This window comes from Mesoplodon mirus (assembly GCF_964341445.2).
Source record: "Mesoplodon mirus genome assembly, chromosome: 12".
In the NCBI taxonomy this organism is placed as follows: Eukaryota; Metazoa; Chordata; class Mammalia; order Artiodactyla; family Ziphiidae; genus Mesoplodon; species Mesoplodon mirus.
The window spans coordinates 69,040,002-69,163,165 of record NC_138988.1 but is presented as its reverse complement, the minus strand read 5'-3'; the positions used below and the strand labels follow the sequence as shown (position 1 = coordinate 69,163,165).

The 123,164-nt window shown below is 46.1% G+C and overlaps 2 protein-coding genes and 1 pseudogene across 3 annotated transcripts; 1 reads left to right on the top strand and 2 right to left on the bottom strand.

Moving 5' to 3' along the window:
* Positions 1–36,376: 36,376 nt before the first annotated feature.
* On the bottom strand, positions 36,377–36,951 carry LOC309813139 (large ribosomal subunit protein uL6-like; annotated as a pseudogene). The gene has a single exon. The product of its transcript is annotated as a large ribosomal subunit protein uL6-like (transcript).
* Positions 36,952–50,109: 13,158 nt separating this feature from the next.
* Positions 50,110–62,359, top strand: BNIP5 (BCL2 interacting protein 5; the record flags this gene model as incomplete). The annotated part of the gene is made up of 10 exons (XM_082637728.1): positions 50,110–50,737; positions 54,328–54,392; positions 54,628–54,868; positions 55,892–56,023; positions 57,207–57,265; positions 57,589–57,829; positions 58,696–58,827; positions 59,723–59,787; positions 61,192–61,434; positions 62,324–62,359. Exons 1-10 carry the CDS (start codon positions 50,113–50,115, stop codon positions 62,357–62,359), a joined length of 1,839 nt encoding a protein of 612 aa, XP_082493854.1. The 5' UTR covers positions 50,110–50,112.
* Positions 62,360–65,612: 3,253 nt separating this feature from the next.
* Positions 65,613–108,155, bottom strand: PNPLA1 (patatin like domain 1, omega-hydroxyceramide transacylase; the record flags this gene model as incomplete). The annotated part of the gene is made up of 10 exons (XM_082637122.1): positions 65,613–65,663; positions 66,360–66,465; positions 69,927–70,052; positions 71,256–71,334; positions 73,888–74,457; positions 78,852–78,912; positions 79,791–80,000; positions 80,936–81,001; positions 82,467–82,699; positions 107,951–108,155. The coding sequence occupies 10 exons, from the start codon at positions 108,153–108,155 to the stop codon at positions 65,613–65,615; spliced, it is 1,707 nt and encodes a 568-aa protein (XP_082493248.1).
* Positions 108,156–123,164: the final 15,009 nt, after the last annotated feature.

Below are 123,164 nucleotides of genomic sequence, written 5' to 3'. Positions count from 1 at the left end.
TACCAGTCATAGTTCAGACAGTCAGACTGGCCTAGAGTATGCCCCCTCCCCCTTTAAAACTTTATTTTTATAATTAATTTTTAAAAATTAATTTATTTTTGGCTGCTTTGGGTCTTTGTTGCTGCGTGCGGGCTTTCTCTAGTTGTGGTGAGTGGGAGCTACTCTTTGTTGCAGTGCGCGGGCTTCTCATTCCAGTGGCTTCTCTTGTTGTGGAGCACGGGCTCTAGGCATGTGGACTTCAGTAGTTGTGGCTCGCGGGCTTAGTTGCTGTGCGGCATGTGGGATCTTCCCGGACCAGGGATCGAACCCATGTCCCCTGCATTGGCAGGCAGATTCTTAACCACTGCATCACCAGGGAAGCCCAAAAACTTTATTTTTAAAATAGTTGAGTGTTTACTATGTGCCAGGCATGGTTCCAAGGCTTTTATTTAACCCCACAACAGCGCTCTGAAGTTGGTATTATTAGCCCCATTTTACAGATAAGGAAAATGAGGCACAGAGAGGTTAAGTGACCTTCCCATGGTCACACAGCAGTAAGTGGCAGAATTGAAGTGTGAATCCAGGCAGTCTGACTCTAGGGCCTGAGCTCTAATCAGGTGATATACTTCTCCACATTCATTGTTAAAGGACTGACTAACAGACAGGTAACTAGATGGACTGACAGATAAGCTGACTGCCTTCCCAAAGTGTGTTTTCTAGTCATGGCGGGGCCACTACATTTATCCTAAGACACCACAGAGGGGGCAGAAGCTTAGCTCCTGGGTTGAAAGTGACTGGGAGTCACTGAAACACAGTTATTTAATTTTAATATAATGCTTAACATTCTTTGAGTACTTACTCTGTACCAGGCACCGTGCTAAGGGTCTTTTGGTCGATTATGTGACTTAATCCTCCTATCACCCAACACAAGGAAACTATGGCTCAGAAGTCCGGTAACCTGCCCCCCCTGCCTGAGCCAGGTGGCCCAGGTGGGACTTAAGAGCTTGCACCCAGGCTCCCTCTGCCACTTGCCCTTCATGATACCACATTCGATTTTCCAGAACCTCCTGCTAGGGTGCTGGCTGGATAGGATGGATGTTACAATCCTGATTTAATAGAGATCCAGGAGGTTGAGTGACTGGGCCAGGGGCAGAGAGGGACCTGGAGACAGGGTTCCAGCCGCCAGCCACTGGCCAGTGCCCCTGCCACCTGCCCCCGGGTGAAGGGCGTTGGCTTTGGTGTCTGAAGAGCTGGGTTAGGTTCCCCATTCCGCCTGTCCGTAGGAGCCTGGTGTCTGGGATATGTCCATACCTCTCTGAGCCCATTTCCCCATCCCTTCCTGGGGGTAAAGGTCTCCACCTGTTAGAGTCAGGATGATTGAACCAGATGAGTAATGAGGCCCCACGTGTGGCTGTTTCTGTTAGTACCGTCGTCTTCACCATCCCGCTGCGCGCCTGGGCCCCGGCTTCAAGAGCCCCAGAGCACCTTTCTCATGCTTGTCCTCACAGCTCCATGAAGGCGCCCCATCTGCACCCTCTGTGCTCAACTGCAGACTGCCAGCTGCTGTGGGATTACAAGTATCAGCTGCTCTCTGACACCTGGTACGAGCCCTACATCAAGTGGGAAGACAATAATGCCAAGATCTTCTGAGTTGTGGATCCAAATGGGCTTGCCAGATTCTGGGGAAACCACAAGGTGAACCTCAGCCAGCGGGCAGGATGGTCTGAACACACATGACAGGGCAGGGGTCACAGTGGACCCCTCAGCACTAGGGGACAGGCCTCAACTGATGGCCAGCAGCCCTAGAAGTGTTGGGATCATTTTTTTTTAATTTTTTTCTTTTTTTTTTGAATTTTATTTATTTAGTTTTTATACAGCAGGTTCTTATTAGTTATCTATTTTATACATATTAGTGTATATATGTCAATTCCAATCTCCCAATTCATCCCCCCACTCCTCAACCTCGCTTTCCCCCCTTGGTGTCCATACGTTTGTTCTCTACATCTATGTCTCAGAAGCCTTGCAAACTGGTTCATCTGTACCATTTTTCTAGGTTCCACATATATGCGTTAATATACAATATTTGTTTTTCCCTTTCTGACTTACTTCACTCTGTATGACAGTCCCTAGGTTCATCCACGTCTCTATAAATGACCCAATTTCGTTCCTTTTTATGGCTGAGTAATATTCCATTGTATATATGTACCACATCTTCTTTATCCATTCGTCTGTCAATGGGCACTTAGGTTGCTTCCATGACCTACCTGGCTATTGTAAATAGTGCTGCAATGAACATTGGGGTGCATGTGTCTTTTTGAATTATGGTTTTCTCTGGGTATATGCCCAGGAGTGGGATTGCTGGGTCATATGGTAATTCTGTTTTTAGTTTTTTAAGGAACCTCCATATATTCTCCATAGTGGCTATTGTTGGGATCATTTTATTTTGGGAGATTGCAAGGGACAGGCAGTTACTTCTTGAGGATGGGGACTGTCCCTGGAACTCAGGAATCTTGCCTTCTAATTGCTTAATTCCACCTTTGCTTAGCATTTGAGGCTTTCAAAGCAGGCTTACATGAATTGTGCATCATTTGCTGTTAAGCCAGATGAGGAAGCTGGTACCCTGGAGGAAGCTGGGACAGAAACCCAGGTCTCGGGCCCCGCAGGATCATCAGCTGTCAGGGCTGGAAAGGCCTGGGGATGACCAAGGCCAGCATTCCTAACGTGAGGAGCACCCATACCTAAATGGGTGTCTGCCAGGGGATTTTAGGTGGTTTACTCCAAATTCTAATAATTATTTATTTTAGTAAGCGTTAGGATTACAAAATTTAACTACTTTGTCAATCTCACGATTGACAGTGGTGATATAAAACCAGTGTGCTAGTCTGTAAATAAATTCATTTAGGTTAAAAAGAGTCTTTAAAGAAAACTATTAACAATAATGATCAGGCTTCCCTGGTGGCGCAGTGGTTGAGAATCTGCCTGCCAATGCAGGGGACACGGGTTTGAGCCCTGGTCTGGGAAGATCCCACCTGCTGTGGAGCAACTAAGCCCATGCGCCACAACTACTGAGCCTGTGCTCTAGAGCTTGCAAGCCACAACTACTAAGTCTGCATGCCGCAACTACTGAAGCTCTCGTGCCTAGAGCCCGTGCTCTGCAACAAGAGAAGCCACCACAATGAGAAGCCCCGTGCACCACAGCGAAGAGTAGCCCCCGCTCACCGCCATTAGAGAAAGCCCATGCGCAGCAACAAACACCCAACACGGCCAAAAATAAATAAATAAGTTAAATAAATGAAAACAAACAAACAAAAAAACAATAATGATCATCTGCAATATATAGCATCTCCTAAAATGGCATAGCATTTGATTGCCAAGCACTGCTCAGAGGGCTTTGCCTGTATTAACTCATTTAATCCTCACAACAACCTCATGGATATTATCAGATGGGGAAACTGAGGCACAGAGAGGCGTATCAACTTGTCCCAGTGTTTGCAGCCAGTAGGTAGCAGAGCAGAGACCTGAATCCAGACCATGAAGCTCTGGGCCCCACCCTGTTTTGTGGCCTCTGGGTAGTGCTGGTGGCTGGAAGGATGCAAATGACTAAAGTTTGGGTGTGCTTATCTGGAGGGAGGGGAACTGAGGCCCCAAGAGCAGCAATTCCATTTAGTGAGCACAGACCACATGGTAAGCACTGTGCTAAGCGCTCTCATGGATTAGCTAATTTAATGCTCACAACACATCTGTGAGACTGATGTTTTTATCTTCATTTTATAGCTGGGGCAACAGAGGCAGAGAGGTGAAGAAACTTATCCAAGGTCACACAGCTGCCAAATGGTGGAGCTGGGGCTTTAACTGACACCACAGCCCAGCCTCTTTGTCCCTACTCTGCACAGTCCACTCCCCAGAGAGAGAAAAACTGACTTGGTCAAAGTCACACAGCTAGGTGGCAAGGCCCTCATGCTACCCCACCATGCTGTCTCTCCTACTAACTATTATATATTTATTTGCTACTATTCGTGACATTTGCCATTTAAAAGCAACATGCAATTCACTCCTGCCCCATGGGTCTCAGTCAAGTAGGTGACAGAACCATCCAATTGTTTCTCCCCCCGGCCTTCCCCTGCCTTTCTCCTTCCCAACGCATGAGAACTTTCATATTCCCTAACAGACCCCTGGGCTGAGGGGCTTAAGAAACCATCCAGTCCAACCCGCTCCCTCCCAGGCCTGGAAGCAGCAGGGTGGGGAGTGGGGGGTGATGTGCCCCTACCATAATCTGAACATCATTAAGAAGGAAACTGGGCAGAAACTCCTGTTCAGGTGAGTGGCCTAGGGGCCAAGATGCCAGGGGGAGTGGAGCTGGGGTGTGATGGCCTGGAAGCCCTCTGCAGCTGGGGCAGGGGCTGATTTGCAGCTGGGGCCTGAATTCCAGATTTCTGAAGACACCCAGGAAGATCAATCAGGACAAGGGCAGCAGCAGGGAGCTTCTGGAGAGCCAGGAGCAGGACAGAGTGGACTTCAAGGAGGAGATGCTGGAAGTCTCTCTGTGAAGGACATGTGGACTCCAGACACCAGGCACCAATGGGGCAGAGACTGAGTCTCCCACGAAAGCAGCTAGCTGTTCCTCCCTCCTCCCAGGGCAGCAGGGAACCCCAGCTGGGTTTTGTACTCTTGGATCAGAGCTGGTGTCTCAGACCTCAAAGCTGCCTGGGGACCTGGAATAGCTGAGAACCGGCAGGCCTCACCTCCAGGACACTGTGGGGGAATTCTTTGGGTAGGGCAGCCCTGGTTGCTAAGTGGGAGCACAGGGAGTGAACTTTCTCCCTACCCTGCCCCTTAGTACCTGCCCAGCTCAGGAGAGGAAGCCAGTCGCTGAGAGAACATCCAGCCCAATTCCTTCAATTTATGGAAAAAGGAAGAAGTCCCTCACTGAGCCTCAGTTTTCCTCATCTGCAAAATGGGCATGCTCATGAAACCCACCCTCAGGGGGCTGGTGCATGAAATGGAAAAAAGAATTACTGCTTTGTCAACCTTAGTAATGATAACAATGATGATGCCTGACAGTTAAGTGCTTACCATGTGCCAGGCCTTGTGCCAAGGGTTCTACCTATATTTTATCTCATTCAATTTGCATACCAACCACCGGAGGTTTAAAGATGGGGAAATGGAGGCAGAGGCTTGCAGAGCTGGGATGCTTCCCTCAAACCCAGTGCTGTGACCTGTTTTCTTTTAGTGCCTCTGAATGTAATGGGCACTTCTCAAGCAGAGGCCATAGCCCTACCTCTCTGCCCTCAGAATCTTCATAAACAGTTTATTTCACCTGGCCCAACTCCCCTGTTCTCAGTTTTCAGTCCTTGGCGACTCTGATCATGACCCAGTAAAGATCGCCCACCCCGCCCACATCCTGGCTTCCTATGCTCCTACACCCGTATCTGCCAATTGACCTTGGGCAAGTTATTCTATCTCTTTGGAGCCTCATGTTTCTCATCTGCAAAATGGGGATGCTATTCCTAACCCGACCTCACAGGATTCCCAGAAAACTTGAATAAGACCGTAGTTGTGAAGTACATGACTGCCATATAAGGAGTTAAGAAAACTCTGCAAACCCAAAGCTGCTCTAAAGCATGAATATGCCTCTGCTATTGGTTCAGCTCCTCCTCACTGTTCCCCAGCCCCCCAGGTACCTCCTGATGGGGTCAGAGCCTCTGCCCTTGCAACCGCGGGGAAGCTGGGGGAGAAAGGGAAGGGAGTGTTTTCAGTTCATTGAAAACAGAACTTTCTGGATTCCCATCTTCTTTTCTGGAAGGAGGAAACCACTTCTGCCTCTTGCCTCCAGCAGGTCAGGAAAACACCCCCACCGGCCACTCCCATCTGGCTGGGCCTGATCTGGCCTTGGGTCACTGTAGCCAAGAAGCTGATTTGGGACTCAAAGCTGTGACTGCTCATAAGCAGGGAAAATCCTGGCTTAGTCCCGTCTTGGGCCCTGGACAATTCCACACTAGAAGGGGCCAGGCAGGGGCCTTGGCCAAAAGGTTTAGCAGGAAAATCCTAGGTCCCTTTAGTCTTCCTGAGACTATTCCATCTCCTTGACTTTGCTCCAGGATGAACCCATGCCCCATAGCTTTTCTCATCATCCCCAGCCCAGAACTACATAAGTGGACTGGGAGGGACCATCGAAATCAACTTGTCCAGCCTCTCCTCTTACAGACAAGGCAGCTGAGGCCAGAGAGGGGAAGTGACATGCCCAAGGACATACAGCCCAGCTCAGCATGCTGCCTTCTCACGGTGCCTCATTTCTGACTGTCTCGCATCTCATGGGTCCAAGATGTAGAGGTTTAAATGAGAGGATGGAATCATAAGTCACTTCTTCCAGTTATGATGTTGGCATCTGCCTACTGTTGTGTTAATGGTTGTCAACAGCTGCATATCCCAAAGACTATGTCTTCACGGCGGGGGCGCAGGGGAGTGTTAAATCTCACCCAACGCTGGGACCGTTGGGGCCAGGAGTGAGCAGTGGGCTTGAGCAGAGTCCACCACCCCAGACCCCAGATCCCTGGACTCTCCACTCAGCTCTGGACTGAGCTGCACCCCGTTTCTCCAGGAACTTTAGGCCCTGGTCTGGGATGGATGCCTGGGTTCCAGGAATAAAGGGATTCATTCAGCCTTTCCTTCCATGAACATTAATTGAGCACCTCCTGTGTACCTGGCACGAGAGGAAGCTCTGGGTTTATATCCATTTTTTACACAATTAAATTCCTGAAAAGTGGACACTTTTCTGAAAACAACTGAAACACTGAAAACACTGAAAACAACATATATCAAGATGGACTTCCTCACAAATCATCTTAACAAGCAGGAAATAGAGTCCCATGGTTTGAAAAAGTAGCCAGCCACGTCCTTTTTTGCCAGATTACATTAATGTCAACAGGAAATAAAGACTTTATGAAAAAAAAGGGGGCATATTAAGAAGTTCATGATACAAGTCACTGTCTCCATCCAGTCAAGCCATTTACAGCACTAACCCAGGAGCATGGGCTCCATCATGTCCACCTTCTCCTTATGCGGATTCTTTTTTTTTTAAGATTTTTTTTTGATGTGGACCATTTTTAAAGTCTTTATTGAATTTGTTACAATACTGCTTCTGTTTTATGTTTTGGCTTTTTGGCCACGAGGCACGTGGGATCTTAGCTCCCCAACCAGGGATCGAACCCACAACCCCTGCATTGGAAGGCAAAGTCTTAACCACTGGACCACCAGGGAAGTCCCTCCTTATGTGTATTCTTGCCAACAAAGTCTTTTTCTCTTGAAAGGAAGCTCCAGATCTAGCACTTCCCCCCAGCTTTACTGAGACATGATTGACGTATAATGTTGTGCGAGTTTAAGCTGTACAACGTCCAGCACTTTCTTCCATCCTAGTGGCCCTGCCACGTCTCAGGCTCTTACTGCAGGAAGCCTGGGCTGATGCTGGTGACCTAACATCTTTCTCATGCAGGATCCTAGTTGTGACGCTTTCTTGGCTTCTTCCTCTGGTTCCTCCCTATGGCGTTAGTCTACATCTTCTAGTCAAGTGTTCTCTTAAGTTTTATAGAGACACACAGAAAACACACACACTTACAGAGCAAGGTCCTGATGCCTCCAAGCCATCCAGGGTCTGGTCGTGAATGTGAAGGTGGCCCAGGCTCAGGAGGAGCCCTGTGCAATGCTGGTGTCAGGTCCCCTCGGTCCCCTCCTCCACACTGGCTTGACCACTCAGTTTGATGACCTCTGAACTAAGCCACTCCTGGGACAGCCCCAAGATTTGGGTGGGGAGTTTTAAAGTGGGTTGTCCTGAAATCAGAATATGCATGTTTAAAAAATATTTTTATTTTAAAAAGTTTTATTTATTTATTTAGGCTGCACCACTCAGCATGCGGGATCTTAGTTCCCTGACCAGGGATTGAACCTCTGCCCCCTGCAGTGGAAGCTTGGAGTCCTAATCACCTAACTGCTGGGGAAGTCCTCAAAATATGTTAATCGTGATTTTAATTTTTTAAATTCCCTAATGCTTGTAAATTAACTGCTCCTATGGGGAGGGCTGGGGGTGGTATACAAAGGAGAGTTGGGCCCTGCCCTTGGGAAGTTCACACATCAGTGGGGGAAGCAGAAGTAGCTGATGAGAGGACTTTGTTGCAGTCCCCAGGGGGAGGTCACTGAGAGGTGAATGTGGAGAATGTAGTGGCTCTGGTGAATTCTGCTTGGGGGGCAGGGGCAGGGAGAGTGTCCTAAGGAGATCACACAGGCTTCTGCTCTGTTTTTTTCCTTCCCTTTTGGAGGGGTGAAGTCTGGAGGTGCAGTGTGGAGGAGGGCCTTCTGATCATGAGGGGTCAGGGAGAATGCGGGGTGCAGGGCAAATGGGAGCAGGGCAGACTGCAGAGGCCCATCCCTGTGGCTTCTACCGGCAGTTACAGAGGCCTTTGATGATAATAAATGATACAGTAAGATAATAAACAAATAATAGTGTAACAAACATAATGAAAATATGCACTTTGGCAGACAAAATCTTTCAGAATCTGATACCCATGTAGCAAAAACATGGAGGTTTTTTTGTTTTGTTTTTTTACTTCTAGGCAAAGAAAATTCAAGGTCACTCCCAAATACAAAGATGAGTGGAATGAACAAATGAGCCTCGTCCTGCACCCTTCCCCCGCCCTCAGGTAGCTTCCCAGTTTGTCATCCCAGGAATCCAGAATAAAGTGTGGGAAGGACGCGTTCCCTCCAAATCCAGGGATATGCCTCAGCAATTCCTGAGCCCTGTTAATAAGTCCTCCCTGTACTAGTGACCTCTCTGATGCCTGCTGGTGCCTGGCCCAGTGCAGGGTGCCCCCCTGACTTCTCACAAACCCTGTGGTCTATTCTGGTTTCACTGCTTAGGATTCTAGGGACACTCAGGCTGCAGGCTTCTCTCCATGGAAGGGCCTGCAGTTTAAAACTATGTTCACCAGGTGGCGCAAAGCCTCTTGTGTTGGTCTTCGGGCCACTTACTGCTGAGTGTCTGTTCTGTGACAGAGCATGCCTGCCCTCTCCTACTAAGATGTGAGTACAACTCTCCAGCTCAGGCATGCTCTGTAAGGAGACATCCAGCCCCTGCTTGAATACAGGGATGGGGAGCTCACCACCTCTCTGGGCAGAGTTAGTAGCAGGAGTGAGGGTGGAATTGAAGGTACCAAAAAGCTACCTGTTCAGTGATGTCACCCACCCTTTCCCAACCAGCAGGGCAATGGTTTCTGAAATTCCTAGATTCCCAGTCTCTTTGTTGGGAATAACTTATCTGCTTTTCTTATCACCTTTTCCCTGAGTAGTTTACCAAGTTTCTGAGCAGAGGCCAGAGGTGTGTCAAAAGTCTATCTACCCTCACCCCACACACTCAGCCACTGATTAGGAATCAAAAGGACTGAGGCTCCCTCAGTTCCCTGGTGGCTTTAGTGAAGTCAGCCTCCTGGGCCTAAGTTTCTACATCTGTAAAATGAGTAACAGCATCTTCTGCCCTGCTTGCCACATTTTCTTGAGAAACTTCAAATGAAATAATGTATTCATTTACTTCACAAATATTTACTAAGCACCTACGATACACTAGGCACTGTTCTAGAAACTGGGGAATACAGTGGTAACCAAGACAGGTGAATAAGTGATAAACACAGCATATGATGTCAGGTGGTGATAAGCACCATGAAGGAAAATAAGACAGAGTTAAGTGAAGGGGCCAGTTTTAAATTGAGCTGCCAGAGATGTGAAATGCTTGTGAAAGTAGAAGCAAGTCATCGTCACGTACATCAACTTTTCCCCTGTAGTCTGCTAGTTATTTATTTTTGGCTGAGTTGGGTCTTCATTGCTGTGCACGGGCTTTCTCTAGTTGTGGTGAGCGGGTCTACTCTTTGTTGTGGTGCACGGGCTTCTCGTTGTGGTGGCTTCTCTTGTTGCAGAGCATGGGCTCTAGGTGCGCATGCTAAGTAGTTGTGGCGCACGGGCTTAGTTGCTCTGCAGCATGTGGGATCTTCCCGGACCAGGGTATGAACCTGTGTCCCCTGCATCGGCAGGCAGGCTCTCAACCACTGCGCCACCAGGGAAGCCCAGCAGGCGGATTCTTAACCACTGCACCACCAGGGAAGTCCCTGCCTGACCCCTTTTATTTGGCCTATGGTTCCCACCATAAAAGTCACGCCTGATATAGTCAATGTTGTTAGTTTCTGTTATGTGCAACCAAACTCAATCCTAATGGGTATGAATAATGCAGATGGGAAGGCCGGGAGGAGAAGACCAACATGGCCCAGAACTATCCCTCTCTATCCCCCTCCTTTGCCCATGGGGGAGCCACAAGATAAGACCAATGAGGTCATAAAGTCTCCTGAACAGACCTTAACACTTCAGGTTACTCTAAACACCCCAACTCAAGGAAGCCCTGTGTATTTCTTGTTCACAGTGCTCTGGCTGGAAAGCCCCAGGGTTCTAAATATGGCCCTTGAAATCCCAGTAATTCTGATCAGGAAGGGATTTCCCCTCAGTCAGATGATTGCCCACTCCAGCCAGTGACATGCTTAGGTTCTCAACCTGTGGCATGGGATGTGGGGGGGTGCATATCAGGTTCTCAGGGAGCAGATGGTCACAGTATGCAAATCTCCAAGAGATTCTGAAGCAACTGAAAGGCACTTTTCTTCCCACCAGTCCTCCCAAGCATCAGGATCTGGCCCAGTTTTAGGGATGGGGAAACTGAAGATCAAAGATGTCGAGGGGAGCTTGAGGGTCTGGGATCTGGCTTTCACTCAGAGCCCCCTCCAAGCTTTGGAATAGACCACGCCAACTCTATCCCTCCACAAACACTAAAGTGATTTGCAATTTTTAAAAAGTTTTGTTTCCCTGGCTGAACAGTGAGTAAATCACCAACTCGGGTCTTGATCGGCATCAAAAAGAGAAAAGGGACTTTGACAAAGCAGGAGATCTGAACCAGAGCTGAAAGCGGACGGTCCTCAAAGAAATAACAGAAACAAAACTTGGTGGCTCAACCACATCTTATTTTGAGCAAGATGAAGTTCTTTTCTGATAATACAAATTAATTCATCTGACTCTAGAGTGAGGAAGACATGCCCAGGTCAAAATCCAGCTCCCCTTAAAGGGAGCCAGTTCTGATGATTCTGTACCTACTGTATTAGTTAAGGTATCTACTGTATCAGTTATAGCCGTAGCATACAAACGGAAATCTCAGCAGCTTATTAGCATGATAGACATTTTGTTTTGTTTTGTTTTTCTTCCAGTTTTTTTGAGATATAATTGACATACAGCACTGTATAAGTTTAAGGTGTACAGCATAATGATTTGACTTACATACACCATGAAATGATTAGCACGAGTTTAGTGAACATCCATAATCTCATATAGATACAAAATTAAAGAAATAGAGAAAAACTTTTTTTTTCCTTGTGATGACTCAGGATTTACTCTCAACAAGTTTCACGTGTAACATATAGCAGTGAAATTATATTTATCATGTACATTACATCCCTAATACTTATTTATCTTTTACCTGGAAGTTGGTACCTTTTTACTACCTTCCCCGACCCGACACACACTCCGTCTCTGGTAACCACAAATCTGATCCCTTTTTCTATGGCTTTGTTTGTTTGTTTGTTTTTGAAGTATAATTGACCTACAACACTGTGTTAGCTCCTAATACACAACATAGTGATTTGATATTTCTATACCTTTCAAAATGATCATCAAGGGCTTCCCTGGTGGCGCAGTGGTTGAGAGTGCGCCTGCCGATGCAGAGGACACGGGTTCGTGCCCCAGTCTGGGAGGACCCCACATGCCGCGGAGTGGCTGGGCCCGTGAGCCATGGCTGCTGAGCCTGCGCGTCCGGAGCCTGTGCTCCGCAGCGGGAGAGGCCACAGCAGTGAGAGGCCCGCGTACCGCAAAAAAAAAAAAAAAAAAAAGATCATCAAGATAAGTCTAGTTACCTTCCCATCACCATACAAAGATATTATGTAATTATTGACTATATTCCCCACACTGTACATTTCATACCCATCACTCATTTATTTTGTAACTTAAAGTTTGTACCTCTTAATCTCCCTCACCTATTTCTCTCCTCCTCCCATCCCCTTCCCCTCTGGCAACTACCTGTTTGTTCTCTGTATCTATGACTCTGTTTCTGCTTAGTTATATTTGTTCATTTGTTTTGTTTTTTAGATTCCACAAAGAAGTGAAATCATGCAGTATTTGTCTTTTTCTGTCTGACTTAATTCACTTAGCATAATACCCTCTAGGTCCATCCATACTGTCACAAATGGCAAGATTTCATTCTTTTTTATGGCTGAGTAATATTCTGGAGTGTGTGTGTATGTGTGTGCGTGTGTGTGTGTGTGTGTGTATCACATCTTCTTTATCCATTCATCTATTGATGGGCACTTAGGCTGCATCCATATCTTGGCTACTGTAAACAATGAATATCTTTTTCCATCCCCTTTTGGTCTGTGTGTCTTTAGATCTGAAGTGAGTCTGTTATAGGCAGCATATATATGGGTCTTGTTTTGTTTCCATTCACCCACTCAATGTCTTGATTGGAACATTTAGTCCATTTACATAAAGTAATTTTTTTTTTTTTTTTTTTTTTTTTTTTATTTTTCGGTACGCGGGCCTCCCACTGCCGTGGCCCCTCCCACTGCAGAGCACAGGCTCCGGACGCGCAGGCCCAGCGGCCATGGCTCACGGGCCCAGCCGCTCTGCGGCATGTGGGATCTTCCCAGACCGGGTCACGAACCCGTGTCCCCTGCATCGTCAGGCGGACTCTCAACCACTGCGCCACCAGGGAAGCCCCATAAAGTAATTATTGATAGGCACCTATTTATTGCCATTTTAAAAATTGTGTTTGGGTTGTTTTTGTAGTTCCTTTTTTGTTCCTTTCTTCTTCTTTTGCTCTCTTCCCTTGTGATTTGATGACTATCTTTAGTGTTATGTTTGGATTCCTTTCTCTTTTTGTGTGTGTGTATCTATTACAGATTTTTGGTTTGTGGTTACCATGAAGTTTATATATAACTATACAACACACACACACATACACACACACACAAAAAAAAAAACCCTGCATAAGCCGTGGCCTGCCATGTATCTTCTAACTTCCTCTTATAGATTGAATTGTATTCCCCCAAATTCCTGTGTTGAAGCCCTAACCTTCAATACTTCAGAATATGACTATGTTTGGAGATAGGGTCTCTAAAGAGGTAACTAAGTTAAAACAAGGCCATTACAGTGGGCCCTAATTCAGTCAGACTGGTGTCTTATAAAAAGTGGAGATTAGGAACTCAGAGGGGTTCCAGGGATATGTACGCACACAGAGTAAAAACCATTTAAGGAAATAGAAGGTAGCTGTCTGCAAGCCAAGGAGAGAGGCCTCAGAAAAAATAAACCCTGCTGGCACTAGCATCTTGGACTTCCAACCTCCAGAACTGTGATAAAGTAAATATCTGTTGTTTAAGCCACCCAGTCTGTGGTACTCTGTTCTGGCAGCCCTAGCAAACTAGTACCCTATGTTTAATTCTTACTGAAGCCAGTCAACACATGTTCTTTATTGCCATTTCCTTCACTCTCTACAGATGGTCCTGCTACCTACTTCCCAGAAAAATAGAAGAAATCAGGTGTGAATGAGCCCCCACTTAATTTAAACTTACACATGTACCCATTCTTCCTTTTGAGGATTCTCTGTGTTATGGTTCAGTACTTTGATAAATTAACCTGTGATGATGTTTTAATGGAGGTGATGGAGTCCCTCAAATTTCCCTCAGTAACATATCTAAACTTGAAACATGAATCTTCAATGCCTAACCCCTAAAAGAGATTGGCAGGGAGGTAATACAGGTATCAGCTCAGCACCCTTCTTGCCATCCTCCTGCTAATAATTGATTTTGCCTATGGAAGCGGCTCCTCTCCTACTCCATCACAGTCTCCTGGTCCTGGCAGTTGGGGAGGGCCCTGTAACCTAGGCAGGGCCACTGAGAGCAGCTCATTCCCCTGACCACAGTGATTGATCCAGAGATGGCACATGACCCAGGACAGGCCAATCAGAGATCTTCCCTGGGATTTTTCTAATTGGAGCTGGCAAGGAAGTTATCCCCAAGCTGGTGGTGGCATGTCCTCTGCCATGAGGGGACGCCAGGGAAGCAGGAAGGTGATGTGGGGTCCCAACAGGGGTTGGTCTCTCACGTCCAATTGGTGGGATTTCTGAGCTGTCTGAATCCCTGTGGATCTCCCTTCAATTCTTTGAAAAACTCAATAGCTTTTTAATAAATCTCTCATTTAAAATGGTTTGAGCTGGGGTTCTGTCTTAGGCAAATAAGAAGAATCTGACTATATTTTGAGGAGAAGGTATAATTTTCAGTCAAACAATTGCTTGGAACCTTTCAAGTTCACTCCCAAGCCTGATACTTTTCTCTTTCCTAGGAGGTAAGTTCCCCATGATTAGAGGTTTTCAAGCAGAAAGGGATGCCCTTTGGGATGAAACAGAGGGAATTATTGCATTGGAGCTCAAGAGATTTAACTGGATGGCAAGAACATTCTCAGTAATAATCACTGATCCCATTGTGTACAGTGTCCTCCTGCTAGGGATTAGAGGCCTAGTATTTGAATACGGTCCTAGTATTCTCTCAAACCCATGGACCAAGAGTTTATGATCATCAATGTAATACACCATATTAGTAAAATGAAAAACAAAACCCACATGATCATCTCAAGAGATAAAAGAAGCAGTTGACAAAGTCCAAATGCTTTTATGATAAAAATACTCAACAAACTAATACTATAAGAAAACGTCTTCAACCTGATAAAGGCCATTTATGAAAACCCCACTGCTACCATCATAGATGCTTTCCCCCAATATCAGGAGGTTCTATCCAGGGGAATTAGGCAAGAAAAAAAAAGGCATCCAGATTGAAAAGGAAGAAGTAAAACTACATCTGTTCACAGATGACATGATATTGTATATAAAAATCTTAAGGGAAAAAAAATTTATTAGAACTATTAAATGAGTTCAGCAAGGTTGCAGGATACAAGATCAATCTACAAAAAGTTAACTGTATTTTTATAAACTAACAATGAACATCTGAAAATGAAATTTAAAAGCAATTCTATTTACAGTAGTATCAAGAAGAATAAAATATTTAGGAATAAACTTAAACAAAGTGCTAGAGATATACTCTGAAAACTACAAAGCATTGTTGAAAGAAATTAAGGAAGACCAAAATAAATGGGCAGGGACTTCTCTGATGTTCAATAGTTAAGACTCTGCACTCCCAATGTAAGGGGCTGGGGTTGGATCCCTGGTCGGGGAACTAGATCCTGCATGCATGCCGCAACTAAGAAGTCCATATACTGCAACTAAGAAGTCCGCATGCCACAACTAAAAAAGATCCTACATGCCGCAACTAAGATCTGTTGCAGCCAAAATAAATAAATAAATAAAATGGATTTTTAAAAATGGGCAAACATCCCATGTCCATGGATGGGAAAATTTAATATTGTTAAGATGGCAGAACTCCTCAAATTGACCTATAGATCCAGTACAATCCCTATCAAAATTCCAACCTTTTTTTTTTAGAGAAATGGAGACGCTGATACTAACAGTCATATGGAATTGCAAGTGACCACCCAATAGCTAAAACAATCTTGAAAAGAAAAACAAAGTTGGAGGACCCACATTTCCTGATTTCAAAACTTACTGCAAAGCTACAGTAATCAAAACAGTGTGGTACTGGCATACTGATAGACATGTAGATCAATGGAATAGAATTGAGAGTCCTGAAAAAAAAATAAAAGAATTGAGAGTCCTGAAATAAACCCATACATCTATGGCAACTGATTTTCAATAAGGGTGCCAAAAGTATTCAGTGGGGGAAAGAATAGTCTCTTCAACAAATGGTGTTGAGAGAACTGGATATTCACATGCAAAAGAATGAAGTTGTACTTTTACTTCACACCATATACAAAAATTAACTCAGAATGTATCAAAGACATAAATATAAGAGCTAAAACCATAATACTCAGAAGAAAATTAGGAGTAAATCTTCATTACTTTGGATTAAGTAAGAGTTCCTTAAATATGATAGTAAAAGCACAAGCAACAAAAGAAAAAAATTGACAAATTAGACTTCAATAAAATTTAAAACTTTTGTGCTTCAAAGGATACCACCAAGAAACTAAAAAGACAACACAAAAATTGGAGAAAACATCTCCAAATCATGAATCTGACAAGGGACTTGTATCCAGGATAAAGGAAGAATTCTTACAACCTAATAAAAAAAAGACAAATAGCCTAATTAAAAATTGTTTCTCCAAAGAAGATATAAAAATGGCCAATAAGCACATGAAAAGATGCTCAACATCATTAATCATAAGGAAAATGTAATCAAACCACAATGAGGGGCTTCCCTGGTGGCGCAGTGGTTGAGAATCTGCCTGCCAATGCAGGGGACATGGGTTCGAGTCCTGGTCTGGGGAGATCCCACATGCCGCGGAGCAGCTAGGCCCGTGTGCCACAACTACTGAGCCTGTGCATCTGGAGCCTGTGTTCTGCAACAAGAGAGACCGTAACAGTGAGAGGCCCGTGCACCACGATGAAGAGTGGCCCCCGCTTGCCGCAACTAGAGAAAGCCCTAGCACAGAAACGAAGACCCAACACAGCCAAAAATAAATAAATAAATAAATAAATAAATAAAATAAAATAAAATAAAAATAAAAACCACAATGAGATACTACTTCACATATACTAGGATGGCTGTAATAAAAAAGACAGACAATAACAAGTGTTGGAGAGGATGTGGAGAAGTTGGAACCCTCATATATTGCAGATATGCAGCTGCTATGAAAAAACAATTTAGCATTTTCTCAAAAAGCTAAAGTAGATTTACCATATGGTCCAGGAATCTCATTCCTAATCAATAACCAAGAGAATTGAAAATTTATGAATATATATATATATACACACACAAATGTTCATAGTAGCATTATTCATAAAGCCCCTCCCCCCCAAATAAACCCAACCCAAAGAAACAAACAACTGAAAAATGGATAAACAAACATGGCATATCCACACAATGGAATATTATTTGGCCATGAAAAGGAATAAAGTTCTGATACATGCTATAACATGGATGACCTTGAAAACATTATGCTAAGTGAAAGAAGGCAAATACAAAAGGCTACCTATTGTATGATTCCATTTATATGAAATGTCCAGAAGAGGCATATTCATAGAAATAGACAGTAGATTGGTACCTGCCAGGGGCAGGAGGGAGGAGGAAACAGCAAGTGACAGCTAATGGGTATGGGATTTCTTTTCAGAGTGATGAAAACCTTCTGGAATTAGATAGTGGCAATTGACACACAACTGTATGAATATACTAAAAACCGCTGAACTGTACACTTTAAAATGGTGAACTTTATGGCATCTGAATTAGAGCTCAATAAAGGTGTTACTAAAGAGAAAAAGAGTTTATGAGCAAATAGAGCCCCTGTGTAGAGTGTCAGTTTCCTTTAAGAGAGCAGCTGGTCAGGGGCACTTTCCTAGGGATGCAGGAGTGGGACACAGCATAAAGGTTAAAACCCAGACTTTGAATCCTGATTGTTGTGAGTTTGAATCCTGCTTCCACCTCTTCTGAACTGTGAAATGTTAGGAAATTGACTGTGAGCCTCTCATCTGTAAAATGAAAATAATCTCTACTTTGTAGGGTTCTTATAAGGATTAACTTCATGGTAGCTTAGAGTATTCAACAAATGATAGTTATTTTTATTATTATTTTCTCTTGGACACAGAGGAAGGAGGTCTCTGGAAGGAAACTCTGGCCTTGGATGAAAAATGGGAAGAAGAGGCCCAGTTTCAATAAGCAGACAAACAGACTTCAGGTTAGCTTGGGCTAAAGGCATATGAAGGGGCCTCTCCAGGCATGGGGAGTGGTCAGTGTGCGTCCAGGGAGGATGACTGAAGAGAGAAACAGTACAGATACTCAGCCTCCCACTACTGCTGCCAGGTCTATGGGTTAGAACTAGGAGACAAATTGGATAAGTTATTATTATCCCATTCTGCTGCCACAACTTTTCTCCCTTATTATTGGGAAGTGGCTGGGAGCTGCTCTGCATTCTCAAATTAGATGTGAGCACCAAAATCAGCACAGGTTCCCCTTGGCTGAGCTGGTCATTCTGCATTCAAATAAACAGCAGCAGCTGATGATTAGGACCAGCACTTCAGAGGGGCTGAATGTTTTCTTCTCATCAATAATTGATTCTTGTGGAATAACAGATGGTTTTTATTTCATTCTTTGCACGCTTTATGTACTTTTCAAATTTCCTACAGGGACGAGGTATCTGATTAAAGTGCTATTAGGAAAATCATAATAAGCATGATTCATGCCTGCACTGCCATTTGTCTAGACTTTTCTTTCTCGTATCTCGCATGACTCCATCAAGACAAGTATTTGTGAGCTGTATCAGTCAGGGTTCAACTGGAGGAAAACAGAAACTATGTCAGCTAATTTTAGCAGAAAATGAATCAGAGGTTTACAAAGTCATTGGAAGGGCTGGAGGGGTAGGTTCCAGGTAGGACCTCTAGCAATGTTCCAGAACACCACCACCAGACAGCAACATGCTGGAATCCTGCTGCTAAAAAGTACACAGCTTCTCTTAATCTTGCTTGTTCCAGCAGCAGCTAAATCCACAGAAAGATCTGGGAAATGTACTTTTCAGTTTTCCAGCCTATGAAGTAGAGGAAGAGACCCTTGGAGGAGGTTGGGATGAATGTGAATGGGGTCAATCCATCAGGACAATCAAGATTTTAATATTTAATAAAATTTAAATAAATTTAACATTTAATACATTAAAGTACATTTAACTTTGCTCAATACTTACTTGAGGTAAAAACTGATGGTCCTTTTTTTGTGTGTCTGTGTAAAATTTGTATCTGCAGTGTGAAATGACTTTTTCCCATCTGTGAAGTCTATAAATTTACCCCTGAAGCCCTATCTGTGACACAAGCCCTTGAAATGTGGAGAAGTGGTTTCCTTTGAGAAGTGCTCATATCTGACTCTGAGTGCTTTGCATTTGGCTGACACTGAAGTGAAAAATTGCTTTCTCTACAGGAAGTGAGAAACTCCTGTGCGTTTTGGGAAGCAAGAGCTTCCTTATATTCTCTTGAGAATAATGAGCACTTCCTGGAGGAAACAATATAACTTGATAAGTTGAATATTTTTTTTCAATTAAAGAACCAGCTACTCAAGAATAAACTCAGATTCCAAGAAGCATCTGAGAAGATGCTTAGCTTCACCAATAATCGAATAATTCAAACGAGAGTGAGTGACTCATGGATTGACAGCAATGAACAGGCTCAGTGGTGTCGTAGGTGGGAAGAAGCAGCCACACTCACAAACCACAGCTGGAGGTGTGAAGAGGTGCAAAGTTTTGGAAGGCAATTCGGTAGAGTCTACTAAACATTTAAACGTGTCTCCCTTTTAACCCAGCCATTCTATTTCTAAGAATATACCTTTCAGAAATGTTCTCACATAACACAAAAATATATTTAAAGAGAGATTCTCCGAAGCACTGGGTTACAATCACAAAAGCTTGGGAAAAATCCAAATGACTAGCAATGGGGTTTGGATAAATAAATACAATGAAATACTATGCAGCTAATGTAAAGAAAAGCAGATCTGTAAGTAGTGACGTGGAATGGACATGTGGACCCCAGGTGCAGGGCTGGGGGTCTCTTGGTCATTTGCCAAATGTTGATGCTATCCTTGTCTACGAATGTTTGGAATTGGTAAAACCGTGATTCAGAGAACATGGCACAGCGAGGCTTAGGTTTTGTTATATAAGATAATTTATATAAATTGTATCAAGGAATTAAACTAAGAGCATGGGATATTCTCTAGTCTTCATGTCTTCCACTAAGTCATGAGAATTTTACTTACCTCTCAGTGCCTCAAGTGAAAAAGGAAAAGTTGAACTTTGTCCTAATTGTCAACCACCTTGGGTTTAAAAGAGGGAGGGGTGTTACCTTGGGGAGGGAGGTAGTGACCTAGCTGTGGACAAGCTGATTCGGGCCCACCCCCTTGTCCCCTCCCTCCCCACTGCTTGCCTAAGTTGAGTTGGGAGTGGGGACTGGGAGTTCCACTCCAACTTTTGAAAATTTCAAGGAGAAAAGTTAGTCTGCAGAAGGCTGGGGAGCCAGTGTGTGTAAAATGCAATTTTCTTCATGTCACCTTGTGTGGGAAATACAGGGACATTGCTGAACACCCCTCCTGAGTATTGACTGTTTCTTGGAGTTCTGAACCCTTTCACACACTGAGTTAAAAAAAGAAACTATCTGGGGCTTGGAAGGGAGAAGGGGTTCTTCCCTGCTCTTTGGCCAAAAATTCCCTTAAGACAATGTTTATTGTGGAACCACCACCACAAGAACATCTAGGGAAAAAAAAAAAAAAGCAAGTTGTGGAACAGTATATATTGAATGCGTCCATCTGTGAAGATGATGATGATAATAATAATAAATGAGACTATGCTATTTTCTATTAAAAGTATCCCAGAAGAGCATATTCAAAACAGCGACTCTCTCCCACGTGTCGGGGTGTTATGGGGTCCCTGGTGTTTTAAGTCTCATACACAGATATGCATTATTATAGCAGTGCAACAGCTCTGCTCTCAGCAAATTTCGCCCAACAGGCTTGCCTGCCTGTCAATCAGAGCTCTTGCTCTGATAAGATAAGACTTTCAAAGTCTGTCCTGGATAGCTCATTTTCTGGTTCCCTGGTGTAAGTAGAGTGATCTTATTTATCAATTGAGAGCACAGTCACCTGCTAATGGGAAGGTCCACCTATTCCTTGAAACACAGCTCCTCCTGGGTTGGATCCTAGCGCCTGAAATCCCACCATCTGATAAGATTCCCCAGGGAATTTCAGGACAGTCAGAAAAGACTGGCCCTCAAGTCTCACCTTGTGGGCAACCTCTGCAGGTGGAAACCTGGTCCTACCCCGTACTTAAGTGGAAGGTCAGCGCTGACTAAGAATGAAAGTCACTAAGGGCAGAAAAAAGCTGTAACACTCTAGGGATCAAATTTGGCTTTAGTTTCCTCAATACTGGTTTCACATTTTTTATTTCAAGATGAATTATTTTCTTTTTTATTTCATTTTATTTGCTTATTTTTTAGAGCCCATAAAGGGAACACTTTGAAAGTAGCAGGATGGCACTGTCATCTGTCTGTCACGCACCCCTTCTGCTGGACAGGCAATTAAAGTGAGTGCCCCTAAGTGCTTCCTCCAGCAGGAAGAGGACTATCCCAGTGGGTTCCTGACTCAAAGGAGATGGGCAGCTGAATCGTGAACCTGGATCAGAGTTAGCTGGGTAGGGGTGCCGGCACCTGGAGACCCTGGAGACTGCTGAATGGCCGCCTGTGAAAGAGTGTATATTAGTTCCCTGTAGCTACCGTAACAAACTGCCACAAATCTGGGGGCTTAAAATAACCAATTTATTCTTTCACAGGAGACCAGAGGTCCAAAATCAAGGTTTCAACAGGGTTGGTTCCCTCTGGAGGCTCTGAGAGAAAATCCATTCCATGCCTTTCTCCTAGATTCTAATGGTAATCCTTGGCATCCATTGGTTTGTAGATGCTTCACGCCAATCTCTGCCTCCATCTTTACGTGGCCATCTTCCCTCTGTGTATCTAAAATAGCCTTCTGCTATTCTCTTGTAAGAACACCTGTCATTGGATTTAGGGCCCACTCTAAATCCAGGATCTCTCATCCTGAGGTCCTTAACTTAATTACATCCACAAACACTTTTTCCCATAAGGTCACATTCACAGATTCCAGGGGTTAGGACTTGGACATATCCTTTTGGGGGTCATTGCTCAACCCACTAAAGAGAGGCATCCACTGGGACTGAGGACAGTTACTGCTCTCATTGCCCTTCGAGCTACTGCAATTATTCCTGGCATGTTGCAAATCTCTCTTTGCCTAATAATTTGCATGACCTCCTATCTGTAAAAGAGGTCCCAGCTCCTGGGGACTAAACTGTATCATTTCAGTCTAGACCTGGCAGGAAGATGGGTGTAATGAAGCCCATTTGCAAAGGAAACTGGGATGCTGAATGGAAGGAGAAATAGACAGGCATCTGGGGTCAGGCGGCCAGCTCCTGAGGAACAGGGCCTTCTTGAAACTCCTCTCTTCCCCTCTGCTTATTGTCACTCCCAGGCCTTGTCCTCCCCACAAACCCTGCCAGATGGGAAGATTTGATTTGGGTTTGTTCAGTGGCCAGAAAGCCAGAGCCACTGCTTGGCATTCTCTTTGGGAGGGAGGTTGTGACAGACAGGGCCCAGCTCACAGCCAGAGTTTCTCCAGGGTGACATGTTTGAGACCCCATGTGGACAGGAAGGAAGCTTCCTGTGAGACATAGCAAACTGGAAGCTGTCACTGGGGTAGATACTCCAGGAATCCTCCCTTCAAACCTGCTTTGTTAAAGGGGCAAGCCATTTCTATAATTTGCCCGGTGGGGACCAGCCAGGGAAATACTGTTAACTAATTTTCAGTAACAGGGGACTTCCCCGGTGGTGCAGTGGTTAGGAGTCCGCCTGCCAATGCAGGGGACACTCGTTCGATCCCTGGTCCTGGAAGATCCCACGTGTCACGGAGCACCTAAGCCCGTGCACCACAACTACTGAGCCTGCGCTCTAGAATCTGTGAGCCACAACTACTGAGCCCGTGTGCCACAACTACTGAAGCCTGCACACCTAGAGCCCATGCTCCTCAACAAGAGAAGCCACAGCAATGAGAAACCCACACACTGCAACAAAGAGTAGCCCCCGCTCGCCACGACTAGAGAAAGCCCGTGCACAGTGACGAAGACCCAACACAGCCAAAAATAAATAATTTTAAAAATGTCAATAACAGGATACGTAAATAATACACATTTACTATAGAAAAGTGGCAAAGAATAAAAAAAAATAAAACCATCTATAATTCCAAAGGAAAGTTATCTAAAATATTTAGGTGGTTGTATTTCCATTTAAAAAAAACACACATGGGCTTCCCTGGTGGCGCAGTGGTTGAGAGTCCGCCTGCCAATGCAGGGGACACGGGTTCGTGCCCCGTTCCGGGAAGATCCCACATGCCGCGGAGAGGCTGGGCCCGTGAGCCATGGCCACTGAGCCTGCACGTCTGGAGCCTGTGCTCCACAACAGGAGAGGCCACAACAGTGAGAGGCCCGCATACCGCAAAAAAAACAACAACAAAAAAACACAAGTGTAGGGAGTTGCCTGATGGTCCAGTGGTTAGGACTCGGCGCTTTCACTGCCATGGCCCTGGGTTCAATCCCTCCCTGGTCAGGGAATTAAGATCCCACAAGTCAAAAAAAAAAAAAAGAAATTAAGAGGCCCCCTGTCATGGGGCTTAAAAAACAAACAAAAACTAAGAAACACATGTGTATGTTTTAACATCATTCGGATTACTCTGCATATGCAGTTTTATATCCCGAGTTTTCTACTTAATGTTGTGTCATAACATATATAAATGAAAGTAAACTGTGTTTACGAGGTGGAGTTAAACACTGACAATGAAGTTAAATGTTTATTATGTGCTTATTGATTACTTTTAAATTTGTATTTATTTTTGCATCCTTTATAAAATGAGAGTATTGCCTCTATTATTCATTGCAAATAATTTTTTCTAGTTTTGTTATTTGTCTTTTAACCTTTTATGGTGTTTTTGATGGGCAAAAGTTTATAACTTTTTTTTTTTTTCTTTTTTTGCGGTACGCGGGCCTCTCACCGTTGTGGCCCCTCCCGCCGCGGAGCACAGGCTCCGGATGCGCAGGCCCAGCGGCCATAGCTCAGGGGCCCAGCCACTCCGCGGCACGCGGGATCCTCCCAGACCGGGGCACGAACCCGCGTCCCCTGCATCGGCAGGCGGACTCTTAACCACTGTGCCACCAGGGAAGCCCAAAAGTTTATAACTTTGACTTGTAAAGTCTACCATTCTTTTCTTATGTGATTCCTCTCATTATTGTTGGTTTTTGTTTCTTTTTCAACATTCCTTTATTGAACCATGTATACTAGTGAAATATAAAGAAACCATAAGAGTTTACAGGAAGATGGACCAAGACTGATGTCATTAATTTAATATGAGGCTTCATATACTGAAAACAATTCATCTTCATTATAGAGCATAGAACCTTAAATTTTTGAAAAGCTAAATAAAGCAGTCTGCCTAACTTCAAATCTGTTCCATGAACACGTCTTGCATAATCATCTGACATAGTTTTAGGTGCTATACTAACAGCAAATAATTTAACAATAACTTTAACAAAACAATTTTAACTAAAAAAAAAAGTATAAAATTCTGGTCAGGGCTTCCTTGGTGGTGCAGTGATTGAGGGTCCGCCTGCCAATGCAGGGGACACGGGTTCGTGCCCCGGTCCGGGAAGATCCCACATGCCACGGAGCGGCTGGGCCCGTGAGCCATGGCCGCTGAGCCTGCGCGTCTGGAGCCTGTGCTCCGCAACGGGAGAGGCCACAACAGTGAGAGGCCCGCGTACCGCAAAAAAAAAAAAAATTCTGGTCAGTCGTATTTTTTTTTAGTGATGTGGTAAAGGCTATAAATTATTGAGTTCCCTGCCCCCTGAGGATCTGGAGTATCCCTGTATACAATCAAACAATGTAAGTATAAAATGTTATTGTTAAACTATTAATTGCATAAGGAAAAAACATAGACTTCACTATAGCAAAGATGACTACTAGCTTTGGTTACTATTAGATTCAACCATCATTCATTCACCAAATTTTCTGAGTACCCACTACAAGCCTGGCACTATTCTAGGCACTGGGGATACAATGAACAAAAACAATAATAGTTTTTAATCATCATGGGACTTGCATTCTGCTGTGGCAAATACAGAAAAACAAACACACAAAAAATAAGAATTATAAGTGTGGTAAATGCTATTAAGGAGACAAACAAGGCTTTGCTATAGATTAATCTTTGAAAGCTGAATTGTGGAATCCTAAAACCTAAAAATAAAAAATTCATGAAGAGTTACATCAGGATGACATAGATTCTGGGACTTCTCTGGTGACGCAGTGGTTAAGAATCCTCCTGCCAATGCAGGGGACATGGGTTCGAGCCCTGGTCTGGTAAGATCCCACATGCTGTTGAGCAACCAAGCCCATGTGCCACAACTACTGAGCCCATGTGCCACAATTACTGAAGCCTGCGCGCCTAGAGCCCATGCTCCGCAACAAGAGAAGCCACCGTAATGAGAAGCCCGAGCACCACAACGAAGAGTAGCCCCTGCTCACCGCAACTAGAGAAAGCTGGCGTGCATCAACAAAGACCCAACGCAGCCATAAATAAATAAATAAACAAACAAATAAATAAATAATGACCTAGATTCTACAGAGCTTTGTTAATGTATAAGAAAACTATAGACACTGCCAGTGAAAACAGAGATCAATCTTTCATTGTCAAAGCTATTGGATGGCATTACTTGGCAATATAGTAGCCTCAGAAGATAATTAACCTCACAGTTCCACAGAGTTAAAAAGCATGTAAACATGCTACTAAAAAAAAAAAAAATTTAAGAGGCGCATAAGGAGACAGGACAACCAAATGTAATGTGGTATCCTGAATGGAATGCTGAAGCAGAAAAAAACAAAAACTAAGGAAGTCTGAATAAACTACAGATTTTAGTTAATAATGTATCAATATTGGTTCATTAATTATAACAAATGTACCATACTAATGTAAGATGTTAATAATGGGAAACTGGGTGGGGCTATTGCATAATCTTAATTTTTCTGTAAATCTTAAACTGTTCTAAAAAAATCAAGTATACTTTAAAATATATATATAAGATGGCTTCAGGAATTACAGTGGAAGGGGGGGAGTTAGTAAAGACTTAAAGAAATTAAGAAATGAGAAGCCATAAAACTCTGCAATGTGAATTAAAATATAACTCAAGAAATTCAAAGAAAACCTGCAGATACTTAAGTTATGATCTCTATTCATACTAAAATCTTCCTAGGACAGAGATCAATGGGTTTTTCATGCAAACTAAATAACTCTGCATCACAACATAAGCAGGCAATAACATCCCTGGAGTGTACAATAAGCACTTTAGATCCTATTTAACAATAATGACCAATAGGCTATGCTTTATGTATGGCACTGTCCTGAAATTGTCATAAAATGCCTGGACAAGGATCAACCTCATAGGTCTTACTAAGTTTTGCTTACTTCAAGAAACAAGTTTATACTTACTTCAAGAAAAATAAGCAAAGAGGAGACTTGGTAAGGGGGACAGGGAGAAAGGATTATGTATGAAAGGAGAAAAATGATTTCCAGGTCTAACTGGAAGCAAGTTTGCCACTATTATTAACCTACTTTAATGCCATACAAATTAGTATAAATAGTTCAAGGTAGTAATAAAATCTCTGAATTTATATCAGTTATCTTCTTTCCAATCAAAAGAAATAAATGTTTTCTATAGCCTAACTTAAAACATCTAGCAGGTAACTCAATGTCTGATGACTTGGGAGGAACTAATCTCTCAATGTCTCAGTTTGAAAGGTGGTCAGGAAAAGTGTGAGGAAAACAACGGATGATGATAATCTCTAAATTGTAGAGTGTGAAGTTTGCATAACACAGCATAAAATTGGAATTACCACAAGAAGTAATTTTAGAGACAGCCATCGCAAAGTTAGAACCTTATATCTAATACAAAGTACAGCCACAGCAGAAGCCTGATCAGGTAAATGAGATAACGATTTCACTCATCAGATACTATGGAATATTAACCACAGAAGAATCATTTAGCCAAGATGGTATTATATGCTTAAATCTAATTGAGATAATTAGATGATGAAGTCTATTCCTTCTCTATTACTCCCCAACCCCAAAGGAAATCCTACAAAACAAAGATGTTTGTTATTCTAAAGCCTTCTCTCACAGGAATCTAAAATATATAATTGGAAAATATTCAAGAAGAAATGCAATAATTAGCATTTCCCCAGCAACTCCTGTTTGCCCCACTGTGAGGAGAATCACACACTGCTTCCTGCTGAAACGAGAAAAAGGAGAGGTGAAGTGTGAAAACTTCCAAGTAAATCGATCAATGACGTTGCATCTGGCAGAGACTGGAAAAGCATCAACATTGCCAAAAGAACTGTCAGTGATGGAAGTCAAGAGAAGAAAACGAGGTTTTCCAATAAACCATAGCCCAACCCAAGGGACAAAAATCGCCCCTGCTCCCGCCACTCCCTCACTCCCCAACCACTCCATCCTCAAGCCGCCTCCGAGCCAAATACACATCCTCTATAACCCACACCAATTCCCCATCCAGGTGAAAACAATGCAAGAATCTTCTAGAACCTCCACTTCCCACTTTCCATAAGATCTGCACTTCTGGGGGCCCGGCCTCTGGGGAAAACAGCGGCCAGATCCCACCCTCCTTTCAAGGTGGAAGAGGCCGGGTCCCTCGAGTGGGGCTTCCCGGGGGGTGCCTCACGGAGCTGACTTACTGGGACGAGAGCAGGGAACAGGGTGGGGCTCAAGAAGGGAGCTGGGGTTGGTGAGAGCACGCGACGGCGGGAAGGAAGGGATGCACTGGAGTCTGGGGCTGGGCGGGGTGAGGGCCGGGGAGGCAGGTGGACGGGAGAGGGCCGGGCTGCGGGAAAGGAGCCGGCGGAGTAGGGGACGGACGGGAGGTCAGAACCTGACCCTCGACAGCGGCGAAGAGGAACTGGTGGCCAAGAGGGGTCGGCCATCGCGGGCAAGGGCTCGGGGGTGGAACTGGGCGCGGACTGCAGGGCCGCACTGGGGGCGGCACTGGGGGAGGCACTGGGGAGCCGCGCACTCACTGCTCTGCGACCCCAAGAACGCGGACCGGAATTTCCTCAGCTGAGTTCGGAGGCCTCCGCCCGCGGACGTGAGGGAGCCGGAGGAGCTACCGCCGCCTCAGCCCACGGGCCTCTCGCGCCGACGCTGCTCCCACCCGCTGACAAGATATTTTCGAGGAAGGGCGAGCGCCGAGCTCCAGCAGCTCCTGCAGGGCCCGGCGGCGAGTGAGGCTGACGGCAGGGATTCTCTACACAGAGCAGCAGCCCTCGGAGTCGTCTAGCGCCGAGCGAGGCCCGCGGCTGGGAAGCGAAGGAGGGCGGTGTCGGAAGCGGCCATGGGTGTGCTTGGGCATCCGGAGGCTCGAACCGCTCCCTTCTCAGCACCCGGACTCGGGTGAGGGCGGCGGGGCCCGAGCGCGGACGCGTCCGGACCCTCTACCCGCGCGCAGCCTCAGTGCTGCCGCTGCCACAGCCCAGCCAGCTGAGTGCGGGGCGCGGGACGAGCCTCTCATTATTGTTTTTATTCTTACAAAGCCCTTCATCCAAATTTAGTTATCTATCTTTTTTTTTTAAGTTTTTTTTAAAGTGACGTTACTGTTATATTGAATGCTTTAATGCGTCTGGAAAGTAGTGTTTTATACTACAGCATAAAGTGTAGATCTAAACTGATGCTCTGATTTCCAGCCACGTTCTCCAGCATCATTTGCTGCATAATAAATCCCCTCTTCTTTTTGGTTTGTGAGCTTTCTTTCTCAATAAATTCGTATGGTATTTTGAATGGCTTCAGAGCTTTTTTTTTTTTCCTGATTGATTTGCCCGTTAATTCTTGTGGTTGCAGCCTTGTTTTACTTCTTTGTTTATAATACATTTACTATCCAGCAGAGAAAATGTCCCTTCCTCGTCTCAATTATTTTTGTTTTCCAAAATTTTTATAGTAAACTCATCTGTTAATTCTCCAGTGAAATATATAGCCAGGGAAATTTTGTCAATTTCTATTTATTTTTAAAATAAATTTATTTTTGGCTGCGATGGGTCTTCATAGCTGCATGGGGGCTTTCTCTAAGTTGGTGGGGGAGGAGGTGTGTGTGTGTGCAGGCTTCTCACTGTGGTGGCTTCTGTTGTTGCAGAGCACAGGCTCTAGACGAGTGGCCTTCAGTAGTTGTGGCACGTGGGCTCAGTAGATGTGGCTCGCAGGCTCAGTAGTTGTGGCTCGCAGGCTCTACAGCGCAGGCTCAGTAGTTATGGCTCATAGGCTTAGTTGCTCTACCGCATGTGGAATCTTCCTGGACCAGGGATCGAGTCCGTGTGCCCTGCATTGGCAGGCAGATTCTTAACCACTGCGCCACCAGGGAAGTCCTCAATTTCTAAATTCTAACTGTGTCAAATTCTTTTGAATTTTAGTTGGAAATGTGATGAACTAGGAATTAACAGAGTTGACATTTTTTTTCATCAGCTTTCCATTCAAGAATATGGATGTTTCTGTATTTTCTCACATCTTTCATATCGTTTATGGATCTCATGCATTTCTTTTTAGGGGTAATTAGAATATTTTAAAATTGCTTATTGTGAATATTTTCTGCCATCATACCTTCTAAGTAGTTATATAGAAATACAGTAGATAGTAGATAGAAAATAAAGTAAATAACAGTAAATAGAAAGATTTGACTTTTTTGTGTATTTATTTTGCACAGAGACTCTTTTGTGTTATTCTTAAAGTTTTCAGTAGGTTCCAATTTTCTGGCTGTATAATTATATTTTTACAAGTGATAACAATATTACCTTTCTATATCTGTATAATCCATATCCATATCTATAAAGGATTTCAATCTAACATGAATGAAAATATGAAATGGAGAATCTCACATGTGTGCCCTCAGAAGAACAGTACTTAAGAACAGCGAGACTGATTTCCATTAAATGTCTGATTTACAGAAGACTGAGGCTTATCTCCTTACTAAAGAACATTTGCCAAGAATCTCTCCCCATCCTTAAGCCAGTGAACTTACTGCTTGGACTCTAGCTGGACTTCCCCACTCTTTGCACTCCTTGCCCATAAATAGAGTCCTTCCCAAACCCTCAATTGACTCAATTGACTGTAGCTTGCTACAACATGCATTTCCCAAATTGCAATTCTTCTGCTACTCCCAAATAAACTCAAGTTTCTGGTAATTTGAGCGTGCCTCGGTTTACCTCCTTGTTTAGGTTGACATTCAATGGTGTCAGAAGTGGGATCCAAAGGAGATGACCCCTGGAGGGACAGTGACTCTCAGAACTGAGCCAGGTACCTGCACTGAGCCCCTTAAGCTCAATGCACCTTAGAGTCACCTTCTTCTTCTGGCTTGGTGAGTCTCTTCTTGGCTTTCAACCTCCCTCCTTTTGGTCAAGCTCTCCAACTTTATTCGGGATTTGGATAAGGACAGATTGTCCTTCTGGTGAGTGCTCTTTTGGTTTCTAAATTAGAATACACTTGGTTTAGATTTAAACTAGTGGATTTTCCTGAGAGCAAACCAAAAACTAAAATTGGTGAACACAGATTGAGCACCTAAATGCTGCCAGAGTGCTCACCACCTTTATATGAGAGACAAGCATCGTCCAAGCACAAGATTCCTGTGTAAGGATAAAATGGTCACAGGTGAGCAAGTTTTCCAGTTTTCCTCTTACCACTCACAAGAAAATTCCGTGCAACAAGGGACACCTGGTCATAGGTTGGGCAAATAGGGCAAAGGCCATCTGCCAGAAAAAAGAGGTATCCCATGAAAGGCACACTGTGAAACAAAACACAAGTTCCAACCGTAAACATATCCCTTTGGCTCTCTAGGACTTCTTTTTCTTCACTCTCGGGAAAACTCCAAAACTGGGATCCCACTCATTTAAATGCTTTAAGGGTGGCCCCCTCTTTAGGGACCCCAGCCAGTTTTATGTTTAAAAAATTATGGTTTCTCCACATGTGCATGGACCAATCTTACTGAAGACAACCTAGAATTACAATGACCACTATGAGGTATGTTCCAATTAGACAAGATCATTCATTTAAGAGGTGAACTTGAAGACAAGGGTTCCCAAATCAAACAGAATGGGATAGCTATTTTAATTGGCGTGCAGAAACCCCAAAGAAGCTTCAAAATTCCAAAAATTTGAAGACTTCGTTGAAAGATTCATTGCAAAAGGCTAATGAGAAATTAAAGATATAAAGGGTACATATAACAGAAGACTATGAGACTGATGTAGCACCTACTGCTCCCCTCTATCCTTTACTTGGTACTCATTCTATTGATACTAATCCTCTGTCTGAATTGCCTTTCTACTCTGAAGAGACTACATGACTGCAAACACAAATTCACCAAGTTAGTTATCCTCATATCTACCCTGAAAAGAATGGCCCCTGTATTGGTCTGTCCCAGAGTTGACAGGACTCTGAGGGATATTCTGGTAAACTACTGTTCCCAGTGAATTTGAGGTTCTTTCTTCGTCGTGAGAGAATTCAGACAAGTGATACATAGAAAATGGATGTTTTTAAGAGAGTAACACACTCCACAGACAGAGTGTGGGCCATCTCAGAAGGTGAGAGAGAGCCTCAAAATATGGCATGGTTACTTTTTATGGGCTGGTAATTTCATAGGCTAACGAGTGGGAGGATTATTCCAATTATTTGGGGGAAGGGGTGGGGATTTCCAGGAATTGGGCCACCACCCACTTTTGGCCTTTTATGGTTAGCCTCAGAACTGTCATGGCGCTGGTGGGTGAGCCATTTAGCATGCTAATATATTACAATGAGCGTATAATGAGGCTCAAGGTCTACTGGAAGTCGAATCTTCTGCCATCTTGGACCTAGTTGGTTCTCACTAGTTTTTGTCATGTACTATGGCTATGTTATTATTTTAGAGGTTGTGCCCTGCCCCCTTCCCTCCTGTTTCACTACCAGTTATTCCCTTAAATAGCCAAGGAGAAACTAAATTTAGAAGTAATGGAAAACCTTGCCAAATTTTAGTAAATACCAGAGCTACACTGTATTTTAAACCCCACTCACTTTGGAGCCTGCAGGTTGGATCCTAGAAAAACTGGCAGAAGCCAAGTGAAGGGTGAGAATTCTTACCAGAGTCAGCTCTCCTGAATCTCTGTCTATAGTACCCAGTCGAGGGAGAAAAATAAAATTTCATATTGTCCCTGCCTTTCCAAACCCAGATCCATTGGTTATTGGTCCTTTCTCTCCTGGGATAGCTTTTACCTTCTTGTTTGTCTCATTTTGTGTCCTTAGAACTTGGCTTGACAATCATCAGGTTGGGGATCCCAAACTATGGCCAGACAGAAATGTCAGTTGCACCCCATTTATGACTAGATGTGGCTGGACAGAAATGTGGATTCCAATGCATTTGCACTTAGGGTCTATGGCCAGCCCTCAGGGCAATTGTCTAAGTCTTTTTTTATTTGGTTATCTTTGGGAATGGCTCTGGATCCTGGGAAGGCAATCCCTTTTGCACTCTCTTTGGGACGCCTATATGTGTTTATCCCATGTATGTCTTTCTCTTCCTAAAGAACCCTGTTTATTGTTGAATGTGTATCTTTTTGCACGTGTTCTTACAAACCTGGCATTGTTGTTTTGCCTGTTTGTATTTTTAATTTACATAATGTTATTTGGTACGTCTCATTCTGTTTCTTACCTTTTTTCAGTAAACACTACATCTCTAGGATACTTCCGCATTGCTATGTGTTCATCCAGTCAGTTGCCTCTAATATGTAAGTAATTCCCCAGGGTGCACACGTACTACATTTTATCTGTCCTTCTCCCAGGATCTTTCAGCTCCCTGCTAACACAAATAGTGCTGCCATGGACACCCTTATTCAGGTGCCCTTAAATAGCTGTATGAGAATGGCTAGGAGTGGAATTGCTAGTCCCTGGGGAATATGGACACCAGTTTTCACTAATACTGCCTGATTGTTGTCCAGAATGGCTGCACCAGTCCACATGCTCCCCCACCCCCAGCAGAGCATGGAATTCCTGTATCCCTACAGCCTCACTAACATTCAACACATCATAGTAATACATGAAACCCAGTTGAAGAATCCTAGCATTGCAGGAAAACTACCCTCACTTCCAATCCCTGGAGCAACTGGTCTCAATTTTTGTTTTCAGTTTTTCCAGTGGTTACTTTCATTTATCTAAATAATATTTTGGACATTTTTTAAGATAAATAATTTTTATCACAAAAAAAAGAAATACCCTTCCATGCCTAGTTTTAAAAATTCCCATTAGGATTGCATATAGAAATTGTCAAGCAGTTGTTTAAACCTATTGACATGGTTCCTTGATAGTAACAATTCCTTAATCTTAAATCATCTTGGATTTCTTAAATACAGTCTAAGTATGGGATGGCTAAGTCATTTAGTGTACTTTCAAGTTTAATTTACTTCTTGATATTAAGAAATACTGTTATATTTATTGCTCTAAGTGATCCTGCTGCATCCCTAGAATGATTTGGAAAACCCAAAGCATGTGACCCTCAGTATTAATCAGGGTCAGTAAACTATGTTTTGTCACCTGTTTTTGTATGGCCTGAGAGTCTTTGAGAATGGTTGTTACATTTTTCAGAGGTTTGAAAAAAACTTTTTTAAGAATAGTATTTCATTGGGTCATTTGTAGAGATGTGGATGGACCTAGAGACTGTCATACAGAGTGAAGTAAGTCAGAAAGAGAAAAACAAATATCGTACGTTAACGCATATATGTGAAATCTAGAAAAATGGTACAGATGAACCAGTTTGCAAGGCAGAAATAGAGACGCAGATGTAGAGAACAAACATATGGACACCAAGCGGGGAAAGCGGGGGTGGTGGTGGTGGTGTGATGAATTGGGAGATTGGGATTGACATGTATACACTAATATGCATAAAATAGATAACTAATAAGAACCTGCTACATAAAAATAAATAACTAAATAAAATAAAATTTAAAAAATAATATTTCATGACATGAAACTAATATGAAAGTCAAATTCAATGCCCATAAATAAAATTTTATTGGAATACAGCTAAGCTTATTTGTTTTCATGTTACCTATGGCTATTTTCTTGCTCCAGCCACAGAGTTGAATAGTGGCAACAGAGATAATATGGCCCACAAAGCTGAAATTATTTACCATCTGTCCCTTTACATAAGACCTTATTGTCAGCCCCTGGTATAAATGATTCAATCAACAAAAGTTTATGGCGAACCTACTAGTGAAGGACGTGCTATTCTGGTCCCCATGGGTGTTTACTGTCCTGCTAGAGAGACAGTCACAACCCAGGGTGACAAGTGCTAGGATGGGTCAGCAAGGGGCGGTCCAGGCGGATAGAGCAGAGGCCTGTAAGCCAAACTGGGGAGTTCAGGGAAAGCTTCTCACAGGTGTTTCTGTCCAAGCAGAGACCTACAGAGTGAGAAGGAGCTGGCCATGTGAAGATGGATGAGGGGAGGTGACAGGAAGAATGTTCTGGGTAAGAGAACAGCAAGTCCAATGGCTAGAGGGATCAGACCATGTTGCTGGAGGAATAGGGAGATGTTTGCATTATCATTTGCATGATAGGCTTATTTGTAGTTAAACCAAGTTTAGTTTGCATATGAATAAATAACTGATATATAGGGCTCTTAGTGATCTAAGCAAGGAAGGAAGAAAGTGTTATCACTGATTGATTGAGTCACTCATCCACTCATTCATTCATTCATTCATTCTTTCTTTCTTTCAATAAGAATTGATTGAGCACCTTTGTAGTGCTGAGCACTGGGCTAAGTCCTGAGGATGCAGAGGAAAACCTGAGGAGGGCTCCGTCCTAAAGGTGCTCACAGTTTATTGAGGAGAGCAGACAAAAAAATAATTTCCACAGGTGCGAGGACTGCCCATACTGCCGTATCATGGAGGGCCCACCGCATTTCCAACCCCCTTCTCTCTGGCCACCTAGTCATTTTCCCAGCCTCCTGTGCAGCTAGGGGTGGGCATATAACCGGTTTTGGCCAATAAAACGTAAGAGAGATCTGCTGAGAAGTGTCTGGGAAAACTCTTCAGATTAAAGGTGAGGCCACAAAAGATACCACCACTTTGCCCCTCTTGCCTGCCTTTGAATAGAATTGTGATGATGGCACAGTGGGTTCTGTGGCAGCCACCTTGTGATCATGAGGTGATAAACACCAGCATAAAGCTGGTCCCTGTTGGCTTCATCGACCTGCTGCACCAAACCTGGAATTACACCTACCTTCAGGGACTCCTGGTTGAATTAGATAATTGCATGTTATTATTGTGTAAGCCAGAAGTTCTCAGCTGGAGGTGATGACATACAGGGGACCTTTGGCAATGTCTGGAGACATTTTTGGTTTTCACTATGGGAAGGGGGTTACTTCTGTCATCTAGTGAGTAAAGGCCAGGGATGGTGCTAAATATTCCACAATGCATAGGACAGTCCACACAACAAATAATTATCCAAAATGTCAATAGAGCCACGGTGAGAAAGCCTAGTGTAAGCCATTATTGACCAAGTGCTTTCTTTTTTGATATAGGGAGTGGGAGAGCCTGGCCAGAGCGACGGGAGGGGGAGATAGGAGGAGGGGCAATGTCTACCTTAGGACACAGGAAAGAGGAGTGCAGGGAATTATTCCAGCTGGCTTCACTCACACTGTTAGGCTTGGAGCAAGTTCCATGAGAAAGTTGTGGACCCCAGTCCCTCAGGTGAGACCCCACTGTGGGCTCCTCTAGACCTAACCCTGCCTGTACTGTGCCCCAGGCTAAGTGCTCATGTGGATCACCTCCTCGAAATTTCCCAGTGATTCTGAATGGTCAGTATCATTTATTCCTGATGAAATAAAATTTCATATTCTAAGGCAAGTCAAGGAAAATTTAAATATAAATAATTTTCTTTGTCCTTTGGCCGCCTCTCTCCCCTCTGCTGTGCATTGCATGTCTGCATTATGCATCGACCAAACCTCCCCACTGGCAGAAATACCTGCTCAACCATAAGGAGCAACTTTCTCCACTCCTTAAACTATAACATTCCTTCTTAATCTTGTAAGGGGCCACCATGACCCATGACCATGACTCGCTTTGTGTCACCTGTCAATAATACGTCACTTAATGTACAGCCCTCTGTCTCAAAACCTTATATAACTGTGCTTTGACCTCTAATGGGCAGAACAGTCCCTAGAGCTTTCTGAGTGGCTGTTCCCAGGTTATAATCCTCAATTTGGCTTGAATAAAAATTTCCATTTCTTCCTTAGACTGGTTAATTTTTTCGTTGACATTCCCATTGTACAGCTGTGAAAACTGAGGTGCAGAACAATGGGGTCCCATGGTTAATGACATGTTTTGGAGATTGACTAACACGTTTTTTTAATCGACCATTTAGCAGTGTCCCTTAAGCATCTTAGTTTATCATTTTGTTTTGTTTTGTTTGTTTGTTTGTTTCCCAAGTCAAAAGAGCTTTTATTCATTTTTAAAATATCACAAAAGAGTCTGGCCTCTTGCGGTTTCTGTAGCTGGATCACTCAGATCTTATTTTTCAGCCTGCTGAACTGTTTCTTTTTCAGAAACATAGATACCAGCCAAAAATTTTCTGATATCCTTGTTTTTAACTGTTGTGGCTTGCTGAATCAAAGCAGCCAAGTTTGACACAAGTTCAATGTTGTTTCCTTCAAGAATCAATGCATCTTTCTGGGCTTGAGATACTGAACAAGCAATGCCTGGCCTCATCCGAACCCTGCGGATATATTTTTCACCCAAAAAATTTCGGATTTCAACAAGAGAAGCATTCTCCTGAATAACAATGTTGATGGAGAAGTAAGCATACACAGACCTCATCTTGCAATGGAAGCCCAGTGTAACACCCTTGATCATGCTCTGTACATGGCTACAGATAGTGCAAACAGTCACCTGTTCCTTTCTAATCCCTGACCATTTGTCAACCGGAGCCTCTTTTTCTTTCCAAGGAGACTGAGTTCTACGTTGATGTGATTGAAGTCCCTCTGCAGGGTACCTCTGGGGCCCTTCACAATAACTGTGCATCCCTTCAGAGTAATGTTGACATTTTCTGGAATGTCGACAGTCTGATTGCTGAGAATGGTCTTCATTCTCACAGTAGATAGAGCAAAAAATTATTTTATCATTTTGATCATCACTTTCCAGATCTGTAAAACAACACTATCTACTTTATAAACACTATTATGGGGTAAAAATAAATAATGCATGTAAAGGGCCTGACATATAATAAACATTTCACAAATGGCTGTTGTTGTTCCTACTATTTCTTTTTTTTTTTTTTCGGTACACGGGCCTCTCACTGTTGTGGCCTCTCCTGTTGCAGAGCACAGGCTCCGGACGTGCAGGCTCAGCGGCCATGGCTCACGGGCCCAGCCGCTCTGCGGCATGTGGGATCTTCCCAGACCGGGGCACGAATCCGTGACCCCTGCATCGGCAGGCGGACTCTCAACCACTGCACTACCAGGGAAGCCCCCTACTATTTCTTAGTATGCCCACTGGGGCTAAGGAGCTGGGGCTGCAGTACAAATGTCAAAGCCAGGCCATCGTCACGGTCGCCTGAGTCACCCACTTACAGTGGGGACCCAGAAACAACTGAGGGAGGGGAGATTCTGGGAGCCACTGTGGAGACAGAAAAAGTCATTGAGATAGGGGAGTGTGAATTCAGACTGAGATTCACTGAGTACTTTAGGCACAAGACCTAAACACAGTTATTTTGCACAGGAACCAAAAGACTTTTTTTTGGCCACGCCACACGGCTTATGGGATCTTAGTTCCCTGACCAGGGATTGAACCCTGGGACCCTTGGCTGTGAAAGCACTGAGTCCTAACCACTGGACTGCCAGGGAGTTCCCCCAAAAGACTATTCTGAGACTACCTTCTGGCTGGGGGACTTTGGTCCTTGGTCCTTACCTGGCTTGGGAAAGAGTGAGGTCACAGTCTTTCAGGTACGTCTCACGGAGGAGAAGGAAGAAGACATCCCTCCAGGAAACTTGGAGGGTTGGAGTCCAAACACAGATGGGGGGTGGACCTTGCATTGGTTGATTTCCAGTAGAGGGTGTGGCCCTGGGAAGGAGGGTGGGTTCACACTCTTTTTTTTTTTTTTAAGTTTCTGCTTTATAACAAAGTGAATCAGTTATACATATACATCTGTTCCCATATCCCTTCCCTCTTGCGTCTCCCTCCCTCCCACCCTCCCTATCCCACCCCTCCAGGTGGTCACAAAGCACCGAGCTGATCTCCCTGTGCTATGCAGCTGCTTCCCACTATCTATCTACCTTACGTTTGGTAGTGTATATGTGTCCATGCCTCTCTCTCGCTTTGTCACAGCTTACCCTTCCCCCTCCCCATATCCTCAAGTCCATTCTCAAGTAGGTCTGTGTCTTTATTCCTGTTTTACCCCTAGGTTCTTCATGACATTTTTTTTTCTTAAATTCCATATATATGTGTTAGCATACGGTGTTTGTCTTTCTCTTTCTGACTTACTTCCCTCTGTATGACAGACTCTAGGTCTATCCACCTCATTACAAATAGCTCAATTTCGTTTCTTTTTATGGCTGAGTAATATTCCATTGTATATATGTGCCACATCTTCTTTATCCATTCATCCGATGGTGGACACTTAGGTTGTTTCCATCTCCTGGCTATTGTAAACAGAGCTGCAATGAACATTTTGGTACATGTCTCTTTTTGAATTATGGTTTTCTCAGGGTATATGCCCAGTAGTGGGATTGCTGGGTCACTCTTGCTCTTTGTTCCTGGGAGTCACCAAAGGCACGTGTGCTCCATTTCCATAACGCAAATTCTCTTGCCAGGTTGCGGGCAGATTTCTGGGGATTGAGGCTCCAAACATAGACAGGTGTGAGTGTCTCTTGTGAAAATTCTTCTTCTCTTAAATATGTCACTTAGAACTACTCTACCGATGGCTCCTGAGACTGGGGCCCTCTCTTCTACCCACTCCTCTGCATTTTCACTCAAGAGCAAGTTTATCTTCTGTGTTGCACACCCAGGCCACATAAGAGGGTAAATAGTCTTTCTAAACAAACAAATATACAGACTCTCAGGGGGAAATAATATCCATTTTGTGACTATACCACCATTTATTTATTTACTCACCTTATTGTTCTGGGGCATTTGAGTAGTTTCAAGTTTTTGAGTTTTTGGCTATTACAAATAGTGCTGATGTAAGCAGTCTTATAAATGTTGTTTTGGGGGAGCACATGCCTGCATTTCTGTTATGCACGTATCTAAGAGTAGAGGTGCTGGGTCAGCTTTACTAGATGTTACCAGTCAGTTTTCCAAAGTAGCTGTACCATGGTCCACTCCCACCACCAGCAGTACATGAGAGATCAGGCTGCCCCACATCCTCTCTGACATTTGGTGTCACCAGTCTGAGAATTTACAGCTACAGCTGCACACAGGAGCATGGCTGCATCTCACAAACATGAAATAGAGTGAAAAAGGCAGGACATGAAAGTAAACATGCCATCTAACTCCCACTTACATAAAGCCCCCAAACAGGCAAAAATAATCTAAGGTGTTAGAAGTCAGGATAGTGGGACGTATGAGAAGCAGGAGGGGGGCTTCTAGGGTGCTGGTGATGTTCTGCTTCTTAATCTGGGTGCTGGTTACACTTTACTCCCTTTGTGAAAATTCATCAAGCCATGTAGTCAGGATTCATTCACTTTTCTGTTTGTTATACTTAAATAAAAACTTCAAAAAAATATTCTCTCAATCTCCTTCTCTCCCTTCCTCTGTCACCTTTCCTCATGGTACTTGGTTGGGAACTGTCCCCATCAGAGTCCCCTTCATGGCCCTGCGACCTGTACAGTTGCACAGGTTCTACGCTCAGAAGAACCTTTGATTGGTCTCATGCTCTGCCATCTTTGTCTTGAAATTCTTGATACTTTTTGAACAAGGGGCCTTTTGCTTGCTTGCCGAGCCTTACACATCACGTAGCCACCCTGGCCACGGGCAGCTGCCAGTGTCTCTACACAGATCCCCACCTAAGGCTTGGTCTCTGCTGGGCACTGAGGACAGGGCCAGGTTGCCGATCTGCCTGATCAGGGAAGGTGCCAAATGCCCATTTTGGCCCCAGGATGGTTCTCCCTCCTGCGAGAACCTGGGATTGTATTTACCTGCGGATGGAATTTACAGCTACAGCTGCACACAGGAGCATGGCTGCATCTCACAAACATGAAATAGAGTGAAAAAGGCAGGACATGAAAGTAAACATGCCATCTAATTCCCACTTACATAAAGCCCCCAAACAGGCAAAAATAATCTAAGGTGTTAGAAGTCAGGATAGTGGGACCTGCAGTCATAAGGTAGGTTCATGCATAATGCACCTCATGGCTCTCTGCCCCTGTGCTTCCATCTGTCTTAAAAAAATTTTTGTAAAATGTACATAACATAAAATTGACCATCTTGGGCTTCCCTGGTGGCGCAGTGGTTGAGAGTCCTCCTGCCGATGCAGGGGACGCGGGTTCATGCCCTGGTCCGGGAAGATCCCACGTGCCGCGGAGCGGCTGGGCCCGTGAGCCATGGCCGCTGAGCTTGCGCGTCCGGAGCCTGTGCTCCGCAACGGGAGAGGCCACAACAGTGAGAGGCCCGCGTACCGCAAAAAAAAAAAAAAAAAAATTGACCGTCTTAACCGTTTTCAAGTCTGTAGCCCAGTGACATTAAGTACAGTCACATTGTTGTACAACCATCTCCACCATCTGCCTCTTGAACTTTTTCATCTTCTCAAACAGATACTTTGTACCCATGAAACAATAACTCCCATTCCCTTCCATGTGCTTTTACGATTTTTTACCTGTTTGTCTCTCTTGCCAGTTACACTGTGAACTCCGTGAGGGCCGAGTGGGGCTCACTCCCCTTCAAATAAGGAGGAGCATATATGATGTACACGGGGCCTGGAGGACGGGGAAGAAAATAGTTTTGTTAAATAAATTAAAAATATGGGATATAATTTAACCCTTGTTTGAAATCTGGGCTGATTCTTGGGCTAATAAATTCTCTAAATTCAGTGTTGAGCCAGTACCCAGCACAAAGCTGGATCCAAAACCTCTTTGCTGACAGAATGAATAAGGCATTAACTCTGCTACCAATAATAAAATATTGACTCTTTATTAAGCACTTACTAGGGGCTCAATATTCAGAAAGGACTTAGTATTTGACGCTCAATATATTTTCTTCTTTTCTTTACGAACATTATCACGTTTGACCCTACGGTCACCCTCTAAAGCGGCCACTCAGTTTTCGAGTGAGAAACAAATTCAGAGACATTGTGTCGCCTGCCAGAGGTCACGCAGCTGGCAGATGGTTCCAGTCTGGGTGACTCCAAAGCTCAGTGCTTTCAGTATTTACTTTACAATGCCTCCCTGGCTCAATTAACCAAAACAGAATTTCTGAGTTTTTTACTTTTGTTTGAATAAAACTAGTTTTTCTTTTCTGATTACAAACATGGATAAATTCTCTTTAAAAAAAAATTCAGGCACTACAGAAAGTGAAAATGTGAACTTTTAAGACTTCTTAGAATGTTCTGTCAAGACTCATGGTAACCCTACCAGGGGTAGCAGAATTTGGAAAACATGCTCCTCATCAACTCCTTCTGAGTTTTTTTTTTTTTTTTTTTTTTGCAGTACGCAGGCCTCTCACTGTTGTGGCCTCTCCCGTTGCGGAGCACAGGCTCTGGATGCACAGGCTCAGCAGCCATGGCTCACGGGCCCAGCCGCTCCGCGGCATGTGGGATCTTCCTGGACCGGGGCACGAACCTGTGTCCCCTGCATCGGCAGGCGGATTCTCAACCACTGCGCCACCAGGGAAGCCCCCTCCTTCTGAGTTTTATCTCCTGGTCAAGGAATATATATTACATGCAATGACCTTTCTTTCTAGATCATTCCCTCTTCAGAGTTCTTTGGAGAGAACCGAGGAAGGTTTGCAGGTGCTAAAACTACCTCCTCCTCCTCCTTTCCCCTGATTTGTGTTTCCCATAAGAGTTTTTCTTTTCTATTCCATGGTCTGGCCTTCCTCCAGCCAGGCCTAAGTTTGTTTTCTGAGCATTGGTTTCTCTTTGTAGGTAATAAGGAAGTTGTCAAGCAAAACTGTTTTTTCCAGGGTAGCTGAGGTAAGCCTCCTATCTGTGGAGGAGCGGAGAGCAGCCCTGGGATAGGATGACGGGGCTGTAGCTGGTGGCCCCTGGATTGGCTGCCCATGAGCTCACCTCCTGGGACGTATGATATATATGGCTCTGACCAAAGCATCTTCTGAGACAGTCTGGAAACTGGTAGCATATTCTCCCTGGGAGAGCTGGGACTACTACCCCTCATTGGATACAACTTGCAGCAGACAGGGAGTGGTGCCTACACGTTGCTGAAAGTACCCAATGCAGAGCCCCCCGGTTGGAAGGTCCGGACCAAAAGTGTCCTGGGACAGGAGCGACTTTCATGGTCTGAGGTTGGTTGAACGATAGTCTCCCCTTTGAAGGCTGGAGTAGTGGGTAGGTATCTTGGGGTCCTGAAAGGAGGGTAGACCCTGAATCTAGTCCCAGTGCTGCTTCTAGCTTGCTAGGCTTCAGTCTCTTCATCTCTAGAAAGATAGAAAATTCAATGATGTGATCTCAACCAGGTGTCATGCAAAGAGCTCTGAACTAACTTGGACACAGAAGCGTTGAACTCAAGTCCTAGCTTAGCAATCCTGAGCAGGGAACTTCACTTCTCTGGGCCTCAGTTTCCTCATCTGTAGAACAGGGACAGCATTACATACCTCTCCTGCTCATTTCCCTAATGGAGGTTGTAGAGGTCAAGTTATAGGCTTTATGTGAAAGTACATAGTAAAGGGAAACCACATAAATGAGGGCGCTGTTATTACCTATGGCTGGATTAAGATTTTATCATTTTAAGTTTCTTGGAAGCTAGCCCAAGGACAGGGAGACCTTATGAAAAGAGTTCTGGTGGCCTGCTGCTCTGACAGGGATCTGAGAGGGGATTATAACATGCATGGTCTGTGGTCTTGCATAGAGGACAAGACGGGGTGAGAGCACAGACTCTAGTGCTGGATGGAGGGGAGCCGTGGTCATTTTTGGAGCTCTCCAGCTTTGTATGTGATGACGCCACTGTCCCTGCAAGTCTGCCCCACTGCTGTATCATGGGGCCTGAAGTTCCACCATTAGGGAGTTCAATCTTTTGGGTTTCGAAAGATCCTCAAAAGATGCAAATCCCCAACATTTTGGAAAACAGGTACCAGGTGACGTGTGTTTGATGGTGACAATCGGATTGGGCAGATGGTACAAGTCCAGCCCTTTACATTGAGCTGTGGGTCGGCTCAGGCAGAGCTGACCTGCACAGGGGCACCACGTGGCTGCTCAGATATCTCTGTGATCTGAAGCTTTGTGCAAAACCCCGCTGGGCCCTGCTGTGGTCAGCCCGTGGCTGGAGCCCTCCGTCCCAGCCTGGCCTCACATTTTGAAGTGGACAAGGACCAGCTGGGGAGTTACCAGAAACGGGTGCCCAGGCAGGGGATGGGTGCAGAAACAATGTGATTTGAGGAACCACCTAGAGACCCAGGTCATCGGGTGATGGGCTGGAACAGAGAGGACTCAGGGGGTGAGGTGACCTCTCCTCAGGCCGTGAGGGCCTGCTGCCAGCCGAGTCAGCTCAGTCTAAGGAGGACTGTCCTTAATTCCTGCTGGCTGACAGTGGAATGATTTGCTTTGAAGGGTGGTGAGTTCCCATTGCAGGAAGGGTTCCAACAGAGGATGCGAGTCTGCAAAGCAGTCCTACCCTACAGGAGGTGGGCTGGATACTCCTTAGGTCCCTTCCAACTCTAGGAACCTCCTAGGGACCCCACAAAGGAGAAGGAACACCTGAATTGTTCAATTCTAACACCTGGGAGCTGGGCATGGGAGCAGGATGGGTCCGGTGTTGAGGGAAGAGTTGACCACCTTGTCCCCCACTCGAGTCCTGCAAGTGGAGGTTGGAGGTGTCCTCCCAGGAGCGTGTGGCCTGTGGATGGGAGGCACACCATCTCGGGAGCCCAGATGGAAGGCTTTGAGCTTGAACAGGCACTCACCCTTGGGGTTCTAAGTGTCCATGGGCTCATCTGTGTCGATGAAAAGTAAACGTGAGCTCAGGGTCAGCCCTTGACCCTCCAGCCCATTGACTGGCTTCCAGCCAAGAGTCTGTGAGCCCCGCAAAGATTGTTTACAGTCTTTGCCTCTGGGACACAGATTTCAATACCTGGGCACACGTGAATGTCTGACTCCACGGGTACAGGTCACGGCAGGCACGTGTGTGGACGTGGGTTATCTCTGTCAGTGTGAAATAGCAGATTTGCTCACGTCTAAGTGGGTGTGTGTTTGTGTGTGTGTGTGTGTGTGTGTGTGTGCTTATGGGAGGTCTCTCAGTGTGGGAGAAAGAATTTAGAATCCAGAGAAGTGGATTCAAGCCCCAGCTCTCTCCCCTTCCAGGCTGTAGGACCCTGGTCAAGACTCTTAGTCAGCAGAGCCTTAATCCCCCACTGCCAGCCTCGCCCATTGCCAGGGCTGTGGCCAAGTTGAATTGAGATCATGAAGATGAAGGAGGTGCTGCGTGTCATGTGGCTGGTGAGCACATATCTGTGTATTGTATATTTTTTCCACAAACACTGAGAGCCTCCTAGGCAGTGTGGACACAGCAGAAACCAGGCAGGCTTGGGCCCTTTCTGTGGAACATGGATCTACACAGAAAGGGCATTCAGCAAATAAATACTCAGATAATTATTTCCTTTACACTTGGAGTAAGGGGAATTCCAGGGTATTGTGAGTCCTTGTAAGTTTACGGCATACATGAGCATGTTGCTGGGTCACATGACTGTCTTAGCCCGTTTGGGCTGCAATCACAAACTATCATAGACTGGGTGGCTTATAAACAACAGAAATTTATTTCTTACAGTTCTGGAGGCTGGAAGTCCAAGACTCAGGCACCGACAGATTTGGTGTCTGGTGAGAGCTTCCTGGTTCAAAGACCAGGTCTCTCCGTGACCTCACGTGGTGGAAGTGGCAAGAGAGCACTTTGGGGCCTCTTTTATAAGGGCACTAATCCCTTTCATGAGGGCTCTGCTCAAATGACTTGATTATCCCAAAGGCCCCACCTCCTACTACCATCACACTGGGGATTAGGTTTCAACATATGAATCTGAGAGGGACACAAACATTCAGTCTACAGCAATGAGTGTCTGTGGGTGTGACTCTGGGTCCGCACCCACTCCCCCTCGGAGTAACCATCTGTTTATTGAGTATCTATTGTGTGAAGTCCAGCGGGGGAAGAAGGGAAGCGGCTAAATTCCTCTAGGAAATGGTGCCAGAGCAGTTACAAAGTAACATGACAGGTGCGTGATTTAGAGAATGGTGTACAGATGAGGTCAGGGTATAATTTAGAAAATAAACCCAAAATAGCAGCATGCTTGGGAAAAATTGGCAAACTCTCCGCTCCACAGTAACTTAAGGTCAGCTCTGTGAACTTTCTTTGGTGTTTTGCTGTTGATACTTTTAAACACGTCACCGGTATACGTCATGTCTTACCAGAAGTCCTGTGATCTGCAGATCATTTGGGTATTTCTGAGCAGACTCGGACTTTGCCCTGAAATACACTTTCTGCCAAGGCGATCAGCAAGTTTACAAGAGCAGCTGGGTTTCCATGCAGCTATGGTCAGCTGCTGTCTCAGGGTTACTGTCTGGAAGCATGGACCAGACAGGGTGGGATTTCCTGACAGGCAGGCAGAACTTGGGTGAAGCCCCAGGCAAAGCAGGGGCACAAAACAAGAAAACAGAAGAAGGAAAAAGAAAGACTTGCTTTGATGAATTCTAGATAGGCAGAGTTTTACAATCAGAAAGTCTGGAAAGATTTAATTTCAGCACACATAGAATTTGTGTGCATGTGTATGTATGGCGTGTGTTGGGGGGGTAATATTAAAACACCATCTTCTCAGGCTTAGAGGATTTAAAAGTCTGAGGACACGTCTGCCCCACAGAAGATCTTCCAGGGTGTCTCCCTGGGGGAGGGTAGGTTTGCCCTCCTAGGTCAGCCACACTCTCTCAATCCTGTGCTTAGTGTTGGAAGACAGAATCTTTGGAACATTACAGAGGAGGAACGGCCAGGGGGGTAGGAGGAGAGTGGGTCTGAGCTCTGTCACAGCTTCCCAGAGAGGAAAGAGTTGCAGGAAGAAGTAAGAGGACGAGGTATCAAACACTGCAGCACCTTGAGGGAGGATGAGGAATGGGAAGAGGTCACTGGATTAGGGTAGGAGGCCTTGGGAGATTCTGAGGTTTCTCTTCACTGGGGAAACACTCTTGGATGGCCAAGGTCACTCATCACCCACACCGCCTCTCCCTGCCTCTGGGCTGGGGGTTGCTCCTCCTTCACCTTCCCCTGGGCTCAGGGCACTGTTGTTCCAGGGGGTGGCCAAAACAAGGCAGTTTTCTTGAAAAAACATCACAAAAGAAAACCATTGCCAGGTGGAATTGTACTGATGCTCCGATTAGAAGTAGCAACGTGTCCTTTGAATGCAGTAGGAGGATGCTGCAACCATCAGCAATGGTGAAAACTGTTTCCATAGCAATGACAGTTTTTTAAGAAATTACTGCACCTCTTTTCTCATTAGCTGGGGAAGGGTGCTGTGCCCTCATTGCGGTGGGCCCCCTCGAGCCAAGTTAGCACAGGAAGAAAAGGGGCTGGTTTGGTGGTTCTCTTACTGAACAGCTTCTCTGCCAACCTCATCCAATTTGCCCTGATCACAGGAACATACGGAGCAAGCAAAGAGAACCCTGACATCATTCAGTGAATATTTCTTTCTTTTATTTTCTTCCTTCCTTTCTTTCTTTCTTTCTTTCTTTCTTTCTTTCTCTCTCTTCCTCTCTTTCTTTCTTTCTTTCTCTCTCTTTCTCTTTCTTTCTTTCCTTCCTTCTTTCCTTTCTCTCTCTCTCTCTTTCTTTCTTTTCTTTTTCTTTTTCTTTTTCTAGCTGTGGGGCTTGTGAGATCTTACTTCCCCCACCAGGGATCAAACCTGTGCCCTTGGCTGTGAAACGTGGAGCCCTAACCACTGGACCACCAGGGAATTCCCTTAGTGAATATTTCTGGATCAGCTTACTTGGATCTTAAAATCAAATAGATCTTTGACCTAAACTTATCTTCTCTTGAGACCCCGTGCTACTAAAGAGAGAGAGTAAGGACTTCCCTGGCGGTCCAGTGGTTAAGACTTCACCCTTCCACTGCAGGGGGCGTGAATCCTGCATGCCTCACAGAGCATGGCCAAAAATAATAAAAATAAAATTAAAAATAATAAAGAGAGAGAGTAGCTATCAGGGAAATAGAGCATTACTGTCATCACCACCTACTAACACCTCCACTCCCACCCATGTGAAGAACTGAACATTCTCTTTGAGGGCACAACCTGCATCTTGTTCCCTAGCACCGAGCAAACTTCCTGGTACATAGTGGGTGCCTATTAAAGGTTTGTTGAAAGAAATTAATGAGAAGAAAGCAAAATATTTTCTTCTATGATTTCTTTTCTTATCCCACTTAACGCCACATTTTGGAAGCACAACAATAAGGCAGCCTCTGAGGCTTTCAAGAACATTAGTCAATTTCCAGATAAATTAGAGACGTGTGTTGCTAAAAGTTTTCATGTAACTCAAGTATTCCTTTAAGGAACATTAAACAACAAATAAAGCCTTCCAGATTGCCTGCTTCTTCGTTTTCTCATTTCCTCCAAGACTGTCCATGTGTGGACACTCCGCAGTGCCGGCGGTACCCACTGGCCTCTAGCCATCCTCCCTACCCTTCCTCCCAAGACCCATGTTAGAAGGAAGAAAGGCATCCTTGACTGTTACTGTCACCTTCAAATCTCTCTGTTATGTCCCTGTGCCTTTTCTTCCCTCTATTTATGTATCTTCCTCACATTCACATGGATCCCTACACATCTGAAATCATAATTATAGGTTCTTATTTTTGCCTCTAAGCGGGACATAGTAATAGAGTACATTTTAAAGTAATGAATCAGTTGGTAAACACAGAAGATACGCTATGAATACATAATACATAAATGCTTAATACACTAAATAATAGTAAATGTGTGATGAGGCTATAATTACAGATTAGAGTAGGCAATCCATAAATCTAAACTCCATAGGAATCTCTGGGAGCTCAGGACTGAGGTTCAAAACATACTTTATTTTTCTTTTAACTTCCACCAAAGGGCAAAGGGTTTCTGAACAACTCTGGAAAAATTGGAAAGCCCCAGGTGTTTCAGATTAAAGACACAAATCAAGTGAGCTGCCCACACCCCAGCCTACTTAAAAAGCTGCCCAGGAGGAGGTGGTTCTTTTGTCTTCCATGGGCAGCTGCTTCATTCTAGATGGAAAACGGAAGGGTCCCGGCTGCTTTAAGACGGAACTGGTACAAATTCATTTATTGTATGTTAACTACACATTCTTAGGTATTGTTCAGTTTACTAAATGTTTGTTATACATTTATTCCTTTGTTTAATAAGTACATCATTCTATGTACTCAGGATACAAGACCTAGCAAAACAGACAAAGGGGAGGGAGAGGGGCTCAGACAATAAACCACTAAACACAGAAAGATATGATATTGCCTAATATTGGGGGTGCGGTAAAGGGGGAGATGGTGTGCTAATGGGGGTGCAATGGGAGGGCCCCTATGGGAAGGTGACATTTGGGCAGAGCCCTGAAGGAAGTGAGGGAATAAACTGTAAGGTGGTCTAGAAAGAGGGAACAGCCAGGGTGAAGACCCAAGTTGGAGCAGGCCTGAGGGACAGCAAGCAGGGCTGCATGAGGGGAGTGGAGTGAGTAAGTGAGCGAGAGGGGACGGGAGAGGTGATGGGGCCGGGTCAGTGGGGCTTTGCTGGCCATTGTAAGGACTTAGACTTTGAGCCATTGGAGACAGGAGAGTGACAGGCTCTGACTTAATTTGTAAAAGCTCCCATGGCTGCTGAGGGGAGAAGTTACTGTAAGGAGGACAAGGGTAGAGCAGGGAGATCAGTTAGGAGGTGACTGCAATAGTCCAGGTGAGCAGAGATGGGACCTAGACTGGATGGTGGTGGAGGAGGAGGGGAGACGTGGTTCGGGGCCGGGCGTGCTTTTTTAAAAGATTTAGTTAATTAATTTATTTATTTTTGGCTGCGTTGGGTCTTCGTTGCTGTGCATGGCCTTTCTCTAGTTGTGGCGAGCGAGGGCTGCTCTTTGTTGCAGTGCGCGGGCTTCTCATTGCAGTGGCTTCTCTTGCTGTGGAGCATGGGCTTCAGTAGTTGTGGCACGTGGGCTCTAGAGCACAGGCTCAGTAGTTGTGGTGCACGGGCTTAGTTGCTCCGCAGCATGTGGGATCTTCCCGGACCATGGCTCAAACCTGTGTCCCCTGCATTGGCAGGCAGATTCTTAACCTCTGTGGCACCAGGGAAGCCCCGGGATGTGCTTTGAAAGTGGAGCCAACAGCCTCCGCTGATGGATCAGATGTGGGGAGCAAGAGAGAGAAAGGAGTTAGGGATGACTTCAAATGTTGGACCTGAGCAATTGGAAGAACAGAATTGCCGTTTACTGAGCTGTCTTGTGAAATATTCTTAACAGCCTGTGAGATAGACAGGTAGGTCTCAGGCACATTTCAGATGAAGACACTGGGCCAGAAAAGCTGCAGGAGCTGCCAGGACGTGGCCTCTGGCTCCAGCTGTATTCATTTCCTATTGTTGCTGTCACAAAATACCACAAACTCTGTGGCTTTGGAATAACATGAATCAATTATCTTACAGTTCTGGAGGTCAGAAGTCCAAATTCAGGGAATTCCCTGGCCATCCGGTAGTTAGGACTCCACACTTCCACTGCAGGGGGCTGGGGTTCCATCCCTGGTCAGGGTACTAAGATCCTGCAAGCTGTGCGGTGCAGCCAAAAAAAAAAGTCCAAAATCAGTCTCAATGGACTAGAATGAAGGTGTTGGCAGGGCTGTGTTCCTCCTGGAGGCTCTGGGGGACTAGCTGTGAGACCTGGGGCATGACCCCCTGTAGATCAGCTTCCTCCTCTGGGAAATGGGACAAGGGTAGCCCTTCCTCCCAGGGATGCTGAGGAATTTCAATGAGACAACAGCTTCGAGAGCTGACAGTACTCCCAGTACGGGGAGGTGGGTTGGGCACATGGGTCAGCGCTGCTAGCCCACCCGGCAGACTCCGAGGCCTCTTCTAAGGGAGTTGTCTGTTTTGGTTGCAGTGAAATGGAGCCGCCGCGGGGCCCAAGGAAGCTTCTGTCAGGGAGGAGAGCCAGGTCTCTGGACAGGCTGCAGAGCCCCCAGAAGGATTCAGAGTCGTGGCACTGCCGGTGCATTTCCCGGCCCACCGGCCCCTTCGGGAGGATGCTGCGCCGGACGGCCAGCGATGGGGCCAGATGTCCCAAGAGCCCAGCTCAGTCTGCGGAGGCTCAGGGCACCACGGCTGCAGCCCTCAGCCCGGAGGAGACCAGGGAGTTTCTCCCCAGTGAGCAGAGGCCTCTGCAGGACACCAAGAAGGACAAGGCCCAGTGTCGGGCCCAGCAGGGGTTGCTGAGGACCATGATGAACTTCTTATTTGGGATGGGTCCTGAGGAGCCCAAGGAAAAGACCAACAAGAGGGCCAAGGGGAAGGAGGGCCTCCCCGAGCCCGCAGAAACCCCCGAGACACCGGGCGAGCCAGCTCCCAGGAAGAAAGCCCACAGCAAGAAGGCCAGCCGCAAGAAACACGGTCACAAGAAACATGGTGCTGAGGAAACCAAGGGGATCCGAGATCAGGAGGCCAAAGGGCAGGAGGCCAAGATGGCTGGTGCCTCATGCTGCGAGGAGGCTGATCTGGGCCCAGCAGCTGGGGGTGAGCAGACCATGCCCATTTCTATGGTAACCCCACAGCCACCATCCCCCACCCCAAAGGCTAGGGTGCTCTGAGCTGGCTGCTCAAACCTCTCAACAGAGGGGGACTTGGAAGGTAGGGCCACTATCAGGAACAACACCACTTCTTTTTTTTTTTAAATAAGATTTTAAAAATATTTATTTTATTTATTATCATTTATTTTGGGCTGCATTGGGTCTTTGTTGCTGCGCGAGAGCTTTCTCTAGTTGTGGCGAGCGGGGGCTACTCTTCATTGGGGTGTACGGGCTTCTCATTGCGGTGGCTTCTCTTGTTGCAGAGCATGGGCTCTAGGCGCGTGGGCTTCAGTAGTTGTGGCTCGTGGGCTCAGTAGTAGTGGCTCGTGGGCTCTAGAGCACAGGCTCAGTAGTTGTGGCGCACGGGCTTAATTGCTCCGTGGCATGTGGTATCTTCCCGGACCAGGGCATGAACCCGTGTCCCCTGCATTGGCAGGAAGATTCTTAACCACTGCGCTACCAGGGAAGTCCAGCACCACTTCTCTGAGGCAGAGCAGCACCGTGGCTGAGAACTTGAGGTCAAACCCCAGTTCCACCACTTGCTGGCTGTGTGACCTGGGGCTGGGACTTTCCTCCCTGAGCCTCCATTTTGTTTTCCCCTTGATACAATGGAGATGGTAACAGTTGCCATCTCGGGGGGTGGCCATGGCCCAGAGCTGACACATGGGAAGTGCTTCGTAAGTGGTAAATGTTATTGTTAAGTACTCTGGATTGAGGAGCACGGACCAGGGAGAAATAGGAAGACAGAGGGGAATCAAGGAGGGAAGCCCTACCCTCCAGCACTAGTCTACATGTGAGGACTGGGGGTGGGTGACAGGGAAATAGAAACAGCTGGCTTCTGGGGTACAGGTTCTAGACTTGGCTCCATCAGGAATAAACTTGCTGTGTGACCTTGAGCAAGTTGCTGTCCCTCTCTGGAACCTTTGATTCTCATTTGTAAAATGAAGGAGCTGTTCCCCAAGGTGCCTTCCTTTTCTGACGCTTAGCGTCCTGGAGTTGAATGTTCCACAGGCTGCTGGAGGAAGATGAAGCTTTGCACTATAGGACTCAAAACTCACCATGTTTTTAATGGGGGAGAAGGGACGCAAGGAAGATCCAAGATATGTTGGGGGTGGGGGGAAGGATGTCTGGGTAGAGGCGGCCTCTTTTCAAATGGAAACCTTGGTGGGTTTCTGATTTTTTTTGGTTAAGCCTAGAGCTGCTCCAGCAGTCCCCGTCCTGCTGTGAATTCTATGCTGTTTTATTGTGTTGATTAACAAAGTTGGAAGAATGTCACTGACACCCACACACTGCCCCACTCACTTGGTTTCATCTTTATGACAGGAGGGGAAGTTTCTGACCTCCGCCAGTTCTTGCTCCTTGAAGGTGGAGGTGCTGGAGTCAGGAAGGTTTCTTCCCAAGCCACAGGTCACCAGGGGGAAGAGGAGCTTAGAAAGCCTGACAGTGAGTCAGAATCTTCTTAGTGCCCTCTTTGCCTGCAGCTGGGGCAGCTGTTAGCAAATGAGGTGGAATGCTCCCGATGCCTGCTTAGACCTTGGATGCTTAGACCTCTCAAAATGTGTGTGCTGGGCTTCCCTGGTGGTGCAGTGGTTGAGAGTCCACCTGCCGATGAAGGGGACACGGGTTCGTGTCCTGGTCCAGGAAGATCCCACATGCTGCGGAGCAGCTAGGCCCGTGAGCCATGGCCGCTGAGCCTGCGCGTCTGGAGCCTGTGGTCTGCAACGGGAGAGGCCACAACAGTGAAAGGCCCGCGTACCGCAAAAAAGGAAAAAAAATAAAAATTGTGTGTGCTGATCTCGCCCATTCTGGTGCTTCTGGTCACATTTACATTAGAGTTTCACAGAAGGGAGTCTCAGGAATTAGACTGGCTGCTGGCAAATACTCCTGCCTTGTGTGTTGGGCATGGGACTTTTTTTTTTTAGTCACTTTAAACTTATAGAAGGAATATATACATATATATATACATATATATTTAAATATAGAGAAGAGTGGAAAGAGTAGTTCTATGCACACTCATATACTCACAATTGTTAACAGTTGGCCATATTTGCTTCGTGTGTGTATAATTTTGTTGCTGAACAATTTTAAGTAAAATGATGCTTCAACCTTAAATCTTAAGCACATATCTGCAAGAAATAAGAACAGTCTCATACACAACCATAGTCTTGTTATTGTCCCTAATAAAAGAAATAATGCTGTATTAATCTAATTCCCTACAAAGAATGGGCATATTTAATTTACTTAGTTTTGGCTGTGTTGGGTCTTCGTTGCTGTGCGTGAGTTTCCTCTAGTTGCGGCGAGCGGGGGCTACTCTTTGTTGCGGTTTGTCGGCTTCTCATTGCAATGGCTTCTCTTGTTGCAGAGCACGGGCTCTAGGTGCACGGGCTTCAGTAGTTGTGGCATGCGGGCTCAGTACTTGTGGCTCGCAGGTTCTAGAACACAGACTCAGTAGTTGTGGCTCACGGGCTTAGTTGCTCCGCAGCATGTGGGATCTTCCCGGACCAGGGCTCAAACTTGTGTCCCCTGCATTGGCAGGTGGATTTTTAACCACTGCGCCACCAGTGAAGTCCCAAGAATGGGCATATTTTAAACAATATGAAATGGAGAAGCTATGCATCTGTCAAAGAATAGCGAAAAGGCATTTAATTGGTTATTTTGCAGGATAATTGTCTTCTCACATGAGAGGGAGTTGTCTGGTAGACTGAGTCAAAGTACAAAAGCCTAACAGGATTTAGAAATGAGAGAGAAGAGAAGGGTGAAAAAACCTGCAGATAGCCTGGGAAGAGGGAATCTTGTTTGCACCTTCTTTTGTGTAAACTGATCAGCTGGCAACTAAGCAGAGGCTCCTTTGGGCACATTGTCTTTGGGTAGGTCAACTGAAATATCAAATAAAACCATTTATGTTGTTTGGGCTTCTCTGTAAAGCCTTGGCAGTGTAGTTGGGGCACCAATGGGGCAGGCTACCTGTGTCATGCCTGCTGGAGTGCCTCTGTCCAGCTTAGTTAGGCCTGGTCTCCATCATTTCCCCTGCTGGAATTTTGTAGGTTGGATCAACATTAGCCTTGCAAAGTATTTCCAAGCACAGTCTCTCATTTGATGGCCTGAGAGCCTTCTGAGGGAACCAGGATGGGGATTATGATCCACACTTCAGAGAGGAAGAGATGAAGGCCCAGAGAGATTAAGAGACTTACCCAAGGTCACACAGCTTGTCAAACCCCAAGTCGATATGCACAGGTCTGCAACGTTCGAAGGAAATCATGGGGCACAAGTTGAATGCTTGAAGGACTGACTTGAAACTGACTGCATAAAATTTCATGCTTTGGCCTAGTACCCTTCGCCTGTGGATCTTCCAAGCCTCTCTCAGAAGGACCAGCCCCTGAAATGTGGTGCTTCTTCCACACCCCACCTTCCGTGCTAAAGGAGTTGTCTTAAGAGGACCCTGAAGGCCCAAGTTGATCTCAGAACTCCAAGACAGTCATTAGAAAGAATTCTCTGTACATCTAGAAAGATTAACTGGGTGCATTTGTTTTCTTCCAGAGGATACCATCATCCAGAAGATAGTGGAACTTCTCCAAAAAGTGGGAGACCAGTGGGAAGAAGAGGTGAGGGGCAAACTGCCTGCACAGATGCCCAGGGGCCTGCTGCCTTCCCCTCCTCCTCCTTGCTCGAGCCCCACCTGTCCTTCTGAGCCTCAGTGCTCCCCTGCTCCAGGCTCTGTCACCTCCCTTGCCTGGGGCCACCCTGAAGCCCTTGGTTGTTCTTCAGTTGCTTCTTGGGGAGCTTTCCCCTCTCCTCAAGGTCAGGGGCCTGACTCAGTTTCTCTCATCTCCCCCACAGCAGCGTCAAGCCCCTCAGCCGGAGGTGGCTCCTCAAAACCCAGCACCAGTCTTCAGGAAGAAATCCCAAGAGAGAAAGTCTAGCCTCATGAAAGCCTTTTCTCATAAGAAACATGGTTCTGAGGACTCCAAGAGAGCACGGGCTGCAGATGTTTCCAGCCCAGAGTCCCGGCCGCCCAAGAGGCCCAGCTTTCTGCCCCTGTGTGTTGGTGGCCATCGGCCCTCCAGCTCCAGCAGCCCAGGTGAGCAGGCTCACAGTTACCACAGCAACACTGCAGCTGCCTACTGCGCTGGAACCTTCCCCAAGGCTTGCATTGGCCATTTTCAGAGCTGCCATCCCAGTTCTGACTTTTGCTCTGCCCTGAGCAGTGTGGGGAGGGCGAAAGGGATACCTCCACGCACGAAGCCTCACTGTGTAGGCAACCCAGCTAAGCCCCTAGTGGAAATTGTGTTCAGGGATTTCCCCCAACTATCCTCATCTCTCTGTAGCCTCAGCTTCCACACCTTGGCAGAGGGTAGCATGTGCAGGAAGGAACTGGAGCCGGGGAGGCAGGAGACCTGGGTTCTGGGCTCCATCTCTGTGCTTCAATCTCCTTGCCTGTAAAATGAGACACTTCCCTGCTGTGTATCTATATGCAATCAGTCCTCATTTTATGAATTACATCTTATTACCCTCATTTCACAGACGAGGGAACTGAGGCTTAGGGAGGTAAAACAATGTGTTTGTGGTCACATGGCCCATCAGTGATGGAGCCAGAGCTACAGGGAGAAAGGGTCAGCCTGGGTGTCAGGGAGGAACAGCCCAGCAGGTCATCTTGGCCAGAAGAATGTATACTTTAAAAAGGAGAAGGCAATGTTTAACACCAAAGAGTAGATCCCCCATGGTGGGATTTCAGGCCACAAGGGGAGATATTTTCATGTAGGGGGATCCTGGCTGTGATGAGTTTAATTCGTGCCAGGGCATCAGGCATTTACTCTCCAATTCATGGATCAAGTCAAGATGGTGGAGGGATGAGGTCTCCAGGGGAGGGAGGAGAGGGGAGCAAAGCCCAGGAAAGGCAGCTGTATGGAAGTGCAAAGGGATGAGGGAGCTTGGTCTTCAGTACATCAGAGCCACGGCCCTGTCCAGCAGCTCCCCGCCACCCCAGCAAGGCCTTTGCATGCACTAGCCACGGAGTGCACTTTGGAGTCTCTGCTGACTTCTGTGCATTAGTTAACACCCTCAGACTGATAAAGCTCACTCACCATTTCCTCTTGCTTCTCAGGTGTGGAAGAACCTGAAGTCCAAGAGGCTCTGTCTACAGACAGTGGGGATCCAAGTCCCTTTGAGCTTTCCAACCCAGCAGGAAGCCGGGGACCCGAAGAGGACCTGCAGCTGGACAGAGCCTCGGAATTCAGTCAGTACCCTCTCTCCTTTTCTCAGAGGCCCCTTGGAAGATGTCTGGTCTGACCCCTCTACTTGCAGAAGAGAAACTGAACCAGAGAGAGGCAGTGACCTGTCCTTACCTGCCTCTGAGTGAAGCAGGCTGGGGAGGCAGCTCAGGGTCCAGAACACAGGCCCCGAGCCAGGCTGCTGTTACTCTGTCTGAACCTCAGCTGTAAAACCACAACAGTGATAACACCCTCCTTGGTGAGGCCAACACAGGCGATACAAGGAAAGCATCGGCCCATGGCAAGGGGCTCGATAGATGGTACGATCTTCGGGCCTGGATTCAAATTTGGGCTCTGACCTCTCCAGCTGTGTGATCTTGGACAAGCTACTTCATCTCTGGTCTCAGTTTCCTCATCTGTAAAATGGGGGTAATAATAGGACCTACTCTCTAGAGTTGTTGGAGGTTCTAAATGAATTAATGATGATAATGCATTTAGAGCAGTACCCATGAGCAGCTAATAAATGTCAGCTGCCGTTTATTGTGACTATTAGTGTTCTTGTCATGTAGCCCAGCTTGAGAACATAGCCTCAGGAGAAGTAAAGAGGATAGGAAAGGGGGTAGGGGCCTTAGGAGAGAAGCTGAACCAATGGTAGCTGCCATCACTATTATTATTATTTTATCATTGGCAGAGCCGAGCCTAAGATCATATAATCACTGTCAGTTCTGTGTGTCTGAAGATCCGCTTCCCCTACCTCCCCCATTCTGCCTTGTTTGCTTTTCACAGAAAATGTGCCTTGAAGGGGAATTGAGAAGGGCCCTTGTTCTACCTAGAAGAAGAGGAAAGAGCGGGGTGAGGGGACTTGTGGGGACCAGGCCTTTCCTTATGGTCTTGAGACACCTTCCCCTGGAGGCAGGGGCCTCAGCTGCTTCCTGCACCTAACAAGGCACATCTAGGCCCTTTCTCAGTGGTGAATGAATAAGTGAATATGTTCCCGTGAAGCCAGCTCTGCCCGAAGGTTACCTCTGAGGAATCTGTGGTCCCCATGGGTTGGGCCTGAGACAACCTTAAAGGCAAGCTCATTAGCACCCCACCCTGGAGACCTGCGAGAGTCATCCAGGGAGCCATTGGGCCTTAGGAAATGAAGACTGACCATAGAAAAGCTTTTCTCAACACTCAAGTGTGAGCAACCGCTTTGTTCTTTTTTAGAATTTATCCAGAAGATCATTGACCTACTCCAAGATGCAGAGGAGCAGGGGGGAGACAAGGTGAGGAAGACATTCCCCATGTAGACCCTGACCTTCACTATGGACACCCCTTCCCTTACCTGGCACAATAACTTCCCTGCCCCCCTCCCAATTCTACATCTTGCCACAGCCTGGCTCCGGTCTCTCCTTCCCAGGGCCTCCTCTGACCGCTGCAGGCTGTACTTGTTTCCCCAGCTCTGAGCACCAATCACCCTTCTCCCCTGGCCACACCCTCTGGTCCATAGTGGGTCTGTTTGTTTCAGGCGATGGTCTCTTTTCTCCGCTCACTTGTAACCTCCTCAAAGTAAGGGACCCTGACTCAGTTTCTCTTATCTCCCCCGCAGCAACTTCAAGTCCAGGAGCCAGAAGTGGCTGTAGGAAACCTGGCCCCAACCTCCAGGAAGAAATCACAAGAGAAAAAGTCCAGTTTCAGAAAAGCCTTTTCTTATAAGAAACATGGCTTCAAGGAGCCCAAAAGAGGGGGTGCTGCAGGTGCTGCCAGCCCAGACTCCCGGCCGCCAAAGAGGCCCAGCTTTCTGCCCCTGTGTGTTGGTGGCCATCGGCCCTCTACATCCAGCAACCCTGGTGAGCAGGCCTGGGGTTGCCATGGTAACAGAGGCTGCCTCTGGGCCCTAGGCTTCTCCAGGGCAGGGTCGGCCAGCTGCTTGGTGTCCCGTGCAGTCTTGACTTTCACTCTCTGCTCTGAGCAGAGCGGGGAGGTGTGGGAGGGCTGTGGAGAGGAGAAAGGGGCCGGTTGCTGCCAGGACCCACCCCTATGACACACACCTTCCCTCCCCCCCACCATAAACACCTAAAAACAAATGTGGTATGAGAGCAGTGCATCTGTTCCTCAGATACATGCATCAGAATCACCTGGAAAGCTCAGAGAAAAACAGAAACCCAGGTTAGATAAAGTAGGATATGGTCTGGGCCTCTGTTTTTTCAATACACCGAACTATGAGGACCACTGGTGTACAACAATTCTCCTGACATTTACAGAGTGCCTGCTGCCTGCCACGTTCACACATATTATCTCATTTAACACCCCCACTCACAACACTGTGAGGTCAGTCCTGTTACTCCCATTTGACAGATGGAGAAATTGAGGTTCAGACAGGCTAAGTGACTCGGCAAAGGCTCGCAGAGTTAAAGGGGAAGTGGGCTCACTTGGTGGGACCTGTTGGTAGGCCTGCTTGTTTTCCTCCCAGACCATGAGGAGGCAAAGGGGGTGGTTGGAAGAAAGAATGAGATTTCTGGAGGCACAAAAAGCACTGTGAAGTCCTCTGAGGCAGGTCCAGTGGGGCTGGGGGTTCCCAAGGAGGCTGGGAAACCAGGACCCTTCTCGAGCCAGAGCCTTTGGACAGCTTCTTGTCAGAACCTGGGTTCAGCGATGTGCTGGTGGATTTGAGACAGGTGCAAACATACTCACACCAACTCCTCTTTGCCCTCAGATCCGGAGGATCTGGAGTTCCAGGAGTCCTCACCTGCAGGAGGGGGGCCAGTTGGATCCTCAGAAGCACCCTCCCAGGCCAGAAGCCACAAGCCTGAGGCAGGACCTCAGCCAGATGGAGCAAATGAATCTAGTTAGTGCCACCCTGCTCTCTCCTGGGACAGGTGCCCCGGGGCTTCCCTTTTGCATGGATTTCACAGCCTGAATCCTAGTAGCGAACTGGGAAGACAGCTGACAAGTACCCCAGGAGACTCTAGAAGGGCAGAGAGGAGACAGGGTTGGCCTTTGAACAGGCGCTGGTGGGGCAGCGTTGCAGGTGGACAACCTTCTTCAGGTAGAGAATACCTGTCCATTCTGTGGGATGTAATTTCACCCCCACCACATGCCATTGCTTTGCCTGAATGTTTCATATAAAATTCCTGTCTTGCTCTGGGTCTCATAACCAGTGGCGCACTGGCAAACAAACTCTGGGTAAGGGCGGGGGGATTGGGAAAAGCCCTGATTTGTAGCATTTGCAGATTTCTGTGGTATAAAATTCCCACCATGGCCAATTTCAAGCTGTTGACAGTTTATAACAAGAGGTCCACAAATGTCCTGAGTATTTACAGTTAACTCGTGGTGCAAGCAGCTACCTGCACGTTGCTGTTTATTGCCCAGGCTGATGGTACATTCCTGTTGCATCAGTAGCCATGGCATTTGCCCTCCCTACATTCTGATGAGTTGTTCCTGGTCCCAGCTCCCATTCCTGACTACACTGTAGCCTGGATAAGGTCTCAGTTTCCCCATCTGTCATAATGGAGCTGAATGTGGTGATAGGTGAGGCTCGGCAGGCCGAATTGCCTTCTATTTCTATACGGCTAACCAAAACAAAGCTCACATGCTCCAGCCCTAGTTTAGGGGAAGATTTTTCTTTGCCCTTCATATCTAATCTGTGTACTGTGTTTTAGAGACAAAATACTTCTGCAATCGATGGATGGGTTATTACAGAACATGTCAATAATCCCTCAATCCTTCTTTATTTTCCTTAGAGGAGCTGATCATCCAGAAGCTAGTGGCCCTTCTCCAAGAAGTGGATGGCCAGTTGGGGGAGCAGGTGAGGATTGCTCAGTCTCCACAAGGACTGGACCCAAGTTCAGTCCCCATCTTTGCATCTGGGTGACCGTGGTAGGCCCCTTAACTTCTATGAGCCTCTGTTTTCTCTTTTGCAAAATGGGGGATAAATACCTACTTGCCAAGGTTAATGCATATATAGAAAATGCCAGACACATAGCAGATGAGATCAATGTTAACTTAAAAATAATATAAACCTATGTGGCTCCCCCTGCCAGCCGAGACCTCCCCCAGTCCAAATCCTCCTTGAAGTTCAGTTCATGAGCCACCTCCCAGGAAGCCTCCTTCCCTGAGTCCCGCTGATCTCGTCCTCTGCTATCTGCCTTTCACTCTGTTTTGGCACGCACTGCAGTAATTATAAGGTCTCCAATTCTTTCAAACTTTTATTAGAGTTTCTTCCCTTGCTAGGTAGCGTGTAACATAAGGTTCCCTGCCTTTGAAAACCTCACAGACTACTTGGAGAGACAAACACAGATCCCATATGAAGAGGAGTTAGGTGTGAGCACAAGTCAGAGATGAGTAATCAGTGTAGCTGACCTTGTTAGTGCCTCTCTTTACCACCACAGAGCACCTGGCCCAGCTCCCAACTGCCGGTACCTGCATCCCTTTGCCTGAGGACTGGCCCCCAGAGCAGTTACCACCCACAGCTTAGGCCAGAATGAGCACTCTCCACCTCCCCAGGAGCAGCCCTCAACCACTGGCTGATGCAAGCTGGTGTACACATACCCCAGCTCCCTTATCCCTTGGAGGGATAACTCTGTGGTGTGTGTTCTTCGAGGGTTCCCCAAGTGCCCCGAGGGGATCAGGCTCAGCTGCCAGCCTGAGTGGGATGCCTTCCCATTCTTGCCCCAGGTCTCCATTCCCCCATCTGTGTTTGCCAGGATCACTTACCACATAAGTGAGCTGCATCCGAGTCCTGGTCTCTGGGTCTGCCTCTGGGGCGGAACTCAACCTAAGACATTTAGGTATTAAGAGGAGGAGGCTTAGGGTGGGAACTAAAATTCATCCAACATCCACTTTGCACAAAACATTAAACTATCTCACTTAATCTCCTCCCCCCAACGACAGTGTTGGGGAGGCACATATTATTACCCCCATTTTACACATGAGAGGTCACACAGCTCGGAAATGCTATTTAAGCATCTGTTATCTGAATCCAAAGACCTACATTTCTTTTTTTTGCCCCACTTTGTTCTGCTGGTGCAGCTGTACCTTGCAGAACAGATTCTGAGAGGCTGGGAATGGTGGATGAATTTAACAAAGGATGCTTGTCCCAGGGACAATGAGGCACCCAACCTGGCTGCATGGAGTTGGGGGGAGGGAGGTGCTGTGGGGAGGCGTGTCCCTGCTGGCAACACTGATGACCTGCCTTCATTTCTGCTTCCAGATCAGGCAACACCCCAGCTTTAAGAAGTTTTTTTACAAGCTCTCAGACTCTTCCCTCAGAAAGCTCGTAGCTACCCTGCGCACCCAGGAGGCCCACTCCACGGAGCCCAAGAGACCCTACCCGTTTGTCTTTGGTTTGGCTAACAAACGTGCTGGCAGCAATTACCAAGCCGTCCTCAGCCTCACGGGCCTACACTACAGGCGACCGAGTTTTAGCCAGTTCCCATACAGGGAGGACCAGCAGGTGAGAAAGGGCAATATGGCATGAGGGGCCACAGACTCACAATCACAAAGATCTGCTTTAAAGGAATGAAATGTCCTATTGGTGTTGGACACATAGGACCAGAACTTCTATATCCAAATTGTCCCCTGGGAAACCAGAACTTTATTGCAATGATGTCACCATCACTCAAACCCTTTGTCTTCTCCTCCTGGAATTACCTTTAGAAGCCATGTGATAAGGCTCTCAAGAAAGCTGGTCTTATTTCATGATACTTGTACCTCATCATTCGAATGGTTTTCCTAGTGGAAAGTCGTCATGACCTTAGACCTCTCTTTTCTCAGACTCACTGTCTTCTCCTGGAGAATAGGGATAATTTGCCCTCTAAAGCGGATTAGGTAATAGCTGATGGAGTGATCTGAGTTCTTTGTGAAAGATATTATAGAAACATCAATTCTGACATCCTCAGTAGCCCTAACTCCATCTTCTGGTTTTACTAGCCATTCATTCATTTATTTATTCAACCAATAGACATTCAGAGCTTCCTATGAGCCTAACTGTGCAAGATGCTATGAGAGCCTGTGGAAGGTTCTGTTAGTGGAAAAGGATAGAATGTTTACTGATGACAAAATTAAATATCAATTAAATGCTAAATTAGCACTAACTGAGGTCAATAAAGCAAGTTGGTTCTGGGAGCCTTCCAGGAAGTAGCAGGCATTGATTTTGACCTTTGAGGATGGAGAAGCTATAGATGGGGAGAAAGGACCAGGAGGACACTGCAGGTAGGAGGTACTGTGTGAGCAAAGACCCAGAGGTGGGGGCTAGTGGGTTAATGAGAAGTCTGTTGTTATCAGGGTGGGACCCATACATAATTGGGCTATGGCTAAGGCCTGTGTTCTTTTTCTCCTCCCAGAACGACACAAATCCTCAGAGCCAGAGTCCAGATTGAAAGCTATGCTTTGCACTCAAGTTCCCTGAATTATCCAAACATCGGCGGCTTTAGCCAGGAAACCCTGAAGATGTCCCAATCCAGTGCTTCACAGACATGACTGAAGACAAGAGTGGGCGGCCATTCTGTATCCTTGCACCGTTGTGAGCTTATCTCAGTGGAGAATGCAGAAATGTTCCTCCACAAAGCTGGAGGCAGAGGCCATGGGGGGAAATAGCACTGGACTGGGAGTTAGGAGACCAGGACTCCCCCTGCTCACCTGCCCCAAACTTGCTGCAAGACCCTGTCCATATCCCATGTTCCCTCTCCTTGCCAGACCTTGGATTCTGGGCTGGATTAGTGACCCATCAGATCTCTTCTGGCTCTATTATGCTGAAGTCTCTCTAAAGAGAGGTAGTAAGTGCTTTCACTCTGTGGCTAAATATACCCACCCCACAGAGCTGGAGGCAATCTTTAAGTACTGACCAAATGAATGAATGGGGGAAACTCCTGACACCTAGGCAATTTTGCCAGGTATTCTCTGGGAGGCCTTGGTCCTCAACTGGAATTGTGCAACCCGTGGTTCTATCTCTAACCTGGGAGCTAGGGAGGAAATGGGGGAGGAGCTACCTCAGTGGGCATTGGTCCAGAGCAGTGGACTGGGAATCAAGGCCTTTGCATTCTGGGGCCAACCCCAGTGTGTAGTGCCAACTCATGTGCCCTTATTTTTTTTATCATGTGTTTTCTTGATCCACCAGGGCTGAAAATATGCCTACATCATGTAGAAGGCCTGTTGATACTTTCTTCAGATGTTGGTTTTAAATGTCCTAGTTTTAAAAATAAATTTTTGTTTAATCTCTCACCAGAATGTCCACATGCACTTAACAGATGGGCATCTATGTCTAACACATAATTTATTCAGTTGGCTGCACTGTAGGTGTCATTCAGATATGCTTGTTTGGAAGACCAGGAAGTGTTCTGGCCTCAGGGACACCTCCTGATTTCAAAGCACAGTGACCGGCACATGAAAAACAACTCATTAGGGCCTCCCTGGTGGCGCAGTGGTTGAGAGTCCGCCTGCCGATGCAGGGGATGCGGGTTCGTGCCCCGGTCTGGGAGGATCCCATATGCCGCGGAGCGGCTGGGCCCGTGAGCCATGGCCACTGAGCCTGCGCGTCCGGAGCCTGTGCTCCGCAACGGGAGAGGCCACAACAGTGAGAGGCCCGCGTACAGCAAAAAACAAACAAACAAACAAAAAAACAAAAACAACTCATTAGTGTCACTGTTGTTGTTTTGTTGTTTTAAGGCATAAAAAGGAGAAAGGAACTATTAGGGTTGCCAAATTGAGTAAAGAAAAATGTGGGTGGCCCAGTTAAATTTGAATTTCAGATATACAACAAATAATTGCAATGCTGGGGGCACACTTACACTAGGTAATTATTCGCTGTTTATCTAAAATTCAAATTTAACAGGGTATCCTGTATTTTTTATGGCAACCCTGGAACTAATGCAAGAACAATTCTCTAATTACCTCAGAGCATCTGGGCCCTAAATACAGGCTTTGAGTTAAAACAATAGTTAACATTATATTCAATCCTCCCTTGCACACCAGGGAATAAGTGTTCCTGAGTTGTACAAGGTTGAGGTCCTCCCTCCCCTGGCTCACATGTCTCAGGGCCTCTGGGCACATAGTCACCTGCAAACAGCAAGACCTTCCTGGGGAAAAGGACTGCAGCCAGCAGGGCTGCTCCACGTAACTCCCGGGTGCTTCCCTTGACTGGTCTGGGCCCCAGAATTGGAGAAGGCAGAGGGTACAAGAACACCTGAGATCTGGTTCTTCTCAGGCTTCTCAAAGGTACACTTAGGTTCCTCCAGGTAGAAGCATCTGAACGGGGCTTGTGTGGACTCTTGTTCCCTGACATGGTCCTGTTAAATGTAGTTTCCACTCAGGCCTCTGTGCCATAGCCTCCCACCCACCATGGGTTAAATTTGCATGTGTCCTTCTCAAGGGCCACAGTTCAGGGCTGTCTTCCACCCAGTCCACCGGGGTTAGCATTCTAGGATTTGTTAAGCAAATGCATCTGAGGCCTGTGGGCAGCCCAGGCTTCCTTACTGGGTCTGGATGGAGCTAGAGGTTATCCACACTCTGGGAAGAAGTGAGTTTTTTTTTTTTTTTTTTTCTTTTCTGGACAGGCTGGAAAAATTGAGGTTAAAGACACCTTTCTTTTTTTTTTTTTAATAAATTTATTTATTTATTTATTTATATTTGGCTGCGTTGGTCTTCGTTGCTGCGTGTGGGCTTTCTCTAGTTGCAGCGAGCAGGGGCTACTCTTCATTGCGGCATGCGGGCTTCTCGTTGCAGTGGCTTCTTTTGTTGCGGAACACAGGCTCTAGGCACATGGGCCTCAGTAGTTGTAGCACACGGGCTCAGCAGTTGTGGCTCACGGGCTTAGTTGCTCCGTGGCATGTGGGATCTTCCCAGACTAGGGCTTGAACCCACGTCCCCTGCATTGGCAGGCAGATTCTTAATCACTGCGCCACCAGGGAAGTCCCAAAGATGCCTTTCTTGTGGACCATTTTCCCTTGGGTGTGAAGAGCCGATGGAGTCTGCCCTCATTTGGGCTGGGAAAGCAGGGGGAAGGGGACATAAAGCTTCCCGTTTCCTCTACAACCATGGGAGGACTCCGCGAAGGCCAGGGCTGCCCACTCCACCCAGCTGCACCACATAATCCCTCGGGAGCTTGTAAAGGCTGCATGCCAGATGAGCCCCACCTGGGGACTTCCATGAGTGGCTGAGGTGGAGCCCACTGGTTCCAAGTCAAGCCTTTTTTACGCTGTGTGAACGAAAAACAAGCAACAGAAGAAGATGTGGTCTCGACACCACAGGAAACAGGAAAGAGTGTCCATGGCTCAGCTCTGCCTGACCACTAACAGTTTTGCCCTGTGGATGAGATCCTGGGGGGCTAGGATCTTGAAGAAGTGAACTCAGGCTAGGTTGGGAGGAAGACCCAGATCCCAGGCAGCTGGGAGGAGGCTGTGCTGCTCGCTCTTCAGTGCCCATCTGCGCTGACGTCCATCTGTCTGTCCAGAGCAGAGTAGTGGAAGGACTGCAGGGAAGCTGGGAGGACGTTTAAACAAGAAGGCTCTTGCCTGGGGGAAGCAGGACCCTCTACACCAACAGGCTTGGTAGTGGGTGGCACGCAGATCCCCGAAAGGCCTGGGGTGAGAGGAGGGCGTCTGAGAGCAGCGGGGAGAAGCCTTGGCCTTGCGGCCGTCAGGTTCTCTCCCGTTCCAGCTCAAGTTTTCTCTCTCGGCTCACAGTTTCCTAGAAAAAGGACACAAATTAATCATTTCTAAGACCCGAATCAATGACTTCCCTCCCCTTAATTCCACTGAGAACACTCCTCACAGATATATATGCCTTGGCATCCTGAGCAAGTAGCCAGGCTAATACGTGGAAATTGGAAAACTCAATTTATACCAAAAGCCAGTTCGAGGGTTCACTTTATTATACAAGGGTCTTCTGCAAAAGGAGGATTCCATTTGCAGAGCAGGAGCTGATAAAAGAGTGTTTGAAATATTATTCGACTTGCCAAAGTCTGGTTGGTATTTGGTTTTGCAGGAAGAGGGAAGAAGTGGAGTGGCCTCCAGAGTGCAGAGGACAGTTGTGCAGACTGCACACTGCCCAAGGGTACACTGCCAATACGAAAGGGTAAGCACTTCACAGACATACTTACATGTCATTTATACAGCTTTCTAGCAGTTGGCAGTCAATTGTTCAAATGAAAGCAGTGTATCATGACAACATTCAAGCAGCTGGCAGTCAAATTCTCAAGGAAGGGGTGCTGTTTTCTCAGTGTACAAGGCATTATATGGGCTAGTGTTGGCCCTGACCGTGACAAGGAAGAAGCAGGTGGGGGCAGAAAGGAAGTTGGGGCAACAGGGCTCAGAGATCACCACAGTATCCTGGGACAGAACAGGCAGTGTCCGGTCTCCAGGGACACTCTGGGGCGTTCCGCACCTCAGGGCAGCTGTATTCCTTGATCCGGCTGGGATGAGGTCTGTAGGTGACCCAAACTGTCTCGGAAGTGGAGAGCAGAGAGAAGTCGAGTGGGCAGGGAGCAGACCTGGATGCGAGAAGTTGAGGTTAAGCACATGTGAGGGGAAATGAGACAAAAAGGGGCAATTGGAAGTCCTGATTTCCAAGCTCTCCTCCACCTGCTGTGTGACCCTGGGCAAGTCACTTGCCCTCTCTGGGAAACTGCAGGAAGACACCTGAAGAGCTCATCTTGGAGAAATGTTGGGATGTGGACTTGCACATCCTTGGATAATTTTCAAATCTGACTGTGTCATTCTGTTGTTTAAATCCTATGATGACTCCCCAGTAACACAGGTGAAGTTCAACCTCGTTAGCATGGCACATAAGCCAGCCTGACCTACCCTCTGCCATGTTTCCAAGTGCACCTCCAGGCCTCTCCTGTCCAAATGGAGGAACTAGACTAGACTCTGTGACTTCAGATTCTCACTCCAGTGCTCCTTCTACCCCAGGAGACTGTACCACTTGGTCAACATCAAGATTCTGGTGACAGATGATCTGGATTCAGATCCTGGCTCTGCCATCTACCAACTGTGTGACTTTGGGCATGTTACTTAACCTCTCTGTGACACAGTGCTTGGAACATAATAACTACTCTGTAAGTTTTAGCCATTATTAAATTCACCTTTGAATAAGGAGGGATTCCATAGTAACTCAAAGGAGGGGCTCTTTAATGGTGGAAATCTGGGGAGTCTGACAGACTTGGCAGCAATTAGAAGGATGTGGGTAGCAATCAGCAAGGTGGACCTCCTCCTTTTCCATTTGTAGCCTGTAGGCAGTCTCTCAACTTCTCAATCTGTCTCTCTACTTTGATGTCAGTACACAACCTGAATCCGATGACCACTGAGAAGAGATAAGACTAGCAGAGGAAAGCTAGGCTGATATATATTTCTAGCCATGCTCCAGGAGAAGGGCATATCTGGCATTACTGCTGGTCCTGGAATAAAAGGGACAGGAAACAGACTTGACCCCAACCTGTAGCCTAAGCAGAGCTATCCCAGCCAACTCATAGCCCTATGAAAGAGAAAAAAAATTGTTTGTTTTGTAATCCACTGAGATCTTGGGGGAAGAGGGTCATTTGTTATACAGCATTATCATAGCAGCAATAACTGACTAATACAACCCACACCAGAGTATGGATTTGAACTTCTAATTTAAAACATACACACACACACACACACATGCACGCACGCACGCACGCACATTAATGTATGGGAGATTTACCCTGAGCTTTTATTCTAAACTCTTTCCTCTGCTGGGAGAGATATCAGCTGGGGACTAGGAATTTACACAGGACTAGCCTGTGGATGTGACAATGTCTCTTGTGATTGTAGTTTGTGAACAGACCTTTCCTCTTCCTGGACCACTCCCACCTCTCTATGCCTAATACTTTTAAACTTTTTTTCCCTGCCCACTAACCTTGTATTTGAACTCAAAGCACGGAATTGCTTAAAATCAATTGATAAATTGCCCCCAAGTAGTTTCATAACTTGTTCTATAAAGGAGCACCGCACACAGGATGTGTGACCCACTGACAACAGTGTTTTCCACAGTTTATGAATGTTGTTTTGTTTGTTTTTTTATCACAGCCTGCTTCTTTATAAAGCACCTTGATTCCTAGAAGTTTATCAACCAAGGTAGCTCTGGCTGAACTGCACAGTTCCCAATGCTCTGATGTATGGGAAGAGGCCTGGCTCTAGAATCAAACACCGGAGTCTGGACCTGGCTTCCAGAGGGCACTCCTAGCTGCAGGGAAGCTTCCCCACACCCATGGCAGACCTGCCTACATCCTCATGACCAAACCTGACCCTGAGCTTCTAGAGCCAGACTCAAAGTTCAGGGAAGTTTTGGGGATGGAGACCAAGGAACAGAGTGAGACTAATTCCAGGCAGCAGTGATTCTACAAACCCCAGAAACCACCAACTGCCCTCTGGGTCCTACACCCTTGCTGCCCATCCTTAATCCAGAAAGTGACACATAGGTCTGCCCTACTTCCTGCAGCAGCTCTGAATTTCCTCTCCACAATACTGCTTCCTACCACCCACCAAGTACCTACTTGCCCAGATTTTGCAGTGGGCTTATGGCTGCCAGGGTGAGCCTCTGACCCTCATCTACCTGATACATCCCTGTGCCTACCCAGGGACTCCCACCCAGGAATGGATGTCTCATAGAAAGAGTTAGAAATTTTTCCAACCAATTAAGGCTTGAAGCAAATTAAATAGCAAGGTCTGTTCCATTCAGAGAATACTTCAATAGTCCTGTGAAATAACTGTAGATGATACCTGGCTTGATTTGGGTTTGAGGCTGGCATTTTGAATTTGTGAGTGTGTATGTATATATGCATGTGCCTTTAAAAACAATTTTATGGTTCAGTAAAAAAATTAAGACTTGGTTTATATGGGGCTCACAGTTTGGCAAATTAGTTGGTTTTACTCTTGTCTTTGGTCTGAAGTTCAACTTTGGGATAAATTCTTGAAAGTTTGGGATCAAGTTGAATTCATCTTTGATATCCCCAGAACCCAGAAGAGTGCTTGGCATTTAGTAGGTGCTCAGTAAAGGTTGACTGATTAAATTAACAACAGTCTAATACAGTCAAAAGCTATATAAGAAGCAGGCCTACATCAGTCAGGACTGTTAGCTGTAGGTTGGCAACAGTTAGGAACCCTACCTGTTGAGTCACATGAGTACCCACCTGTTTGTTTGTTTGTTTAATATTTATTTATTTATTTGGCTGCGTCAGGTCTTAGTTGCAGCACGCAGGGTCTTTGTTGAGGCATGCGGGATCTTTCGTTGTTGTGTGTGGGCTTCTCTCTAGTTGTGGCACGGGCTCTAGAGCACGCAGGCTCAGTAGTTGCAGCTCACGGGCTTAGTTGCCCCATGGCATGTGGGATCTTAGTTCCCTGACCAGGGATTGAATCCGTCTCCTCTGCATTGGAAGGCGAGTTCTTAACCACTGGACCACCAGGGAAGTCCCCTGTTTGGTTTTTAAGTACAGTTCTTTTCTTTTTTTTCTAGGACAAGGAATAACAACTTTATTCCGGAAGCTAGCAGATGGAGAAGATGGTAGACTAGTGTCCCAAAGAATCATCTTCTTTAAGTGCAGTTCTATTCAGAAGCTGAGAGGTGGCTAGTTAACCTCTGGGAGTTATATAACCATAATATCTACTAATTATTGAGTGCTATTACACATCTTGCACTCTGTGAAACAGTTTACACAGTTGACCTTGTTAAACCCTCACAACAACCTTATGAGCTGGCATTAGCCCTATTTTACAGATCAGGAGATAGAGGCTCAGAAAGACCAAGAGTCCTAAGCGCACTCACCGGGTGAGACTGTGGCAGAGCAGGGATTTTATGTTGGGTGTGTCCAACCCCAAAGCCCAGCTCCACATCCCCATCCTTATTCATTCCCTCACTACCCCTGTAATCTTCCTGCAGACCATTCCCAAACCTGCTCCTCCCTGTGGAATTAGAAACATGAGTCATGCTCACTGCATTTTGTTGCCTGGTTTTTTGGATTGTGGATGTCTTGGGAAGCCTTTTCTGGTGCCACTTGTCTTTTGTTTGTTCTTCTTGAATACCTTGCTCACCCAATTGGAGTCTTCAGCAGTTCTCTCCCTGGGAAAATAGATGAAATAATGGTTGGTTAATGACAGATCCCTGCTCCAGCTCAGAAGGTAGAAACACCAATGCCATGGTTCTCAACCCTGGCTGAACATTAGAGTTCCCTGGCGAACTTCTATTTTGTAATCAATGAATGTTTATCTAAGTAACATCATGCCAACTAGTCAAATGAAACTCAGCTAAACTTTTATACAGTTATATGTCAATGCAATAAAGTTTAAGTCATGTGAACAAAATGCATAATTTATGCCCAAGCACAAAATTATTTATGCAAATTCTTTCCAAAAGTTTTATAATTAAAACTATACTTAATGTGAGAAGCAGGTATGTTTTAATATACTTGATATGAGATCGAGTGGGAATATCAAAAATTAAAGTGCCTCAGGCCCTGTTCTCTGCAACTGTGGCCATAGAAAAACTCAGCCACTGCCAGAGCTACCCCAAGGCAGGAAGGGATGAGGTCGGGGGGCAGAAATACCCACGATTCACCCTCTGATCTCCTGCTGTTGCATTCCACTGGCTAACCCCACTGGCATTCAGTCAGCAAAGGAGTCTGGGTATTGCGGTTCCCAGAGAGGAAAAAACAAACAAACAAAACAAACAAACAAAAAACAGCTCCCCAGGCCCTCTCCCGGTCACTGCAAAGACAATAATGGAGTACATGTTAAACAACCCAGCAACCCAGACAGTTGGTGTGCATTATGAAAAAAGATTTTCTGGGGACAATCTACAACATAGGAATATTAGCCCTCTTTTTATGTTGATAGAAAATAATTTGGATTAGGGGAAGTTTTTGGTAGAGTCTCTTAACTTATACTGTGCAGGATCCACCAAAGGCTAGAATGTAGCATGCCTGCCAGCTCTTTTGAACTGAGACATCAACAGAGAGTCAGATACGAGGAGGGGTACACACTCTCCCACTGCATTTAGAGAAGGTACATTCCCCAGTGTGCACAGCAGGGACTGGGGGGAATGACACTGTCAGCATGAATAGGCTCATGCCCCACACGTTGCCTTCACTGAGGAAGAGAGAAGAGGGAGTGGTGGTCTGCAAACGGTAAGGGGATGGACTGAAATCACATCCAGAAAAGGAACCCAGTGTTCCTTGGGCAGCTAAAGAGATGGAAAATATCACTTAGCTGGGCCCTCTCCCCTGACCAAAGGAAAGAACATGTTCCCAATTGAGGAGACACTTACATTGCATAAGGCTTGCTCATGGTTTCCTTCACATTAGCCAGAGGCACAGTGCTTTTGGAATTTGAAGAAGCAAAGGGAGCTACAGCCAAAAAAGAAAATACAGGAGACATGAGTGAGATGTGGTTGGGGAGGAGTACATAGTCATTTTTGAAATAACAATAGGAAGTAAGTGAAATGTTCAGAAACAGTAAAGAACTTTTACTTCCAAATTCTCGTATTTGGGACCAGAATCATGTTGTTGGATTTGACTGAGATCCAGGGCAGTGGCATCTGCAGAAGGTCTGAAGCTAACCCTTGATATAATATTATCAGCAATTCCCTCATAAAAAGCAGCCAGTTGTGTCAGGGAAAGTTTTCAAGAAAATCCCCCACAGGGGTCTAAACCTTCTAGTATCTGCTTTATGTAATGCTTTTGTCTTTTTTGCTGGAATAGGAAATACAAATAGTTTCATGACCATTGTTCTTAAGTAAGATCCCTTTTCTTTGGCTTGCGGGATCTTAGTTCCCCAACCAGGGATTGAACCTGGGCCCACGGCGGTGAAAGCCTGCATGCTAACCACCGGACCACCAGGGAATTCCCTTAAGTAAGCTCTTTGCATGTTTCTGATGAGTAGGGGGATATATAACACATGAATATTAATATGTAATTATGTAATACATGTAAATAAAAATAATATAGAATAAATTAATAAATTCCTCTTCTGAACTTCTTTCATTTGGGGACCTGCTGGATATCCCTCACTCTCCCAAATCTATTTGTGGCTCCTTTGTTTATGGATTTTCCTGGGACTTTTTGCAGCACCTCCCGCCCCCAACAACAACATGGCCACTGCCAAACGACTGCTAACATGAACCCCTGGGGCTCCACTCTGCCCAGTTCCTACAGGTGGCCTAGGGTGTCACTGCTGAGACCAGCTGGAGGCTCCACCAGGATGCCTCAGCCTCAGCACTACCGGCGCTAAGGGCCAGGCAATTCTTTGTTATAGGGGTTGAGCATTGCAGGATGTTTAGCAGCATCCCTGGCCTCTCCCAACTAGACGTTACCCACTTGGTGACAACCAAAAATGTCTCCAGATGTTGCCAAATGTCTCCTGGGGGGTAATATGGCCCGCAGTCGTGAACCACTGGGCTATCCATACCCTCTGTCCACCCCAATATGAGTGAGGAACGCCAGCTCTGGGTCCAGGAGTGCTCAGGCCCCTGAAGATGGCTGCCTTTAAGCACAGGTGCGATAACATAAAATAAATGCATTTCATGTAACAGGGAAGAAGACAGCAGGTGAAAGACTTTGAACAATTTTCTGACTCTTAATGTTCTGATATTTTTGTCTCATTGTTAAAAGAATCAAAGTGGACCTATTCAAAAAAAAAAAGAAAGAAAGAAAAGAAAAGAAAAAAAAAAAGACAAAATGAACCTATTCCAGAGAAAGGGGGGTCACCCCTGACTCAGGGCAGATCCACAAAGAAGGAAACCTTGCTAATCTCTGCTACTGTTTATCGTAATAACTATGGAAGCTTGGCTGGTGAACCATGAGGACCCTACAACCTGGCTTCGGTCCATCATTTGGGCCCCTCTCCCTTGGTCCCCACCCAGACCACCCACAATGGCCAAATAGGTATCTTCTTCATCCTGAATGTACCTTGCACTTTCCTTCTCTGCACCTGAGCCTATGGAATAAACAAAATCTGAAATGTTCTTTCTACTCTGTCCAATCCCACAAACCACAATTGTCAAAATCTTGCCCATTTCAAATCACCTGTCACCTCCAAGAAGCCTTTCTTATCTCCCCAGAGAGATGTGATCTCATTCTCTATTAATACCCTCAACACTGTTTTTGTTAGTTATATAGTACTTAAGAATTCCTTTTGCGTTTTTGAGGTTGGTATCCATGCCATTCCCTCCGTTGGAGGGGAGATTTCCTGAGAGCGAGGAATTAAGAGCTGTTCATCTTTGCAGCCCGCAGAGGGGTGCTTCACCTGTAGTAAAGAACCAGTTTTTTAAAATACTATTTACAATCCATAATGGACTAGCGCTTTTGTGAAATACAATATAAATGAATTAGTAGGAAAATGACCAAGCTCTTGGATGTCATGGCTCTACTGTATTGCTATAAACATTTCTAAATGCTTGCTCCCACTTTCTGTACTCATTTAATTGTGAACTAATAACAACTAATTCAGGGACTGGCACTGGTCCACAGACCCCTTCTTGAGTAACACTGCCCTGGCACAGCAGCTTTCACAATAAAAAATCTACTAGAACAGCCGCTCTCAAATGTGGAGGGCTTGCAAAACCTGCAGACAGCTGGGTCCCACCCCGAGAACTTGTGATTTAGTAGGTACGTGGTAGGGCCTGAGAATTTTCGTTTCTAACAAGTTCCCAGGTGGTGTTATTGCTGCTAGTTGGGGAGCACACTCTGAGAATCACTGGACTAAAGAAGAAAAAAACCAAATGTCAAGTACACTGCCCTCTCGTGGTGGTCTGTCCTCATAGCAAGTAGAGCCGCTAAAGTTACGGGCCAACTTCACCAACGCACCCCTCTAAAGCAACTGTTATCAGCAACCATGTCGTTACACACTTGCCAACAGGCTCCAGACATGAGGAAGCTGTGAGAAGCCAGAAGGGTCCATACCTTGGGGCTGTTCTGGGCCCAGTTCCTCCACAGGTGGCTGTGCAGGTGATGCTGAAGAAGAACACTGGGGCAATGTTGGAGATGTCCTCACAGCGGAAGGCCCCAGGGATGTCCTGGATGACATTGATGACTGGGGGGGTGGGGATCTGGGTGGTGATCCAATCAGTTGTACCTGCTGTGATGGTGATACGGGTGACAGCCCAGGTGTTGAGCTGGGGAGGAAGTGCACAGCTGGGAGTGATAGAGGCGGCAAGTCAGTTGGAGAATGTGATGGTGATGAGGCCAGTGGCGATGCAGGTGGTGAAACAGGTGACTCCACAGGCCACTCGCATGTGGATTCAGGTGTCTGCACAGGTGGGGACAGAGGTGGACTACGGCCACCTTTTCTTTCCCCTTTGGGAGCCCATTGTGTGTGAAGTTGTCTGGATTCTTCTGGACCGGCCCGCTCTGTTTGGAGGCTTGGTTGACAGTGTTCAGGGCACTCATTGCCAAGGGCAAGTTCTATCTGGCAGTACACTTCTACCCAGGGGAAAATCACTCTCTTGGAAGGAGAATTAAAGTAAGCAACATCTAGGAAAAACAACAGCATGGGGTCACAGGTGGCATTACTAACCCCTGGCATCAGCATAGTATTTGCAAAAAATGGCTTCCCAAATTATTCTCATAAACAAGATTAGTGCTTTTCATTGTTTTTGTTCTGTTTTTGCTGCGTTGCACAACTTGCAGGATCTCAGTTCCCCGATGAGGGATTGAACCCCAGCAGCGAAAGCCTAGAATTCTAACCACTAGGCCACCAGGGAACCCCTGGATTAGTGCTTTTCAATGGCCTTTCTTTGCTTACTTGAATTTACATTGAATATCTGATTGTGGGGTTTTTTTTTTTGTTTTTTTTTTTTGCGGTACGCGGGCCTCTCACTGTTGTGGCCTCTCCCGTTGCGGAACACAGGCTCTGGATGCGCAGGCTCAGTGGCCATGGCTCACAGGCCCAGCCTCTCCGCGGCATGTGGGATCTTCCCGGACCGGTGCACGAACCCGTGTCCCCTGAATCGGCAGGCAGACTCTCAACCACTGCGCCACCAGGGAAGCCCTCTGATTGTGTTTTGATCCACTTATTCAATGGATAGTTATTGAGCATCTAATATGTGCCAGGCATTATACCAGGCACTGAGGAGTTGAAGGAGACAAAAATAGGCCTCTTGGAGCTTACAGTCTAGCCTGGGGGCAGGCACTAACCATGCCAATAACCTCAAGTTTTAACCAAGACAAGTGCTAGGAAGTGAAGAATGTGGTACTAGGAGAGACGGGAGCAGGGAGGGCTTCCCAGAGGGAGTGACGTTTGAGCTGAGACGTGACAGGGGAGGGGTCCAGGGGGTGGTCAGAGTGGGACGAGGAGGAGCATTCCAGGCAGAGCGAACAGCACACACAAGGGTCACAGGTTCGGGGGAGCAGCAGGAAGTCAAGGCCCTGTGAGGTCAGTGTAGGTGGAACAGGGGTGGGCATACTTGTGATGGGACATGGGGCTGAGGAGACCACAGGGGCCAGACCATGCAAGGGCTTACAGGCGGCATCAAAGACCCTTCATCTATCAAAAACTCTAAAAATGCAAATTAATCTATAATGACAGAAAGACATCAGGGTTTGCTTGGGGATGGTGGGATGAGGGAAGGTGGGATGAGGGAAGGTGAGAGGGATCCCAAAGGGGCATGAGGAAACTTCAGCCATGATGGATTGTTCCCTATCTTGATTGTGGTGCTGGTTTCACAAGTGTGTGTGTCTGTGTCTGTGTCAAAACTCACCCAATTGTGAGTGGGAGGAAGGGAGGGAGGAAGGTCAGTTTGGCCGGGCATGGCTGGATATGGGATGGATATTTCAGACCTGGCATCCTCTGAGCTCCGACCTCACCATGTACATATGTCTGTGTGGGGAATGTGGATTTTCAAGGATGCCAGCAAGCAGTGTCTGCTGTCAGGGGAGGCCAAGGGTGGAGAGGGAGGCTCACCTGGTGGCAGGAATAATTAGGTAGATGTGAACCCTTAGGAGGGAGGAGAAAGAGGATGCCAGGATGTGAGCTGAGGAGTTCAGGGTGACACCTTGCAGGTGTGGCTTTCTACCTGAGCTGACCCCCTTTCAGAAACCAGGCAGGAGGCTGGAGCAGACTTCCGTTTTCTCTTCCCAGATGGTAGGTGGGGATTTCTCAGGCTATGTCAGTATTTCCTGCTTGCATCTGGTGCCGGGAGAAAACTCCAGGCCCACCAAACCCAAGAGGATTTAGGTGCTGGAGCTGAAACTTGCACTGAGAAAGCCATGCACACATTTGCAAATTGGAAGAGGAAGCAAAAACAGCTGGCAGCCAGCACAAGTTTTTTTTCTCCCTTATGAGCTGTGTCTGTTCCTACTTGGAGTGATTCCAGGGCCATTGGGAAAAACCTGCCATCCTCCATATACTGCCCCAATTCAGGAGTGGATGCCTGCAATGCTACTATTAGAGTTTCATCCTTGGGTTTAAGACTGCTGTTCATACCTGTGAAAATGTCCACACCAGCTAAGCGTGGAAGCGGGGAGGGTGAGAGGGTAAGGAGCTACTGAGAAATGGGGGAGACTAGAGATGCTTAACAACCCACTTTGTAAGTCTTCCCAGGGCTTGCCCTGAGAGGAAGAGAAAGGAAAAGTTCTAGGCGAGAGACAGGTATGGAGGCAGCCAGGTAGTCAGGATGCAGTCTGAGGTGTAGTGGGATTTCCTGGGGCAGGGAATTGGTATCTGCTCTGAGATCCAAGAACCAAATCAGGGGCTCCCCAAACCTCAAGCCCTCGATAAACACCATCACTGAGGAAAGAATGGAGGGGCTCCCCACCTGGGGCGAAAGGACCACAGGCCCTAGCCAGACCCTCCTATTTCCTAAGCTCTGTAGGTGAGACTTCATCTCCACCACCACCACCACCCTCAGGTTGTACAGTTTGGACAACCTTTTGGACACTGGGGGCTCAGCTTCATAGCTGTCACCTGTGAAAATGTGGAAGATGGGGCAGTTGTCAGAGGACAGTCAGGGTTAGGAGGAGTCTGTCTGCAGAGAGGTCAGAGGGGGCAGTGGACTGGATTGACTGTGGCTAGGAATAAAACTCAGAGGTAGGTTCCACCATCAGCCTCCTTGTACAGATGAGAAAACAGGCCCCAGGAGATGAATTACTTGCTCAAGGTCACATAGTTGGTGGTCAAAAACCAGGATCTAAACCCCTTTTACAGGGCTTCCCTGGTGGCGCAGTGGTTAAGAATCTGCCTGCCAATGCAGGGGACACGGGTTCAAGCCCTGGTCCGGGAAGATCCCACATGCCGCGGAGCAACTAAGCCTGTGCGCCGCAACTACTGAGCCTGCGCTCTAGAGCCCGCGAGCCACAACTACTGAGCCCACATGCTGCAACTACTGAAGCCTGTGCGACTAGAGCCCGCGAGCCACAACTACTGAGCCCACATGCTGCAACTACTGAAGCCTGTGCGACTAGAGCCTGTGCTCTGCAACAAGAGAAGCCACCGCAACGAGAAGCCCGCGCACCGCAACGAAGAGTAGCCCCCGCTCGCCACAACCAGAGAAAGCCCGTGCGCAGCAACAAAGACCCAATGCAGCCAAAATAAATAAATAAATTAATTAAAATAATAATAATAATAAAAAAAATAAACCCTTTTTACAGATTTGGAACTAAGACTCAGACAGGGAGAGTGATTTCCTGGAGCTCACAGAGCTTGGGGGATGGGGATCCTGGCCCAGGGCTACTTGCCTCCAGAGCCCACATTCTCTCCATCCTGTGTTCCTGCTCCCTACCCCGCTAGTCGGGAGAATGGACCCAGGAGAAAGTAAAGAGTTAGGACAGCAGAGCTTAGGAAAGCAGGAAGCAATTTTTTGGCTGCACCATGCAGCATGCAGGATCTTAGTTCCTCAACCAGGGATTGAACCTGCACCCCCTGCAGTGGAAGCACGGAGTCTTAATTGCTTGACTGCCAGGGAAGTCCCAGCAGGAAGCAATTTTGAAGAAAAAAAAAGTGCACATATCCTACAAGAAAAACCTCATTCAACCCCTTAATCTCACTCCTTAAATATATTTTTTAAACTACATATACAAAAAGTTCACCACAGCATTGTTTATAATAGTGAACATTTGGAAACTCAAAGAATGATCAAAGTATTCTGTACAACTGTGATGGAATATTATACAGGTGCCAAAAAGCCAGTTACAAAGACCATATGGCAACATGGAAAAAAATTTATGATATAACATTAGGTAAACACCCTTTGATCCAGAAATCCTTTTTTTCTGGAAATATGCTCTATGGAATTAATTCTAAATACAGAAAAGCATTTTTTCTTTCCTTTTAACAAAGATGTTTGTTTGCATGGCCTTCATGGAGTTAGCGTGTGTAGTGCCTGCCATTGGAATCTTCCTTCCACCCAGACAATGCACAGAGGATACACAGGGGTGGGACCATGCTTTCCAAACCAACTTAAGGCAAGGGCTCTTCTCTCTCATTTGTTGATCAATATGTCACTCCAAAGTCTCACACAAACATAAACTAGTCACATCTAGTTCTACATTAACAATACTGTTTCATTGGAAAGAGAATAAAATGCAAGAAAATGTAATGATATGAGAATGGAATGCTCCAGGGAGATATGAGCTATGTATTTCCTAAGCATAGTTTTTAAATTCAGAAACACATTTGTACAAAAGCCCTAGACAGTTAACCTAAAGTCCCGTCAGTTAACCTAAAGCCCCTTTTCCACAGTGGTCCTAATTTCTGGCCACAGTATCATCTGGACAATGAAGGCTGTCAGGTCCCTGTGCCCATTTCCAGCTCTCCTGGGTGAAGAGCGCCTCCAGTTCACAAATTGGGGGGAAATGCTCCTCTATCCAGCCCTTATACTTCCCTTTGCCCCACTTTCCTCCTCTTCCTCGGGGCACCACACGGTACTTACTCAGCCGCCTCAAGTACGAAACAGCATCTTCGTACCCTCTGTAGTAATAATTGTGCAGGATCTGCAAGGTGGGGCACCAGGAAAATAACTAAGGCTGTAGCAACAGAGAGACCCATAGTCCCCTCTCCCAAAGCAGCTGCTTTCATTGCTCTTAAGCTTTATATCATGAGCTTTTCAAAATGTGCCCATCCTTCACCACCTGCTAAGAACAGCTGATCACCATCTTCCCCTGGGCCGGAGAGGGTGCGATGTTTATAGTAGAACCAGAGAAGGTGCATTTGGACAGTATAAAGAGCAGCATTTGGAGACTGGGTTCAAATCCCAGTGCTGCCACTTATTGGCTGGGTGGCTGTGTGAATGTAACCTCTCACAGCCTCAGTTTCTTCACTTGTAAAATGGGTATAATAACAGTATCTATCACAGAGGATGCTGGAGGATTACACCAGATATTGCCCACAATGCCTTTTCTGTAAAAGGCCAAACAGTAAATATTTGGGGCTTTGTAGGCCACATATAGTCTCTGTCACTTCTTCTTGTTTTTTTTTTTTTTTTTTTTAAACAATGCTTTAAAAATAGAAAGTCCATTCTTAGCTCACAGGCTGTATAAAAACAAGTCATATGCTGGATTTGGCCCCTGGGCCATAATTTGCTGAACCCACATTGCATGTCAAAATGGGAGAGTTCAGCCAACATTGTTATCAGTGGTTCTGAGATCACCTCATTTTACAGGGGAGAAAATTGAGGCTGGGAGCACTTAGAGCCCTTGTTCAAGGTCACATACCCAGCTGGCAGCAAGGCCGGGATACAGCTTTAGGAGGAAGTTGAAGGGATCATTTGAGATGGACTGAGTGGGCCTCATTGGCTCCCCCATCCCACTCCAGACCCCATCGCCCTTTCCGGCTCTCCTTGCCCACCCCCCAGGTCCCTCCTGTCTCTTACCACCAGGTCTGGAGGGAACAGGGCATGGGTCATCCTGGCGATGTTCTCCAGGGAGAACTGGAAAGAGCAGTTGAACATGCGGAAGTCACAGAAGATGGCGGGGCAGTCCCGCGGGCAGATGTCCTGCTGACCACTGAAGGTGGAGATGGTGATGGAGTCCGTCCAGAAGGAGCAGGGCTGCATGCCCGAGAAGCCCCCGTCGATGTACCGCTGCAGGCGGAGAAGGGAGACAGAGTGAGACATGCTCATCTGGGGTCATAGGTCCTCTCCCCCGCTCAGGGAGAGCAAAGAAATGGGTCCCTTGGGAGAAGCTTTGACGCCGAGGTCCGGGGGACATCCATACTCTGGATGAAGCAGGAATGAATGCTTCCCTGTCACGTTACCCCTCGTGGAGTCCCTCAACAGCTGAGGGCAGGGCCGGGGAAAGGAGCTCATCCACAGGGCCTTTTGAGAAAGTGCACATGTGGTGGGTCTGAGCAGGTTGTGAAATATCGCTCCTCCAGACTGCCCTGGGTCCAAGCTGCCTCCCTCTGTTGAGGTCAGACACCCTTAACACCCTCCAGAGCACCCCTGACCACCCTGTGTCCACCCTCAAGTCCCTTCCCCTCTTGGGGCTTCTGTTTCCTCAGCTGTGAACAAAGGATCACAGATACTGAGGCTCTAACTCTCTGGGTGCCTGTGAATGAAATGAATGACATGCAATACGGGGGTCCATCCACTAGCTGATTCCTAATCTCTGGATCTCATTTTCTTTATACATAAAATGAGGAGAGGGCATGGGTTAAATCTTCCTACTCAGAGTGTCATCCGAGGACCAGGAGCACTGGCATCAGCTGAAGTTGATTAGAGGTACAGAGTCTCAGGCCTACTGGATTGTCCTACTGGGGAAATCTGGCAAACCTGTAGAGCCTTGACCTGCTGGGTTCACTAATGTGTTGGTGGGTCCAGAGAGAAGCCCAACTTAGGGGCAGAAGTTCTTCTTAAAGCCCCAGAAATCTATCTACACTGGGAATTCTGAGTAGGAAACCACAAGGACCTTTTCAATTCTTGGTCTTCCCACTGAATTCCTCCCAAATGTGGGTCACAGGGGCCCTGAGGCACCCCTGGATCCCAGCTCATCCCCCCTCCCACACTGAGGTACTTACCACTCCGCGGTAAGTTGGAGGAATGAGGCCACAGTACACAGGGACAAAGCAGCTGCAGTACAGGGCCTGTGGGGGAGAGGACAGGGTTGAGATGCCCAAGGGCTGGGGGCTGGGTGGGGAGGGATCACCTGCGGGCATCTGGGCCACCATCAGCCTGGCCCTTCTTAAACCCAAGGTGGAGTCACTGCCTTGGGAAGTGGAGCCCCAAGTTCAGCTCCTGGCTGGATCCTTGGTAACCTACTTGGTCAGGCTGGGCCCGATGTCTCAGTTTTAAAGGGAGAGAGTGGCCTCAATGATCTGCAAGTTTCCTTCCAGCACCAAATTTCCATGAATCCGATGGGATTCAAAATCCATTAATGTGTGTCTGGCCTGGGTCTGGAATCAAAGGAGGGTGAGATGCCCACCCTTGGGAATGCTCAGAGGGGGAGCAAGCAATTAGGTGACAGTACATGGGGTGACAGGTGCTGTGATGGAGGTGAGCATGGGCATCGTGGTCCCAAAGAAGCACCCAACCCAGGGGTTGCAAGGCAGGCAGGTGATGAAGGAAAGTTCCCTGGCAGGAGTGACTGGAGTCTCATCAAGCAGATGAAGTGGGGTGGGAAGGAGGGAAGGGCATCCGGCACAAGGCAGGAGGCGCAGCAGGTGCAGACACAGAGGCCTGCTTTGTGTGATTTGCTCTGGTTGGCATGGGTAAGAGCGGGAGGTGGTGGGAGAGGGCTGGGGAGAGAAAAGTCTTGAAGAGCTGGGTGCTAATAAACCCAGAGGACATGAGGTAGCTGGAGGAGGTATCCATGTCCCTGCCTATTCATCCCCAACCCCCAGGGTCAAGGCCATGCCAGTGTGGGGATGTGAGGATGGGTGGCGAGGGTCTTGTGTTCAGAGCAGGGGAGGGGATTGGAAATATGGGTGGAGGGTCATGCAGCTCAACTCTTGCCCTGAAAGAAAATTGGACATATCCACAGCACTCTCCAGCAATAATAAGTCATAACTAAAATGTATATTAATGAGCTTAGAACAATGCACTGTCAGAATCCCCTTTCCTAAGTGTTAACCCGTTTAGTGATAAAACAGTCCTTTTTATCAAGGACCAGTGGAAGAGAGGGGCCGGAGGGAAGCTGTTCCCACAAACTGGGAGTAATTTAGTGGGGAAACACTGAAGTCCAGGCCCTAGAGGAGCCATGGGACCTCTGTTGGTAATACCAACGGGCCTCTGAGAAGCTGCAGCATTAGAGCAGAGGGCAAGACAGAGGCAAAAGGAGGCAGACCCTGAGTGCTGAAGTGTAGGATGGTGAGCAAGTCTGATTAGTTTTTGGCTTCTCTGTGTCCATCTTGTCTAACAGCATGCCTGACACAGAAAGATAGATGCCAGGAGGGTGAAGGGAGGGAAAAACTAGGGAGGCAGACAAGTGGACCATCCCAGAGGCCTGTCGAGAGAAGCAGGGCCAGCCTCTCCTTTCCTGTCCCAACTCCCTGGCCCCGCCCTTATCCCTAGCCCCACCCCCGCCCTTATTCCCAGGTCCCGCCCCCTTGCCTCGATGAGCTCTTCCTTGGACGTATATTCTGAAACCACAACACTCTTTCCATCCGTGAACCGGGTGAGGTTCACGTGGAGCTTCCCCGTGGCGACCTTGTAGGAGTCCTCAGGCAGGACCCGGTACAGAAACTGCCTCATCATCTGCACCATCTTACAGGACCGGGACAAGGGCCCCAAGAAGGATTTCTTCACCTCGGCCACAACCACATTGAGGACTTGGAGGTACTCATCTGTGGAGGAAGCAGAGAGGAGTGGGAGCTCAGCGGTCTCCGTGGCAAAAAGAGGTCAAGGGTGATTTCACCATCTCATCCTGCATCCAACAAATGGGGAAACCTATAATTCTGATGCAGGGAAGGTCTCAGGCATCAACCTGTCCTTCTGCACACAAGGAAAGTAAGGCATGGAGGAATGAAGTCACTGGCTCCAGAGAGCCCACAGCTAGTCAGGCGTCCTGACTCCTTCCTATTGAGGGCAGAGGACCACTTTCCTACCCCAGATAGCTTTCCCTATCACCATGCCTGAAGTCCACCACCAGACTCCATTCTTTCGAGTCTTAGAGGCTTTTGGCCCCATAAGAGATTCCCATTAAATACGGCTGAAAGCCTTCACCAAGTGACACCCTGGGATGCTTGCTTAGTGCTGGCGAAGTCTGTGGGGCTGCTGACCTTGAGGCAGGGGAATTACGGGGAGGGGTGAACTTGGTCTTGAAGCCATTGCATCATCTTCCTTTTATGGCCCCCGGTACAGGCCTGAGAGGGAGAAGGCCCTAAATTACAGACCCAAGGCTGTGCTGCAGGGGTTCCCAGGAGGGTGAGATGAACCTTCTGTCTCCTTCTGAGAGGAGCACAGCCTGGGCACATAAGGGCCTACACGTGCCAGATGGGGCTTGGAGGGCAGATGCGTTGTCCAGGGCCTGGCAGAGGAAGGTGTAACCCACCTGCCCCCCACATTCCCCAGAGTTCTACCAGGGAAGTTAGAGTTGTAAGCTTAATAAGAAGTACTATCACAGCAATACTGTGAGGTAGGTATTTCTATCCTCATCTTACTGATCAGGAAACTAAGGTTCTGAGAGCTAACATAAGTTGCCCAAGGTCAACCATCAAGTGAGTGTACAAAGTGGGATTTTAACCTAGAGTGTGTGACCCCGGAACCCATACTCCTTCTGTTACAGTAAGCTAAAAGCTTTCAGAGCTGGGACTGTACCTGCCTCTGGCCAATTGCTGCTAATTTCTACCTTGTGCAAACCCACTGGGAAAATCAGGAGCAGAAATAGCTCTGAAAAGAACTGCTAATTTTTTAAACAAATATTTAATTGTAAAACATCATATACAGAAGAACTTTCTTACAATTAGTGTCATGCAGCAAGAGCTACCTGGGAAGTTGTGCAGTCATGAGCTCTTTGCCACTGGAGGTAACCAAGCAGAGGCAGAACAAGTACCTCGGTCAGAGAATTTATCAAAGGGATTCCTGCATGGGTGGTAAGGGCTAAGAGTCCTTCCAGCCCTGAGATTCTGGGATTCTCATGGGCACCTGACAATAAATCTGAGAAGCCATCACAGTGCACGTTCCTTTCCTGTTTACAAATAGAGCATCTGAAGCACAGAAGGTTTACATGATTTGCCCAAGGTCACACACAGCAATCTGGGGACAAACCACAGCTAAGGACGCTCTGCTCCTCTTGCATGTTACCATTCGCAGATGATTCCTCATTAATCTGGGGAGCAGGAAGGATAAGGAAGTTTAGTATCATTTTATAGATGTAGAAGCTGAGGCAGAGAAAAGCTAAGTGTCCTACCCGAGGTCAGACAGCCAGGCAGTATTTGTTCTGACTCCAGACTCCACCTTCTTTCCCTGAGTGTTGGACTGATCCCAGAGGCTGAGCGAGCCTGGGTTGCCATGGTGACGGCTTTTTCTCTCCAACATTCAGAATCACAACTGCCTCTGTGTAGTAGAGGCAGTAGACCTGATCAACGCAGCGTCTTAGTCATCACTCCCTTACAGGGGAGGGTGCTCCTGGCTAGCTGGGAAGGCCCTGCAGCTTTAGCAAGGTTAGCTTTACCAAATACCAACTTGTACAAACTGTTTTGCCTCAAGGGAGGGTGGCAGCCAACCCCCCAGTAGGTTATGAAGCAACTGAGCATTTTGATACCAAGGTGTGGATCATTGAGTTCTTGCCCGCAAGACCAGTCAGGATGGGGAGTGGAAACAGGGTGGGGACTCGCTGTTTTGGAAATTCTTAATGAGCAGCTTGAAGTGGCCTCGCAAAGGTTGGTGGCCTTTCCCACAATGCCTCAGTGCCAGGAGCACCTGATTCAGCTTGCCCGTACACTCCTGGACTCCCAGCAGGAGGCGCTTGCTGGGACCACTGGAAGGAAATTTGTTCTCACTGCACAAGAAATACATGTTCATTGTGGAAAAAAAAATTTTTTTTTAACGCAGATAAGCAAAAAGAAAAAATTTTTAATGTCTTAGAATCTCTCCACCTAGAGATTAACATTCGGTATATGTCTTCCTAGATTATATATTTTATATTTATTCTTACTTATAAGAATACTTATATGAAGTCATACTGTATACACTATTTTGTAACTTGCTTTTTACACCTAATAAATCATGTCTTTCGACATCAATAAGTAACCATTTATAACCCAATTTACAAACAGTATGGACAGCTATTGTAAGGTTATACCATTATTTACTGAGCAGGTCCCCAACAGGGATTGGCTATTTAGTTTCCTTGCTTTTCTAAACAACGCTGCAATGAATAATCTCTTGCTAAATTCTTTGCCTGTGTCCTTAATTACTTTCGATAGGATAAATTCCTGGAGGTGGGAATGTTAGGTCAAAGGCATGCATATTTAGTCTTATAATACTTATTTAAATCATTGCTTTTGTATATTATCCACTTACAGTGAACTCTCAGCTATATAGGGATGGTGGCGGGTGACAGGGACAAAGCAGTGGCCAAGATAACACAGACATCTCCTATATGCTTACATCTGAAAAACGGTGCTATCTGGAAATTAGCAAGGTAGACAGGGAGGAAGGGGGCAGGAGATTGCCTGATTTCTCCCACTCAGGTGCCCAGTTTCGTATTCTTCCCTGCTGCTCACCGGGGCTGTGTACCAAAGGATGCCTTTACCTCTGTCTCTCCTTGCTTCTCCTCAGGTGTCTCTCTGTGCACCTCTGTCTTCAGAGTCTCTAACTCTTTCTCTCTGTCTCTCTCTTCCCCTCTCTCTCTGTCTCTTTCTCAGAGAAAAACAACTAACCTTCTGGTTAAACAAGTCTCTGTTGATAGAAAGTCAGGTGTTAAGCATAGCAATTGCTGGGGGTCTACGAGAAGGGATAAATTTAGCTTGTTTCTTTACGCAACTGTTCTTTCCAGCACCTTCTCCCGTTTAAAGGCCTCCTTCCAAGCTGCAGGCTGCTGGGCTCTGAGACACAGTGTCCCACAGTGGCCAGAGCAAGTTGGGATTTAAAAACAGCACTGTGGGAACTCAAGGCGGGCTGCTCCCACCCCCAGCCCACACTTAACCACATCCACTTCTGCTCCTTCCCACCTCCTTTCACACCTTTCTATTATCTAATTGCGGGTCTGTCTCCCAAACCCAGGAGATTCTCTGAGGGCAGGTGTTTGTGGTCCTCCTCTCTCCATGGCCTATCACTGCACTTTGCCCATGGAAGACCCTTCAGAAACTTTGCTCTAAGCTGGGAACTCTTCAAGGGGAGGGATGGGCCCCACTCACCTACACCCACTAAGCCTCCCACAACAACTTGGTGGGTGCTTGGTATTTGTTCAGTACGTGAACAAAGGAAAATACAAACCCAACAAAGCAAGCCATGGAGATGCTTACAGGGAAGAGTTACTTGACTTAATTACCCAATAAAAACTTGAAGGCAAGATCATCACAGATAGATGGATAGATAACAGAGTTAACTATATTGATAAATGCGGCCAATTCACCAGGTTTTACGAGCCTATTGTGCCAAGAACTTCAGCAGGAAATTAAATAAGATCCTGGGACTGGGAGGTTTTGAAGGGCATGTGGAAGCCACTCCAGTGTCAGCCACTCAGAGACTCTTTTCTGTGACCAGACCCATTTCTTGGAAAAAGCTCAGGCTTTGGAGCCAGGGAGATTTGGTTCAAATCCCAGCTTTGCCACTTACTATCTGGGTCACCACTGGCAAGTCAAATAACTTCTTCCAGCCTCAATTTTGCCACCTATAAGACGGGAATAATAATAATACTTATCTTACTGGGTTGTTATGAGGAAGATAGTTTTTTAACAGCCGGCACATAGTAAGTGCTCAATACTCGTTATGCCAGTAATTCTCCATGTGACCATGGATAGGGTTTCTTGATGTTTCTGGCTTTCAGCTTTCTCATCTGAACAGGGGACAATGATCTCCGCCCCATATCTTTATCAAGGTGCACTCAGGGCTTCCCTGGTGGCGCAGTGGTTGAAAATCTGCCTGCCAATGCAGGGGACATGGGCTCAAGCCCTGGTCCCGGAAGATCCCACACGCCATGGAGTAACTAAGCCCGTGAGCCACAACTACTGAGCCCACGTGCCACAACTACTGAAGCCTGTGCGCCTAGAGCCCGTGCTCCACAACAAGAGAAGCCACCGCAATGAGAAGCCTGCACACCGCAACAGAGTAGCCTTCGCTCGCTGCAACTAGAGAGAAGCCCACGCACAGCAATGAAGACCCAACGCAGCCAAAAATAAAAATAAATAAATAAATTTATTTTTTTAAAAAAGGTGCGCTCAGGCTCACTTGTGGGTTCAAGAGAACAAAGTAAAAGCACTGTGGAGATGAGAGGATGTACCCCGGTTTCAGGGAGTGGTAAGGGTATGGGTGAGGGGTAATGTAGTTTAGGCATGGTTGGCAGCAGCACTCCTTACCCTGTCGACTTGGGGGACCCTACAGATTTAGTAGGGGAAAAGGGGGGCTTAGTAAAATCATTGACGAGGAAGGAAAGAGATATGTGTTTATCTCACTTATATGCTTAAGTGCGTAATATTTCCCCCTTCATGAGGGCAAGGATGGTCTCCATCTCATTCATCCCTTTGTCCCTAGCATTTGATATAGTGCATGGAGCATGGCAGGCACTTAATAAACATAGATGCATGCATGAATAATGAATAAATGAATGAAACCAGAAATCAAGGGAGGACACTGCAGCCCAGAGAGAGAAGAAGCTATTCAAGGTGACCCAGAGTGTAAAAACAGGGCTTCTCTTTCCCTCCCTCACGTAGCCTCTTGCTAAGTGTTAAATCCTAGAAAGATGGGCACTTGGCAGCTGACAAGTTAAACTGCTGGGGATCTCGTTCACAGGGTGCCCGAATTAAATTGGCTGTGCAGGATGAATCTGCAGTGGAGGATGGGACTAGAGGCCCCAGTCTGCCTCGGACTGGTAGCCTAGCAACAACTTCCAGTTCAGCCAATCACCGTGAGGCCCCTCTCACTGCGGCCCTTCTCCCCCACCTGCGGGAGCTGTGGGCACCGGGGAATCAGGGGGCTCGGCAGCCTCTGTGGCGGCGTTGGCGAGCAGAGTCGCGTTCCCAGGAAAGCCATGCAATTTTCCGAGTCCCTGTGTGGAGACCCTGGGAGTCAACTGCTTTTACCTGATCCCTACTTGTAGGCTGAATTATAGGCTGTATTTCCCTGTGGGCATATCTTGACTGCCTGACCCCACTATGATCATTATTATTAGTATTATCTTAACAACAGTCGTTTACCCAAGCAGGTTTTCACACTTGTAATCTCAGTTTATCCTCACAGAGACAGCGAGCCCCTGCAAGGGATGGGGGTGGGGAACTGGTTTATTCACCATTTTATTTCTAAATCCTACACTGCAAGGGCACTGATTGGAAAAAAAATTGGCTTGAAGATGCAGTGTCACCACTGCACAACTGGAAGGTCCATAGAGACCCTCTGGGGCAGCGATTTTTCAGCCAAGGAGGCTCCATTTAAAGAAAAGGAAATAAAAGGAATCCAAATCGGAAAAGAAGAAGTAAAGCTGTCACTGTTCGCAGATGACATGATACTATACATAGAGAATCCTAAAGATGCTACCAGAAAACTACTAGAGCTAATCAATGAATTTGGTAAAGTAGCAGGATACAAAATTAATGCACAGAAATCTCTGGCATTCCTATACACTAATGATGAAAAATCTGAAAGTGAAATCAAGAAAACACTCCCATTTACCATTGCAACAAAAAGAATAAAATATCTAGGAATAAACCGACCTAAGGAGACAAAAGACCTGTATGCAGAAAATTATAAGACACTGATGAAAGAAATTAAAGATGATACAAATAGATGGAGAGATGTACCATGTTCTTGGATTGGAAGAATCAACACTGTGAAAATGACTCTACTACCCAAAGCAATCTACAGATTCAATGTAATCCCTATCAAACTACCACTGGCATTTTTCACAGAACTAGAACAAAAAATTTCACAATTTGTATGGAAACACAAAAGACCCCGAATAGCCAAAGCAATCTTGAGAACGAAAAACAGAGCTGGAGGAATCAGGCTCCCTGACTTCAGACTATACTACAAAGCTACAGTAATCAAGCCAGTATGGTACTGGCACAAAAACAGAAAGATAGATCAATGGAACAGGATAGAAAGCCCAGAGATAAACCCACGCACATATGGTCACCTTATTTTTGATAAAGGAGGCAGGAATGTACAGTAGAGAAAGGACAGTCTCTTCAATAAGTGGTGCTGCGAAAACTGGACAGGTACATGTAAAAGTATGAGATTAGATCACTCCCTACCACCATACACAAAAATAAGCTCAAAATGGATTAAAGACCTACATGTAAGGCCAGAAACTATCAAACTCTTAGAGGAAAACATAGGCAGAACACTCTATGACATAAATCACAGCAAGATCCTTTTTGACCCACCTCCTAGAGAAATGGAAATAAAGACAAAAATAAACAAATGGGACCTAATGAAACAGCAAAGCTTTTGCACAGCAAAGGAAACCATAAATAAGACCAAAAGACAACCCTCAGAATGGGAGAAAATATTTGCAAAATGAGCAACTGACAAAGGATTAATCTCCAAAATTTATAAGCAGCTCATGCAGCTCAATAACAGAAAAACAAACAACCCAATCCAAAAATGGGCAGAAGACCCAAACAGACATTTCTCCAAAGAAGATATACAGACTGCCAACAAACACATGAAAGAATGCTCAACATCATTAATCATTAGGGAAATGCAAATCAAAACTACAATGAGATATCATCTCACACCAGTCAGAATGGCCATCATCAAAAAATCTAGAAACAATAAATGCTGGAGAGGGTGTGGGGAAAAGGGAACACTCTTGCACTGCTGGTGGGAATGTGAATTGGTACAGCCACTATGGAGAACAGTATGGGGGTTCCTTAAAAAACTACAAATAGAACTACCATATGACCCAGCAATCCCACTATGGCATATACCCTGAGAAAACCATAATTCAAAAAGAGTCACGTACCAAAATGCTCATTGCAGCTCTATTTACAGTAGCCAGGGGATGGAAACAACCTATGTGTCCATCATCGGATGAAAGGATAAAGAAGATGTGGCACATATATACAATGGAATATTACTCAGCCATAAAAAGAAATGAAATTGAGCTATTTGTAATGACCTAGAGTCTGTCATACAGAGTGAAGTAAGTCAGAAAGAGAAAGACAAATACCGTATGTTAACACATATATATGGAATTTAAGAAAAAAAAATGTCATGAAGAACCTAGGGGTAAGACAGGAATAAAGACACAGACCTACTAGAGAATGGACTTGAGGATATGGGGAGGGGGAAGGGTAAGCTGTGACAAAGTGAGAGAGCGGCATGGACATATATACACTACCAAACGTAAGGTAGATAGTGGGAAGCGGCTGCATAGCACAGGGAGATCAGCTCGGTGCTTTGTGACCACCTAGAGGGGTGGGATAGGGAGGGTGGGAGGGAGGGAGACGCAAGAAGGAAGAGATATGGGAACATATGTATATATATAACCGATTCACTTTGTTATAAAGCAGAAACTAACACACCATTGTAAAGCAATTATACTCCAATAAAGATGTTAAAAAAAAAAAGAAATCTCAAGTGAAAACCTAATGTGTATTACAAAACAACTAAAAACAGGGCTGGGGCCTCCCTGGTGGCGCAGTGGTTGAGAGTCCGCCTGCCGATGCAGGGGATACGGGTTCGTGCCCCGGTCTGGGAGGATCCCATATGCCGCGGAGCGGCTGGGCCCGTGAGCCATGGCCGCTGGGCCTGCGCGTCCGGAGCCTGTGCTCCGCAACGGGGGAGGCCGCAACAGTGAGAGGCCCGCAAAAAAAAAAAAAAAAAAAAAACAGGGCTGTTCTGGGTTGAAGGCAAGTGGGGTCTCAGGCCCAATCGCCCCAGCCTACCCTAGGAAAGAAGGCCCTGAAAGCACAGCCCTGAAACTCCTAAGGATCTAGGAGCCTAGGTCAAAAATAGTAAACCAGACTAATTTTTTCATTTTACAGGTAAGAAACCCAGCTCAGGATAAAGGTTGAGCTCAATAAATATGGCTGAATGGGTGGCTGGCTAGCTGGCTAAATGGAGAAATGAATAAAAGCTGGATAAACCCTAGGTCATGCTCTCTATGGTAGCAGAAACTGGAACTAGAATATATGACAAAACTCACATTTTCCTTCTCTGTTCTGAATGCATTATTGGCTTTAGCCAAAAGCAAAACAACCCTGACTTAGTAAGCACTTAAAAAACCAAAAAACAAAAACAATACTTCTTATGGATAATAGCAATATTCCACAGAGACCTTTTTCTAACCATAAGAGTTTACTAAAAAATTGGTGTAAAAAGTTCAAATCATCTTACATCAGGTTGCCATGGAACCAGCAGTGCCTGCCAATGGTTCCTCACCTGGATTCCTGTTAAGGTGCCCTCGGAGCTTTTTCTCAGGGCCTGGGGCCTCACTCAGCCACCATGTGCCTCTCCCCCAGAATCTAGACACAATCTCCATAACTTTCCACTGAAGGATCTACTGATTACCTTGAGATGAAACAGGCAGAGAGCATGTATCTAGAAAGTTCTCTGGAACCCCACAAAGTTCTCAGGGCCATTGCCCCTGCTCTTCTCTCTCTGTTTTTTTGGTGGACCCAGAAGTCCATTCAGGATTCTGCTCCAAGGTAGAAACCAATACTGCGCCCCTCCAGGCTGTAGCCTGTCCTACCCTACAGACTCTCCCTGAACTACTGAGGGGACACTGGGATAATGCAAATGTTGTGAACCAGTCACCCTACAGTCTTAGTGTATATGTGTGTGTGTGTTTGCATGTATGTAGTCAGGGGACCTCCAGGTGAGCCTCTGCTATAAAGAGAAAAGACCATCTCAGAGCATCTCCTCATTTGAGATTTGCCCAAATTAGGGCACCACTGCAGAGGAATGCCAATGCCTCCCTCTTTCAGAACCACTGATAGTTGAAGTTCATTTCTGCTGACTGGCAGTACTCACTGCCCCAGCTGTCCAAGACTTCAGTTGGTGGGGTCTGTTACCTACCTACCTACCTACATAGACCTCCCTCTACCTTACATGAGTCTTGAAATTCTCATGGAACCACAGGTTTCGATCCCAGCAGCTGTTTACTGCTCTTACTGGCTACCACTCTTTGGTACCTCCTTGGTGCCAGGTGCTGTGCCAGGTTCTGAGGCCTCATAGTTTCATGTAATCTTCATGGCACCCCTTTGAGGTAGGTACTGTGGCTATCTCCTCTTTACAGATGAGGAAACAGAAGCTCAGCCAGTAGCTTGGCTACGGTCACACACTGGAAAACAGCAGAGCTAGGCTTCCAACTCCTGAGGGCCCCAAAGCCAGTGTTCTTTCCGCCACAGCTCACTGCCTCCACCAGGGACACGCCCTTCAACTCCAGAGCCTCCAGTTCCCACGGTGAGGTAGGGGGAGCAGAGTGGCTCTGCAAAGGCTCTTGGGATCTGCCTTTCTAGGATTTAGTTTAGGCACATCTCCTAAGGGCTCAGATGTCCCTGGGAGACAGGAAGACTCTCTTTAGAGCAACAGAACTCAAATCACGTCTTCAAACATATGCTCCTCTGTCCGCACACCCAGAGACCCTTCTCAAGCCAGGCCAATCTCTTCTCTCATCAGTAAACACAAAGTGCACAATCCTGCTTTTCCTCCTGCTACACAACTTCTATTTACTTATTTATTTTTTACTATCTATGCAGACTTCACCATAAAGCCCAGCTTAAGATCTGGGCTTTCTCCTTAAAGCCTTCACTGATCACCCTCACTGTTAGCTCTCTCTTTCCCCGTACCATCTGCACCATTTATCTCAGGCTGCCTTCAGTGGTCTGTCCTGTCTCTCTGGTTAGCGCATTCCTTGAGGACAGGACCTGTATCAAGAACACCCTTCTCCTGGGACTTTCCTGGCAGTCCAGTGGCTAAGACTCCGTGTTTCCACTGCAGGGGGAATGGGTTCGATCCCTGGTCGGGGAACTAAGATGCCTCAAGGGGTGGCCAAACCTAGCTCTGTGTTGAACACTTAGTAGGTATTCAAGAATAAATTAAAGAACTATTTAAGGTTCCATATTTCTGGTTTGCTCCTGTTATACCCCCAGCACTTAATTCAGTACCTGGCACACTGTAGGGACTTAATAAATGTTTGCTGAATAAATTAATAATGAATGGTAAAGAATGAATGAACTGAAGGAGGAGATCAAAGAGTATCTTCTCTATTGGACTGCTGGGACTCTTCCCAACTGGTGGTCAGGAAGGTGGAATTCTTCAGTGACTCAGCCGGACTTGGGGCTTGACCAAGCAGTTTGCTCTGTCAAGCCTGGTCCTAACTCTTGCCCCCCATTAATGGACATGAGACCCTGAGCTGGGGCAGAAGAGGAGCTTTTTCTTTACGTGTTGATCTCAGGAGGACAGAGGTGAGTTACCCTCAGGATTGATGAGTCAACTCCTAATTCAAATGAGAGTCAAACCAGCCTGAAGATTTGTTTATCATTTGTCTGCTTCTTTTCCCTGTAGAATTAGAAATGGAATTAGAATCTGATCCCAAAGAGAAGCAAAGAAAACATTGCTATTTTAATACTCTCTAAGTGAGCTGGACTAAAAATGGATCCACCAAATGTAGTGTGGGATGCTGGATTGGATCCTGGGACAGAAAAAGGACATCAGTAGAAAAATTGGTGAAACCTATAGTTAATACTAATGTACCAGTATTAATGTCTGAAGGTTGGCAAATGTACTGTGGTTATATAAGATGGTAACATTAGGGGAAACTGGGTGAAGGATGTATGTTGCTATCTGTATTATCTCAGCAACTTTTCTGTAAATCTATCATTATTTCAGAATAACAAGTTAATAATTATTAAAGTAAGAAAAAAAAGAAAGGAAGAAAGAAAGAAAAAACAGGGAATTCCCTGGCAATCCAGTGGTTAGGACTCCGTGCTTCCACTGCACGGGGCACAGGTTTGATCCCTGGTCAGGGAACTAGGATTCCACATACCATGTGGCCAAAAAAAAAAAAGTGAAAAAAAAAACCCATAGATCGACCAAGGCTGTTAGACACTCGGCAGGGGCTCAGTTAACACCTGCTGATTTAAGAGGAATGAATCAACATAGGTCACCTGCATGACTTGCTTTCCAAATAGTTAGATGTTTCTAATGTGTAACCAACACATTCAGAGTATCACCCGATTTTCCATTCAGTTGTCTTCTACTTGAGTCCAAAGAATCATTTGGGTAAAATAAATTTTTATCCATTTGGTTTGAGAGGTTAAACATGTAAAACACAAGTTACTTTCAGTGAACGGAAAGATACTGATTCCATCACAGTAGTAGGAGGTACAGCCACCACCACCCAGAGGTGTCATTTCTGTACATGTTACAAAAAGTTTTTTTTTTGCATACATCATGTCATTTGATCTCACTTTCTTAACCAATGTGCAAATGATTGCTTGGCCCACGGAGTCTGGTAGGAAAGCTGGGGTGTTGCTTGCAAAGCAATTCTGAACTCATGATTAGAGAGGATATAGAAATGTAGAAATTAAGAAAGGTTCCAGTCTTGGCTCATTGTGTTAGCTAATCTCTCTGAACGCCTGTTTCCCACTCTGTAAAACAGGTATAAATATAGTATCTAATTGATAGGACTGTGAGAAGATAAAAGTAAATGGTTTATGCAAAGATTTGGGCATAGTACCTGGCACATTCCCAGTGACTGATAAATAGTATTATTAGTGTGACACTAAGATGTGAATCAGAGCAGAGTTCATTCTACAGAAAATGCTGTCATCTCAGGCAGATAAAGAACTCTGGGAATGATTTTTTTTTTTTGTGGTACACGGGCCTCTCACTGCTGTGGCCTCTCCGGTTGTGGAGCACAGGCTCCGGACGTGCAGGCTCAGCGACCATGGCTCACGGGCCCAGCCGCTCCACGGCATGTGGGATCCTCCCGGACCGGGGCACAAACCCGTGTCCCCTGCATCGGCAGGCAGACTCTCAACCACTGCGCCACCAGGGAAGCCCGGGAATGATTTTTGATGAGGACATTTTGATTCTGAAAGAGCACCTAGCAGCCTGGGCTGAACTTCAGGTTATGTCTGGGCAACACACATACACACACACACACACACACACACGCCTGCAACAGGAAAAACTGGTGGTTCTACTCATGTCTTAAAGAACTTTGGAGAGACTTCTAGCTCCAGTAATAGAGTGCTAAGCTCAAAAGGAACCTCTCCAGCTTTAGGAACATCATCATCATCATCATCACCAACAACAACCAGAACAAAGAGCATGATATAAAATAAAATCATGAGACATGGTTGACTTCACAAGAAAGAAAGAGCAGAAATGAAGAAGGAACTGAAAGCCAGTGCCATGAGAGAGAAAGCTGATGCTGTGATTATTACACCAGAAACTGGCAGCCACAGGGCCTGTCATTCTGGGCTGTGTGAGGGGCAGTTGAACTGAGACGCTGCTTAAAGCCGGGACCCTCCAACAGCTGCTGGGCCGATGAAATGTGCCAATGGCTAGTCTCTGAGCAGGGCTCTGGGTGAAACTACACAAAGTCTCCCATAAAAACGCAAAGCCCCAAGCCTGTATCACCTGTGGTTTAGAGCTTGAACTAACACAACCTACAGGGTGATTACCATGAAAACTGGTCCTGAGTTGCTGATAACCCTGGGTACCTGGCCAGGGCCAAAGCAAACCAGTTCAGATGGTCCTTCCACCACCCAAGCCACACAGAATTCCCATAGAAAAACCAAGTCCTTGTGCAGATGAGCTCACAATTAAAGTATTAAAAAATATTAACCAGACCAGGTTGGAGTCCAGTAATCTGTTTTAATAAGTTTGATGACTTCTCTAGGATGTTCTTCAGTTAAGTTTGAAATCTGCTGCATTACCTATGCTTTTCTATTTCAAGATCATTTTCTTTTCACTTGTTGATCCATTTATTCAACATTCACTCATCAAAGGTATTTTGTGATGAATATTTGCTAGGCACTTTGCCAGGCACATCCATGACTTCTTTTGTCCCTCACTGTAACGTCCAAGGGATGTGTCCCCACTCCCAAGTTACAGATGGGAAAACTGAGGGGGAGGCAGGTCACCGGTGGGCGGAGGACCCACAGTGATTAGTGGCAGAGCTGAAACACCAGCCCAGTCCTCCTTGTTCCTGGGATATGAGTTCTCCATCAACCCTGGGGTGTCTTGTCCCTCAATTGAGTGAAAAAGACAGGCACATGGGTGACTGAGGAAAGATGTCACCAAAGTCAAGTTTCTCATAGAGGCAGTGTTGTCCTCCCAGCATCCGCCCCTGAGGCCCCAGTGGGTCCACTACCCAGAACACACCTGAGCCACCTGCCAATGACAATAACTTCAGCCACACTTGGCTCCGGGGCCTCAGGAGGGGTGGCACGAGCTGCCCAAGGCAGCACTGGACCAGGCATGGGCGGCAGACCAAAACACCTGTAGTGTCCCCTGCCTCCACGGGAGGAGTTGTGCCGGGTCCTGCTGTGCCTACATTTGTGGGGTGGGCACCCCCACTAGTCGTCTGGCCTGTTTAGGTGCTTTGCAAGGTCTTTTTGGAACTCACTTCCTGCCCGGAAAGACAGCTTGTCTTCCTTCTGAAAATGCAAGCACATCTGTGTGCAGGGCTGTTGCACCTGCTTATGTCACAGCCTGGAACGCTCTCCTCTCAGAGTGCGCGGCTCTCCCACCCTTCCTTCCGCCTGAGTGGGCCTCGCCACCCAGCCCACCTGAAACTTTACCCTTTGATCATTCATCACCCCTTCGCCTGCTTTATTTTCTTCTTTGAGCGTGCATGCTGATATTTTTCTGTATGTTTAGTTATTTACGGCTTGATTTCACAAAGAGAGTGTCAGCTTCATGAGGGCAGACTGTTTTGTTCACTGCTAGATCCCTAGGACCTAGAATGAGTGACTGGACAAATGGTCTATTTTATCATTGTAAATTCAGCCAGAATCCGGTCCTCAACTTCTCTGTCTTCACACTAAGTAGATTAGACTCAAACAGGGGCTTTCAAACTTGAAAAAAAAAAAATCACTGGAGATCAGGAGAGGCACAGAAAAAAAAAATCATTGGAACACTTTCTTTAAGAGAAATTTTATAAAGAGTGGACAATAGCAGGGTTGTACTTGTTGAAGCTGGGGTAAGGGCCCAGGGCTTCAATGTGTGTCCTTTCCCTGCTCCCCTATTCCAGCCTTCCTAAGCCCACCTTGGCCCCCATGGAACCCTGGGGTTCCTCAGAACACAGTTTGGAAACCACTGGCCTAAGTGAGGTCCACTTCCAACCAGTCACTTCTTCTTCCAAAGTCTAAATGCAGTCATCCATAAAGTGGAGGAGTTGGACTCGCTGACCTTCCTTCTATGACATTCTAGTGTTATACGTCATATGAGGTAAACCCCAAAGTAAAAACTGCAAAGACACATTCAGTGTCACACTTGTCATTGGCCAGCAATTGTCAGGAGTCTATCAGGCATTTCTTGTTGGATCAGCAGTTTGTGGGAGCCACTGAACCCGTAAGATGTCAGATTGCTCAACCAATCTAGTTGATGGGATGAGACACAGCGTCTGAAACAATTAAGACAGGATACTGTCAAGTGCTAAAGTAGGTGGACAGATTCTGTAGGTAAACTCGAGATCATGGAAAGAGATCCAGTGGGGTAAATTGGGAGGATATGTCGGGAAGAGGTGTTATCTCTGGAGAGAAAAACAGAAGGTCATTCTAGGTAGGGGACACAGCGGGTGCCGTGAGGCACTGCCCAGGACCCCTAGCAAGACTGGAGCACTCACATGCCAGCCGCCAGGAAGGCAGTCTGCTGATGGTTCAGAGCTGAGCCCCTTCCCAGCCAACACACTGGACTTGACCTGGTGGTTATGGAGTCAAGGTCTGGGTCCCAGGCAGGGACAGAGTTTTTCCATCATCATCATATATCCAATTATAGCTATTGTGACAACGACTGCTAACTGTCCCCAGTATCTATTCTCCCCTTCTTCCTTAGCAGTTGAACCTCCAATTTTTAGCTGGACACATGGCCTCCCACAATAAAGTCTACATTTCCCAGCCTCCCTTGCAGTCAGGTGTGCTCATGTAACTAAGTTCTGATCCATAGGATGTGAGGTGACATGATGTGTGTCACCTTCAAGGTCTGCCCTTAGAGGGAAGAAGTGTGCCCCCCTTTTCCTTCCCCAACTGGCTGGAATGCAGACATGGTAGGGAGCGCTCTTGGGCTATGAGCCACATGATGGAAGGAACCTGGGTCCTAATTCTGTGGACCCACCACACCAGGCTTGGAGGGCTGCAGTGCAAAGGCCACATGAGCGAGCAACACTCTCGGGTCTTGTTGAGTCACTGCTATCCCAACCAGTGCAACTGCAGTATCAATCCGAGTTTGCAGAACTTGTTCCCAGGGACCACTGCCGACCCCACTGCTGATCCCAGAGCCAGCAGTCAGGAGGGCTCAGCAGGCATTATTCCCTCCCACTGCTCAGTAGCTGAGCTGAGGCTCAGGGTGGCCTGTCCAAGGCCACTCACTGCTGAATGGATTCCTGGGGCAAGAGGAAAGGGAAGGTGGACAGAGTTTGGACGTTGGGGTCAGACCAACTTTGGTTTGAAGACCACCTCCCTGCTTACTAAACCCTACTCTGAAAGACCATGTGAAAATAATGTGTGTGGCAAGCTAGGCTCACAATCTGACTGTAGACACTTTTGCTCTCAGAATCCAGAGAGCCTGCTTCCTAGACAAGTGCTCTTTCCCAGGGGGATTCTGGTCTCTGAGTCAAGGGCCCTCCGAGAGCGAGCTGTGGGAGCACCAAGGACTTAGTGCCTGACGGGAATGACAAGAGACTCTCAGAGGAGGTGACATCTGCGGTGGGCCTTGGAGGATGGGGAGATGCAGCACAGGGAGAGAAGAAAGGGGATGGCATCTCAGGGAGAGGGAACAGCGTGAGCAAAGGCACAGAGGTATGACACACCCTGAGACTATCCTGGACATGAAGAGCTCTCATCCCAGCCCTCATCATCAGGCCCACCCCTTTAATACTTTATTTAGCAGTTTGGGTGTTTGGTGGGTTGGCTTTTTTGAGCAGGCAGTGTAAGAGGTATTGGAAAACAATTAATTTTAGAGGCCAAAACAAAGTCACCTGATGAGCACAGTTAAAAGTCAGCTCAGTCCCCTGTCCTACCCGCACCCAGCAGGGGAACAGCCACTGAGGCTGGTACTTCCCAGCACCATTCTGTGCCGTGAGACCAACCAGCCTCACCCCCCTCGGCTTCTCCTCGGGCTCACAGTCCTTATCTGCAGAGATACATGTTGCGAAATGTTCCCGCAAGAAAACAAAGCCTAAAGAGGTTACATGCAACTTCTATGCAGATTTAAAATTATTTCAAAATAATATAAAAAAACAAAACAAAGCAGGGTTGGGAGTATACAGATGAAACCCAGTTGGTAAGTGTTGGTAAGAATTGAAGTTAGATGATGGGTTCTTGAGGATTCATTCTATTATTCTCTCCAAGATGTTTGAAATTTTTCCATTTTCAAAAGTTATTTAAGGACTTCCCTGGTGGTCCAGTAGTTAGGACTCTGCGCTTCCACTGCAGGGGGTGTGGATTCAATCCCTGGTTGGGGAACTAATATCTCACAGGCCGCGTGGTGTGGCCAAAAAAAAAAAAAAAGTTATTTAAAAGTTTTAAAAATGTACATGAATGTTCATAATAACATTATTTATAATAGCCCAAAGTAAAAACAACCCAAATGTACACTCCCTGATGAATGGATTTTAAAAATGTATTATATCCACACAAGGGAATATTATTTGACAATAAAAAAGGAGTGAAGTACTGACCCATGCTACAACGGATGAGTTTAGAAAATATTATGCTCGGTGAAAGAAGCCAGACACAAAAGGACAAATATTGTATGATTCCATGTATATTAAATGTCCAGAATAGGCAAATCTATAGAGACAGAAAGTAGATTAATGGCTTTCAGGCACTTGAATGGCGGTATTGAAAGTTAACAGCTAAGGGGTATGGGGTTTCTTCGGGAGGATAATTAAAATGTTGTATAACTGATTGTGATGTTGGATGCACAACTTTGTGAATATACTAAAAGCCATAGAAAAAGAAAAATAGAGTGTAGAAGCTCTGAGCCATGGGTCTCCACAGGCTTCTTAGAAAAGCAGACTGGATGTGGGCTTGGGCTAAGGGCAAGGAATGGACCAGCCCCTGAACCAAGGTCCATCTTCCTCATTTGTGACCCAGCCAGAGGAATTCACAGAATCTAGTCCAGTCTAAAGCCACTGTAGGAAAACTGTTTCTCTCTATCCTGGAAAAATACATATCCCACTAATAATCAGATATGGAATTTTCATTAGTCCAGGACTATGGTGGGCATTTTACAGGTTTCCATAAGCAATGCCTGACCAGTTTCCACCGCCTGGTCATACAGTCCTGGCATCTCAGGAAGGTAGTACATCTTAGTTTTGCAAAGTGCACTGGGGCTTAACTGTGGCTGCACACCAGGTTCACCTGGGAGTTGAATAAACACTGGTGCCAGGTTCCATCCCCAGAGATCCTGATTTAATTAGTTTGGGGGAGAAGCTTGGGCAGTGGATGTTTTAAAAGCTCCCAGGTGATTCAAACGTGCAAGATTGAGAACCATTGACTAAGTGAAGAATTCTTTAATGACTAGAAGAAAATATCAAAATTGTAGCATGGAGTATGGTAAAGTTTCTATCATGAAACTTCTCTTTTAGATTTATGTTCACCCTGGGTCTCAATACAAAAAATACTTCTCACTGTAGGTTCCAGTCTGGGAGGCTGGAGACCTCCTGTCAGTCACCGAGCTAAATGAAGGGGACTCACCAGTAGCAATCAGGTGCTTCCCAGCCTCTCCGTGGGCCTCTCGGAGGGCAGGTAATCCCCTGCTTCCAAAATAGCCCTTTCCCACCTTGGACAACCCTTGCCGAGTCAAAAGCTGCCTTTCTGAAACTTTCGCATCAACCCCTGACACCAGGGGACCTGCACTCTTCACCACTCCCTAGAGGCATCACATTTCCCCACCACGTGACTTTGTCCTGTCATTATGCAGCGTCCTGGCTAGAAGCTGAGGCTCCTGTCCAAACTGTCTCTACCCGTCAAATTGCTACCCACCTTTCAAGCACTAGCTCAAATGTCACTTCCATGAGGCCTTCCACGATGGGAGCTGTCTGCTCCCTTCGCCTGCACTCCTCTGCCTTTTACTTTTCTAACATTCAGTTGGAACTCTTTGTATTGTAACGACTTGGTTACTACCTTGGGGTTTGAGTAGACTGTAAGCTCCTTGGGGGCATGGGTGGAGTTTCATCTCGTATTATATCTCTGTATCCTCTGCAGGACCCAGTATATGCTCAGAAAACACTCATTGAATGAATGAATGAATGAATAATTGGCTTGCCGTGCAGTTTTTATAGGGGGGGGAAGGTGCCAAGTAGTAGCTTAAGTGGGGATGGGGTTTTAAGTCCACCGAATGCCCATTCTCTGGTAAGACAGAATTATCTTTCAAAGTTATGCAAATGCAGTTTTGAGGCAAGTTCCTAGCCCCAAATTGGAAATCATGAATCTCCGCACTGGTTGTCAAGGAGACCATCTCTCCTCAGCTGAATAAATGAGTGAACAAACATTCATTCTCTAATTCATCTTTAATGAAAACCAGGCACTGGGTTAAGTGTTTTATAAACATTTTCACATGCCCCCAAATTGGCCCTATCACAGAACTAGGCACACATGGCCAGAAGATGGACCCACTGCTGCCTAAGCTTCCACAGAACAAAACACAATCTCAGGACAGAAAAGCCCAGACTGGGAACAAAAGGAGGGGGCATGGGGCTTCCCTGGTGGCGCAGTGGTTGAGAGTCCTCCTGCCGATGCAGGGGACGCGGGTTCGTGCCCCGGTCCAGGAAGATCCTACATGCCACGGAGCGGCTGGGCCTGTGAGTCATGGCCGCTGAGCCTGCGCGTCCGGAGCCTGTGCTCCGCAGCGGGAGAGGCCACAACGGTGAGAGCCCCACGTACCGCAAAAAAGGAAAAAAAAAAAAAAAAAAAAGGAGGGGGCATAGCCTGGAGGAGGGAGGCCTGGGGGCCACATGTTGAAGATTTTTTTTTAATTTATTAATTTAATTTATTTATTTTTGTCTGCGTTGGGTCTTCGTTGCTACACTCGGGCTTTCTCTAGTTGCGGCGAGCAGGGGCTACTCTTCGTTGTGGTGCGCAGGCTTCTCATTGCAGTGGCTTCTCTTGTTGTGGAGCATGGGCTCTAGGCATGCAGGCTTCAGTAGCTGTGGCACGAGGGCTCAGTAGCTGTGGCGCACAGGCTTATTTGCTCCGCAGCATGTGGGATCTTCCCGGACGAGGGCTCGAACCCATATCCCGGGCACTGGCAGGTGGATTCTTAACCATGGCACCACCAGGGAAGCCCAAGAGTTTCTTTTTTAAAGAGACAAACCTCTAGCTATATGCAGATAGTATGATTGTTTACACATAAAGTATGAGATAATCTACCAAGAAACTTTTAGAACTATTAAGAATGTTCATGAGGTTGCTCAAAACAGTATCATTTAGCATAAACCATCAACATCCCTTTATATCAGCAATAGTCAATTAGATTAGAAAATGCCATAGAAAAAAAGATCCCGGGACATCCCTGGTGGCGCAATGGTTAAGAAACCTCCTGCCAATGCAGGGGACAAGGGTTCGGTCCCTGGTCTGGGAAGATCCCACATGCCGTGGAGCAACTAAGGCCGTGCGCCACAACTACCGAGCCCACGTGCCACAACTACTGAAGCCTGCATGCCTAGAGCCCATGCTCCACAACAAGAGGAGCCACCGCAATGAAGAGAAGCCCCCGCTCGCCGCTACTAGAGAAAGCGCACACGCAGCAACGAAGACCCAACATAGCCAAAAAAAAAAAAAAAAAGAAGAAATCCCATTCCCCATAGCAACAAAAACTAATAAATCTAAGAAAAGACACACAAAATCTTTATTGAAGGGCAAAAAGGGAAAAAAAAAGGCCAGAAGAAATAGAGAGATAGATAGACTATATTATAAATGGGAAGATATAATTTTAATCAAAATTCGAATAGAGCTTTTCACATGGGGGAAAAAGAGGGTTAAGAATAATAGTCAATATTTGAAGAAGAAACTAAAAAAGGAGGAGATGACTGCCATATATGATGTACTCCTTATTATAAGCCTATAGTGATCAAAACAGTGTGATTTGGTGCAGAAATAGACAAATTCACCAAAAGAAGAGAAGAGAGACTCCAGAGACAGACTCTTGGGATTCTAGGAACTTGAATAAGCCAGAGGCAACATTTCAAACAAGTGTGGAAAGGGCTGCCTATAAATAGTGTGGGGTAATTCGTTATCACAATTAAAAACTTCTATTTCTACCTCAAACTAGCCACAAAATAAATTTCAGATGGGTGAACTTAAATATGAAAGAGCAAAACTTTAAAACTTTTGAAAGAAAATATAGAAGAAGTCATTGTAACAAAGAAAGATTTAAAAAAACAAAAATTGTAAGTGGAAAAGATTTATTGATACATCTGGCTGCATCAAAATTGAAATTTTTTGAATAACAACAGACATGGTCAAATAAAAAGGCAAGTCATGGAATGGGATAAGATAGCTGCAATGTCCATAACTGACAAATGACTCATGTACAGACTATATAAAGAACATCTACAAGTTGAAGAGAAAAGGATAATGGTAAAAAAAACAGGAAAAGGTCATGAGCAGGTAAGTTACAGAAGAGGAAACACAAGTGGTCGGTAAATATATAGAGATGCTTAACATCCCTAGTTATCAGGAGGTACAGATTAAATAACAAAATAAAATGAGATATAATTTTTTTTTTAATTTTTTGCCTTATAACAAATTTAATCAGTTATACATATACATATGTTTCCATATCCCCTCCCTTTTGTGTCTCCCTCCCACCTTCCCTATCCCACCCCTCCAGGCGGTCACAAAGCACCGAGCTGATCTCCCTGTGCTATGCGGCTGCTTCCCACTAGCTATCTACCTTACGTTTGGTAGTGTATATATGTCCATGCCGCTCTTTCACTTTGTCACAGCTTACCCTTCCCCCTCCCCATATCCTCAAGTCCATTCTCTAGTAGGTCTGTGTCTTTATTCCTGTCTTACCCCTATGTTCTTCATGACATTTTTTTTTCTTAAATTCCATATATATGTGTTAGCATACAGTAGAAATGAGATATAATTTCACATTGATCAGATTGACTTAAAACTCTGCGGTCTTGGGAATTCCCCAGTGGCCTAGTGGTTAGGATTCTGGGCTTTCACTGCCATGGTCTGGGCTCAATCCCTTGTTGGGGTACTGAGATCCCGTAAGCTGCGCAGCACGGCCAAGAAAACAAAAACAAAAAAACTCTGCAGTCTGATAGTACCAAGGGTTGATGACATTGTGGGGAAGTTAGAACTCATATATGCTGCTAGTGGTTAAATTGGTACAACCACTTTGGAGAGTAATTTAGCCAAGTCTGGTTAATTTCATGTGACATGTACCCTAGGGAAACATTCCATGTGGGCCTGGGAGACACAAACAAGGATGCTCATTGCAGTGTTGTTTATAACAACAAAAACTTGGCCATGTCCATCAACAGAATGACTAAATGAACCGTGATACAGTCTTAATGGAATAAACACTGAAAGAGGTAAAAGAGGTAAAGAGGATTGAAGAAAGTCAGGAGACCAAGTCCTGGTTCTTGTTCTGCTTCTAACTGATGACAGGATGTTATACAAGTCACGTGTCCCTCTTCATTGAATGCTCTCCCCAGATATTCTTGTGGCTCACCGCCTCCCCTCCTTCAGGTCTGTGTGCAAATTCCTTCTGCTCAGAGAAGCTTCCCTGACCCTGGTATCCATACCACTAGCATTCACGCCCCCTGACACTGCTTGGTCAAGAAGCAGAGTGGCTTAAAGGCTGGGCTAGGTTCAAACACCAGCTTTACCAAGTACTGTTTGTATCACCTTAGGCAAGTTATTTAAGCTTTCTGTGACTCAGTTTCCTCCTCTGTAAATGGAGATAATAATAGTTTTCACCTCAGAGGATTGTTGTGAGGACTGAATGAATTAATACACCAAAGAGTTAGAACAGTGCCTGATACAGAGAAAGTGCTGGTTAGTAGTAAATTGCATGGCAGTTAAAAGGAATGAAGTACACTGGAGTGCCGTGGATCAATCTCATAAACATGCTGCTGAGTGAAAAGAGCAAGTCCCACACACGTCACCCTTCCCTCCCAATTGCATGCATGCGGCCCAGCACACGGACCAGCCCTTGTTTACACGGCCATCAGGTGTCCTTCTCATGGGTCTGAGTTCCTCTCCCCTGCTGTCCACATCGGTCACAGACTGGCCAAGTCAGTTTTGAGCAGTATTTATTGAATCGATTGACTTGAATTAATTCTGAAAGTCCTCGGATGCCTGAGGATTAAGACGATGGTGTGTTTTAAGAAGTTGAACTAAAGACATGAGGAGGGTGGCAGCGATGGAGGAGGGTGGCAGCAATGGAGCAGGTAAGCAACACAGGTACCCGGAAAGAGAGACTCCCAGAGGCCGGGTGTCTCCAAGGGTAGGATTCTGTGACTCCAGGACGAGGGAGTGGGGTCCATGGTGTGACTGAAACATTAACTGCTACATTCACAGATGTCTTGGCAAAAAAAAAAAAAAAAAAAAAGATCTAGAAGGATCCAAGCAGAGCCCTTCCACTGGCTACAAGAGGGAAAGTGGGATTGGGGACAAGGGGGAGGTGAGTAGAGGCTTTTTAAAAAATACTCTAGATACTTTTGCATTGTTTGAGAATTCTGTAGAGTAAGAAAGAATTTGTTACTTGTAAATTATTAGAAAAAAAAATACCTTGCACAAAAGAGGTACTCAGGGAATGGGCATTACAATTATTCTTTAAAACAGAGACAAAGGGCTTCCCTGGTGGCGCAGTGGTTGAGAGTCTGCCTGCCGATGCAGGGGACACGGGTTTGTGCCCCGGTCCGGGAAGATCCCACATGCCGTGGAGTGGCTGGGCCCGTGAGCCATGGCCGCTGAGCCTGCGCGTCCGGAGCCTGTACTCCGCAACGAGAGAGGCCCCAACAGTGAGAGGCCCGCGTACCGCAAAACAAACAAACAAACAAATAAAAAAAAACAGAGACAAAGACTTCCCACCCAGCTCAGACCCCCAGGCAGGAAGGGGCCCTGCTCGCACCCTTCCTCACACACTGCAGCTGGCCCTTCAGCAAGTCTCATTGGCTCTACCTTCAAAGTGTTTCCTAAATCCAACCGCTTCTCACCACCCTCACTGCCCAGGCACCTACCCTGCCCATCCCTCATCTCAACGCACAACCTTCCCCTACTGCTCTCCTTGTTTCTCCCTTGTCCCCTCCATCTCACTCCCCACAGTGGGCTGGGGTTCCTTAAAAACCCAAACCAGGCAGCTGACATGCACCAAGTGCTTGCCATGTGCCAGGCACTGTGATAAGCAGTTCACTCACTTGCTCCATTAACCCTTTAACAACCCCGGGAACGAGATGCTAGTAGAATCTCAGCTGGAGAGATGCAGAAGCTGAGGCACAGAGCATCCAGTAATTTGCGCCAGGTCCACATCATGAAGTGCCAGCACTGGGATCCAATCCCTGTGGATCGCGTGCTCTTAGCTGCCTCCCCACTTTGCCTCCCTCCCAGCAGCCTGTGCTCCCCACTTTCCCAGAGTGAAATCAGAGCTCATACTCCGGCTACGAGACCCCACGTGACCTAGCCCCTGCCTGCCCCTCCAGCCTTATCCACCACCTCCCTCCTCGTCAACCACCGCTCCCCAACCCTACAGGCTCTCCAGCTGGTCCTCCACCTAGAACAGTCTTTCCTTACTGATCTTCTAATGGCTTGTTCTCCCGTTTCACTCAGGTCTCTGCTTGAATGTCATCTCCTCCCAAATGGCCTCCCTGACACCCTTTCTAAAATAGTCCTCACTTTATTCTCTGACCCTTTTCTGCTGTAATTTTATTCATAGATCTTATCACTTCCTGATATGACGTTATGAGACTACTTTTTGGATGGTTATTATGTGTCTCCTCTCTCTAGAATTTCTGTTCCATGAGGGCAGGGACTTTGTCCCCAGTGCCTGGAACAGAGGCTGGCACAGAATGGTAGTGCAGCCAATGAATAAATGCTCACCCCCTCCCGAAGCCAAGGCAGCCCAGGGCTGCTCTGGGACCAGGTCTGGGCCTGCTGTGTGGGGCTGCTCGGAATGTGCCCACTCCCCTTACACGGGAGGGTGCTTCTGCCTCTGGATGTGTGGTCCCATCCTTCCCTCTGGGCCCCCTGGACTAGTGGGGCAGGAGGCAAAGTGAGATCTCCCATATTCCTTCCCAGTTTCCCTCCTCCGCTGGCCCCTCTGGCCATCCCTCCAGCCCCAGGGCTTGCACCTCCAGCCGCCTGGAAGCTGGTCTAATGAATCCATCCCCACCAAGATGATGAACATGCCAGTTTGTCCTTTGCAAGGATATTTGCATTTTAAACGAGGCCATGCAGGAGCAGCTCTTCACCCCAATGTATGACTGTGTCACGGTGTAACTTCCAAGCCCAGGACATTTGAGAGAGATACTGCTTTTCCCTCTCCCAGACCTTGGGGGAAAGGGCATGGCAGGTAAGGGTGTTGAGGGAGAGGGAGAAAGGGTTCCAAGCTCACCCAGTGGGTCAGAGACTGGGACCCAGCAGACCCCAACCTCAAATGCTGTCCCACTCGACCCACCTTTCCTGCCACCCAGAAGGCCTGGCTTTGTTCCCCAAAGCACCCCCAAGCCATCCTCAGGCTCTGCTTTGTGGAATCCCTCCAGAGGCTCCCCAGGGAACCTAGAACAAAGGCCTTACCCATTTCAATCTCACAGATGACCAAGGCTGCAATCACCGCACCTGCCGACGTCCCAGCAAAGCGATGGGCCGTTTCCAGCATCCGGGGAGCCAGGTCCCGAAAGGCATCCACCACCCCGGCCTGGTAGAAGGAGAGGAATCCACTGCCCGAGAAGGAGATGGAATGAGGGGTATCTGGGTCCCCCTTGAACACCTGTTCTTCCATCTCCCCAGCCTGGGGCCTCCCGGGGTGGGGAGGAACCCCTCAGTGCTGGCCTGCCCAAGCTCAGGCCGCCCTCCTGTCGGAACTCGCTGCCAAGCCTCCCTGCCAGCCCGGAGCCTGGAATGTGGCCGTCTCTCCCCAGGCGGCTGGGACACCCATGGGTGGCTCAGGCAGCAGCTGCCTGGGCCTGTTGAGCTCCGTCAGTAGGCAGCCCCAAAGCCTGGTAAAGGGCCCAGGCCCAGGACGAGGTGCAGGAAGCGCTGATGCGTGAGCAGCGCCCTGGCCCTGCATGCGTGCTGCTCAGCCTTCAGCCCTGAAGGGTTCACTCATCTGGTTGCAAAACCTCCAACGATGGTTATGGGATGGCACCTCCCGCCCCAACACACTGCAGTAAAGGAACTGACCTCCCGCCAGGAGGACGGTATCCCCTTCCCGCAGCGGCAGGGATGCCAAGTTGGCTCTGGTTTTAGAGGGAAACACGGCTCACAGCACCCATGCCTCCACAGCGATGCCCTTCCCTGGGATTCTTCTCCAGGCTTTGTGTGATGTGTTACACAATTATTTTTATTTGTTCTTCTTACATAAGTGCCCCTTTGCTTATTCACTTTTTTATTCACATGTTAGGACTGGCCACCAGCAAAGTTGTAAAGGAAAAGAGTTTTGGTTTCAGGGACACCACCCACCACCGCCTCTCCATCTCCCACCTTCTTTTCTCCTTGGCCCTTCACTGACACACTAACTCTAACACTAACACACTAACACAGTCAGTGCCCTCTCTCCAAGCCCTGAATCTTTATGCTGTACCCTAAATGTCCCAGAAGAAATCAATCTGGAATCTCGATCATTCTGTTTGGGCTTCATACTGTGCACTGTCCTCACTTTGAAATGAGAAGTCTGAGATGCCAGTATTTAAACCCAAGGATGAACAGCTTGGGACGCCAGGTATGGGGGCATCTGGATCAGGGCAGAGAGATGATTTGGAGCCCAAAGGGAGGTGGCGGGGGGACCAGGGTTAGCTCCAGGGAGCACTGGTCATGCCCCTCTAGAGCTGTGCAACGTGGCCCTGGCAAGGAGGGCCTTCCTTACAACCGGCAGATTTCACTGCCTGAGGAGGTCACAAAGCAGCGAAGTGGCAAGATCACGTCTCTCCCTTCAGCATCCCCCCAGGCCACCTAGAGGCAGGATCAGAATTGGAATCGACAAAGTCCCCTGCCCAATCCCCAGTCCAGCTCCATACTCTGTTAGGATGTGATAGCCATGCGGAACCCGCCCTGGGGAGGTCCCACCAACTCTGTCCGCCTTACTGATCCGTATTGGAATTTCACATTGGGGGCAGCGCCCAGTGATCGGTCAGGAGGGGGTTTTCTATCTCAGGTAGGTAGTTCCAAGTATATTACCTCTGTTTGAGAAGGGAACTCCTAACTAAATGTGTCTGCAACAGAGAAAACGCGCGCTGGCCCGTGTCTCTGTGCTTGCGTGTACGTGTGCGCAGGCGCACACGGGGCAGGCTCACGTATGTTCACAAAGATCTGAGGCAACCGACTGGCTGGGGTGAAGGGTGGGGTGGGGCTCGGTGGAGTCCAATCAGCTTTTGCAACATGGAGACCCTGCCTCCTTCCTGGGAAATCCGGTTGGCCTGTCCAGCTCTGCGCTGGGGGTCCTGGGAGATGGGAGGGAGTGGAAGCCCCATCCCCGAACTCAGACGCCTACACTTGTTGGGAACAAGATAGACAAATGAGAAATAGCCAGAGACCCATACAAGGCAGTCTATAATTAAGTACCAAATTGTGCAGGGCTGAGATTCCTGCCAGAAAAGTTAAGAGATGAGGGTGAGTGGCATGGGCTGGAAACATCAGAGAAGCTATGTGGTAGAGCTCTGGGTTGGGGTGTTTGAAGAAGTTGGAAGGAGGAGGGAGGGTATTGTGGCAAGAGCAGCATGAGGTCCTTACAGAGAAGGAAGGGGTGTGATGGCAGGCAGTTACACAGGATGAAGGGCCTTGGAACAGACAGACGTGGGTTGAAGCCCATCTTTGCTATTTATAGGCAGTGTGACGTGTGGTAACCGCTCCAGGCCTCAGTTTTCCTCATCTGTAAAAGGGACAATAATGCCTATGCTGTACAGGAACTGTAAAATTTAAAATATAGCTGTAAAATGCCTGGCACGTGGTGTGTCTCATTATCAAAGGTCAGAAAGGGCCAAGGCTTCTGGAACAGATGGACCTGGGAGAAAAGGTGGAGTAGAAAGATGGGGTCAGCAGATGCATTTGCAGTTGCAACATGCAGGAGGAGATAGGAGAGTTCTCAGGCAGGAGAGTCTTGGAAGGGCAATGAGACAGGCTGGAGGATGAGGAAGGAGGATAGTGCTCTATCCTCCTATGGATGTTGATGGCCAAGCCGGGGTGGAGGCTGACAAAAGCTAAGTTAATGAAGCCATTGCCTCAGAGACTCTCAAGACCTGGGGACTGGTTGGATGGGCATGAGGATGAGTCATGGCTGATGCCTCATTTTTAGCCTGGGTGCTGGGAGGGGTGGGGCTGCCTTTGGCAGTCTTGGGAAAACTGGGACAGAGCTGGGGAAACTGGATAGAGTATGAGTTTGCTTTAGGACATGTCTGAGATGACAGCAGGACACTGGAGCTTTGTAGGAGAGGCAGGGAAGGCTCCAGAGCCAGGGACAGAGACCCCTGCCATTGAGTAGCAGAGAAGGGTGAGCAGTTGGAGGTGGGCACAGGGTCATGTTGAAGGAAGACAACCTTGGACAGGTATGCTCCTTCCCGGTCATCTTGCTATTCCCAGTGAAATAGGAGGCAAGGCCACTTGTTCTACATGGACTGCAGGGCCTCGAGAAGGCTGGGTACCCACCACCCTTTCAAAGACAGCACTGTGTCCTGACTCAGTCCCTGGCACCTTGCTCTTCAGGCCTGGCTGTTGGATTAGGCCACAAGCAAACTAGAAATTCACGATTGCACTTAGGAAGGCCCCATTGGAACTGTTAACATGTTCCCACACGCTGACCCTGGTGGAGTATTCTACACCTCTGACGAGGGCTGGGGGCAGGCCGCAGGACTCGCCCATTCAGTTCCTTGGTGTTAAGTGATTGAGAAGTTTCGTCTCATTTCCTATTGTTCCTGACATTATGCTCAAAGCCCTAAGAACTCCAAGTGGATGCCTTCAAGAAAAGATCACATTCTGACATTTCTGCATTTGATTTTTTTTTTTTTTTTTTTTTTTGCGGTACGCGGGCCTCTCACTGCTGTGGCCTCTCCCGTGGCGGAGCACAGGCTCCGGATGCGCAGGCTCAGCGGCCATGGCTCACGGGCCCAGCCGCTCCGCGGCATATGGGATCCTCCCGGACCGGGGCACGAACCCGTATCCCCTGCATCGGCAGGCGGACTCTCAACCACTGCGCCACCAGGGAGGCCCCCTGCATTTGATTTTTAAGTGGGCTCATAATCCTCTCAGGATTACACTAAGTTAATGCTGCTCGTATGACTCATCAGCCTCTGAGGAAATCACATGCAAGAAACTGAGACTGCTTATCACACTCAATTCCAACAAGACAACCCAAAAGGAACTTATAGAAGAACCTAGAGTTTCCCTAAATATAAAATATGTGAGACCACCCGGGACACATCTCTCAGGGAAAAAGACAGCATTGAGATTCTGGGTTAGCTTTCATTGATGGTGCACCCCCCCTAACTTAAATCTTGTAAAATGTTTATTGAGTGAAGAACGTGGTTGTTTCTGGATGTGAGAGAGTATGAAGGTCACAGCATTGCCCATGAGTAATCTTGCCAATAGTGTTTAACCTGAATCTAAGGGAGGCCTAACTTCTGGTTACCGCGAATACAGAGTATGAAGGAACAAGTTAAATGATGCCAGGTGAAAACAAAGACAGGACTTTCCTGGTGGTCCAGTGGTTAAGACTGCACTCCCAAAGCAGGGGGTGCAGGTTCGATCCCTGGTCAGGGAACCAGGATCCTGCATGCTGTGCCACGTGGCCAAAAAAAAAGAAATGGAAACAAAGACAAAGTGAAATTGGGAGAAGGGCTGGTAGATAACTTGTTACTACACAGCAGCCATTCCCGGCCCACTGTTCCTTGCCCACTTCCCTACAGAGCAGCTGAAAGTTTAGATACTTGATTTCCAAGTCTCCCTTGCAGCTAGAGTCCATCATAAGACCCAGTTTTGGCCAATGAGGAGTAAGGGTGAATCTGCTGGGTGGCTCCCAACAAAGGTTTTCCTCCTTGATAAAAGGAGAAAGGTACATAAGGAGAGCCCCTTTCACCCCATCCCCCTTTCTTCTTGCCTGAGATGCTATCCTGTGAGAACATGGAGGATGGAGCTACAGCAGCCATCTTGCACCCATCAGGGGAAACAGGCAGCCACACTGAGTGTATTAGTTATCTATTGCCGTGTCACAAATTACCTCAAAATTCAGTTCCTTCAAATAACAAACGTTTATGATCTTAGACAGTTTCCAAGCATTAGGAACCCAGAAATGGATTAGTTCCAGGCTCGGGGTCTCTCATTAGATTGTAGTCAAGCTGATAGCTAGGGTTGCAATCATCTCAAGGGTCATTGGGGTGGAACAATCCACTTCCAAACACACTCTCATGGTTGCTGGTAGGCATCAGTTCTTAGCTGGCTATTGATAGAAAGCTTCAGTGCCTCACCACATGGTCCTCTCCACTGGGCTGCTCACAAGATGACAGCTTGCTTTTCCTAGAGTGAGATGTGCAAGGGAGTGAGAGAGAATAAGAGATAGAGAGTGTGAACCCCCAATGGAAGCCATAGTCTTTTTATAACACTGTGAGAAGTGATAACCATCCCTTCTGCCATATTCACACCCCTCCTACATTTTGCTAGGGCTGGTCTATGTGACCAGAAAGTGGGGATTCTTAAGGGACAATTTGGAGGCTGGCTACTTCACTGAGGATAGCAGAAGAGAGAGAAAGAAAGAGTCTGGGTCCTTGAGGAGATTGTTGAATGACTGTACCAACCCCCAAACCATTTGTACCCTTCCTGTTATATCAGATAATTGAATGCCTTTATTGTTGAAGCCACTGTGCATTTGATATTTGCTGCTGAAAGCCTCAGGACTAATGCAAGGACTATTCAGTATTTCTAGTAAAATGTAGAAATATCATCTTGAGAAGAACAAATAAAAACTAGTTCTTTGTTTTTAGGAAAAATAAAAGAAATGCTTTAAGTTATAGTTTATTATAGCTGAAATCTGATTCATAAAAATTCTGAAAAATTCAATCTGAAAATTTCAGAAGAATTTTATTATACCTTTTAGAAATTGTTTACCAACTATTACTTTTGTTAGAATAGAATATTTTTCTCTTCCTTATTCCTCCTGAAAAACAAGTGAGGTTCTGCTCATTAATTGAACAGCCCTCTAACATAGCACTTGACTTTTGAGGTCTGTGACTTAATTTTTGAATACTTGATCAACATATATGTATATCCTCTGTGGGGTGCACATGTTTACACCTTTTCTAAAAAGTCAGTCATTAAAAAAAAAAAAGACAAGGCGAGAGGAGAAAATTTGACACTCTTGAGATGGGGACAGAGCTTGCTAGCACCCTGTCATGTTGTCCTTTTACATGACCTTGAGATCATTCATGCAGCCTAAATCACATCTTATTCTCATTATGAAACAACTTAATCATACAGTAAAGTACTGAAAATAGAATAGCAAACCACCATGTACCTACCTGACAGATTGAACTAATCTTAACATTTCATCACATCTTGGACAAATACTTGCTTGGTTTTAAAGAAATGAAACATCATAGGTAGAGGTGAAACCTCCTTTGAACTCCTTCCTAATTTTACCCCCACTCTCCCTCCCATGGGAAAACCATGTCCCAGATTGGAGAGAGTCTTTCCCTTCCATGTTTTTATATTTTTATTACATGCATATGTTTTATAAACAATATATAGTATTGTTTTATAACTATTTTAAATTTCAGATAAGCAAACACATTGACTTATTCTGCAGTTTGCTGTTTTCATTCAGCATTGGGATACATGGCTCTGGTCTTTTCCATGTTACTGCTTTGGTAACCTATTATGAGGCCATGGGGCAACATTTTCATTATTCTCTTACTGATGGACATTCAGATTGTTTCCATTGTTTTACTATAACGACCAATGCTACAGTGAGAACCCTTTTATACATCTCCCTTTTTATCATATGGGAATTTCTCAAGGTCACAATGTGGATATACCAGTTGTAGCCATGGGATTTTAATTTATGGAGGTAACTGAGTGGTGACATGGAGAAGCTAATGCCGATGAAAGAAAATTTTTATTATTTACACCCTGATTCAAGGGGGCTTGCCATGCCATGCAGGGCTATAAGGGGAAGCACCAGGTTTGGTCAGGAGGCAGACGGGATGAGGGGAAAGCATGGCCCAGAAACTTGTTTGTGTTTTCTGCAAGAAAGGCAAGGCAGGGCAGAGAAACAGCTTAGAACTGGGTGATTTAAATAGTGTCAGCAGGCTCTGGACTATAGAGGTGGCCTCAAGTGGTCTGGAACCTAGCCCTGGGTGATTAGGGCACAGGACTATTGCTTCCTGGGGTATAATAGCCAGATAAAGGAGGTGGTTCAGAGTAAGGGCTCTGGATTGGTTACTTTGCTATGAAAGGTGTGCTTTGAGCCCTTTGCTATCACTAAGAATCGGTTAACCCTGGGAGGGGTGGTCTCTCCCCAGTCAGGTAGGCCAAATGCCAGACCATCAAGAATACACACAATAGGAAAATAGGGCACTTCTTCAATTTGACCAGTTGCTGCCAAATTGCTCTCTGGAGTGGCTGTGCCATTTTACGCTCCCAGACAATAAGAGATCTAATTGCTTCCCTTCTCTTGGTATTACCAGATTTTTAAAATGTTGCCAATCGGAAGGGTATGGACACTATCTTGTTGTTTCACTGATATTTTCCTGATTATTTACAAGGCTAGGCATCATTTCATATGTTCATTGTCCTTCCTCTTCTCTGAATTGCTTGTTCTTAGCCTTTCCCCATTGGGGTGAGGACAGCATTTGCCTTCTGTTATTAATGTGTAGACATTGATACTAATAATAGCTCCATTGAATGCGTTGCAAATATCCTCTCCCAGTTTGTGGCTTGTCTTTTAACTTTGTTATGATGTTTCTATGGTACAGAAGTTTAAAATTTTAATGTAGTAAAATGTATCATTCTTTTCCTTTATGGTTTATATGCTGGTGTCTTTAAGTCATAAAGATGTCCTCTCATATAAAATAGAGTCTTGGTTATTTTAAATGATTTAACCATCAAGCCTAAGCTATTTGTTCAGTCTCTATTGAAAAACTGCAGTCTGGTGGGCTGTTTGGCACCATCTGTTTTAAAATAAATGCTTGTAGGAATTCATCTTGCAGAAATACCCACAGGAGTCCTCCCAGAACCCCAATATATGCACAGGGTTGTTAAATACAGCACCAGTTGTAATAGCAAAAATCTAGAAGTAACCTAAGTATCTCTCAGTGGAAAGTTAGTTAAATTAATTCTGGTATATATTCATTTACCATATAATGTAATTCTCTGCAGCCATAGAGAAGAATAAGGGAGATCTGGGTGTGTTCATATGGAAAGTTCTCCAAGATATATTGGTAAATGGGAAAAATAAAAATTTTTTAAAAACCCCTAAGAATCCAAAGAATAAATATGCTACCATTTATGTCAAAAATGGAAAAAAAATTCCTTATGTGTATGCATGTAAAATTTCAGAAACAAAACTACTCACAGTGGCTACTTCTGAGGAGGAGGGCCAGGGTTTGAGGGTGCGAGGGAAACCCATTTTTCATTGCCCATCTTTTCTGTTTTCCTTGTTATTTCCATTACAGTAAACAAAGAAGAATTGCTGCAGGTGGTCCCCATTGCTGTAAGTTGCTATTTGTTTTGGCATTTGAAATATCCTGAGGTGAAGAGAAGAAATTGAATTATTAGAAATGGGGCAGGAGACTGAGCATCATTGGGACAGTTTGATTACATGTGTTCTGCAGCTGGGTCTGAAGGCATAAGGGGCAGTGCTTGCAGCAATGTGCTGGTTGATGAGATCCAGGCTTGCCTTTGTCTGGGGGAGCAGCAGTTGTCTGGGAACCGAGGGGAAGTGGTTGGGAGAAGCAGGGAATGAGAGGGAAGAGGGATGGAAGGTTGGGGCAGGTCTGAGCCAATTGGATTCGCCTAGGTCCCTGCTGTCTGAGTCTTGCGGTCAGGGCCACCGTAGGCTCTGAGTCCCCTTGCACTGTCTGGCTGCAGGGTAAGAAGAGGCTCTGCACCCACTCCCCCAGTGGAGGAGGAGAGCTCCCACCTCAAAGGTACTGGTAGGCAATTCTCTGGAGAGGAAGAAAAGCCAGGCTCAACCTAGGAAAATGCTCATCCAATAAATGGGAATTAAAGGCACCCTGAGTTTATCCTTGTTGAGATTTAAGAAGGGAGAGGGATTGGGCCGGCATTCACAGAACAAAGACAAATTGTACCCCAGGGTTGAGTCCAATGATCTTCCTCAGGACAGTACAGTGTAGGTGGTCAGGGATCTGGGCTGTCTGGGTTTAAATCATAGCTATGTTGATTCCAAGTTACTTAACATCTCAGTGCCTTAGTTTTCATATGTATGGGAAAATAATACCTCCTAGAGGGTTGTCCTAGTATATGGTAAGTGCTTACAAAGTATTAACCATTGTAATTCTTTATTAACCACCTCTGTAAATTCACGTAACTGGCGTCCTGGGCAGTGACATAGTAGGCACTGGGGGTTGGATCTGTATCTGAGGTGGATGCACGTTAACCAAGCTCACAACCCTGATGAATAAGCTGTAACCAACTCATTCATTCACACCGGCCAGTGCTTGTAGGCGGATCTGTCACCACCTTGATCTCTCTTTTCCCCATGTGGGATCCCCGACTGTACTCAGAGGCCCCTTGGGGGATTGGGGACACTTCTGTGCTCTTATTCATTTCCCTGACTACTCCCGCTGCATGACTGTCAGTCCTGTGAGGGAGGGCACTTTGGTACACTGGAGGATGGCAACTCATGGTTGTCAAATAAATACTTGCTGAATGACTAAATGGTCATCATGTGTTCTGTGTCATAACCAAATACTGGAAACAACCTAAATGCCCAACAACAGGGAGCTGTTATTAAATTGTGGCCCATTCACTCCACAAAACCAGACAGTCATTGAGAAGGATAATTATAGCAATTGTATAGAAAGATAGAGAAATGCTTGTGATGTAATCTTAGCAAAACAAAAGAAATCAAAATGGTCTTGGCATGATGTGGATCAATCTTGATATTTTGTTAAGTGAAAAAGCAAGATCCTGGAAAAAGAGTATGAGATGATGCCATTCATGTGAAAAAGGGGGCAAAAAATAGAAGACTTCACTTGCAGTTCTAAGCACAAAATACCTCTGACCAGCAAACAGGTGACTGAAAACACGTGGGCCTCTAGGGAGGGGACAGAGAGGTGGACATTTGGGAACAAGTCACTGACAACTTTTCTACCCTCTGAATGTTGAACCAGGTGAGCGTGTTTCTGATTCAAAAAATCAAATAATTTAAAACACTTCCTGGTACATAGCAAAGTAAAATAGATAAATATCGTTTTTCCTACTATATTCCTCAACTCTAAGGCACAATTCTAACCCACATTTTAAAGTTTCTGTTATCATAATATATTTCAATCAATGGGCATTCTTAATAGGTTCTTGTGGTGGGTTTTTTTTCCCCCTAAAAAGCTTTTACTAAATCAATGCTGAGGCTTAAAGTTGATGGTATTTTAGAACCAAGGAAATATAGTTCAGAAAGATGTGTCATCTAGAAAGGAACTATAACAATAAAAACCATTGTGTGGTGGGATTGTGGGGATCTTCCTTTCTCACAATGGTCCTTACTGGTAATTTTACATCATCTTTTCAATAGTTTTTTTAAAACATATTTTAAACTGTTTTCAGGAGATAATAAATGTTTTTAGAGGGAAGCATCCCCCAGCACCGGGGTATAGAGAACCTGCCAAGCAGTAAACCCATGAAAATCACCACTTCCACAGCTTAGTTTAAATAATTATCAGAGCAAAGCTCTGGGCCCTAACTTAAGCTATGGTTACAAGGAGAGACCCATTGTCCTTGGATTTTTCCTGAGATACTCACCTTCCAGGAACAGTTTGTCAAACCCGAGACAACACTTACTTGGTCACCATGGGTGTCTATTTCAGCAATCGGTTCAGACCTTTGATCATATAACATGTGGGATACACTAACAACGGTCCAAACTGATGACTTGAAGTCTGTCAGGAATCGACTATTAGTAAATTTCATGTTTGCAAATTGCTGCAAACCCTTGTTACTCAAAGTGTGGTGTGTGAACCAGCAGCAGCAGAATCTCATGTCCCAGACCTACTGAACCTAAGATCCACATTTTAACAAGACTCCCAAGTGATTCATACGCACATTAGAGTTTGAGAAGAACTACTGTAAACTGTAAATTGCAATATAGATGTTAGCTGCATTATTATTAATGAAAACAAAAAGTGAATAATAATTTCTTAATCTGTTTTCAGAGACCTTCACATTATCACCTCATTTGGTTTTTATAGCAATACTAAGAGTTAGAGGGTTTTTTGGGGTTTTTTGGCTGCATTGGGTCTTTGTCGTTGCGCGGGGCTTTCTCTAGTTGCAGCGAGCAGGGGCTGCTCTTCATTGTGGTGCGGGTGCTTCTCATTGTGGTGGCTTGTCTTGTTGCGGAGCATGGGCTCTAGGCGCGCCGGCTTCAGTAGTTGTGGCTCGTGGGCTCTAGAGCGCAGGCTCAGTAGTTGTGGCGCACCAGCTTAGTTGCTCAGTGGCATGTGGCATCTTCCCGGACCAGAGCTCGAACCTGTGTCTCCTGCATTAGCAGAAGGATTCTTAACCACTGAGCCACCAGGGAAGCCCCAGAGTTTTAGAGTTTTTAAACCCCGGTTTATAGAAGAGGAAATGAGATTCAGAAAAGTAAAGGCAAACTTATATTGAGTTTTGATTAGTCCTGTAGTTAGGAAAAAGATTGCCAATTCATTGTTCAGATACTCTTGTGATTTTTCAGTGATGCAGACATTTGATGTCTAGCCAAACTGGGAGGTAAACAATAAATGCTAGAGAGGCTATGGAGAAAAGGAAACCCTCCTGCACTGTTGGTGGGAATGTAAACTGGTACAGCTACTATGGAGAACAGTATGGAGATTCCTTAAAAAACTAAAAATAGAGCTACCATATGATCCAGTAATCCCACTCCTGGACATATATCCAGAGAAAACCATAATTCCAAAAGATACATACACTCCAATGTTCATTGAAGCACTATTTACAATAGCCAGGACATGGAAGCAACATAAATGTCCATCAACAGAAGAATGGATAAAGAACATGTTGTACATAGATACAATGGAATATTACTCGGCCATAAAAAAGGATGAAATAATGCCATTTGCAGCAACATGGATGGACCTAGAGATTGTCATACTGAGTGAAGTAAGTCAGACAGAGAAAGACATATATGATATCGCTTATATGTGGAATCTAAAAAAACAGGCTACAAATGGGAGGTAGGCCCCTGCCATCCCTTTGAACATCCTTTTCCAGTCTCTGCTAGGATTGTGCTTCTCTCTCAATGTCCAGGACCGTCCTCTTCCACAGGAGGAGACAGATGACGGTCCAGTTCATGTGGCTAGCCCCTCTTGTCTGCTTATCTGGGGCCCAAAGTGGTCTCAGCCTCTGTGTGTGTGGGGGGGGCAGGGGAGTAAGGGGGTCTGAGCCCAAGGCTGAGAGTTAAGTAGACTCAACAGCCAGTATAACAGGTTGCTGGTCTGGGAAGCCAGATAGGTCCTTACATCAGCCCTGCAAGGACTTTTTAATTCTAACTCCAATTAGAATGGCCCATTCTAATCAGAGGACCAAGACCAGGATGAGATTAGGCTGTGCTTGAAAATAATTCAGGATTAGTGAGAAAAGAATAGAAACATTTATTTCTCAAGAAACCTAATTATTATTTAAATCTAAGAGTTTACTTTTTAAAAACAAATCATCACGTCAAATTATTTACTTGGCTATTTAATGGTTACTTTGTTTAGCTCTTTGATGAAGGGTTGGAGTTCTGTTTCAAGAAAAGATGAGGAAGCATATTGCTTTCTAGCTCAGTTAACTATATCTCCAACTTAAGCCATGTATTCAGACCATATGAGCTCAGAACAGGAGCAGCCCACCCTGACTATTAGGAACCTAAGATGAAAAAGAGAGTCCTGAGGGCGAAGCTCACAAGGTGAAAATAGCCATAATACATACTAAGTTCTTCCTGAGTCAGGTGATCCAGTTTTGCATTTTTCATATTAAACAAAAATCTCATGTGCAATGATAGAAGCATTTTGGAAGGCAATTTGGCTATTTATCAAGAATTATAGCAGCTGTGTCTTGGGTGAAGCTCACTGCTTTCAATATTTCTTTGAATGAGTTATTCCATTCCTGAGAATTTATCTTCAGGAAATAATCTAAGGCATAGAAAAAACTCTAGCCAAAACAGCTCATCACAGCACTATTTTAATTTTTTTTTTCTATTTTTTGGCCATGCTGTGTGGCAGCATGCGGGATCTTAGTTCCCTGACCAGGGATCAAACCTGCGCCCCCTGCAATGGAAGCACAGCATCTTAACCACTGGACCCCAGGGAAGTCCCACCAGAGCACTATTTTAGATATTCAAGCATTGAAAACCCATAGCATCTGAGAGCAAGGAAATAGGTAAATGACCTACAGTGTATCTACCTAATGATTTATTAAGTAGCCATATTTTAAATGATGCTTACATTTAAAGTACATTTGGTATTGAACTGGATTGTCCCTCTATTGCCTTTCATCTACTATGTGAAAATGGTTGAAACAAAGTTAAAAATGAAAGTTTTAAGACAAAGACTATTTGTAAAGTACTAGCTATAAAATTTGGTCTAAGATATATTAGGAAGGTTCTGCCCAGACTATCATCATCTTCTTTATCCATCCAAACCCAAAGTCCAGCCATTCTTCAAGTCCTGTGCTGCCTCCACATCCCTCCCTCCTCACCTCCCCCTCCTCACAGCTCCCACAGTAACATTGGCCCGTGATAGACTACCTCGTGCAGTTGGTGTTTTCGTTCAGTATGTATCTCTCTCACTGGGATCCTTGACATCAGTGACTGGGTTTTAAACCTCTTTTATTCCGCACAGCACACAGCTCAACCCCTGCACCCAATCAGTCACAAGTCCCATTGATTTTACTTCCAAGCTTTCCTCAGCTCTATCTTTTCCTCTCTATCCTTTCAGCTAAGCCTCATCTCTCACGTGGGCTCCTGCCACATTGTAGCAATCAATGCTGTATCAGTTATGGTGCTTTAGGCTGCAAGTAACAGAAAAGTCAATGTGGAGTAGCTTACACAATGAGGAAAGTCTGTTCTTTCTATTTGAGAGAAAAGCCCTTTCCAGAAAGCCCCCCAGAAGACTCTCCCTGGGGGTCCACTAGCCAGCACTGGGTCACACATTCATGCCTTAGCTGCAGGGGAGGCTGGGAAAGCCATCATTTGGCAGTTTCAATCTCAATAGTGGGATGCAGGCTCTGCCAGCAGGAATGAGAAGAGCGTGAAGAGGCAGTTTCTATTAGGCTAGGGAACCAATAGTGTCAGCCCCAAACTTCCTGCCTTGGGTGTCCCCACCCCTTTAATCCATTCCCAACACTGCCACTATTAATTCACTCATTCATTTAATTAATGATTCATTCATTGTATTAGTCAGGTTTGGCTAGTTTATGTTCCAGCAACAAACAGCAAGGGGGAAGAGAGAGCACAGAGATTGGCGCCGGCTTTTACCTGCTTCCGCCTAAAATGGACCTATGTTTAACCCATCGTCCCCCAACCCCCTCCCCGCAACCATTAGTCTGTTCTCTGTATCTATGAATCTGTTTCTGTTTCATTATGTTTGTTTGTTTCGTTTTTAGAGTCCACATATAAGTGAAATCATATGGTATATGTCTTTCTCTGTTTGACTTACTTCATTTAGCATAATACCCTCCAGGTCCATCTATGTTATCACAAAAGACAAGATTTCATTCTTTTTTATCCATTCATCTATGGATGGACACTTAGGTTGCTTCCATATCTTGGCTGTTGTAAATTATGCTGCAGTGAACACAGGGGTGCATGTATCTTTCTAAATTAGTGGGTTTGTTTTCTTTGGATAAACACTCAGAAGTAGAATTGCTTGTTCATATGGTAGTTATATTTTTAATTTTTTGAGGAATTTCCATATTCTTTTCCTTAGTGGTTGTATTAATTTACATTCCCACCAACAGTGCATGAAGGTTCCCTTTTCGATTCTGCTTACATTTCATTGGCTAAAGCACGTCCTGTGGCCACACAACTTCAAAAGGGCACAGAAGTGAGATCATCCTTCATGCAGGGTAAGCCGCACGAACGGTTACCAAATCCAACAAATATTTATTGAGTGTTGGCTATATGCAAAGAGACGTGCAAGAGATGTATTGGTAAGAAAAACAAAGTATCTGTTCTGAAAGCTTTTACAGTCTAGAAGCAATAGTCTACCCCTTCCGTTATGTGCTCAGGCTAACATTTAGAGACTTCATTTGTATCACCACTTACATTTTCATTGCATTACAAAAAAATGCTTGGCTGTCTTCCTGAATAGGCTGTAAAACCTCAAAGATGTCTTATCCCTTCTTGTAAACCTCTTACCTAGAATTGTGCCTAGTACTAGTAGCAACTTCATGTTTGTTGAATGATGTATGAGATAGGATGGGCTCAGCTAGGGTTTGTATTTTAACATTTAGTGAGAAGTCTGACAGCCAGCAGCTGCTGGGGCTGATTTCTCTGTTCAACAATGTCATCCAGCACCCAGACTCTTTCCAGCCTTACACTTTGATACACTTGGCTTGTTGGCTCTTCCTCCCTGTGATTGTGCTTCATGATCATAAT